This window comes from Haliotis rufescens, unplaced genomic scaffold (assembly GCF_023055435.1).
Source record: "Haliotis rufescens isolate VD_foot unplaced genomic scaffold, xgHalRufe1.0.p SCAF_4, whole genome shotgun sequence".
Classification (NCBI taxonomy): domain Eukaryota; kingdom Metazoa; phylum Mollusca; class Gastropoda; order Lepetellida; family Haliotidae; genus Haliotis; species Haliotis rufescens.
In genome coordinates, this window is record NW_025964112.1 from 40,183,406 (window position 1) to 40,308,756 (window position 125,351).

The window sequence follows — 125,351 nt, forward strand, 5'->3', positions numbered from 1 at the left end:
ATATCTTTTGAACAGTTGCTGTAATTTTTCACCAATTTTCAATCATGTAATTTATAATCTTCGCATGGCTAAGCATGACGGTACAATATAGAAACGATTTTCCCTTGGCGAGTGCAAAGTGTAAAAGTTAATTTCATAAAACCGCAACCGCCCCTACCGTTACAAAGCAAACACAATATTACGGTACTGTCAGACGCAGTAATTACATTTCTTAATAATTCCGTTATTATCCATAATGCACGTATGCGCACATGCAAAAATGTCTAATTCATATCCATGGTGCATCCGAGTGTGACCAAAAACTCAATGTTCCAGTCTGCGCAGGCATGGCTCGTGGTTTTGGCGGGTTTGACAGTCGTGCGCCGCTCGGAGGTACATGTATGCAGGCCAGTTTCACTATGTACAGTGCCGCAAACTCGCGAAGCTCCGATAACAAGTGCAGATTTCTCCGGCCATCTCATATGGACGGATATATAGACTGTAGCTGCCACAATAATCACTCAACGCATTTTGGCACAGGCGATCAAATTACACATCGCCTCGGTGTTTGCCGTGCCTAGCCTCCCTTCCCGACCTGACTCGTTGGCAAATCAGGCCACCTTATCACCAAAGGAGTCATAACGACCTCTCTATCCGCGGTTTTCGAAATAAAAATACAAAATGAAAAGCATTCTTGCTAATTTATGCAACCATGTACCATTCCCGACATAAATTTACCATCTTTGAACCAATGGTCAGAATTACACGACTCCAGGTGGAATTTCTTAGATCAAAGGTAGACCTGTCTTTTGCCATCAAAGATAGTCCCAAAGCGACCCAATGATATATGCGTCAAATTATGATGTCATTGCATTTTGATTTCAAAACGTTTGTAAAATGAATGATTTTTGGTTTGGTATGGTAAAGGTATCACAACAAGGTGTTTAACAAGGACCGAGCGATGGCGGATGCTGACACAAGCGGGAGTGAACAGCCCGGGCACCTGGCCATTCCGTGTGTGTCACTCGAGAAGCGCATCGCCACGCCAAATCGAAAACAAAACCTCTCGAGACCGACTCGGAAACCGACCATGGACTTTTTGTATGATGACACGGTCTGTTATAGTTAATCAGATTAAAGTTTCAGGAAACACGCGGTAAGAAGGAAATTTATATACGTGAAAGTGTCTACTCTGGCGACCGGAAGCTGTCGTTACGAATAACGGTACATGCGCATTTATCAAGGTCCTCCCAGCTCAGTTCGCTTTAAATGAAAACATGGCAGAGGTAGTCACCAGGTGGGGGAGAAGAAAACAGAAGAACCCAAGGCGAAAAAACGGTAGGTGAACATTTTGATAATATGATGGTGCTTGTATAAATATGTGGCAGTGTCTGCGTTAATTTATATCGCGGTTTCAGGGCGGTCTTTGGATAATTTCTTTAACGACTAACACCTTCCCGGCACCTGCGGTCCGTCATTGATCGAAGTGCCAGCCTCTCTTAGAACCAGATCTTCTTAAATTATGAAGAAAATGTAATTAAACAGAGTTTAGTGGGATATTCTTTCGAATTATGACAGATTTTAACACAAAGGACACTGATTATGAATCTAGGTAAGAAAAGGTGTGACGTTCTACATATGGCTTCGTTGGGCGTGTAGACTGTCTCTGATGGCGAATATGGGACCGACATCGGTCGTGGAAGATATGGCGGAGAAACATGGTCATGGTCATAAGACCCACTAGTTATCATTTAGTATTTATTATGTGCAGGTGTAAGGATTTCCAAACTAGCCCTCCAAGACAAATATATTTATGTCCGGGGGCGAGTGACGGATGATGTGGTGTGGCGGTCGGGCGCTGAGCCATTTTCCTGTTGGCGACCTATATCCACATACATTCCGATACCTACGGTGGAGTTTATATTCATAATGAGGACATATTGTGTGGTCTGTTTCCTGGGATGCCAGGCAAAAGAGATGCGTTTGATCTTTGTCTTGTCACTGCCTTGTATTTTTTCAATTTATCCATTCATGTCATTGGACTTGAAGAAAACCATATGCTGGCAAGTGGTTTCAAGTTACCGTCGCCCTGAATTTCTTTGTACCGGTGTAGTTGTTTGTTTACGTGCAAATATTTAAAATTATTTGACAAGTCACCTTTACTGTTTAAATGCTTGTTTATAGTTTATTGTTTACTGTTTATTATGCTACACTGTGCTATAGTATATCTTCACTGGAATGAAAACATGAGACAGTATGGAGGCAAATTGAATTTTGTCTTAGGACGTGGCAGGTGCTCACAGTTTGAACTTGGTGCAACATTGTTGCTCTATTGACATTTTATTTCCAAACATTATTTTGTTAAATGTTTTCTTCTATTTTTCTTGAAATCAAAAAATGAAGTTTGAATGAAAGCATTTTATTAGCATGTCATTTGATTTACATCTGACATTTTAACATTTTCATTCATACCCAATGTTTCCTTTGAAGTCATCTCAACTTCTCTTTTAAAGTAAACTTTGATGGATGATTTGATATCATGATAATTCATCTCAGTATCTCAATTATCACTAATTACCTACTGTAGCAAGCACAGCATATTAAGTCAATTATCTACCTCCATATATTCCACTCCCACCAACAAGGATACAGTTCCCAGTTAACCTAGGCGCGTCACTTATGTCAAGCGGGGGAACACTTCTCTCTGTTAGGTCACCTCAATCTCAGGAGTATGCAAGCGTCCTGTGCTCTCATTGGTTATATTACAAACGTCCTGATCTCTGATTGGACACTTCTTGTTCTGTGAGACAGAGGAGTCACCAAATAGCTGATTTCTGTCAATTTTGCACTGTCTTGGAACTGCACAAAGCTTCTGGACCAGTAGCAATGAAATGGGGCCTAGTGTTTTAGATAAGGGAGTAGAATTGACGGAGATACACAAAGTGGGATAATGAGACTCATTGATCATTCTGGGAGATTACTGGGTTGGAGTTGGGAATGCCTCAGTGTAACAAATATTTGTTGTTCTGTAAGGAATTAGTCATAGGCCTTCACAAAGGTAATCATGCCAAGGGCTTTTGTGTCCCACTGTCCAAAAGAAGAGACAACCCTGTACACAATATTCACATCTTAAAACGAGGACACTCTAAATAACAACATTTGCAAAGATTTTAAAATATCATATCATATTTGACAAAAAATTAAGAAATTTCTATCCATTCTTTTCATTTACAATAAAATATTCTCAACTAAAGTTAATTCTGACAATCAATTAATATGTTAACATGTAGATTTTTAAACACAATTTTAAGAGCTATTTCGTGTCACATGTACGTAAGTCAATGTGTCAAAAACATTAAATCACCGGAAACCTATTCAATGCAAGTATTCAGTTAATAAGAATTTAGATGTTACTTAAAGCTTTGTATTTTAATAACAAATACATTATAAGCCTTGTAAAATCTATTATACAATACTTGCTTCGTATGGCTAACAGATATGAGACAGGAAGTGTCACTAGAAAAAGTGTTTGTAATCTTCTTAGTGTAAACACAGTTGATCTTCTTAATTAAGACATGATTATTGTCCAAACATCCCATCACTTTGCTGGACGGGTGTATTGTCCCCTTAACCTGTCAATTTCACACCTTGTAAACACCTTAATAGGCTTACAGTCAAGCACTGCACACACCTGTATGCGTAAGCTGATTGGCTCAGCTCACCTGGATTACCTGATTTGATTGGCTGTCTGGGGATGGTACTTTCTCCTGATTGGATCTCATGCTTCAGTGGTTGTATTGTTATATATTACCTATCTGCTGTCAACATAATGAGTATTGCAGTATTTAATTGTAAAGGGTTCTGATTGCTATCTTTGTTTTATTGTCACTCATTCTCAGGCAAGGAAAGACACCATGGGCAATGAATCAGGTATGTGATTGATGATTTTAGTGGTGTTTTTTGTATTACTGTTATTAATACTAATAGATGGCATATTAAAAGGTGAGATTGATTATACAGAATGGTGTCTACATATACCTCATTTTAAGGCCATGGTCACATGAAATTAATTTCATTTCCTTGTCAGAACATTTTGGTTAGACGTATGAAACCACTAATTCATAATTCGTTCCTGGAAAAAATAATTTTCAGAGCATCTGTCTAATTTTTGATAATTCTTTCAAATGAATTTTTAACAGTAGCTAATACTCTAATATAAGATGCAATGAAATTTACAGTGTTATCCCCAAGTTATTTTGAAGAAAAAGGTTCGGCAGATATTTTTTAGGAAAATCAAAGACGAGATCTTTGTTTGGTGTTTCTTCCTGGCGAAGAAAAACCGACAATAACAATGTTGGTCCACTGAGCAATGCCATCTCAATATTCAATTACATTTAGTCAAAATATTGGTGGTTGTATCTCAGAGATGGCCTGATACCAGTCATGATGCTTGGCCTTATTGATTCCCTGGCAAAAACACTTGCCTGACATTGTGCTTTGTTGTAATTTAAAATAACATGGGAAACACTTCAGATATTTGGACACTTGCCAACATGCATATTTATTCACTCTGATAGTGCATAATAATGGCGCTGTAGGTAGGAGATGGAATGGATTATTCCAAGTTGGTATGGCTGACATTAACATGAAATAGTTGCCAGTGATCAGGCTATTCCTTGCTTGGTATTTATTGATTGAGAGTAAACATGTCACATTGGAAGTAGTTGTGTGGATGCTTGTATCTAAATACCTTCGGAATACACTCTTCATTGGGTGCATAGATGACGCCATTGACAAAGTGTTACTGGAGCATGCTTAATGAAAACAAGCTTTTTCTTTTTATTATTATTATTTATCGATACTTCCCAGGGTTTTAAATGGGTGGCCCATAGTCTGACTGATGAAAACCTGATGGACAAGTTGTTATTTCCCTAATGCTAGTTACATTGTATTAACTGGTACTGAAAACAAGATTTTTTATTTTTTATTATTTATACATATTTTACAGGGTTCTTAATGGATGGCCACTAGTCTGAGCCTTGTGAAAATGATGAAGGACTAGTCTCCAAAAAGCTAGTTATATTACATTAATGTTACAAAAGCTAGTTATATTAAATTAATGTTACAAAAGCTAGTTTTATTACATTATCTTGTCCAGCTTCGGATTGCTTGGATGTGCAACAATGGTGATGATAATTCCTGTTTTGGGTTTAGTTTTTGTGCAACTGTTTCCAACATTGTTTTATCACAAAAGTCTCTAAGGAGAGAAAGAATGTCATGTAGGAGTATGTCAACTTGAAGATTAACTAGACACTATAGACTATCAAGGAGAAATGACACAAACAAAGCTTCACTATTAAGAGCATGTGTTTCAGAACACTTAATTTCCTTGTGTTTGTTTAATCATAGATAAATGTGAAGGGACTTTTGTTAAATACTCATAAATATTAAAGCCAAAATTTAGTCACAATAATTTGCAAGGATTAGTCTTGATGCTCATTTGTGGAGTTTGATGGTGGAAATTATTAATTCATGAAGGTGGGACAGACCAGCCTGCTCCTCAATGGCGGTAATCACACCTTCGTGGTAAAACCATGGAAGCAAATATTAATTATTGAATTCAGAAAGAATTTACATCACTCCTCCCTCTTCCATCCCGAGCACACATTTGAAACAATTACCTTGGAATCAAAATAACTGGCTTTGGTATGAGGGATATGGGTGGTGAGCTGACAGTATTGCTATGATTGTTGGCGGAATTGCAGTGTTATAATTATAACTATTGAGACCCTTATCGCAGGTGGCATTAGACTCTCTACCAGACATGCCCTGAACAAAGCATGAAAAGCTTCATTGGTCGTCTTTGATCGGTCAGAATGCGAGGATTATTTCATCCTGAATGTGCTTTTCCTTCTCTGGTAATTCCAAAGTTAAATACTTTGTTCCCAGATTCAGAAGTTAAAGATTACAATACATGTATTGTTAATTCGGCTATTGTACAGAGGAAGACAGCGAGGCTCTTGTTGGAGCCGACTCGTCTTTGTTGGATCTCATCTTGGCTATGAAAAGATGAACTCCTGGTTGGAGATGAATACCCAGTTTTAATATGCTATCCCATACACTGATTTCGACTGTTGTACTGTTAGCTTGACCCTTGACCCTGCCCGTATAACCAACACTTAACAGTTAAAGCTAAAGCAGTAATCACAGGTCTGGTTGCTGCTGCTGCTGCCTTCAACAGGGATGTAGATTGTTTGTTGCTCTGTTCTTGTCAGCTCTTGTTTACGCTCAACAAGGATGTTATGTGTTGTGAGGATATTTATTTTTGTTGTGATCTGATCGTACTGAACAAAATTGTGTTATATATATTTATTTAATCATACATAATATTTTTTAACCTGTATGTCTTCATATTGTCCATTATTATTTAGTTTTTATACACTTGATCATGAAATATGATGTTGAGGTATGGTGTACATTTAGAACAGGTTTTATTAGTAAAATGTTGAAATTGTCTTGGAACACAACACTTATAAAATCTTTAAGATTATGCCTGATTATGAATGGTGAATCAAAATAAGGAATTATGCAAGACATAAATAATCTTTGGACATTTCCAGGATTTCATTTGATAGGATAATCTTTTTTACCATAACCAAATAAATAACACAATTTTTTACAATTTGGAAGACAATTTGTCAATGTCATTACTTAATGTGGACAAATTTGAAACCCTATGTTAATTTTTTTTTCTTTTTTCTACAAAGAAAAGAGAAATTAATGATATTTTCTTACATATCAAGTCAATTAAGTTATGCTCTCCAAAAAATGTGGATGACTCGTTTGATATTGCAAGCATTAACCCATCAAGGCTTGCGGTACATGATATCAATCCAGTGTCATAGAGTATCATATTTACTGTCTGGTAAAAGTCGTGATGATCAACTTGAGGCGATACCTTTCTTTCGCCATCCAATAATACTATCAATAACAAGAAATTGAAACAGCAATAATTACGTTGTCTTTCCTCGACTAGCCCGCATCTCCACATTGCCCCAGCCTTACTCAGATGATCCTGCTAGGTAATGAAAAACGAGGAATTGTCACCTTAAATGACGGACCACACGCCGGTGACAAAAGCCTCGTGGGTGAAGGAACAAAGAGGTGTTCTTTCTTGCTCAGCTCATCCTCCTGCCTCTGACAGCCCTTTGTGGAGCGATGAACACTTATGCAATAAATCTGGATGTTGATTAGCTTGGGCCTGTAGCTCTGTTACTTGAAGGGGGTGAGGGGCGGGCCCAATCAAGCGAGGTGCTCGCGACATCAATGCAATGTCCTCTTCTTTACAATAGACGGCAAACAGTATTCAGCAACTCTAACGGCAATACTAGAATGGGAAACCCAAGACACGCGCCTGGCACACGTTTGAGATGAATCTGAAGGTGCACCGACTCTAGCCTTACCTGACGGCCCACTATTACCCCAATTTTGTTGATGTCGTCCAAATTCGTGGGCCTCCATGGGGTGTCGGTAGGGGACGAGGCTATCATTTCTATTGCCGAACACGCTCGCTGGGTCCTTTCATTTTCTTCCCCTAACAGTTCAAACTGTCATTACAAAGTATTACTGTGTTAAACTGCTTTACCTGTGTCGCGAGCATGTTTGACACAGCTAACAATGACCTATGGGATCCTGTTTCACAGAGAAAACACTGGCTTCTGTTCATTCATGGTACATCTGCCAGGCCTCCTTCAATACGGTCGTTGGCCTAAACTTGGTGGAGGCTGAAGTTCAGGTGAGGAGACAACAAAAACACCTCGAGGTGTGAAATCACTGTCGCTGTTTTGCACTTTTTGAAACATAATCTGAAAGCCCCTCTAGGTTGATCGTGGCAGTAGGGGGGCAATCCATTCTTGTACAGCTGTTGAGGGGATGCTGTCAAGGCATGAAGTCTTTATTTGTTGTAAGTGCTCAGCTTTAGGCAAATACTGTTAAATATTTGTGTGCATTTAGAGGTATTGTTCCCTTATTCTGTAGGAAAGGGAAAGTTAAGTGATCAAACAGTTTGATAAAATAACTGCTCTTGGGTGCCACTTTGAAAGGAAACTGCCGTATATTATATTTAAGGTGACACAATGTGTTCTGTGTTGTAGTGCTAATGGGATGATTGTGGATTTAGTTGGTCCTTAAATTCAAATTAAATAGCCAAAAATCCCAAAGGCCCCCGACCCATTAAATTCTTACAATGTATATGCATATAGGTAATCAGTCAGGTGTATCATGAAATAAAAGGCATTTCCCAATCACGTTGAGTATCAAAGTCTAGGGCCCCGTTCCACAAAGCGATCGCAGCTCTAAGGTAACACAGACTTACGACTGTCGTAGCGTTACGATTGCTTTGTAGAAAGAGCCCAGGACACATACCATGATAAGTAGATAAAACCAGTGAAACATTTAAATGAAACTTTCTATCCAAATTTGGAAATTGAGTTTTGAGTAAATTATAATAATTATAGGAAGTGTATCATGAGGTGTGATCTCTTGTAATTTTATGATCCGATAATGACCTAGTACGTGGCTTGTTGGAGACACCTTAGAATTTAATTCCTGGTTGTCATGTGTGATGTGTACAGCCCGACTGTAAATATGAAGCACAAATGTCGAGGGGAGGATTTAGGTAGAATATTGGGAGATTTTAATAAGACCATAGCTTTAAGCATCAGGACTGGGCCAACTGATGGGCGAGATCATTAGAGAGAGAGATAGCTAGCGGCCCTTCACTGTCCCTTTGTGAGGGCGTGTGTGTTGGGAAAAGGATCACCTGAACGTACCTAAGGGCAAAAGCTGGTTTCTCCTCAGTTTGGAAGAAAAAGATTTGTCACCTACAAAACAATGGCAGAGGATCACGGCTTTGCTTGTCGTGTTGATTGAAAATTGATCTCCAGTTACTGTTGAGGTGCTTTGGTTTAGAGGCTTCTGATCATCTCTGAGAGTCGATGTGGGAGGGTGCCAACACCATGCAGATGGCGCTGATGGCCTTGGAAGGGTACCTATTATTCAGAGTCAATATCAAAATTTGCTTTCCACTTGTTATTAAGTGCCAGGATTATTGGAACCTGGTCCAGAGATGTACCCCTACTGAGGAGTGGGTGAACTCACATTTATCAATTTAATCAATGGCTGCTCTTTAGACCTTAAAGATCAATCCAGTTCACTCAAACTCCCTCCTTCCCCAGGTTAACATCAGAAAGATTTGGAACACGAACACCTCCATAAATGTTTTGGATTTATCCTAGGTGACACAACAGTTCGTCATTGGTCATTTGGCTGAAAGTGATTGATTGTGATTTTTGAAGTGATTCCCAACACTGTCATCAAAAATGGGAAAACGATAATTTTTCAGAAATGTCACCAATCCCATAGGCTGTATGTTGAACACTGACGCATGGAGTAGTTGTTTAAATCAGACACAACTTGATACATGGTGGTTGGTACTCTCTACAGAGGAAATGTTGTATGTACCTTGTGAAAATGTGACCAGCAGAGCTCCAGACATCTGGCAGCGCCCGTTTTATCACACCAGGGTCTGATTATGCTGTTTGCCCTAATGATTTGGAATTATGAGGTGCTCGTCTAAGGTGAATGTAATCTCCAAGTTTTGTCTCATGTTGACAGAAATATTGGGTAGTCTCATCTGCTGAAATACGATCTTTGTCCTTCTGTCCATATTTACTTGTTTTAATGAACATGTTTCGGATGTGCAAAGAAAGAACTGCTGTTATTGTTTTCAGACAATATTTCAATTAATCTCAGCGCTTACTGGGGGCTGGGAATCTGTATTGAGTGGTCAGTCAGTCTCACAATTAAATTGGGGATATGGTCGTCCCCATTCTGTTGATGGGACAAGTAGCGGAGGATAGAAGAAAGAAAGTTCAATTGATCAAGAAAAAATGCCTAGAACCATTAGTCAATGTATTACTATGACAGTTACGACTGTCAATGATGGCTCTATAGAGGTATTCCTGCTTTGTTCTTCCCAATCATAATATTTTACTTTTAAATGGGAATATCAATAAAAATTACTTATAAGGGTGACATTTATTTATAAAAAAGAAAATTTTTTTTTTTTCATATATTATACTTTAGTAGTATTTGTAGAGATATGGTTAAGAATTATGATAAGGCTTATGAACATACTTTGCAATATATATGTTGCAGTGATTGATATTTTTCATATATTATTTGTATTTTAAAATAATTTCTATTCTAACTTTGATTATTTTTTCAAAACATATATTTTAATCGATTTATCAATACTGAAATTTATAATTAATACCACCCGTAAAGATTCAATGAGAGTAGATTCCATGTTACTATGTTAATAATTATTTCAGGAGATCAGTTTCAGTTTATTTTAGGGGAATTTTCAGTTTGAACAAAGTAAAACCTTAAGTGAAAAAAATACTGCTTATTGACCCAAATTTATGAAACCGTAACTGCGGTATTTATTTTCGTAGTCTTGTGCTGGACGTTCAGCATTTGGATACAGATATCTTTTGGCGACGCACACATCTTTCCTTTCTATATGTTTATTTGAGAATGAGGACAGACTGGGTGGTGGCCTAAAGCCAGACCAGAAAGTGGTATCCAGAATCTTGATTCTATTTCCCTTGGCATCAAGAAATATTAATCATTCTTTGCTTACATTCATGTTTGTGAATGAAATATGATTTGGTTGGGCATTCATATCCTGGCCATTAAGCAATGTTGTATTTATGCTGGTGCAATGATGACATACAATTTCATAGGCGGGATGTTGGCTGCCTTTCACGGAGATAAATGATCATAATGATGCGAGACAAGATTTAATCTGTGGCCGACTATACGAAAATCAATATGACATCAAATTGCTTATGTGAGGTCTCCCGCGTTCCTGATTGAGTAAACATGTTTGAGGAATATTGTACTTTCCTTAAGGATGATTTTTACTTTGGAAAAAAATGTATAATTCATATAGTTGTTTACTTGACTTAAAGGGCATGCGTTAAATAGCTGTTAGTAAGCTGACTTTGTTGGGGGTCTGTATTGCACAGCTGTAGGAAATAAATATGCAAATGATGTTGAAAGTTCTCGGTCTGTTATTGTTCATTTCCTGAGTGAAGAAACCACACCTTGTGTCTAGGATAGGACTTGTAGGGATTTTTCTCACGTTATTTGTGTTTAAGTCTTATGTTTGCTTTTTTGTCTATCTTTTATAAGATTTGTCTATCTAGAATCTAGAGCTGTAGATAACATCAGTTACTGGATTGTGGAGATACTGTTGAATATACTGCAGTTCTATTCATTGAATCATTAGCATAATTTATTTGATTTTTATTTGGTTTGATTATTGATAAAAAAGATTAACTAAAAAATGTATTCACATTGAGGAAAAAACACACAGGTACATTCCACATACAAATAAATGAGGTACATTCTAACAATTTAATTTTAAAACAAATGTAATATGGAAAGAATATAAAACTTGAGCAAATGGTAGAAGACTTTGGAAGATATGTCTTGAATTGAATCATAACATTTTTGCTTACATTTGAAAAGATATTATCGGTTATTACTTTTTCTTTCTGGTGTTTTATTTTTATCTCACATTATAATATTGTTCTTACTTTCATCATTTATTTGTATTATTTATTTTGTCTTATGGTTGATGTGAAACATTAAAAACAATTTAAAAACATTTTTCATCCCTGAAAACAAATCTTTCACAGCCTTCACCACAAAGAAATGACGATGTTATTATTTTGAATATGAAATATCAGTAAAAACTAATCTTGTTTCTATTTGACTAAATCTCCACCCAGATATAGATATTGTCAGACAAGGATGTATTGTCCCAAGTTGCTTCCTCCTTGGTGTTCTACATCTTTCACATGTGTGAGTACACACATCATCTTATAACATGTCAGCCTCCAGACCATAAAAGTTATTTGTGTAGTTTAAATGGACAAGACAGCACTGACCACAGTTCATGCCAAATGTGAAGACAGAGGTCACTTCTGGACAAGGCCATTTAGAGATTGGTATCAAAGTAGGCTCAATTCTGTATCCAATTTATACATCAATATTGTGATGAGAACACACATCATAGGCAGTTGGTGTCATCTCCAGCACCACCCATCTTCCAGTGCTATCTACCCTCCTGATTCATTGGGCAGTGGCTCCCTGGCCTGTACCGACAATCTTCAACACACATCTGGAATGTCAGGGAATTCATAAATAATGACTCAAACTGAGGGTCTGGTGCTGATAGGGTTGTTCTGATGCTTTGGAGATGGTCGACCTTTGTTCAACTGAGGGTCAATTGCTCAGAGATTTGTTTTGGGAGAAACTTTTTAGACACCTGAAAATGTTCTCTCGGAGCTTGGTGGTTGTGGGGGGAGAGTCGCTTTAAAACACCTGTACTTATTCTCTGGGAGCTTGGTGTTTCTGTTGGGAGAATCTCTTTAAAACACCTGTACATATGCTCTGGGAGTCTGGTGGTTGTGGTGGGAGAATCTCTTTAAAACACCTATACTGATGCTCTGGGTGTCTGGTGGTTGTGTTGGGAGAATCTCTTTAAAACACCTGTACTTATTCTCTGGGAGCTTGGTGTTTCTGTTGGGAGAATCTCTTTAAAACACCTGTACATATGCTCTGGGAGTCTGGTGGTTGTGGTGGGAGAATCTCTTTAAAACACCTATACTGATGCTCTGGGAGCTTGGTGGTTGTGTTGGGAGAATCTCTTTAAAACACCTGTACATATGCTCTGGGAGTCTGGTAGTTGTGGTGGGAGAATCTCTTTAAAACACCTATACTGATGCTCTGGGAGCTTGGTGGTTGTGTTGGGAGAATCTCTTTAAAACACCTGTTCAGATGCTCTGGGAGCTTGGTGGTTGTGTTGGGAGAATCTCTTTAAAACACCTGTACTGATGCTCTGGGAGCTTGGTGGTTGTGTTGGGAGAATCTCTTTAAAACACCTGTTCAGATGCTCTGGGAGTCTGGTGGTTCTGTTGGGAGAATCTCTTTAAAACACCTGTACTCATGCTCTGGGAGTCTGGAGGTTGTTTTGGGAGAATCTCTTTAAAACACCTGTACTGATGCTCTGGGGGTTTGGTGGTTGTGTTGGGAGAATCTCTTTAAAACACCTGTACTTATTCTCTGGGAGTCTGGTGGTTGTGTTGGGAGAATCTCTTTAAAACACCTGTACAGATGCTCTGGGAGCTTGGTGGTTGTTTTGGGAGAATCTCTTTAAAACACCTGTACAGATGCTCTGGGAGCTTGGTGGTTGTTTTGGGAGAATCTCTTTAAAACACCTGTTCAGATGCTCTGGGGATTGTGGTGGGAGAATATGTTTACAACATATGTACTTATGTTCCTGGAGTTGAATGCTCCTTGAAAACAGTTTATCTTTTCATATAAGGCACAGTAATTTGATCACTGAGTGTGCTTCAGATTGATGGGGGTCCTAGGTGCCATTTACTGCTATAGCATATATATATGACCCTCCGTTTGGAGTGAAATCGATCCTTGACCTCTATTCCTGAAAAAGAGCCATTGATTTCACAGGGAATGGGTCACTGCCAATACATACTCAAATCAGTCTGTTCCTCTCCTTGGTTTTGAGCTTGTGCATAGGCAAACTCTTTATGAGTTACAATAATACATTCATCTAAACCCTCAAAATTATATTTTATGATGGTTTCTATGTATCATGGTCTTTCTGTATCTTCATGGGATTAACATATTCGACGTAATAAGCACCCCGCTCTAATAAGCGCCCACGGCGATATTTGCTAATATATTGGCTAGTGAACAATCCCAATTAACACCCTTCCAATTGATCAATGTACACAAGACTTATCTTTTTGTGTATAATACACAATCATGTGTTATGTGCACCCTTAATAACAGGCAAATAAATTCTGGAAAAATATATCTGTCGTGTATAATACACACAGACTTTTCTTTTCTATCATTTCAGGCTGTCAGCATTAACCACTATATTTACGATCTTTCAATTCTGTCACCAAAATTATATTGTAATAAGAGCCCCCTATTTCTAATTTTGAGAGCACCCCGGGCGCTTATTACGTCGAAAACGGTAAGGACATTTATGGAAGATGTGCACCAAATCATCTTCCAACTAGGAATATCAAAGCAAAGCAAAGTCCATGTTGAAGTATGGGATTGGCATTGCTAACAATTATTTGTTCAACTTATCTCACCATAATATTGAAATTAAAGTAAGTGAAAAGCCTGTAACAAAGACTATTTATTACAAAATATACAAAATGACATGCCCTTTCAAATTATATTTGTTGTTTTGTTTATATCTGTCATTATATTTACCAAACAGACTTTCAGGAGAGGGTGATAATTAGTCTGGTTGCAGGATGATTGGAAAAGGACACTGAACTACTCTTTGCAAGTATCCTGAACCCCTGCCCTGAAAAAGCAAAATATGTTTCGCATATTATCTCTGACATGTTTATTAAAAGAACCCCTCTTTTAGACAACATCTAGATATGACCTTAAATCTTTACTTCAGCTATTGTGTCTTATTATACAGTATCTACATCATTAAAGTACACGCTGCCAGCCACCTCATGATATATATAAATGATTATACACTATGAATGAAAATAATGTAATATCTCTATATATAATGTACATGATGTTTATCTACTTCTCATGTCTATATTAATATTTATTTCCAAATGTAGATAGTTTGTACCCTGCCCTACAAGGGTGTTCTGTACAATAAACATTCTAGATTCTTCTTGATTCTTGACTACTCCGAATACTGGCAGCAGTGCCACTAGGATAGACATGATCACAAAGAGCAAAACAACAGATTTATTTTTTGAATGTAACTGTCCTATTAATAATTCCTTGCATCTTTAATCAATAACAAGAGCAAGCCTAGCAGAAATGTATATGATTTTGTCACAGGAGATTAGTAACAAATATCTCCTTGGTATTGAGGCTTGTATCATTAAGATTTCAAGGCGTATTTATCATGTCAATTAACACTGATAAGAGCACTTTCTGGAGGTCAGCACACAGGTCATTAGACGACCTGACACCTTGTGGCAGAGAGAGGAAGTGTGAGACTACACTGGCGAGGCAAGGTTCAAGTACAGGAAGGATTGAGAACAAGGTCTTTGGTGTCACCCAGTTATATAATACATAGACAAGTACCTGATACACATTGTGTATTTGATACATGAAACCAAGATACTTTTGTCATGTACAATCGTTTTCCTGACAGAAGATTGAGACAGTTAAAATTTAACGCCATCGTGTAATGGCAATATTTCTGCCATAAGGCAATAACAGCAAATTATTCTTTCATTAAAAACTGGCAACGAGGGACAGGTATATATATCATGTTCTATATAAAACAAACCATACACATCAAAAGTAAAATATATTTCTAGAACTATGTGTACTCCCCAAAGGCATATTATTTATACACAGTATTACACACATACACGATGTACATTGTGTGTGGGAAGCCTATTCCTTTGAAATAACTTAAACTAAATGCCTATTGCAATGCTAAAACATCCATGGTTTGATAATCAGGAGTCATGATTGGGTGCAAAGTCCACAGTCAAACAAAATATTATAAGAAATACTTATAAAAAAATCTTTTTGGCTTTTGGCGTTTTGTATTGCGGAATCAATTTCATTTCAACAGGGATGTCTGTACCTTGCCGTTACAGAACTGTCATGGTGTCAGCTACTGTTTTCTTTTGTTTCGATGGCTCGAGCATCAATAGAGGACACCTCGAGAACCGTCCCTGTCCTTGTCATGTTTCACCGCGTTTGCTGCGTTTTTACTGTTTTGATTACTTCTTTGTTGGCAGTACGTGAGGAAATCTATTGATCATTGTCATACACCCGTCTGTACTGGTTGCTTCAGGCCTACTGGCAACTGTACAGATTTAAATTTGATTGTTGTTTGTTGTTTAACGCCGCACTCAGCGATATTCCAGCTATACAACGGCTGTCTGTAAATAATCAAGTTTGGACCAGACAATCCAGGGATTGACATCATGAACATCGATCCACGCAATGGGGATCGATGACATGCATAAACCAAGTCAGTGTGGGTTGCTGAGACCTATTCTACCCAATTTAAAATTTGAAGTTTATACATGTGAATATAAAGCGACAATGCAAGAGAATAACCAGTCTTGATTATCGCCCACATCAGATTCCAATTGGTGCAAAAGGCAGAATTGCAGTAAGGCGTATATGGATGGATCACTGAAAGTAATGATGCATCCGGTGTTTGCGAAAAGGGTAAGCATGTCCTGCCCATCGGTAGCACCCGCTACTCTCGCAATTTGCATAAAAAGTTAGTACTATGTGTGAACATACAACCAAAAATATTACTTCTTTAAGTGACATTGTCCAGAAAATATGAGTTTTGAATTAAAGTGTAATGGGTTTAGGGCAATGTCCTTTTTTGCTATATATATACATGTTCCCAACATATTGTGGAACAAGGTTTTTCAGAATAGTGAGGTTTCACTGTGTTTTTACCACATCAATTACTCCCACCCCTCCAGTGTGGATTCTGGGTTAGAACTGATCCCCAGCAATTCATTCTGGTCGTAAAAGGTGACCAAATGGTGGCATTACGTCTTGTGTCGATACAGAAAATAACAAATCATGTATAGTATTGTTGCATGAAAACTCACAATGCACCGGTGCACTGATGTATCGTTTCATCCCTAGTTGATAGGGTACTAGAGGTGTTACAGTGCAGTTTGTTGCAATACCGAGTATAAAAACTCAACACTTCTCATGTTCCATCATCAAAGGGACAAGGGAGAAGCAACTAAAACGTGTTTAGTACAGTTGCATTAATAAAACTAACATTTGGAAAGACACATTTTATGTCTGAGGAAGTGTCTGTAAATACAGAACAAAGTGTCCCATGTATGATGTTTCTGACGAGTTGTTGGGGTGCACTGGAGAATTGTCATAGCGCTGTTGGTGCAGAAGATGGTGGGTTTGTTACGATCAGATGTTATTGGCGTAGAAGAGGGTGATGTCAGAGTTGGTTGGGTAGTTATGGTTTGACATTGTTGGTGTGGAAGTAGAAGATGGTCTGCTTGCTTGTTTGTTTGTTTGTTTGTTTGTTTGTTTGTTGTTTAACGCTGTACTCATTAATATTCCAGCTATATGACAGCGGTCTGTAAATAATCGAGTCTGGACCAGACAATTCAGGGATTGACATCATGATCATTGATCCATGCAACATGATGACATACATTAACCAAGTCACCAGGCTTGACCTCTTGATCCTGGTAGTCGCCTCTTACGATAAGCATGGGTTGCTGGAGATCAATTCTAACATGGATCTTCTCAGGTCTTGTGATGATGTAGGTTGGGTGGGGAGTTACGGTCTGACACTGGTGTAGGAGATGGTGATGTGAGAGGGTGGGGAGTTACGGTCTGACATTGGTGTAGAAGATGGTGATGATAGAGGGTGGGGAGTTACGGTCTGACATTGGTGTAGGAGATGGTGATGATAGAGGGTGGGGAGTTACGGTCTGACATTGGTGTAGGAGATGGTGATGTTAGAGGGTGGGGAGTTACGGACTGACATTGGTGTAGAAGATGGTGATGTTAGAGGGTGGGGAGTTACGGTCTGACATTGGTGTAGAAGATGGTGATGTTAGAGGGTGGGGAGTTACGGACTGACATTGGTGTAGAAGATGGTGATGTTAGAGGGTGGGGAGTTACGGTCTGACATTGGTGTAGAAGATTGTGATGTGAGAGGGTGGGGAGTTACGGACTGACATTGGTGAAGAAGATGGTGATGTGAGAGGGTGGGGAGTTACGGTCTGACATTGGTGTAGAAGATTGTGATGTGAGAGGGTGGGGAGTTACGGACGGACATTGGTGTAGAAGATGGTGATGTGAGAGGGTGGGGAGTTACGGACTGACATTGGTGTAGAAGATGGTGATGTTAGAGGGTGGGGAGTTACGGTCTGACATTGGTGTAGAAGATGGTGATGTTAGAAGGTGGGGAGTTACGGTCTGACATTGGTGTAGGAGATGGTGATGTTAGAGGGTGGGGAGTTACGGTCTGACATTGGTGTAGAAGATGGTGATGTTAGAGGGTGTGGAGTTACGGACTGACATTGGTGTAGGAGATGGTGATGTTAGAGGGTGGGGAGTTACGGTCTGACATTGGTGTAGAAGATGGTGATGTTAGAGGGTGGGGAGTTACGGACTGACATTGGTGTAGAAGATGGTGATGTTAGAGGGTGGGGAGTTACGGTCTGACATTGGTGTAGAAGATGGTGATGTTAGAAGGTGGGGAGTTACGGTCTGACATTGGTGTAGGAGATGGTGATGATAGAGGGTGGGGAGTTACGGTCTGACATTGGTGTAGGAGATGGTGATGTTAGAGGGTGGGGAGTTACGGACTGACATTGGTGTAGAAGATGGTGATGTTAGAGGGTGGGGAGTTACGGTCTGACATTGGTGTAGGAGATGGTGATGTTAGAGGGTGGGTTTGTTATGATCAGATGTTGTTGGTGTTAAAGATGGTGATGTCAGATGTTGGCATGGAAGATGGTGGGGCCTTACAGTCAAATGTCGTCTGCGTTAGCATAGCAATAGGTGATATCAGAGGCTGGGGTTGTTGCGGTCAGACGCCAGCATTGGTGTTGAGGATGGTGATGTTATAGAGTGGGGTCGTTGCGTTCTGACGTCGGTGTTGGTGTTGAGGATGGTGATGACACAGGGTGGGGTCGTTGAGGTTCAAGGTCGGTGTTGGTGTTGGTGTGGGTGTTGAGGATGTTGGTATCACAGAGTGGGGTCGTTGCGGTCTGACGTCGGTGTGGGTGTTGAGGATGGTGATATCACAGGGTGAGATCGTTGCGGTCTTCCTCATTGGTACAGAAGATGTTAAAGTAAGAAGGTGGTATGTCAGTTACACACTGATAATAAGATTTCACAGAACTGCATTTCCTCTTGCAGTTGTTTTGAAGTGTGAAAATTGCACAACTGTTGTGTCACATAGGCGGTTATGGACACAGGTCAAGTATTATCTGGGTATTTCATCAAGATCCTGGTGTTTGTTGCATCCTATCTTTCTACAGGAAGCATGTTGATGGCAATTTATATTCCTTGCAAGCATTGTATTGTCTTAAAAGTCACATGCCAGACGCATTACTTTACATGCAGCTTGAAAATGCTGTGCAGAAGTTGCCTCTTTAAGTGATTTTATGGAGAGCATATAATTGATCTCAGCAACACAACATGACTGTGACTTCCTTGGCAAACTTGGAAATGTGGGCATGGTTTAATGATCAGTGAAATGTTGAATAAACACAGATAGCCTTGATGAATGAGATATTCTTCATGTGATTAAATAGCAAACACCATTTCAATTGATCCGAGAATCTCAATATTAGGCTTCATAGAAAATAGGTTGAAAAAACGTTGAGAAGCCTTGAGAATTCGGGATATATCAGGAAACTCCATTATGTTCTGGAACCATGGATGATGATAAACTTTTTAAAAACAGGCTTCGTTCTCACACAGCAAGTTGAGGCACTCCCTGTCGTGTGGTGTACATTGTAGTGATGAAATGACTAGAAAAATATATTATTATAACCATCCCTTTAGTGTGCTGAATATTGTAGTGATCCCCAAATCAGAATTATCGTCAATGGGAAGAAATATTAACGATTGTTAAAATGACAATAGTGTCATCGATAATATATTACATAAATTATTGTGATGAAATAAAGTTTAAATTTACCAAAACAGACTTATTATTGTCAATAATGTTAATTGCGGAAGATGGAATGTAACTGTTTTTGTTATATCTCAAATGTCAACAAAGTAATCCCTGCGTAAATGTTCCACCACTCACCAGTGGAGAGAAATATGTTGATGTCTTTTGGATTGTTTTTGCGTATTTGATCAAAGATACTTCTCCGATATTTATGAATAATTAATTGATATTTAGTTTACGATTATCAAGCTTTATGATCTGTATGAATAGGCAGCCCTTCTTTGAAGTGAATTGTCGACTAGTTGGATTTACCATTGTGTCTGCCCTAGTATGTGTGTGTGTGTGTGTGTGTGTATGTCATCCCAAACAGTCAGTAGAGTACTCTGTCAGCCCAACAGGATGCAGTGTTCATTTCTTTTTGCCAGCCAGGCAAGTCGAGCTACCCCAAGGGCTGTAATGTGTATGTAGGTGTGGACACAATCATAGTAAAACAATAGGGCCATTATGGAAGTGGTGTGATGGAGGATGGAGAAGTTGAGTATAGGAACTCTGGTGGAGGTATATGTGGTATTGATGTCCTCACGACCACACAATACCTTAAAAAATATGTTGTTTTCATCTTGGAATTAAGCCTTAAATATTCTGACTTTGTCCCTATTTGTCTGCGATTTTAGCCAATAGTCTAGTACAATTCTGTTTCATCATAAGATCTGCTATTAAAATACAATCTGATAACATTAAAATGTACTAAAAATTGATGCTTAGAGACAAGTTCTGGTTTAAGACACTTTTTATATGTTTGATGGAATATGTCCTTTATATTGTTTTTTTAAACATGTTTAATGTATTACATTTATGAAACATTTTTGCAGTCATCCTATTTTCAGGATTATTTCAAACACCCGGAATATATGATAAGTGGTTTTACGAAAACTCTTGTCAAGAGCCCCACCCTTGAAGTAGTATAACTATGGAACTGATGTGTGATGGGCTATTTGTATGTTGGAGGAAATATTTATGATTTAATTGATATGAAAGATTGTCATGTTTGTGGTTTGGTTTCAAAATAGTTAAACAGTCCGGATGGATTTATATAATTACATGAATATCCTGAAAGCTTCCACTTTCAAACAGTAACCGAAACGGTTGGGACAAAAATATGCGACTGAACAGTGAGATTATTGATAAGTGCAGGCCTGGTGTCTAGACGTGGTTCCCCTTGTACGATTGATGTGTCAGTGATCAAACACGGCTTGTCACTAAACTGATGCAAATCCAACTGGTTCAGTAGCCACTGTGCTGATGGTGAAGGTATTCAAAATGGTGTAACACACAACTGCTGTATCATGGTTGATGGTCGTGGCAGTAGCAGATACACCCATGACCTGGATGAGGAAACAGAAGTGTTTTAGCCATGCTAAAAACCAAGTTATTTATTCTCAAGAGCAAATGATGGAAGTTCTATTTGTTCAGATGAAATATGTCTCCTGACATAATTTGTCATTTCAAATTACTATTCTTCATTTTTTAAATTTTAATATTATGTTACTTTAATGATAAAGTATTCCAAAATTTTATTGTAGTTTAAAAAAGCTCGTCTGAAATATGGTATCTTTGTGATCAAAAATTATATATCATTTTCCAGTTTTTGATAAAATCCTGTCTATGGAGCACCAGTAAAAATCAACTTAAATGACAGTTTTTAGTGGTATTGTAATAAACTGGTGAAATTGATGTATTTTGTAACATGTTATGATGTAAAGTGATGGTGACAGTTTTGTCTTGTTGAAGGGGAAGGTTAAACCATCCACTTAGCCATGGTGAAGAAGGAGGGGAATTGTGGCTGGTGGTGTTGAGAGTGAATCACGCTCCGTAACACTACCCATATTATATGAACACACGATAAACACAGGGAAATTTTAACAGCCTCACAGATCACATTGCAGCAAACAAAGAAGCAGAGATGTTTCCAGTAGCTGAAAGGCCAGTGAATGTCCCTCATTATACAATCAGAGCTGGGAGTGGTATAACACTTGTAACTCCCCATGTCTATATTATACCACATGGAGGGTGGGGCTATGTCTCGTATATCACCTCGAGTGGATACAGGCCATTTGTGTTTTAAGAAATGATAAATAAATATGAAATTGTTCGAAATTAAGCAGGAGACTAAAGATATCCTTGTCATTGTCCTAATGCAAAAAGTTAAGGATGTACAAGTCCCTTATTACAACCTCAGGACTAGACTTGCACAAGTCTCTATGTACTGTCCACATATCTAGACTTGCCTATTAGGAAGATAGAATTACTACACATCCACCGACTTTTCTTTCAGTACAGACTTGGAGCAAAGCTACCTCAGGACCTCCCTTAATTTTTCAAACATTAAATATCAAGGTTATGCTATACTTTGTTTAAAATACTTGTAATTAAGGGGGAGACTGATTACTCCATTGATATCTACCTGTTTACAAGCAGCCATGAGATATGCCAGGGGCAAATAGGACTGGGATATCTCACTGTGTGTGCTATCATCTTAGTTGCAGATATTTTTAACTCTGATAATTACACACAAATATGAGGTATGATAATATCATTTTGTTGGAATTTCGTTTGAGCTGGTTTTGGGTTTTAGCCTAAATAATCAAGGATAAGGTTCAAGTTATAAGAAACATGTCTCCTTTATGTGAGTTTGATTGGGCATTCCCGATGCCGAGTTCTGATTTCCCTTGGAAGAGAACATTTGCAATCTTCATAGACACCCAATAATGAATTCCTGATGCAGAACTAGAACTGTATGAATGATGAATGTTGAATGGAACATCAACAAAAACAATTATGTAGTTACTCTCGTGTTTGACGCAGAGGTAGTGATAAATATTATTTCACAGCATTCAGGTCTGAGCGTATTGGAAAACCTTCCTAGTTGAGATGGGAATGATACATGAACAATACTAAGATGGAGAAACAAGGAATTTTGACCATGTTGAGTATAAGCATGTGCCTGCTAGTTCATGATGTAGGGTGAGTGAGTGAGTTAAAATTTAATGTCGGATCTGCATACCTTCAGCCATAAAGCGTTCTAATGCAGATGCAATGTTAATTTAACTCACTCACTGTAGGGGAAACAGGTGATCCAGTTGTCTAAAACCAGTGATGGAGTGAGTGAGTGAGTATGGTTTTACGCCGCTATTAGCAATATTCCAGCAATATCACGGTGGGGGACACCAGAAATCGCCTTCACATATTGTACCCATGTGCACTCAGCAATATTTCAGCTATATGATGGCGGTCTGTAAATAATTGAGTCCAGACCAGATAATCCAGTGATTGACGCCATGAGCATCAAACTACTCAATTGGGATACGATGAGCCTGACCACCTGATCCCGTTAGTCAATTCTCGTAACAAGCATTGTCGCCTTTTACGGCAAGCATGGGTTGCTGAAGACCTATATAACTGGTGTTATCCTGTAACCATACGATGGTTAGTCAGAAGTGTCCACATTGGTTTGCAGAGGATAATTGTGAAATGATAACAATTTGAAACAAGTCGTTATCAATAATATGGAATATTTATGTGGATTGTTCAACCATTTATGAAATCTGTAAAAGCTGAATGAAAGACCATTAACATTAATAGGCAATACATCAGCCATGTACCTTTATTGAAGATTGTGTTTTGATTAGATCAGGCACTCTGACAATGTAAATGTCTGAAGACTACACCTAGTAACTAATTGTAATAGATGATTGATCAGCTGGGACAACTCATAATAAACAATGATTGATCATGACTTAATCGGATCACCAGATACCACTTTTTAACTGGTGATGTTAATGCCTCATTGTGTATTTAGTGTTAAGGAGACTTTGTTGAGCAGAGAAGCAGTTGTGTAATGGCGGCCCCAGTTTCTCTCTATTGCTGTAGGACCCTACTTAGAAGTAGGTTCTTCTTGTACCAGGTAATCTAAAGTTATTATCGCAAATGCTCGTGAACATTTCTTGTTTGTTTGTTGTAAACGCTGCTCTCAGCAATATTCCAGCTATATGATGGCAATCTGTAAATAATCGAGTCTGCACCTTACAATCAAGTGAGTGACATCATGAGCATCGATCCACACAAATAGTATACTGTGACATGCATTAAACAAGTCAGAGAGCCTGACCATCCGATCCTCTAAATCACCCCTTGTGACAAGCAATGTCGCGTTTTATGGCAAGTATGGGTTGCTGAAGACCTACTCAAACCTGGACCTTCAGGGGTTCTCTGCTTGTTGTCTTGTCTCTGCTGCTTTTTGTAATATTCCAGCAATATCATTGTGGGGGACACCAGAAATGGGCTCCATATTTATGTCAAAAGAGAAGACGAAAATGGATCAGGTGATTACAGTGTTTTTGATCTGACTGATCGTGGTCATTGTCCCCTGACTTTTGGATGTTTGTATCAACAACTGATGCAGTATTGGTGGACTTTGCTTTCTGTCTACCGATCAAACAACCCTTGTAGGGACTTCAGGTTTAAAACATGTCCACAGCAACGTATGACAGAATCGTTGAGTTGACTCTCCCGAACTTGTATTTTGGTACTATCATCACTACAGGTGATCGTACTATTATTTTTTTTTATGTTGATTGATGTTTAACGCCACAATCAGCAATAGGCCAGCTATATGACGGCCGGTTGTAAATAATCAAGTCTGGACCAGACAATTCAGTGATTGACACCATGAGCATCAATCTACGCAATTGGGATACAATGACATGCATCAACCAAGTCAGCAAGTCTGACCACCCGATTCCGTTAGTCGCCTCTTACAACAAGAATGGACACCTGTTACGGCAAGTGTGTAAGACAATCTAACCTGGATCTTCACGGGTCTTATGCTTGCTGTCTATTCTCTGCATAATTTCAGGCTGCTCAAAAGAAGCATATATTTTAAAAAACCCTCTCTGCTTACCTATCTACCTACCTAGTACCTGTGTAACTGAATGCACAGAGATTCTGTGTGGTAGATGAGTCAGACATGAAAGGATGTGTCTGGTCCAACCGCTGCCCTAAGTATCTACCTATCTACCTACCTAGTACCCGTGTAACTGAATGTACAGAGATTCGGTGTGGTAGATGAGTCAGACAGGAAGTGGGTGACACTCACAGGAGGTGTCTGGTCCAACCTCTCCCCTAAGTATCTACCTATCTACCTACCTAGTACCCGTGTAACTGAATGTACAGAGGTTCTGTGTGGTAGATGAGTCAGACAGGAAGTGGGTGACACTCACCAGAGGCATCTGCCTCAACCTCTTCCCTATAAATCAGGCCCCTATGTATACATCTCTGATAAGACTGACGAAATTCATAATTAAATATAAGGGTTAAAGTGAGACTATGTTGATGCATGTTGAAGTTGTATTCTTCCTGTAGACATTGTGTATGTGGTGAGATAGTGCCCTTACACCTTCAGCTACTTACCATTCTAACCCAGATTTACTTTTGAATTTGTTTTTCGGGATGCAGCTTGTCCGAATAAATTCCTTTTGCGGGTGCCAAGAGAACTTGTCTATTTTTTCAACTTTCCCCGATTTTGAGTCTTAAAATATTAATACTTCAAATGTTGTTTCCAAGTTACTAAGAGATATTGGCTATTAGGTATATATATATAACACGAATGGAAAAAATCAACACGTTTGTTTTTGAACCAATGGAAATGAAGTTTTGAATATTTAATCATTACTATTGAAAAAGGTGATCCGTTATGCTATTTCATAAAATAGTAATTCATCCAAATTTTTAATGGTTCTTGAAATTGAGAAACTATATGTATGGTATCAGACAACTGCAAAAAAAGAGTTTGAATATAGATTAAAAAGAATCTAAAGCTTTGTTTTAAGTAGAATGTTGAAAATGTCAGCTAGACTTGATGTGTCCCAGCGAGGGGGAAGGCCGGTCTGTTTCACTGGGAGGCCTGAAGGTCATCTCACAGGGAATGTAAATTGCAGCAACACTACCTGCTATTAGTAATAATTGCAGAGTAATAACAGTTGCAGTGTTTATTTTGAGATAACGGCAATCATATACTGGTATTTAGTCGTTAATTCTCATTGTTCACTGACAGGTGAATTGAGCAGCAGTGTTTAAACAAGGAATTACCGTTTTGAAGCTATTTAAAGGCACTTGTGAAATTTATTATTTATGCCTGTCAAAATTTGTACATAAATACAATACTTCTAACTAATAAGAAGCCATCTTAACCGTGATGTTTTGAAATTGGAATTTTCCAAATTATTTTTGTCATTATTTGTAAGAAATTGTTATTCAATCATTTGGAAAATAAAAAATAAGGAAGGTAAATGAGGGGAAATGAATAATTTATGTCATAATTTCCTTCAGCAGATTTGAATGGTTTTTCTTATGAATGTAGTGGTTTATTTTATACCAAGAAATAACACAGTTGAGATGACACGGTCAGGGCTGCTGTTGTTACAATAAGCTCATTGCCAGCCAAACTAGTTCATTCATCACTGGTAACTACACTTTACCCAGCAATTGTTTTGGGGGTTGTGCCATTAAAATTCATTGGTTTCGGTACATGTTTTGAGTGTTTTGATGCCAAGCACGATCCCATTGGGGTACTCCGTTTGCGATATTTGTTTTTGAGACAGAGGCATCCACTTCCAAGAACGGGAATGGTAGGAGAGGCTACATAGACAACATGGCCGCCATATCATCTGCCATCAATATTGATTCTCATCACTGGATATTAATTTGATTTTAAGCATAAGCATTCACAAGGTCAGGTTTCCTGGGTTCTATAGATCTTCTGTTATTTGTCAGTGTCCGAGTAGGCAAACACAGCCCTCCCTGCCAACGGTTCCATCCATTCACATATTTGCTCTCTTGCGCCTGATGAGTCTGATCAGAGCGGACATTACCAGGTGAGCTAAAGGAATGCTCAGGAGGCATTATGGTAAAAAATTTCAGAATAATTTTAGGATTCAATCACAATACTTAAAACATTGATAACTGATTTATGACCTATTCATTGCTTGCTAATGTTGATTATTTTACGGCATAATTGTAGAAACATTGATCCGGCCTGTATCCCTGTACAAACACATTTCTTTCCTTTTGTCATTTTTGATATAATAATTCTTCGAAATAAGGGATGAATATATGGTATTATTATCAGCCCCTCTTGTTTCAAAATAATTTGAACATTTATTGAATTCATTTTGAGATATTAACAATCAGATCAACATCAAACGAAGGACATTCATATTGACAATTCCTACTTGGATTTCATGGTGAAACTTTTGATGTTTTCATACAGATAGAAATGTTTTGAATAAATCTCAAATTTTGATAGCAGCAAGCGAGACAAAAGTGATGCTTCTGCACATTTCCAGTTTGTCCAAATTAGCATTAATCAAATACAATTAATAGTGAAACCTTGCATGAGTTGGCCTGGGTGAAAGACGCATCACCAGTCTGATGGTTGGCCAAGATTGATACGTCTTTTATGTTCTTCATGTTGACAGAATCTCGTAGCTGCTGATGCGTTTCTCCGATTTGAGTTTGGACAGGGGAAAGTTGGGACAATATTGACCTGGCACTCGCTGGTCATATCTCTCTGTGAATTGATATGACCTGGAGGAAATTAGTAGCACCTTGCATTAAACACACCAAATTACAACTGGCTGATTCCATGCAATTGTTCACCGTGTGTGACTCAGCGACCATATTTTGGCTGAAATTCTATCAGAGGCCTGCCGAAAAGGGGAAACATCTTATGTTTAACACAATAGAACACAACGCGATATTCCTCCATCACAAGCACTGGTGAGGAAAGGTGTACTCTGGCCCTCGAATAAGCGAAGAATTTGTCGATATCCATCCATCGTACGTGTATTGATTGGTGGTAGCAACTCCACTGAGGCTTGGAGGGCCCTGTTTGCAGGATATAGAGCACTCCTTAATGTATTTTGGCTATGATGCCGATTGCCCAAACTGTTATTCCTAATGGAATTGAATTTATGTTGCATCGTTTAATCTTTGGTGTGTCGCTGGCGCTGTTGTCGCTCGGACAGCTACTTCTCAATAAGAAGGGACAAACAATAGATGCAAAATGAGGCATCTTTGGAAGAGCTCTTAAGGCACCTTCTGCAGCTTCTATCAATCACAGATTTCTTATGCAGGTTTTTCCACTTTATCTGGGTAGAAATTTTTACAAGCTGCCAATAGTGTTATTCGGCTGTGCTGAATAAATCTCTTGTTAACATAAGACGTAAATCAAATAAAGGATATAGAATCTAATTTAATCATTTGATATAAAGTTGATACAGGTCTGCCACTATCTGGTGGGTGTGATTTCTTGAAGTGAACTGTGGAGGTAAGGTAAATATATCTCTAGAGAATACCACTTCAAAGAATAGTGTCTTTGAAAATATATTGATAAAAAAACAAATATGAGAAAGTAGAAATCTTACGCAGAGTGCAGACATGAATTGAAAGCAGACAGCTCCAAAGATAACATTGTTCCATGATATTTGCCAGCAGTAGCAACCGAAAAAGCGTTTCAATGACTTTTTTTCTATGGTTAACATTTTCTTGAGTATCTTACGGTTTTGAGTATCTGATAAACACTTTGGCTTCAGTGCACTTACACATTCTGCAACTTAAACCACAAGCCTGAAGCCTGTGTCAAGCAAAATTTCTTCTGGTCTAGTAAGATGGGATTATGTTTGCGCATACACAAGGATAACATTTACTAAAATGCCAAATGCCTAGGATTAAAAAAAAATGTTTCAGAAAAAAATGGGGAAGCATAACTTGTCTTAAAAATGTGTTTTGGAAATTAATTATATTGTTTGGCACAGCCCTTCTTTTGAAGCTGAAAATATAAAATATAATGAATGGTGAGTTGTTTATTAATGACCACTGATCCTTAGGTGAGCTGTCTATATGACTATGATTCACAGTTTGTTGCCCATTTTCAGTTTAGGCCCTAGTCTTGTCTCACAGTCCCTGAACCATATTATTTTCAGTTCCACCCAGCCCTTTCTGTGATGCAAAAGATCAAAATGAAGCAAGTCTAGATTCCTCACTTTCAGGTTCTGAATTCCCCATCTCACTGGGGCTACTTTTTAATATAAATGGAATTGTTTGTTTCTGTCAAAATTATGTATTTTCAGAGACTAAGCATTATTTAGGCCCAGACATTTTAATCAGTGCTATGTGTCAAACTGAGACAGTTTAACTGTGTAAATAGGTAATCAGTCCCCGACAGATTAACAAAATTTGAGCAACTAAAAGCAAACTAGGTGGGGCTGCCAATTTGCCTAAGCCTATTCCGCCTTTAATTTTGGTCCATGTGTTTATGGCAAGAGATAACGTGAATGACAAGCACAGCATGCCCATGTTTCAAGAGTCACCTGCTTCGTACAGCAAGACCTTAAGTTTATCTAAATTTCACAAATCCCAAATCAGTTTTTATCTAACCCGAAACAACAGATCCTTTCATACTGTTTGATAAGGTTCTTTGCCTGCATGTGTCAGCAAGAGGAACAGGATTCACTAGCTGTACAACATTTGATCCTGTTTTTGCCAGGTCTGACATGTGATCAGAAGTGTGTGCTTGTTTGACGCATCATATGCACCGATATCTTGCAGCAGGTCTCGGGGCTTGCTGGGATGAAACATCAGATGGAAACAGTGTAAGCAAGGACTTCAGTTACAGGGACGGTGGGGCCTGGCATGGTCTTTGTGTTCAAGTCATCTGGCTCTCTCTATGACATTCCATGATATGTGAGGACACATTGCCTTTGGTGCGAGGAGTGAAATTTGAGATGCGTGTCCCAGAAAATCCAGATAATCATGGATAAGAAAATGAGTGTTTCAGCTTCCAGTGTTTGCCTTGGTTGGCCTACCTGCTGAGCAGTGGTGCTGAGGTTGGGGTGAGGCTCTTGAGGTTGGAATAGTGGTGCTGAGGTTGGTGTGAGGCTCTCAAGGTGAGGCTCTTGAAGTGGGAATAGTGGTGCTGAGGTTGGTGTGAGGCTCTCAAGGTGAGGCTCTTGAAGTGGGAATAGTGGTGCTGAGGTTGGGGTGAGGCTCTTGAGGTGGGAATAGTGGTGCTGAGGTTGGGGTGAGGCTCTTGAGGTGGGAATAGTGGTGCTGAGGTTGGTGTGAGGCTCTTGAGGTGGGAATAGTGGTGCTGAGGTTGGTGTGAGGCTCTCAAGGTGAGGCTCTTGAAGTGGGAATAGTGGTGCTGAGGTTGGTGTGAGGCTCTTGAGGTGGGAATAGTGGTGCTGAGGTTGGTGTGAGGCTCTTGAGGTGGGAATAGTGGTGCTGAGGTTGGTGCGGGGCTCTTGAGGTGGGAATAGTGGTGCTGAGGTTGATGTGAGGCTCTCAAGGTGAGGCTCTTGAAGTGGGAATAGTGGTGCTGAGGTTGGTGTGAGGCTCTCAAGGTGAGGCTCTTGAAGTGGGAATAGTGGTGCTGAGGTTGGTGTGAGGCTCTCAAGGTGAGGCTCTTGAAGTGGGAATAGTGGTGCTGAGGTTGGGGTGAGGCTCTTGAGGTGAGGCTTGAGGTGGGAATAGTGGTGCTGAGGTTGGTGTGAGGCTCTTGTTCAATGTGGGAATGGTGGTAGACAGGTTATGATGTGGGGATGGCTCTTGAGGTGGGATGTGGTATTGATGTTATTGTGAAGTTCTTGAAGTGGGATGTAGTATTTAGGTTAATACGAGGTTCTTGAGGTATGATGTGCCAGATGTAGTATTGAAGTTGACATGAGGCTCGGAAGCGAGATGGCAGTATTGACTAAATAGGTTGGTAACGGGAGGCTCTTGGTGTTGATAAGCTGTTGATGTGTGGATGTAGATAAGGGTTGGTGACAAATATTGTTGATGTTGCAGCAATGCTGCTGTCACAACTACTGAAAATACAAAGAAAAGGCGAAAAAAGTTTCTCGTTTCATGTTGTAGTCTCTCAGACTGTGCTGTAGGTGTGCCTGTCACTGTATCAATTCTCTGCAGTGTTTTTCAGAAGACTGACAACTGGAACAAACCATATAAAAGCCATTAATATTTCAGGAGGCCCTTGTGAGTGGAGACCGGGGGGGTAGCTGTCACACTAATGAATAGTGTCAATTGTTTCTACCACCAGGGGTGGGGTGAAGACATTTGTGTAGGTGGGTGGGTTATGACTGAAACAACTGAAGTTGAGAATTGATCTATAATGAGTGAGTTAGTGAGTGGTTTAACGCTGTTTGTATTCCAGTCATGTCGCAGTGTAACAGGTTTATGTTGGTCTTTCTTTGACCATTTACCCAGAGTGAAACCCATGAGCATGGGTATGGTGCTGACAAACCTAGAAACATTAACCAATGATCATAGGGTTCTGGCATGCCAAAGGGACACAACTGTGCACAGTGAATTGCAGTGCCTTAGACAATTGAGCCACCTATGCACTCTCTTATAGATGGAAAGAGAATGTAGAGCAGCAGATTCCTTATTGGTGAATAGAATATAAGTTTTGAGGGCTCAATATTAAGTCTAAAAGGATGAAGGGTGCGGTGGTGGGTTGGAGGGTGGAGCGTGGGCCTGTGTTTTGTGGGGCAGGGGGCGTTCAAGAATGTTGATGAAGTTAACGTGTAGAGGCAGAAAAGTTAAATTGTTCCAAAGCTCAGAATGTTTATTGGTAGATGGAATTATTCCTTAAACTTTCTGTTGCAACAGTTTGTCCAATATGTCTTACAAAATATAATCAACTACCTCATTTAGTTCAAATGGCAGTTTAATGTTCAGTTGTGGTGCTATTTAACCTGAATGTGTATGCATGTGTGACATAATGTGAAATAGACAATGTAATGTTCTTTGTGTGCCAGCAGACCTCTGAGAGAGTCATCCTGATTGACTGATGGACTCAGCAGCTGTACCGGCTGTCTGTCCTATAGATCCCTGAAGGGGAGGGGAGGGGAGGGGGCAGGGTGTTTTGGTTGAGGGGGTTGGGATGGGGGGTGGGTTGGCGACTGGGGAGCTGATTGCAGGATTTGAAGGATTGACAGGAGAGTTCAGGGGTGGCGTTTGTGGTGATGTGTGGATGGTGATGATGTCTGATAATCTTGGGTTATGACAGATAATATTCTGTATTGGTATTTTGTCTTGACTTGGTATGTGTATGTTTATGATGTTATTGAATATTTTCACTGTTTCTGCACGGAATGTTTGCACAATAAATATATGTCTTGTTTAGGTAATTCAGGAGAATTTGTTGCAGCGGTAGAAACTAACATTTTAGTCCCACTAGTCCTTATAATGATAACATATAGCAAAAATGGCAAATTTCTACTAGTCCTTATGATACCTTAACTATTGGACAGTTTGGCAAGGACAACGTGACAAGTGCCAATTTCAAACACTGTTAGGTCACAGCTATTACCAGAGGATCACAAGGGAAGTTGAATCAACAGTTTAATATGGTTTGAGTTACAATGAACAACTTCTTAGATTGGTTAAAATTATAAATTAAATTACAAATTGATGTTGAGACCAGAAACGTGAGATCACAGAATCATACTGTGAGATGACAGGGATGGCACTTGTGTTGTTGAATAGTTTAGTATGACGGTTGATAAACTGTCTGAACTTAATTGAAAACATAAAGTTTACATCGTGATTCCAATTGACTTGGGCTGCAAGGATACTCCCATAGCTTGTAATTCCAAACCCACATGCATCTACATTTCTAACGTTTTCGCTGAAGTGGGTTATGTTCCTGAAAAAGTGTGCAGTATGTCTTTATGCTGTGGAAGGCCCATGGGACACAAGATGGCTGACTTGATGACAGGAACAGCTGTTGGTAGACAGACACCCCCCAGGAATGTCCAGGACCCCTTGTTCCAGACTGTATCAGCACCCCGCCAGCCAGCCTCACTACACTCACAAGGAATGTGATACACCCTGATAAACACACATGTACATGCTCACAAGCACCTGTTCACAGAATTAATTTGTTCAGGCCGCTTTGTTGAAATTACTATTATTTTGACACATACAAATCTCCCAGCATTCCCTTTGGCCAATCTGATAAGATTAAGCCTGAGATGTTTGCGAGATGGGACTGTTGACATGATGACTATGGGACATGGAGTTGCATTCCTGAATTTGCTCCTCTGACATGGAACTGGACATGAAGCATTATATTTGCCTGATGACCAAGGTTACAAACACATATTGAAACATGCACAGGTGTATTGCTGCACCTTGTCTGTGACAGTACATGTTCTAGCAGTAAGCAGACAGGAGTGTGGTGCACTAGTCAGCAGTGCACCGATGTTCAGCTGACAGTTAATAAAAACAATAGGGGTGAAGTGACAAGTCAGCCTGACCGGCGGCGCTGCTGGCACGGGGAAGGAGCAGCATTCAGGTATTGCCACCTGTACTCTACAGTGCTGCTGCCGTGATGGAATGTGTTAACCACTCAAATAGTGCCTGGCACCAGTCTCCAGCGCCAACAGAGTACCTTCCCTTTCTTTGCACCACCTACCTACCTCCACCATCTTCAGACATCTCATAATTTTGTCAGAAGTTACTTTTGTGTGAGTTTATATTATATCTTCTTAGGAACATCTTCTATACACCAATTTATTCAGATTTTTTTTTTTTATATTAAACTTAACATTTATATACTGCAGGTATCCAGGTAGTTATATCTGCTCAAATGCGATTTTACAGAATTTGTGTTTATATTTTTTAACTCTTCCATTTTTCATTATAAATATTCATTAGCAATAAAAACGTGTAGAATGCAATCAAGAACCTTCCACTTGGTCCCATGAGATACTTGTGTACTGTTGAGTGTCTTGCACTGGATGTTTTGAGACATGGTTCTCTGTATGGAGCTTCCTGCTTCTACCTGGGGCTTATCTCCCGCGACTTCCTGTACACCTATCTCTCGCCCTGCCACCCTGCAGGATGTGATAACACACTGGAGCGGGAGACGAGCGGATTCCGTCTTAACCTCAGTACAACTGTCAAGTCGTGATACCAGCATCCATTTAATGATGCCCCCTGTAATTTATTGTCAATGCTGTAAGGTAAACTTTGACATCCATCAGCCAATGTCTGTTAGTGCCAGAGAAGGGAATACTGGCCAGGAATGTTCCGTCTCTCAGACTCTGTAATTTGTCATTGCACGTTGGGGAAGAATTATATATCTTTAGTTCTTCTCAAATATATATGTGTAATTCCTGCAATTTTCTTTACACATGTTGACATGAAGGTCCAAAATGGGCGGCAGTATATGAGGATACATTTGGGCAGGCTATCAAAGACAATAGTGAACTTAAAGACACCTTTGCTTTGGTAATCAACATTCATCAATATCATGCCAGCAGCTACAATTCTAGTTTGGCTCCGCGCCTGTAGTGTCTTAGCTTTCATCTCAGCGATGATGGCTTAATTTGTTCTGCGAACATGTTGGGATCCTCATCAACTTACCTACCTTCATTGCTGGGAGAAAGGTGAACGCCAGTCCCAATGGGACATGGGCACCTCAAAGCCCTACAACCCAATTTAGTAACCATTTATCGACTAAATATAGGCAGGTCTCCATTGGGACTGACCATACGAGCATAAACCTTAAACCATTGCCATGGAAACGGGAGGGGAGGGCTTATTCCCAATAAACATGATAAATGCTTCAAAGCTAACAGGTGAAACTGGGCGACCTAGAGTGTGACCCGTTGTCTTTGTGTCTATATACAAGGTTTTCTATTATGGGACTGTAGTGTTTAAAACTGGTTATTGATTGATTGGAGCCGACTGACAAATAATAAGGAATTTAACAAATACAGACAAACTGATACAGCTGTTGGTTGTTATGAGTGCAGCGAAAAAGTGAGCACAGGAAACTTATTGATTTGTGAAAACTGTTTTTATGTCACATGTAAATTTTAGACCAAGTAGATAGGAATATTCTGGAAATATCACCAGCTAAATAAGGATATTTTAAAATTATTTTATCTTTTACCATATTGATAGAAAATACATATCTAAATACATCGAATACAAATGAACTTGTGAACATGAGATGTTGTTCGGATGATAGTATCTTGTTAAATATGAGATGGTGTATGGATGATAGTATCTAGGCAGCAATTATGTTGAAAGGTGGGCCTGAAGCATGGCCGGCAGTTAAAGCACCTGACAGCAAGTAATTGTTTCTTTACAGTGAACGGCAAATTGATGTAGAGGTCCCAAGTCGAACCCTGACTAAATCGCCTGTAATAGAATCTCCCAGTGGGGAATTCAGCTTTGATGTCGGCTGAACACGACACAATTTTTATTTCTGGCAGGGCATGAATATGCATATACATGACAAATTTATTCATGAACTTCTGGCTAATTTCTAGGTTGGGGCAATTTTGCCTGACAGCATATCATCTGTCTTGTGAAGCATTATGGCATCAAGTGAAGATCATACACCACTGTCAGAACCGTTATTCCCTCACATGAAAAAAACCTGATAGCTATAGATAAGGTAATGTCGACCAGGAGTCAGGGGCTGGCTATTGTACATATTCATAGACGGATGGAGCAAGGTGGAACTGTGTCAACGTCACCAGGAGGCACCGACTCCTTGTGGCTGTTACTCTGTTTAAGGAGTATTTGGTGTCTGTATTTTGTAGAAGCATCGGTATTAAAAAAGAAACGCTTTCGACATTTTATATAAATTATTTCCCTGTTCGACTGCCTTTCCTGTGGGATGTGAATGTTTGTAATGAGAGTTTGATGAATTCGGATGAGGTCCTTCAGTTCAATTGTGTAAGGTAATGTTGATCTGGAAACAAAAAAAAACCTGTTTTGTATGTTGTACATTAAAAAATTCTAAAGCATGATGTTTGCTCACAGCTGATTGAAAGTCTTTCTGTTTTGAAAGGAAAATATTTCCGCTTTGAATAAGGTTAACGAATCAAGCTGCATCGGAATTGAATCAATATTTTGTCAAGACACGTTCTGTGATATTGTTTGGAACTTGTAATATAGAATTCATGTGTAATAATAAGGCAGTGGGTCCAAGATTGATATAGATTGAAGGAATGATATCCATACTCTGTTATCAATGAGAATCCAAGGCATTTCTGCCAATATACAGATATTTGTATCACAATGTATCTCAATTAGGTGCTATATAAAACAAAGTCATTTGGCTATGTGAATTCTACACGTAAATTCCCACAGTAAGATGAGATATCTTTATTGAGAAGTTTTTGCCATGCAGTTTTACTTCTGTTCAATAGATACTACCCAACGGACGTTACAGAACATCTGATTTTTTTCATGACTGGTAACACCTTTTTTACATATGACCATAGATAATGTGTCATGTCATGACATAATCAGGTGTTCTTTATCTTCTTTTAAGTAGTATATGAGTAAAGAGATAAGTTCATAACCAATAATGAATCACTAACAAATTTAAAGGATCAAAATTCCTCTTCAGATACATTTCCAATCTTTAGCTTTTAAGGTTGTGATTTATCCTAATGTGAATAATTATAATATAAGAGTTCTTCATTCAAATATTTAAGGCAAACCTCAAGTACCGTAGGACAACGTGAGATATAGTTTTAGAATCACTAACATCAATTCTCTGTTAGTGATTCAAAGATTTAAGGCAAACTGTCTGATGCCGTGAGATATAGTTTTAGAATTACCAACATCTATTCACTGTTTTGTGTGTAAGTATGCTTTTAGTTTTGGTAGATCTATGTAAGTCAGCTTTAAAAAGTGACCAGGCTGAGCAGGTCAGGCTGCCATGTTGGACTTTGCTTCACCTCTCCTCCAGCAGCAGGTAGAGAGTTGATGTAGGTCAACCCAGTCACCATAGCTTCCTAACATCAACCGCCCTTGCCCTCCCCCCTCGCCGCCTGCTCCCCTCTCTCGACATCAAGCAGGTAAATGTGTTTGTAGTTGTTCCCGCCCAGCCCCCCAGTGGCTGGTTGGCAGCAGGTCCCTGGCCAGGCCAGCCTGTAACCTTATCTCTGTGGCTTCCACAAGGTGTTCCCACACTGTCCTGGAACCAGCCACTTTTAATTGCCCATGTCAAATGTAGGTGGCTCCTGAAGATCTCTCACAGTAGAGGTAGGCCCAAGGTACAGAGAAGGAAGGAAGGAAGTCATGGTCATGGAAGGAGAAGGTAGGTTAGACTGACACCTGTGTGTGAAATATTCCAGGTATTCTTGGCTAATGTTTTTGTTATTCCTCCACCTTTGTTGGAGAGGAACATAGACCACTTGGTGCCAGTGGAGGGTTATTAAGTTGTGTGAGGTGGATGAATCTTTGTGAGTGCTAGGTTCATTTTCGTCAGTGCCAGGTTGACAAGCAACATCAGGTTTCACAAGTTTTGTTTTGCCATACCTTGGTTGCTCCATGTGCTCTGAGAATGTGGCTATGATGTTTATACATGTGTTCTTAATCAAGGTGTTTCTGACAATGCCTCTCTCAGCACTGTTCCAGTCAGTCAGCCATTTTGACACCTTTCTCTGTGGTACATTGTCTGCCAATGTCAGCAGCACTTGCATTGCTATTGACAGTTGTATGGAACTACAAACATAATTATGGAGCTGTATGTATTCTGATTGTCCACCATTGACTTGGAAACACTGACCTGTGGTCAGCAGACCTGGTGTTATGCAACTCAGGTAATGGTTCTTCAAGCTGGATGTTGAGATAAGATGGCCACTTGGTCAGTGAGATGCCTCAGATCTAATGTGGTACTGCTGGGGTTATGCAACTCAGGTAATCACATCTCCAGACTCCTGCAGATTAGTGAGGAAACAGGATGGAAGTAAAAGTGGAGATGTGATGCAATGACATCTTATCAGATAATGCTAGATGAGGTTGACAGTTACCGTGACAGATGCGTATGTGGATCATGCTGTGATAAGCAATTAAATCATTCATGAAAACATAATTATCAAGTGTTATATTAAATAATTCATTTTATTCAAACTTATATACTTTCCTGGATTAAAAAAAAAGAAGTGCACTGAACACAGCAGTAAATCTTGCAATATTGCTGCTTGTTCCATTTTTTCATCTTTCTGTTAAATATAAGCTTTTGTTTTGATTATTTGTTGTTTCATGCATGCTTGAAGGTAACATGTATCATAATTTGATGGCACAGGTAGGGCTGTCTGACCATGTTGGTCTGTTGAAGGTGGCACTGTTTGCCCTGGTAGAGCTGTCTGATCATGTTGGTCTGGTGAAGGTGGCACTGTTTCCCCTGGTAGAGCTGTCTGATAATGTTGGTCTGGTGAAGGTGGCACTGTTTGCTCAGGTTGAGCTGTCTGACCATGTTGGTCTGTTGAAGGTGGCACTGTTTGCCCTGGTAGAGCTGTCTGATCATGTTGGTCTGGTGAAGGTGGCACTGGTACCCAGGTAGAGCTGTCTGATCATGTTGGTCTGGTGAAGGTGGCACAGGTAGAGCTGTCTGATCATGTTGGTCTGGTGAAGGTGGCACTGTTTGCCCTGGTAGAGCTGTCTGATCATGTTGGTCTGGTGAAGGTGGCACTGGTACCCAGGTAGAGCTGTCTGATCATGTTGGTGAAGGTGGCACAGGTAGAGCTGTCTGACCATGTTGGTCTGGTGAAGGTGGCACAGGTACCCAGGTAATGCTGTCTGACCATGTTGGTCTGGTGAAGGCGGCACTTCACCCAGCCTGACAAGAGTGTTGACAAGCACCTAGGTTCCCCCTCATTACGCTGATGTATATGGCCATGCTAATGAACATTCCTGCCACCTAATGGCCTCACAGATGGCAGCCATGGGAATGGCAGTTAATTACACTTCTGGGATAAGAGATGGAATGTAAGGTTTAAAGGAATGTATTGGTACCATAATTTTATGACTTTCATTAAAGGTTCTATCATTAACTGTTTTTTTTATTGAATGGTTATATTCACAACACAAACTAGAATTTATCGTCAATTGCCCATTCCTTACAAGTTGAAGGTATCTCTGAAGGAAAAAAGGGGTTGGGTCACTTAAAGCTTCATGTATTATGCAGCATAGCTATGAGCAGGTGTGTAGACAACCTGTTATTCCTTTTAGTGCCGTTGTAAAAAGCTTTGCTTTTGCAACAGGTAGTTAACGATGGTGTTGGGAACATAAACCATCTGGATGATACACATTGACCCTGGGAATCCTTTGATGTCCAAATGGGAGTCAAGGTTGCTGCTTCCCTTTGGACAAGCGTCCTTCCACTCATGCAGCTAATCTTGGAACTAGTGGATAAACACTTTTTTCTCCCTGAACTATTGCTGTTTATTGCAGTTCCTTGAAAAGACGTTTGAAGCGTACTGTGCACAACAGATGATTAGCAGCAGATTACCAGACACTTTGACAAGTGTTGTTAGCTTGATCGTTTGGTGTTTGTTCACAATCCTGGTGATGTGGGTTTGACTCTCAAGTTTTTGTACGATTAGTCAGCTCATTCTTGGTGTCAATGCCAGGACATTGCAATATTTCTAAGAATAGATTAATTTCTTGTTCAGTCTCAATTGGAATAGTTTCTTATTCATTATTAAATGGATTGGCTATCTGTTATCACCATGATACACCACATTGTCACTGGAATGCTGTTTAAAGTTGCATTAAATCCAACTCACTCACTCACCAGGGCTCTAGTTGGCTACAAAAAGCATGCACCAGTGCACCTTGTAACGTAATATTTATGTCTATAAGCACAAGTGCATGTTAAAAAGATTTTCTGTCGGACTAAACCTTACTTTTCGACACAAGGATACATCTGAGCTTTAGGTACCATACTGTACACTAATGCCTGTGTTAGATGTATTTCATGCCACAACAATATGACACAGTCATCAGAGATCTGAGATTTTTCTTATTTGGAATAGTTAATGAATCTTTGTTTCAACTTTGATAAATTTATGGGACCTGGGTGCAACCTGGATTTGTCTGGTGCAACTGGCATTTCATGTCAACATGCACGTTTCAAGTTTAATTCTTACATCAAGTCCTGCTCACACTAACGCTAGTGGATTAGATTCTTATTCATTCTCAAATGAAGAATTATTCGAGGATCTGTTTCAGTTGTATGTTGATTGCCTGTCCCGCCAGTTGAGCCTCAGTGTTTCTTGTGCTGGTGTTGACTATAGTGAACCAGTGGCTGCTTGTCCCGTCTTTGTAAGCAGCTAGTGTTTCTGGCATGTTTGGACTGAAGTTGTTTCCCACCCCTGACTGGTTTCAAGGGGATGTTCAGATGGTCTCACAGGGATGTGGTGGAGATCTTTCACAGATAGCAGGATTTACTGTGATCCAGGGCTTTCAACGTTTCTGTATCTGTGTTGATGTTCTGTCACACTTGAGAGGCTGGAACAGAGTACATGCAGCTCATGTTCGGCCATTTCACTTCTTTTACAACTTGGGACAGGAAAGGGAGGTATTCTATCTGAACAAATTATTTTCTTTAGTCCGAGATTTTCGTCATGTTTTTCATGAAGACTAAAAAATAAATATACCTGGCACAGCCCTTGTTTGAAGTGATGACTTTTATAATTTATAATCATGATCTTAAACTTTAACAGTTTAATGTTAAAATATGTTTCTTAGGATGTGTTGCATTTATCTCCGTGCAAATTTTCGCGACCCTTTGATTCAGATTTAAATTCTTATTGGTTATATATGACCCATGACCTCATACAACAATGGTACTATGGGCTCATTTTACTTAGAAATAAAAGGGTTAAACATGTTAGTCAAGATACTGGTAAAAATCGCAAAAAATTAAAACTAATTAGATACGTAAACAATGAATTGAGCTGTGTGTGCTCATGGTGTTCAAGCCTGTGTGTTTGGTCATCATTGACCAGGGCCATCCGAAACACTACCTGTGCATTAATATACTGCTGAAAGAGTCCCAAGACCTCAGGGTTCCTGATCCAGGGATCCCGCTGGCTCTCCATCAGCCTCCCCAGGTGCCGCCAAGCGGTCATCCGACACCCATGTTGGAAGCTGGACCCACACTTACGTAACAGTCATCAACAGCATGGAACCCAAGACAGCCTTTGTGCCGGTCATTACCGAAACACTGCCTCTGTAAACACAGGAATCACCAGCAGGGCCTTCACAAGCCAGGGATACCCTGCATGGTGGTGTGATGCAAGTATATACATCTTCAAACAGCCGTCCCAGGGTGGGACTGCACTTTGTGGGGCACCTGCTGTGAGGATTGTTGTTGCTCGCATCCAGTGTACAGTTTAGTGTCCATCCAGACTGATTGTCAAAGTAGTGTTTGTTGTTTAACACATAATGAGGTCATTGTATTCATGTGTGATCTGGACAGAAAGAGGATTGAATTTCACAAACTGATTAGCATATATAAACACTATAAGCATACCCCTTGATGGTCATTACTGATGTTGAGACGATGCAGTGGTTGGTTTACTGTGGTGTTGGGTGAAATATGCCACTGTTTGTTGGTTCTTGCAGTTCATGTCTTTGACAACAGAGCAGCTGACATTTATTGTGGGATATACGCAGGGCTCGATTTAAGGAGCTTTATTTTACTAGAACCAGGTGCGTGTTGACATGAAAACCTCGTTGCATCACACAAAATAAGGTTGCACTCTTGTCCAATAAATTTATCAAAGATGAAACAGATGCATAAAGTGAATAAGTACATCTCAGATCTCTGATGATTGTCATGATTTTACAATAAATATTGCTGTAAAACATAATAGGATGTGTACCATGGTTTGATGATGTCAAGTCCTGCAAAGGATGACAAATTACACATACCCAGTGATTAATGATGCAGTATGGTCAATACAGCTTGGAGTGAGTGAGTTGGGTTTCACGCCGCTTTTAACAGTATTCAAGTTATATCGCGGCGTGTCAGCTTAATGTGGGAGGAAAGCCCGAAGTGATGCAGGTCTCAGACATTTACCACTTCGGTGAAACCCACGAGCACGGGTATGGTGCTAACAAACCTAGAAACATAATCGGGGCGAACCGGGATTCGAACCCACAATCATAGGTTTCTGGCGTGCCCAGGGGACGCAACTCTGCACAGCAAATAGCGGCACCTTAGACGACTGGGCCACCCGTGCCCCCATACAGCTTGGAGGTATACACTGGGTTCCAAGATGGTTGTTGTGTGGACAAGTAAGGGTTGGTCACACACACATTTGAGTTTCATTAACATGCACTTGGTGCATGTAGAAATGAATATTAGGTTGCACTTTTCAAAAATAGGTTGCCCTGGTGATGTATATAGTCAAGCCCTGTAAGAGTGAATTTCCTCTTCACTTTTATTAGGAAATTATTTATGTACTGAATATTTTTCACAAGGGCAGCTTGTGTGGGGAGGGATGCACGACATACAGACATCAGTCTAATGATGTGAACTCAAGTTGTTAGTGTTGTGCAGTCACCCATTGCTGTCCACTTGAGTATTACCTGTTTAAAGTATGGCCATTTGGCCTGCTCTTCAAGATCAAGGTTATTAGCATTTACATAATGGCTAATATGATTGAGTTATATGTTGGGGACTATATTTAGCTGAAGACATTGTCCAGCAAGGGCCGCCACAGATGGCCCATCATGCCCCTAATGTCATGCAATGAGGAATTGTAGTCACTGTCCGCAATAATTATTGAAGTGGTCAGACATATTAAGATGTGAAGTCGGCATAGCCATTGTAAGATGACGTTTGGATGGGATAACGCCTGAATAGATGAAACAGAGATGTCAGTCTTACCTTGAATCAGGTGCAATGCTAGTAATAAGTGAGAAGCAATACATTTTTAACACTTAATTTTGATGGTTATGTCAAATATGGCTTAACAAATTATAATAAATAAATTACTACTGATTGATATACTATCACCATGTTGCATGACCTGTCTTCATGTTAGAACAGTTTCTTTCTAAAAATATTAATTTATGACTTTTATTAAAGTAGTCAGTAGTGTGATTTTTTTGTGTGTGATTTTTTAGACGATCCCAAAAACCTTTTGGGTCTTCAAGCCTAAACTTCTAATTTGGCATTAATTCCGGTAGAATTAAGTCTTCGTATATGGACTAGTATTAGCTGAAAATTGAGAATTGTACCCTAAATGTCAAGGGTCAAGGTGATTCTTGTATCCTCAAGGTCCACCCCTTTAATTTTTTACACTGATTATCATTGTTGAAGAAAGAAAGGAAATTGCAACAATAAATTTTTCTTTTATCATAGCTTTTATTGTTAGAAATATGTCAGACAAATAAAGCTATCCATATATTTTTTTCCCATCTCTCACCCGCCCTGAATTTTCATTCCGACGGGTATAAAAATAAAAAATTCAATGCCACTGTAAAGAATTATACCCCAATGTGATAAAAAAATAATACTACAATTGCACACTCATAAAAAACCCAGGTCAGCTTGCTCTTTCTTTAGATATGTTTATTAAAAAATTGTTTCCGAAGCAGAGCGACTCCATCTACGTCAAAAGTCAGTTTTAAAGATTGGTACTTAGTGTTTACATAATTAGTGAAAAGCCTTTTATTTTATTTTTGCCCACCCGCACTCTAGCTGGTTGAGCTTTTAGATGAGAAACACATAAAAATATAACGATGGCCTAACAGAGGTTGGATATATTTATAAAAAACCAACACACTATTCATTGTGACTGGGAAGAACTTGTTTGTTAGAAATCTATCTTATTAAAAGTTATGGGTATGTGTTAATTCATGCTGGATGCTGGATGAAGAATGTTGTATGATATCAGATAAATTGCATGGGATTGGTGTGTTAAAATATTTATTAGTGCCGTGGGTGGCAAATGTCACAGGTTATTCTAGACAGAAAGTAATAATTCTATGGAGTATTGGGCCACGTGTTCAAGTATATCACTTGTATTAAGTGTAGCATTATAAACAATGCCCATTTTTTTTGTCACACTTTATACATCAAAATTGCTAATTGTGATATTTGCAAATTTGTTGCGGACAAATGGAATGAAATCAACGTGTTGTCAAATTTCAGTTGTCCTACTGTTCGCAGGTAAAAACAAAATGCCAGACCCTGGCATTTGGCTGGGTGACATTTCCAATGTATGGATTAATTTTCCACCAATTTTCCAAGCAGCGACTCTGACAATTAGTGCGGCTGTGTGCGTGACAACCACTCTCCTGCCTTAAAGTTCACTAATTATCTTCATTACGGTGTAGCCTGATGATTCATGCACAATCTGAAGCAGGCACAAAGGTAAGTTCCTAAGCAAAGCCGAGTGTCAAGGCTTCCTGCATCAGTTTGGGAGATGTTGGAAACATGGCCATGAAGTACACAAGGGTAATGCACTGAAAAAAAGTTACGTTTTTTTAGGTTCAAATTTCTGGTGACAAGGAATTTCTGTGTTGTTGAGGGACTCTGTCAGTGACAGCGTTCCAAAAGTAAAAAGACTGATTGAAGAGTTATACATTGTAAATTTGAATTTTTTAAAAATTTATGCGAGGAAATGTTATGAAGGATGGATTTTCAAAAGTTTCCCATCTTCAGAATTTGTTGTAAGTTTGCTAGGAATTATATTTTTTTGCCCTTTTCTTTCCCGTTTCACAAATTGGCATTCTAGGTAATGAAACTGAATCCATTGAATCAGAAATATATCTAAGCCTCTGAAAGGCAGTACATCAAAGGTGAAGTAGCATGAACAAATTTCTTCCGATCTGATTAAAGATCACAGGATGCTCAACTCCAAGCCATTTTTGACTACCATGGCCTCTCTGAGAAACAGCATCAAGCTGCATCATCACAGGAATGAGCTGAGTGACCTATTGTAGCTGGAAACCATAGCAAGTGAATTTTAAGATGGACCTGTCTAATCCTGACCAATTTCATTACCTGCTTCCTACAAGGCACAATGCATCATGGGCAGAAGGTGTGGAAAATTAAGCAGATCTCAGCTTAGAGGCCATACCAGTCTGAGCAGCTTGGAGATGGACATGAGTAGGGGCTATCGCCCTGCAACTGTCAGGCGGATGGATGCAAGTTGGGGCCATTTTGGTGCTGGATAGAAATGACAAATTCAGTACAGTGCTTGTCACCTCCATAAGTCCATGTCTTTAACCTCAAGTCTGATGCCAGCGTCAAGTAAAGTTCTGTTCGATCTAGTAAGCTCAGCTAATAATAAACCATGTAACTATAATCTCTACTGAAAATGATGCAAAGAGCAACTTCTGGCTAGAAGACTCAACAGTTTTTGGTACACACTGATTTGGTCTTTTGAGTATTATCTTAGGATGCGTCACCACTTTCGTCATCTGCATAGATTATTTACCTAATGAGTAGATTAGTATTATGAGCTTTGTGTTGAAATGATTGTTTGAAGCAATCAGTATCAAGGTAGGTAACGTAGGTATGAGCTCCTTTTCTGTAAACCGATCGGGTAGTGACAGCAAGATGATGCTCATTGCTGCATATGTATGTCAAATCCATGTTTCCAGGTATCAAATGTTTGAGAATGTTTCAATCTCACCGCTATAAACACTGCAATGCACATCAAACTAATGATGAGAATCCTTATCAGATGGCGGCCTTTGCCCACGGTGTTTTTCTCGACATTAAAATCTCTGTTGTGAGCTGGCATGGTCTAACACCCCTTGTTTGCTAAAGCATGGCACACTCCACCTTTGTAAAGTACTGATTTGCCACACGCCTTCTAGCTTCTTGACAAATCTTCTATTCAAGTTGCGATGGCGGTCTTTGTACTGTGGCAGCCCTGGTGGCCGTAATGACGGGGAGAGATGCAGATGTGATTGTCACTGGCTGTCCCTCGAGGACCCTGGACCCTACCTGGGGCTGAAGCTGTCAGTGTGAAACCCTACATTCAAAACTAGCCAGGTGGTAAATTAGCCCAAACTCCTCTATTTAGTCGTACAATATGCCCAAAGGTGTCTGCTGGGCACGTGGCGAAGATTACCTGTAAACGGTAGACTTGTGTTCATTACGGTCCTGGCGTGGAAGTGACGTGCTGTTGGAATTATCTGTTTTAGGCCAGGTCCTTATGGGAACTTGAAGAGTAATAGGATGATTAGCATTGTTATATCGAATGACAGTTAGAAGTGATGCCCTAATGATGGACTGCCGTTCACTTCACATGCGTATACTTCTTAATTGGACAAGCAGCAAATTGGATGATTGAAAAACCTGAGAACCATGACACACAAGGAATATTTTTTGTCCTTCTCTTTGAAGAATTAACCTTCGACATTTTGTTACAATATTTGTGTGTATGGCCCCACCTGTCACAGTTTTAGTAATTTGGTTGTACAGCGATACCGCAGTGGGAGAGATGTGTCTCCGACACTGTAATACCTGGCTCAGGTGTCGATATATATGGATCAGGTGTCGTAGTCGCTGATCCGCTTCAAGTCCGACATGTGTCTGGTTTGATCCTCGCTGGGTATTGGTTTCTCAACAAATACAGCACTTGGGAAACTCAGCAACATCACACCTGGGCAATCAAGCCATGCAGGCACCCCACGTATCCTGCGTCCTGATTTATACATGATCTGGTGTCATGTTTCATTACTCTTTAGCTCATCTCCCTCAATACAACAATTTTACACTCAGACGTAATTACAGCTTCTTGAGAAGGATTACATTTAATCTGCCTTCCCTTACTTTCGACAAGGATTTTACAAGATGCATTTTAATCTAGATTTAGGCTATCATTTTTCATGACAGGTTACTTTCAGGAATAGTTTGTACCTTTCGAGTTCAGTTTGGTGTTAGATATTGGTCATGTGAAAAATAAATTCACCTGAGTATTTTATAATAAATATATATAAATTCTTTTCATGTATTATTCTGTTGTTGAAAGTTAAATATTCTAAGATTAGTATATTCTCAATAGTGTATGTGTAGCTAGGAATTTGCGAGCGAAAATTTAGCATCATCAAAGAAAATTGTGGAAATGTTCCTACGGCCATGAAGCAAATCAGGCTAAGATTGCAACCACTTTCAGGCAGATGAGTGATGTAAATAGTATATTTACTTTGATGTGACGTTGACAGAATGTCTGTGTGTCTGTCCACCTGTCTGGAAGGCTGTACGTCTGCATAGCTTCTGAAGTGAGGCCCCCAGACATCAGACTCCTAACAGCTTCACCCCTCCAGCTTCCAATTACAATCCTCATCCGCAGCAGAATCCACAATTTGTAATCACCTGGACAACATTTTCGGCTAATGACTATGAGGAGTGACAGGATAAGTCAAATCCTTTGTTTAATGGGCTTTATTCCTCTGCGTGCACGTCTCTACGATAGATGACACTTTTCTTGCCTTTCGTGTAATTGGTAATGATTCAAGGATTTCCCCAGATCTTTTGTTTTCTCCAATTCTGCTGATACAGATTATCTGAAATGTGAGACATTAAGGGGTTAAATCCTTTCTTTTTTGCAAAAAAGTAAACTCATTTTGGATCCCAGTGTCATTAAAATCCATGACATGAGACACACCTTCATCTGTTTGTATGTCAATTATTAATTTTTTTTATTGTAATATTTTGCTTGATGAATTTTTGACTGATCACTTTCTGTGCTGATAATCAGCGAATTATTTCAAACAACTCTATGAACTTTGAATCTGAAATATGACATTTAAGGAGTCGACCTAGTGATTAGGTTGATTAATTTGAGAGAAAATATGTAAGACATTAGCTATCGCCCTGACTAATTATGAAACCAATTCAGTCAGAACAAAAAGTCTATTTTTTAGCCCTTAGTACATCAACACCCCGTGAAGAAAAAGTGCATTGCTACCAGAAATAGATTCCACTTCTTTATGAAGCAAAGCTGGAGCAACCAGATCCCGAGTCATTGATCAATTAAACAATGTCACAAATCATAGGGGAATCTTTTGTATTGAAAGAAGATTAATCGTGAAAAGGTATGATGATCGGCAGAGCTGTTGTCTGAGGTGGTGAGGGTTCCAGGGATAGCAGAGTCAGCTACAATAGACCCATTATCACCTTAATGTCTGTCATTAGAGACGGATTTAATTTAATTATATGTGAGAGCTTGTTTGTAGCAAGTGCACTTCAGTACAGCGCCAAATGGCTATCTTTTCATACAAATTTAGTACTAAATTAAATGGAAAATCAAAACTGAAATAGCTTAACCAAGTCTCAGTGTGTGGAGATGTTAGCACGTTAAGTTAACTTGTATCAATAAAGCTGGGATCTGAGATGACGGAGGGGATACGGCACAGTAAGGACTGTAGGGGCAAATGTTAATATTTGTTTCAAATATTCAACTTTTCATTAATTCTATTACATAATTACACATTAATACTTTAATCCGTTATAGGTGACCACAGCGGTAGAAATTAACATCTTTGCTCCACTAGTCCTTATAATGATAACATATAGCAAAACCCCTAAAAATGGCAAATTTCTACTTGTCCTTATGATACTTTACTATTGGACAGTTTGTCAAGGTCTATAGCACTAGTGCCAATTTCTAACTCTGTGAGCACAGATATTTGAATTTAAGGATTATTATTAAAAATATCAAATCAAAATAATGTGGATACTTTGACACGTGACATTGGGATGCACAACATCTTTGTAACAAATTATGAACGATGATTGATTGGGTGACACTGATTATTACCAATGATAAATGATAAAATCCCCATAGATTCCTGTCATTTGTGAGAACTCGCTTATTTCTAAGTGTATCACTGCACCTTTTTCAACATACACAGAAGCAGGAAGTGATATGTGTTGTTGTTTGTTGTTTAATGCCGCACTCAGCAATATTCCAGCTATATGACGGTGGTCTGCAAATAATCAAGTCTGGACCAGACGGTCCAGTGATTGACATCATGAACATCAATCCATGCAGTTGGGATCAATGACATGCATCAACCAAGTCAGCGAGCCTCACCACCCGATCCCGTTAGTCGACTCTTACGACATAGTCGCCTTTTACGGCAAGCATGGGTTGCTGAAGACCTATTCTACCCCGGATCTTCACAGGTCAGGAAATGATGAATACTCCAATATCGTGTCAAGCTGGGAGTCAAATAACTGTCGGTGCAATCATGCAGATGCATCTCAGTATTTGTGTCCTAGAAATATACAGTATAATCACATAATATAGTTTTGCCATGGGAATACTATTGATGGCTGTACAATTTGTTATCCCTAATTGATTTGTTGAGAGTGAAGAAAACAAGTGCTAGAGTGGAACAATGGAAGTGAGTATTTTTTACGCCGTATTTGGCAATATTTCAGCAATATCACAACAGGGGAGGTATGATTGGAACTATTCTTGACCGATATATGTCTTCAATAAAGTACATATCGATCACAATGGAAAACAACCCATGACATGCAAAGACATTTCCATAATTTTATGAATTGTTATATCACACTCCTCTTGTCAAGATATAGCTTTAAATCCTTTAAGACATTTTGGAAAACAATCTGTCATTGGCTTATGATATCAACCAAAGCATACACTTAGATAATGGAGTAACATTGGCAGAATCATGCAACAATATTACCTTGAGATAACTGTACTATTACTTATGTTAGATCTTGAGTACTGCAAGTACTTTAGAATTTCACATCATTGCTTTCTGGACAGAAAGATCAAAGGCGCTTGATTATAAACAATGACAGAAGTTGCTTTGTACAATTAATGCACATTATTGGCCGAGCTTAAATATAACAGTTGTTCAGGGTTGATGGTTAAATGATCAAGGTTACCGATGTGACTAAATTGGCGTAGACTGACCATGGTAATCAATCAGGAGGTGGATCGCCGTTCTGTCCAACACCTGTCCACGTTTGAGCAGCCATTTGTCCAAGGTCTCATGCATTGTCTCCACCCTCATATCATCCTGGCTCCGGTTGACCTTTCACCTCAGTCGGGACTCGTAATGTGGTCCAGGGAGGGAAAGAAGATATAGTAGGGAGTAGGCACGTCTCAAGAAAATGGTGATTAATAGCAATCTGGTCATACAGTATCCAATCAGTTTAAGAGGGAGTTGATACTATGCATTGATTTGCAATGTTGTGACTCAAGTAATGCACCTACTTTTGTAAAGAAGATGGTACATAAAGGGTTAACTGTCACTGCTGAACCTCTCCCTCTAAAGTGTCAACTGTTTGACTAATAGATCACCATTGCATTAGTTCCTTACAATATGTTCCTGCGTTTTTAAGGTGAATTATTGACTTGCCTTTGCATGTGTTTGTGACTTTTGGAGGACACTTGATATTGTCATTATTTGATGGTGATTCATAAACATGATGGTTATGATATGGTCGGAATCATACACTGGACTGCTTTCAGTAGAGATTTCTTATGATTATGGAAATGGTTTTATCACTTAAATTATTCAAAATTACTGTATTTGACGTTATAAGCGCCCGGCTCTTATAAGCGCCCACAGTGACATTTCCTAATATATTGGCTAGTGAACAATCCCACTTAGCACCCCTTCCGATTGATCAATGTACAAAAGACTTATTTTTTTGCGTAAAATATTCTAATAAGATCCCCTGTTTCTAATTTTGAGAGCGCCCGGGGCGCTTATTACGTCAAATACGGTACGAGGTTTAAGGCAGGTAGAAAAGTATTCTTGCTCAGTGATAGTTGCTGACTTATGACATTTCCTTTCAATAGTCCTATCAATCACTTGAGTCAGTGATTTGTTTTGTCAAATGCCTATTTATGACATGGGTGAAAAAGATTTGCCGTCATCATTGAACTTCAATGAATGTTCAATGGCATAGTATGAAATTTGATATATGTTTTCATAATGTCAGACAGCATGTCTTGTGTATGTACCATTATGTCTCATACTTAATTGACTTGAACAACATCGTGTCTCCTCAACATGTCAATGAAGTCAGACTTACTGAGGTTTCCATCAGTGGTGTAACGTTACAGCGTTATAAGGCCCACAATACAATACATCGATTTACAACTCCTGTTTCTCAATAAGTACAAGATGTTACATACAGATTATATTGGTGTAAAAACATGTGACTAATAACAGATTAATTATTGTCTGTTCGTTATTGAACAATAAATCAGTGATGGGCTTTGATGATGTCCTCGCCATCTTTGTAATATGATGATTCTTTTTGTTTGTCATGTCAAGTAGTCTTGATTCAGGGTTGTGATTCACCTGCTAAAAGAAAAAAACACCCAAAGTAACATTGTCCTAAAGGTAAGTTTTCAGTTTTCTAAGCCACTGTTAAATATTTTTAAACTGTCAAATAATACAACTTGAAATTGGCCCCTTGCTGTGGTAGTGGTCATAAATTAGTCATGTGTCAATCCTGCATGTTTCTCATCCTACGACTGACATTTAAAGTGGACACATGCATACGGGCAGTTCCTCAGCAGTTTAACAGCATGTCAATGACAATTTATATTCAAATGGAATTATGAGACAAGAGAAAATTATTTTCGTCCACCTTAATCACTTCCCTTAATGATAGCACCCATTACAAGGCCTTTCAGTCACGATGGTTCTTTATCAAGTAAGGACCCCTTGTGATGAAACCAGCCTTGTCTTCCACTCACACCTTGTGGCTGTACCCCTCTCGGTCTGGTTGGCATCTCAAGTGGACATTGGTGACACAACCCCTGACCACAGACCGGGCTTGTTTAAATGCACGGCACGTGTCTGATCTGTTTCATGACCACAGTTAACACCTGTATACAGGCAGATGAACTTCCTGTGTCCCACAACGGTCATGTCAACCATTTTGATGATGCTAATTTCTCATCTATGCAGGCACCTTTGCCATAGGAAGACAATTGTCCTGACCAGCTTCCCTTCCTCGGATGACCCCTGTCATCCCTTTCCCCTCCTGAAGGGGGTTCTTTCTGATCCACCATGATGTCCTAAACAAACTCCAGTCATGGCTCGTTGAACTTATCCCAAAGAAGACATCTTGACCATTGATTATGTTGGCCTTTGACTTACCTATTGTCTGCCATGTGTGCTACACATCACTGAACAATAGGAGGCCTTCTGTTGAGGTCTTCTCTCAATATGACTGATAAGATCTTCAACAAATTGTTCTATTCATGGAACACTGGGCACATTAAAGGATGACACCCTTGCTGTTGAATTGCCGCTGTTGTCTCCAAAGGAGAAAGTGATACCTTCTGTTATGGTTTAATCCTTTTTCTTATTAAACCAGAGGCTATACCTTCCTTACTTCAAAATTTCAGAGTATTTTATCCTGAAGCTGGAATGATGCCCGAAGCCACACATTTAATGATTTAGACCAATCTTTACTAATGCATTTATCAATTTGTATTAATCAAGATTGGTTGAACATTTTGATGAAGTATTTACGTTTGATTTTAGAGATATTGACACAAGTTTGGCGCTTGGTTTGGAAGTGTGTCTCTATAATAATGATGTTTTATTCCATGATGGAGTTCTTCAGAAGAGGCAGAATTTATGACAAGTCAATAAACCCCAGAGATTCATTTTTTTCACCTATGTCTTGTTGCACATCTTTGGACTACTATGTCCGTTAGGAGTGTAGTTGGAATGCATGAATGCTCAGTCTGCAGGTGTGGATATTCTTTGACTCATCCCCCCAACGTGGCTTATATACATGGACATTATGTGAGCTTGTTTTTGTCCAAGCCTCTACCCCAAACCATGAATATCGCCTCACTTGGCCTGTGCCCTCGTCAGTCTGATTGATGGTGGATGAGAATTGGCAGCAAATGTAAATACAACCCGCACCATTAATGGTATTACACCTAGAAGGCAGCCAGTGGTGCTCTCTATGTCCATGGATGTCGGTGGGAGCTTTCACCCAGTGCATTATGATATTCCCCCATGAGGAGGGGAGACTTGCTTTTTTGGGACATCTGGCACAACTGCTTTCATCAAAGCAGAAGACTCGACTCTTGGTAAATACCAAGTTAACATGCTTGTGATATATATGGAACATTACTTGTGACAAAATGATTATTCTACTTTTTTGCATTTCCTATATATATCATGAATGAGTACCCTGTATGATGGGTATGTTGATCTGGACATGAAGACTTGTATGTTATGCATTTGCTGATCTGCACTTGAAGAACGTTGCCTCCCTGATGAGTTGTTTGCCTTGTTCCCTGTCAATGGTGGACATTCAGTGACTGGTCAACAGAATGCCAGTACATTACCAAACACGACTACGTGATTGATGCAAGTTTCATATGCATCACCGCGGCATCACCATGGCGGCACACTCTGCAGTGTTTCATCCTCACTAGCCATAATGGCGATTTGCTGTTAGGGGCATTATCTTTGAGAGAGGGGGGAGGCACGTATCAATATGAATTTCTCTCTCAGGATTTTCTTCCCCATCCTGTTCTGTCTCTACCTGAGATGGCCAAAGTTTATTGAAAACCAAGTTAGTCATGTCAGGGGCTGCCATTTTGTGTTTGGGCCCCAGGTGCAGTGGTGGAGATTAAGTGCAATGGCACATAGCGGTACACGTAAATTCAATATCATCCCAGCGATTATTGATGGACACCCAATTCGGCCAGTTGTATCCCCATGACAAATAATGGCTGCCCAATTTTCAATTACATGCATTAAAAGATATTACTGCAACTTCGTTGTAACCGTGTGTTGTTTTAGGGGATTGTCAATTTGTTTTTCAATAGCCAATCACATATTTGGAGGCAGAATTTGTTTTAGTCAGTGCTTCTGCTGGCCTGTTCTCCATATTTTATGTTGAAATGTGTTTCTTGACTTGGTGGCGCACTTTTATTGCCTTAGAATTATTTTTGTGATGGGACAGATATCTCAGGCTTTTGCTTTGAACTGATTGTTATTATAACTAAATGCTCACGTTAAAGTATTGGGGTGTTCTCTCTGGACCAGAGTTAAATAGCTGTAGGAATCTTGTCAGTTTAACAGTCACATTATGATGTAACCAGTCGAACGTAACTAAGATGAAATATCATATTCTTCTTTAAAAGGCACCATTGCACCTTTGTATAGTTCTATTCACTTAAAATAAAAAAAATCAATATTGTGATTCATCCCAATTTTAGAGTCCCAGAAAGAGCATGGAATAGTAATGATTTAGAACCTTGCATCTAAAGATGGACAGATGCAGCATCACATAGCAGCGTACAGTGGACGACACAATCCACGGCCACGCGGGTAATTTAATTACATGTTCATCTGAATATTGAGCTTTATGTTCCCATAACAATGTGAGGTAGCCGTTTAGGTCTCTCCCTACACCTAGGGCCAGGTGTCCACAAATTTAATTTTGTGTTCTGGGTTTTGTCAATTAAACAAATGACTGATGATGAAGTCAGACCAGTTTCAATGTCCCATCCTGGGAATCGGCCCCAACTAGCGGATGACAAGGCCCATAGATTGGATAACAGAATGTGTACAAGTGTGTTGGAAGTTAGTGATGCAGTACAATATGGCTTGTTAGAATATGAATCACAGTCAACTTCATACATAACGGCTCCCATGGAGTTTAAAGAACAGTACTCTATGTCCCAAATTCCACATTAAAAATGATAAAAATAGTTATGTTTGGTGAGGCGTCGAACTCTTCTTGGTTGTTAATGCCTTTATCTTTTTAATCTGAATCAGTAATATCTGAGGTGATTATTGTCATTACTGAAAATGTTCATGATAGTTTTGTTAAAATTGGTAAAATCTATGTATTACACATTTTACCATTCAAGTAATAGGAAATATTGATTTTATGAACATGAGGTTAATACCTTAATGTTTCAGCATCTGTCTTAGTTGTGTGTGAGGTGACAAATGTCATTGCTGAAAGTTGTGTTTGTTAAAATTGGTATCCTCTTTAAGTCTTAGGCAATTTACTATTTAACTCAAAAGCAGTTGGAATTGACATATTGATTAAAAAAATATGAGGTGAAGAACTTAAAAAGGAAAGCGATCAGTTTAAGAAATAAAGAGTTTACAATCTGCAAGCATGAAGCTTGTCTATGCTAACTGATATAAATATTAATTATGTCCCATTTTCGATGTAGGATGTTACCCAATAAATATCCATTGTCGTCTAATTACACAGAGAGAGTGTGGGTTGCTATTGAAGCCCTTCAATAATTACCCTGATGAATTACCAACAGAAACTTCTGCAGTGACCAATGGACATTCTAAATCTTCATTAAGTGTCTTTGTTGCTTCCATCACCTAGGGAAAGAAATATTATGTTCAGGTGAAGAGTGGCAAAGACATCCACGCTCCATCAATCTTACCACTTCAGCCACATGTGACACTAGCTTATTTGGTAATGGTTGAACCTATAATAAACAGTGTTGAACATTGTGTAACATGGCCCTGGCCAGGAGACTGATTGGTCACACAAAGCATGTTCTGCCCATGTGTCCCTCTGTCTGACATGGACTGTAATTGTGGTTGTTACATTGACAAATTGCTTACCTGCAATTGAGGGCATGCGCCAGCACCAATTCCTTAAACACTAATCATATTCACATCTGCCTGCCCCTCGTTACAGAAACCTGCCATGCAGATTCAGATTAATGGCGTTCACTGATGTACATTAACTTAAGCATGTAAGGTTAAGAAAATGAGGTTGATTTTATTTTGATATCTTTAACACATGTATCAATACTGTTGATACTTTGCTTAATGAGAAAAGAAAAAATATCAGAAAATTATAAGGTAATGGTTGTAAGCTTTTTATTCAAGCTTCTTGAAATATATTGAAAGGAGATTAAAAGTGATTAGGAATATAACACCATCATTTAAAGACCTATATAAAAAGAAAAGTAAATTTTGAAATATTAAAAAAAGTTGGAAAGGACATAAAAAATATTAGTACATTATGTCAGTGAAAAAGGAAGTTTGTGAAATAGCTGTTGTTCACTGCCCTTAACTATGTATCAGAGATGCATTTATAATTTTTTTTTTTTTTTAACCACAATGATACTGTAATTGTTTGGACAGAAAACAATGGGGCAAGATTTGTAATACAGACTTGAGCACAAATTCAGTCCCTTCACACAGGCTATTATCAAATGAAGAAATGATTTAACGCAACAGATTATGGGTCAAGAACTGAAGCCTAATATTAAAATAAACTCAAATACTATATCTAATAAAGATGTTCGGGATGAAAATGGGTTGTCTGGCAACAGCATCATTATGATAGGCAGTGTTACGAAACATGAAAGCCAAACTTTTCATCCATAATACCGTATTCGACGTAATAGGCACCTCACTCTTATAAGCACCCAGGGCGATATTTGCTAATATATTGGCTGGTGAACAATCCCAATTAGCCGATTGATCAATGTACACAAGACTTATTTCCTCGCGTATAATATGCACTTGTGTGTTATATGCACCCTTAATTATGGGCAATTAAATTCTGGAAAAATATATCTCACATATATAATCATTTCAGGCTGTCAGCATAAACCACGAAATTTATCTTAAACTCTGTTTTTTTTTCACCAAAATAATAATCTAATAAGATCCCACTATTTCTACTTTTGAGAGCGCTGGGCGCTTATTACATCGAATACGGTAGTCTGGTTTGTTCGGACGCTACACCAGCATAGGAGATATTGTTTTGACATTTTCTCTAATATTTGGTTGAAGATGCTGCTGCTGAGTTCAGCTTCAGTACTGGGGCTTGGTCTGCACCCTTCTTGATTCATTGATTATCTATTAGCAAACATTTTATCCTGTGTTGATCAACAGCATTGTAATATGCCATAATTTGGTTTTATTAACTTGAACACGGAGCACCATTTATGTAATAATATTTGACATTTGGAATGTTTCAAGGAGATGTCCTCAATCAATACTAGGATGAACAAGAACACACAAATATAGAGAATATCAAATTATTTGCTAAATATCAGATTATTTCCGCATGAGGGATTCAGGATGTTCATGGGTACAGGAGCTACACACAAAGCGCCTTTGAGTACGCACAACCAATTTTTGTTTCCGGTCTTGCTTTTTCGAATCCTCATTCTACGAGCGAGTCTGTTTGATTCTGAGTCGGACCTGGCAATTTAGTAAGAACACGGAGAATTCGGTTCTGATTGGTTGGTCAAGCGTAGCAGACGGGTCTGAATCATGGCAAGCTTATTGTGCTAATCGGAGATGGCCGTACGCGATGGTCGCAATAGAAATTGCATATTAAAAAATGTTGAGTGATATGTTTGTCAAGGAAAGTGATTGTCAATGCGTAATCCGTATTAGAGCTACAGTCAGTCGCAACTTGGAAAGCATTTTTCCTCTCAATAGATGAAATCGCCAATTCTTAGCAGGATGAAATATGCCATTGTGAGTGAAGAGTGGTCGACTCAATGGTTCATTATAACGGATTCATACGGACCAATTCACGGTGATCAAAATTATGTGAAATTGTGTTACAGTCGCAAATTTGATACCTTTAATATTTTCCATTTTCTACATGACTGCTTTCATCTTTCTTGAGAAAAACATCAAATGGTCGGGCGTGAATGTTTCTTTTGTTATTGCTGGCGGGATTTTATTGCGGGGATGTAAATGTTTTGGGACTTTGCGTAGGGGAATAAAAGGATGACCGTAGGAGCATCTTGTCAGGACTAACTGGGTACAAACTCCCCTGAATGGCCCGATCTTAATCACGCTCGCTATGAAGAATCAATTCTTCCACTTGTTACAACCTTTTCTTGTTGCTAGCCAGTAAAGAGAGCAGCCTACTCCCTGCAATTGAAATGCCATTTAAGGAACGACATTGACGAAAGATCTTATCCGATTAATGAGTTTGATTCATTATATTTTTCGTCTTTTTGAGACTTCAGGGCATAGTATTCTTTTACACACATTTGAGGACATTAGATTTGCAAATACGTTTCCCGTGTACTGCAAAGTGGGGATTGTATAGGGTTTTATGTGATTCATCAACGAGCTTGATGCTTAGTACCTTTATGGTAATGGATGTACGATTCTTTTGATTTTTTGCACAAATTATTTTTACTTTTATGAAATCTTCATTGCGGTATGCGATTCATTAATCAAAATATTATGACTGATTGTGTCACTAGCTCTTCATTCCTATGCCTTGACAAAAGGGGAGAAATTAGTATTGAGTGGGGTCATTTATGTTAGCACTTTTTGTTTACTCTGAAGTAAAGGATTGCTCCAACTGAATCATTGCTTAATATACAGGTCAAAATAGAATGTTTATGTAATTGAATTTTATCATTTGCTCAAGAATTATACTTGAATTTATGATTTTATCATTTGTAGACATTTTCACGAAAAAAAAAGTGATTTGTTTATATATTTATTTTATTATGATTTATTTTAATTTGTCTTACAGACCAAGATACAAATATATATCAAATACAGCCCATGCAAGTCTATAATGTTCGCAAGTCTAGATTACTGCAGTATCATCTGAAAATGAAGAGAGTCACTGGGTTCCCTTTTATTATATTTTTATCAAGATAACTGAACAACTGTTTTTTCTGTACAATATGTACATTTCAGAGACTAGATGTTAGTCTAGATTTATTTCTGTATTAAGTGTTAATAGGCATTACTGTTTCTTTGGAAAATGACATGTGCCACGCCCTTATTTCCCGGTGTCTATTTGACATTGTTATGGCAGGTACCTATTTTCCTGATGTCAGGAGTACTTGTGCTTTGTTCTCATGTAAAATTGATCACACCTTAATTGCTATGTTAAATACCATTGATCAAGTTGAGATACGAGTTTATGTTAGGACATTGTTTTCCGAGCGTATCAGTCTTTACTGCCATTTGAAAGTGCATTGATTGAGAGGGCAAGATTTTCACTGGGGCAAGTGGCGTTTACACCTTAATCATTGTTTTAAGTCTCATTGATCCCTCGTGCCGAGAGTTTGATGTTTTTGTGTTGAGGCTGTCACAAGATTATAGGTGCTGTCATGTGTTTCTTTTTCCACACATGATTTCGCGATCAATTGCTTCAGCTTCGAGGCCTTTCTCGGACGCAAAAGATTGACTACAATGAAGAGGCAAGAACAAAGAGAAGGACACTTAAACATGTAGATTTACCATCCGTCTGTCTAATTAGTGCAGCCTGCACTACGTCCTGTTATGGGGCATTGTTAGGCTTTGTGGCTGGCTTGTGTTCATGTTAGTGTTGTATGTTGAGCCTTTTGTCAATGGAGGAGACTATGTTTAAGATTTATAATGCTATGCTAATAGATGTCAAGCGGAGATTGGAAGAAATATCTTGATAAAGGGGAAAGTGATTTCAATACACCATTTAATGATTATCCAAAGTCCTTCATCAGAGCTAGGTGAACCTGTCTTGTTGCTAAGCATTCTCCGCCCTTCAACTGTCATATATGTCTATGTTTGAATTGAGTTATAATTAACATCAGGAAAAGACACCGTTGGTCATATCCAACATTGTTACAGTGAACCAAGGAATGGACACCATTAGTCATATCCAACTAGTCCACAGCTAATTTTGACTATTTTTTTTTATGAAAAACAACTAGATTTGGAGAAAAAACAAGTCCCTCCAGATTTCAACAATTCATGGACTAACAGATTTGGGACTGTGCCTTCTCTTTCTATCCAGAGATAGAAATTAGCACTAGCCCGTAACCCTGGACTAGTTTTGCTGATGCTAAAGGTACCCTAAGAGCTAGTATATTTTCATTAGCACTAGCCCGTAACCCTGGACTAGTTTTGCTGATGCTAAAGGTACCCTAAGAGCTAGTATATTTTCAAAGGTTTTTTGGGTATTGCAATTTGTTATCAGTGTTCAGACCTTCTTAGTTAATTTCTGCCCTAAATGTAATGTAATATTGTACAGATCAGAAACAGTGACCGGATATGAAATGAGGATACACACTTCTTGTGACTAATGACTTTGATGATTAATATACACACTTATGACAGTTTGCAGTGATCATGATTCCGTTCTATGCTTCCTGATCTTGGACACGACTGAAAGCAACATATACGAATATTGACGTGTCATGAACAATTGTCTGCCGACTTATTTGACAACAGGTCAAGTAGTGGGCTGTATGATGATGCTTCAAACAATAGGTGAACTGCACAAAGTATTGACAAGTACACCGGAACTACACGCTTGAGACTTTCTCTTGTTGTACAGGGTACAGATAGACAGGCAGTTACTGTGGGTGTTGGTTGAACATGGGGTTGTGCAATGTCTTTATTATGAAGCAGTTAGGAAGGAAGGACTATTGAGCTAATGGTAGTCATTATAAATGTGTGTTATGACAATATGATAGGCTTTTTGTATCTGATAACATTATGTCATTATCACCATGATTATTTTGTTAATACGCATCTTTGCTCAGACTTATGTTCTTTTAAAAGAAAATATTTTTCATAATGTTTTGGTAATAGTGATAGTTGACCTACATTTGGGTGTCTTGGGGCTAGGGGGTAGTCTGTCTCCCACACCCAAAATTTAATTAGGAATCCAACTCAAGTCTAGAATGATTTGGCAAGTCTAGAAATAAAGGATTCTTCTGGGCTCCATTTGGATTTTGTTATTTGGATTTTTAGATATATATTTTGAAATAAGATTGTTTTATTTCTGGGACTAATGTCAGTCTACTTAGGGACTTCACATCCTACTTATCTGGCTGAATGGGCGTTTGGGTAGGCTAGCGGTTAAAGCTTGTCACGCGAAAGACCCGGGTTCGATTCCCGACATGGGTACAATGTGTGAAGCCCATTTCTGGTGTCCCCCGCCGTGATATTGCTGGAATATTGTTATAAGTGGCGTTAAACCATACTCGTTCACTCACCAGCACTGCATATGAAACCTATGGAAGATCCACCATACAGTGTGCTGTGTTATTATTATAACCTAATAGAAGCATAGAGGTTGGGATCAAACCTATACAGTATGTTTAAGACAGCAAAAATGATGTTTCTTTAAAATTATTCCACCAAAAACTCTCATTTTCATAGAAATATAGATGCTATTTCGCCGATGCCAGGCAGCAAGCACAGGGGGGAAACACCTGGCCTATAATATAACCAGTGCTCACACAAGCAGTGGGAGTCAGCCATTACTGACACTACCTTATCTCTCGTCTCAAAACCGCCATATTACCCATTTCCTGTCAGACTTGTAACTTGTACCGCCATGAGCTGATTTGAACAACTGTAAACATGGCGTGGTGGGGCACCTGTATGAATCAGCACTGTTAGATACTCAGCTGTTTTGGGCGCTGGGAACAGCCCAGGGCTTATACATGGGTTCCCTTTTGCCACCTGTGTAAACTGGAGCAGGTACACCAATTAACCATTGCTCTGCTTGCCAGAGTGATAGGCTAGGACTTGTGTTTAGTCACTTTGTAATATGTTGTTTTTTTTTTAAATTTTGAAGTGGAAAATTACATATATTTTTTGTGTGGAATGTATTCAGGAATGTCTCAATTACAAGTTACAATTTACAAGGCGACTAACAGAATTGGGTGGTCAGGTTTGCTGACTTGGTTGATGCATGTCATCGTATCCAAGTTGCGTAGAGGGATATTCATGATGTCAATCACTGGACGGTCTGGCCCAGACTCCATTGTTTACAGACTACTTCATATAGCTGGAATATTGCTGAGTGCGGCGTTAAACAACAAACAAAATTCTCAATAGGAGTGAACCATTCACGCCATGACATGGAGTACTTCACAGGTAGCGTACACTGCGTGTAGTATGCGCCAGACTCAGACCTTTAGGGTGAAAAATCATATTTTGACTTACTCCAGTATCTTAAGAACACACACGAAGGTACAATTCACAATCATCAATTCATGTGTTGTACAGATATACGTGCATCAAACATGTAGACTCATTTTCTGCAAAGTCCTGTTTTTAGACTTGAAATAATAACTGTTACAATAATTTAAATAATGACTGACTAATCGAAAGTTGCTGAAATGTTTTCAAATAACATTTTTATTACATTGCGAACTAATAAGAGAAAAGTAAAATATGTTTGTACAATCTGCATACATGGCGATTTTTATGGAGGTAAGCTGACGTCAAATGTCTTTTGTTATGATGTCACAGCACTGTTGTAGTCTGCCACTGATAAGGTCCATTAAAATATGCATAGTTGTAGAGATAGGAACAGCATTAAAATGTTACGAAGGATGCTAGCTATTCTGGTAAATTGGGAAATAATATGAAGACTAAACGACTGATGCTTGATTAAAACAAGTTGTCACCAAAACAAGGTTTCAATTAAAACAGGGTTTCTAGAAATATTCAAATTTCTTTACTTTTGTTTAAGTATTTCAAAGGATAGGAAAGACTTTCTTGTAAAACACTGCTTAAGTCATAAACGTGTGAGATACAAGCAGAGCTGATTCTTCACTCTGATCACGGCAACTATTGGGCTGAATTATTAATGCCAACACAAATATCACTGATCAATACAGATGATATGAACCAATCACAGGTGCCTAAGTAGAGGTGAGCGATACCTGTGTGTGAAGCGATTGTGCTCGTGTCGCGAGTCAATGCATACCTCAGGTAACACAGCTCGTGGCAAACATACAAATGGGAAATAGATTACTTCAAGCAAGCGAAAAATTGTTATAGTCTCAACTGGGAGTTATATTTCTAATTGTATCTGTGTAATGAGCTTCCTCCCGTGGAAATTTATTGTCTTGTCAAAGTGAGTAAAAGTAATCCGATTATTGAGTTTGCCTTGGCCACTTTGTGTATTTACAAATTGTCAATACTACTGCCGCAGTCCTAAAAAGGCAAAATATGGATTTTTAGCTGTTTTTATTGGTCGGTTGAGAGCACATTTTGAGATGTAAGAGAGATAATATTGGGGCTCTGGGATTGAGGGGGATCCTTATCTTAATAGCAGGCCAATAGCCAGGACTTGTCATTTATGATACAGAATATATCACAAGACAAAATGGTATTATTTGATAATATGAATAAATTTGAATAGAAATGATGATAATAAACCCCATGAGGAATAATGTGTGTTTCAACTAATGTAAGAAAAATGTGATGGTAGGGAAATGATTTAAAATGAAATATATGTTTATACATTTATAAAAAAAATGTCAGTATGATTATCGGGTGATGGATAAATTGTATTTTTTTAATTTATATTTTATGTGTACATTTTGTATCATATTTTACAAAAATCAGTGTGTGATTGATAAGAAGTTATAGGTTAGTCATTATAGATAGATAGACTTACTAATACAAATGGTTTCTGAAAGTGGATTATTACTTAGGATGAAGATGCTGATTTGACAGGACATTTAACAATGATTAACAAGTATTGAACATGCGTCTTGACAAACATTGTAATGATAGTCAGTGGGATGGAATACAGCATGGATACTAGTGACATTGTCCTGATGACTAGCCAGAGATGCAATCGTTAATTCTGGATTGGGTATTGCAAGTGTCTGCACCCAGTGGAGGCGAGGGATCAATGTATCAGCTAGTGCCTATCTTCCTAACATCGCGGTTTGGATTGGCTAGTCGCATCTCGAATCAACAATCCTTTGTTCCTTGTCGGAGAGGCCAGGGAGTACGCAAGCAGTTACCAACTGATTTCATTTCATATACATCACTGGGTTTAAGTGTGCCTGTAGTTTTGGAATATACTGCCAAGTAATATCTAAATCAAATTATCCTGCGGCTGACAGTTATTAGATGATTAGCATGTCATGGTTGACAAATGTGTGGATATAGCTGTGTAATACTCAGCTCGGTGGTGAATCCATTATATACAATGCCATGGTGAAGACAAAACGTAATGTTTTTCAATTGTTTGTCTTAGATGTGTTTTGGAGGAGGGTTTTTAAAAATATTAAGGAATATTATTGATGTATATGATTTAAATTCAATAACGCATTTTAAAAAATCTTATCTTTGATGTTTTTGAAAATAAATTATGCATTTTATTAAAGAATCAAAATTCATGTTTTACTTGATTTACTTTTTTTAATAACTGTTTGCTTTGCTTTTGGATGAATGATGAGATATCTTGTTATCTATGGCACAAATATGTATATTATGGGATTTCTAGTGCTTGATAAAAGTTAAGAAAATAGTGCAGTGATTATGCTCAATTTCCATTCAGCATGCTCCAAAAATTAAAGAATGGAGCAACTTCTTGGTATCCATGGTAACTTGTATGACTGATGAATCAGAGCGAAGTTAGGTCGTCCAGTGTAAACCTGGGGAGTTATGTTGTCACAGGTTTTGGTGCCAATAGCATCAGTGCAGGCAGGCAGGCAACACGGACGGGCGGGCAGGCACGAGGGGGCGGGGCGGGATACTGAGACGGATACCAAGACCATCGGCCTAGGCTGGTGCATCATGGGACATGCACCTGCGTGGCGCCGCTTCTGTCATTGCACACAGGCACAGTCGGACCACTTTGAAAGTTTAATAGGGACGTGCACTCCACTCGAACTTCTTCTCCTTGAGTATTGTTCCTGAGAATACTTGGCTTTTGATGCTGGGTTGTTATGAAACTGTATATGGTTTAATGAATATATTGTATGGCGATGGCAACTCCGTGTTGCCGATGCCAGGTATTGATCCTGGGCTGTCAGATCATCTCCCCGAAGTAATAGATTGTCTTTGTATTGCTGCTCCTTGAGGAAGCATACAGCAGTAACTGCCGCACATCTCTGACGCTAGCCGTGTCTCTATGTTCCGAGCTCATTGTATCATCAAAAACAGTATGCAGTCCTGTTTTGTGAAGAAGTGTTCCAATCCAAATAATTCTACAATTACTTTTGCTTGATTTTCTATCTGGAGATTCCAGTTTATGAATTTCCAAGATTTTATCAGAACAGAATCTTGCAGTCGAATGAGTCATTACAAAAAGCGCAACCCTAAGTTGCAGGATGGGGGAAAAAGTATAGTGTTTGTTTGTTTGGTAAGATTAATGTTTGGGAAATTCAATATTCAACGTTAGTGTAAAATCATCCCTAACTCAGTTGACACGAACAACCTGGACGAAGAGACCTGGTGGGAAATGTGTTCACCGTGTACAGATGCAGTAGAGATTCTTTGATGAAACACTTAGATTTAATTAAGTTTTTATCAGAGCCCAGTTGTTGTTGCTGTCTACTTTAACATACTTAGAGCAGCTCTTTACTTCTAATTTACACTTGCCTGATGCCTTACGATAAGGAGGCTCACTTGTTTCAGCTCAGGTTTAATGATAGTGTATGATATCACTCTCATTAACTCTCTCTGAGACTCTTTGAGGGGCATGTTGTGGCACAGTGGAGTCGCATGGCCAGTTGGAGTGAGTGTAAGTTCAGATGACTGTTTCACTGTTGATAATCTTAGTCTTGGTTTTCTTGGAGATCCTGTCTGATGGAGAACCCGGGGCAGAATAGCTTGGTCCTTTTACCCCTTGCTTGTAAGGTATACAGTATGAACTAATATTTGTCTGTCCAGCTGGTTGTGTACCAGCCATGTAATGGGATGTAGTAGTAGTAGTAGTAGTAGTAGTAGTAGTAACAGTTTTCAGGGTCTTGATGTAGTTATTTACCTGTGTAGTCACTAGGATCTACCGGTTTAGTCATTGTTTTTAACAGTTATTTACCAGTCTCATCACTGTTATTCACCAGTCTTGTGACAGTATTTACCAGTCATGTCACTGTTATTTACCAGTCTATTCACAGTTATTTACCAGTCTTATCACTGTTATTTACCAGTCTTGTCACTGTTATTTACCAGCCTTGTTACAGTTATGTACCAGTCTATTCACAGTTATTTATCAGTCTTATCACTGTTATTTACCAGTCTATTCACTGTTATTTACCAGTCTTGTCACAGTTATTCAGCAGTCTAGTCACGGTTATTCACCAGTCACTCAGTCACATCTCAACATATCAGGATGTCTGGTGTATGTGTTTATCATGATGAAGTTATTAAACACAATTAACTTAATGGCATATTTTGTTCCCAAGTTACGCGAAGAAAAACGAACATGCAGTTTGAAATGAAGCCTAAAGCACCTGTCTTCTGTTAATTAGTTTGACCTGATGAAAGTGGTTTACTCAGTAATATTGGATTTGTAAAGGATATATTTTGCTATGGGTGTGAACATTTTCCCAAGTAGTGCACGCATGTGACACCATGAATGCCTGTACTCTGCACTTTTTGAAATATTTCTCAATAAAAATTGAAAATGACATGAATGGTTACTAAATCCACAAACATGTGTGCACTTGGTGAGAAAGAGGTGCTGAAAGTCTGCTGCTCTTGAATACACTTAATCCCTGTGAGGGAGAGGCGATATTGTCCCAGGCAGCCTGTACAGCTATGGTGTTCAGGGAAATATCTGAAGAAAGTAGTAATAAACTGTGAGGCTGATTGTTGAAAAGCTGTCACTAGGTGAAATATTGGTGCTTTGTTTTGATAGAATGGACAAGGATGGAGATCATCCACTTGTTCATAACCCAAACCACCTTCAAACAAATCACTTTTTTCCTAATGTGAGGACAGGCCCCTACCCCACCTACCCCACCTACCCCACTCCAACTTGCCCCACCCGACTGTACACCCCATTGTGAGGACACTCATCTTCCACTCCAACTCACCCACTCACCCACACTCCCTGCTATAGAGGCATGCCCAGGACACACATCACCCACACCCAACTTGCTCACCTACATTTCACTGTGTCGACACAGCCATGCCCCACTCCAACTTTCACCACCTACTCACCTCCCCACTGTGTCGACACAGCCATGCCCCACTCCAACTTACCCCACCTACTCACCTCCCCACTTTGTGGACACAGCCATGCCCCACTCCAACTTACACCACCTACTCACCTCCCCACTGTGTGGACACACCCTGCCCCACTCCAACTTACCCCACCTACACACGTCCCAGCTGTGTGGACACAGCCATGCCCCACTCCAACTTACCCCACCTACACACATCCCAGCTGTGTGGACACAGCCATGTCCCACTCCAACTTGCCCCACAGCCCACTGTGAGAAGAACAACTCACCCAACTTTGTGTGGACATTCTTACTCCACTCTAACTTGGCACCTATTCACCATCCCCCACTTTGTGGACACACCCATATCCCACTCCAACTTGCCCCTCAGCCCACTCTGAGAACAACTCACCCCACGCTGTGTGGACATTCTTTACCCATTCCATATTCCCCCACCTCACATCCCACTGTGAGAAGGACACACCCACCCCACCCGCCCCACTGTGAGAAGAACATTCCCATCAATCCTCTGTGAGTTCAGTCCATATATTACTATCAGGCAGGAGACAGAGATATTTATGTGTTAGTGTGACTGTCAAAGTTATCTGAGGTGGAGGACATTCCGAGGTGTGCAGTACCGAGACAAGGTGAGGGATGGCGCCTGGGAGTCTGTGATAACAGGCCACAGAAACATGATCCTTCCAGGAAGCAGGGACCGTGAAGCGGAGAGGAGGCACTGTGTCCCCACCTTGACTGCAATAACAGACGGGCTTGAGAAGTTGTCCTTAGCTGAGATATCACCACCAAATGTCCTCATAGCTCTGCATGTCTTGCACTCGCTGTGGTAAGGAAAGAGTCCAGCTGGACATCTGTGGTGCAGGTTGCTGTCTTACTGCTGCGACATCATATCAACCTGTTGGTTGCACTTATTTCAATACCTCATAGTCTCTTTACCACACTGAAATGGCTGGTTCCTTGTCAGTTCTCCTACTCCATGGTAAATGAATCATGCTCATGTTGTTTGTGAAATGGAATCACCAGTTGAGACCTGGGTATCGCAAGATGGACTGAGGGAGAGAACACGATGACTATTGACGTTCCCAAGGAGCATACTCTTGCGAAGAAACAATATTTTCCCACCAATCTTTTTCAGATGGTGTTTTAAAAAATCTTTGAACTTAAAACAAGTTTTGAAAGATAAAACTGTGACAGAATCACAAAACATGTTTGCAGAGCTCACAATACTCATTTTGCATAGGTCTGAGATGTGATGCAGGTCATTTTGTACAAAACATGCATCATATCCACATGGATCATATGAAACATCAAATTTGGTAGTTTTCCAACACTGATGTCTTCAATTCTCCAATCATGATAATTCCTGAAAGCAAAATTGTGTTCCTGAAATTTTAGTTCGAAATATTTCTCATTGAAATCACAAATCAATGAAGAACCTTCCAAGTCATTGATAAAGTGTCAGCTTTATTGTGATGTAGTCGTGTGAGATCTCTGGCATGAAAGTGCAAACTACAATATACACTGTTTGCTGGGACAACGTTTTTCTTCTTCTGTTTCTGAGACTGATCTCAAGTGAGCCCGATAGAGTCTGAAGTATACTAAAACAAGTGTTACAGTACCGTATTCAAAGTATTCAACCCTTACATATTTTATTTTTTTGGTTTACAGATCCGCTGACCTTAAAAATAGAAAATTGAGAAAAAAGAATCAGAATGACATGGCTATTTTTATATCGCCGACAGTAAAGATTGATTTAGGCAAAACAAAAAAGACAATGAGATGCTGGTGTCAGATTTTAGATTTATAATATTTATAATGACTGAAACCAGATCAAGATTTCTTCTCTTCTTTTATCACCAACTGATCATAATCAAACTTGAAGATGATTCAAGAAATGTTTTTCAAATTACCTATCAAATTTTTCACAATTGTAATCTGTAAACCAAAAACCGAAAAAAAATGTCTGGCCCTAACGCCTAATGTTTCTTTCCACAGAGCAATCTTACGACTGTCGTAAGTCCATGTTAGAGCATGGGAGTTACGACAGGTGTAGCATTAAGAATCATTGGCGAGAAAAGGCCCAGAGTGTTTACATGCATAAAGGAATATTGAGATTTAGATTATTAAATCCAAACTTTGCTATTCATATGACCAATAATGTTAATTGCTGCTGCATGGGATTATGACATGGTAACGTCAGTGATTGACATCATTAGCACTCCAGGCGTTTCACCACGTCAAAGAGGCCAAATAGGGTGCTTATTGCGGTACCATCAAGGAATGGCGCCATTAATAGGACATAATAATAATAATACACTATACGCAGCAATTATTCTGGTCTGGTAAACAAATGTTACCACCCTTTTAAACTTAAGTACCTGTATGTCATTTTTCCTTATGTAGGCACTGATGTCGTTAGCTTTCTATTGTTCGGTATTCGGACAAGGTTAAAATAGAATGCTTATATTATAGTATTCTGGCAAAGGAGATGATTATTAGTGGAGAACTGCTTATTATTTTGATTACAGTGGTCAGTATTATTTTCTACCTTTTCACATCCAGATCCTACCCTCATTTTCTCATTTGAATACATAAACAATGTCATAATGATCGGATGCTGTGTTCAGAGTTTTGACAAGAATAGGTGATTCTCGTTATGTTTTACACTGTCCATATGTACCACTCAACTTTTGATAAAGATAATCACTTATGGCAGATTATTTAAATATACATTTGACATGATAATCAGTTTTGTGTATCATGGAAAGATGGTGATGTGAGGTGAAATGGGGTTTAACGTCGCGTCCAAGATTATTGCTCTTATATAGCGATGTGCATGCACGTGTATGTGTGTGTGTGGCTGCTTGTACTAGTCCGGACTGATGCCGATTTATAGTGCTAGCACACTGAGATACCATGCCGCAGTTTAACATGAATACCCCACTCAGACACAGTATACTGACTCCGAGCCAACCAGTCCTTGTTTTAGCCCTTTAATGCCGAGCGCCAGACAGGGTAACAACAAGTACCATCTTTTAACGTCTTTTGGTATGACGCGGGCGGGGATCGAGCCCCAGACCTTCCGCTCTCCAGGCGGACGCTCTACCACTAGACCACGGAGGCGGTCTCATGGAAAGATGGAAAATATCTGTATAAGATGTGGAGTAGTATATGTAATCCCCGTGTAGTAGGAGGTCTTCAGCAACCCATGCTTGCCGTGAGAGGCGATTATGCTTGTTTTAATCGGTGACTTACGTGATCGGGTGGTCAGGCTTGCTGACTTGATTGATGCATGTTATCGTGTCCCACTTGTGTGGATCGATGCTCATGATGTTAATCACTGGATTGTCGGTCTCTCCCTATTTAATACTGTAAATATTTAATCCCTGCTGCTAGAGATTTGTTCAGGTTTTTTTCTCTATATGTAACAATTACTGCTGTAGGAAGAGAATTTTGTTACGTACTGTATATATGTCACAAGTCTAAAACAGTACGACACAGGAGAGTTAGAGGTGAAGACCACAGCACCTTGCATCTTATTATCAAATACTCTATATTTTGTTATCAATAATATTATCAATAATATTTTTATTGTGGGATATTATTTCAAAATGCAGTGAAAATCATAGCCAAAAATCAGTATTGGTTTACAATAAATATTTACTGACAGTCTGACAGCAATAATGTTACTTGGCTTTGAGTTTGTGACTAGTTATAAAAGATACACCATAATATTTTAAGTGCAGCAACAACAAAAATCAAGTTTTAACAATGGGTTGTGACATTTTGTGATCTTCTCAATTTAATTGGTTGCTTTGACAAATTGTTAATATTCAGCCAGCCTTGTTGTTACTCATAATTTTTCAATCTATTTAATGGCAAATGATCATTACTAAAAAATTGCAATTTCTTAATTTATGAATATAGATTAATTGCCACCTCAATCAAATGCGTTTGTTACATAATGCTGAACGTGTGAAAGCGCACTGTTATATCTTTGACAAGAAATCTTCACGTCAAACAATATAAGAGATGGTTTAAGAAGAGTCAAATGTCTGCTAAGACCTAATTTATGATGGACGATAAGAGAGCGAGGAGAAAGCTTTAATCAAGAAAGGTGGGAGGGATAAAAGTGATACTCCGCGACAGAATGGGCCGTGCATTACGCTGGTGAATCATCCCTCAAAGGACGATGTTAAGGGACTACTTCCCTATGACGGGAGGGGGATGTATTAAGGGCTACATTCATATCGCGAAAGGGGTCCATATTAAGGAGCTACATTCATATCGCAAAAGGGTAGCGCATTAAAGGTTCCCATTCAGCTGACTGAGTCAGACTCGGGGATTGAATAAAGGGCTGGTATCCCTAGAATAAAGGACTGTTGGGCCCTGTGTGGAGTCTTGGTTCCTCTGCCATTGATAGGATCACATGCCCAGCCCTTCGAGCTCCTCACACAATGCTATATTGTCTCAAATGTTTGCCTTTCATCACAGGCGAGAGACACACTGAATAACATAGTTATTCCTGATTCTCTATCTTTCTCATTTCTCTCTTCTCACAAGTTTTAAGCAATTTTGGAAATTTTTCGGTTAATTGTTCATATTTCATCAGGGAGCAATCAGTTTTAGTTGATTGTTGGGCAGGTTAATTTGAAGGTAATTCAAAACTTGTTACTTTTGACAGTTCAATATCAGAAATCCAAACAGATGTGAAAATGAGCTGAAAAATGGTTAGTTTTCCAGTTGTTGAGGCATTAGAGACAAATTGTTTAGATGTTTGATATTGCTAATTAAGATTTAATGTATATTACATCGTAAAATCAAAATGAAAAAAATTAACCTTTTTTTAAATAAAGTAAGTGGGCATTCATGATGAAAGTATAGACAACCTATCAGTGATTTAAGGGTAGAGTTGACAATTCAATTATCGGAGAATTTGATAAGGGTTTCAGTTTGTTTAATCTGATACTCCATCTTAAAGAAATGTTTTGTTTTAGGAGTGTAGATAATGGTGATATGTCACAGTTTTTTTTCACTGTGAAATAATAATAATTCCAGACATGTGATAAGGGATGTCAGGGGCGTCAAAGGACATCCACCTCACCCCAAATACAAGTGTGGCATACAGTCAGTTGACCTTGTTGAAAGTTGCTATTTATCACTCAATGACCATGGCCTGATAGCTAGGTGTTCAGTTTCACCCGGTGTTGTAAAACACTATCCCAGATGGGCAACATTTGTGACTAATTAAGACTATCAGTTGATAAGAGGTAAAGCATTTACACAGACAAGAACAATGGTTTCTCTGTGGGTTTACAAGTGGAGATTTGTGTCCATATGTTTTCTCATTTCAGTGGATGTTGTAATTAATTCCTGTTGTGTTGTCTTGGGAGTGACAGTTGTTTTCAGATCCTTGTGAGATGCACTGTATCTGACCTCTAGATCTGCCTGATTCGTTCTCCGATTCTAATTTATAAGGCTCACCAATAAAATGGTGTAGATGAATATGGTCTCAGCTGATAAGTGTTTTTTTAGAAGTATGGTTTAACATCACTCAGTTCAACTCTTTTTACAATTTTTCCATCTTTAGTATTGACACTTTTGAAATGCAATAATTCTCCGATACTGTCGCACTGATCCCTTCATAATCATAACGAGGAGCATCACCCAAAACTGCTGTAAATTTTTATGGGTTTTCTTTAATTAATTACAAGGCCCGTGTTTGTTTTCTTGATGAAATATGTGGCCAAGAACACGTCTTGGTAACCTCACTTTAAGCTTTAATTCAGGCACGAGATTTTGAGGATATAAAACGGCATTCCCTCTGACAAGCAGGAGAGCGTTGCGTGTTAAGTCAAACAACGATGTAGCCAATATGGCTTATTATGCAGTCTGTAGCGAACCCACATAGCCACTGCAGCAAATCCACTGCTGCGTTATTTTCAATATTGCCTAGTCTCAAGAATACAAATTGTACATTAGTGCCCCAACATAGGCCCCAGATTCGTATTGTTTACAGTGTTTATGACTTTATAACCAGGGCCAATGGTGTTGCTGAATCACACGACTTTATCAAACTGGGATTGTACGTTCTGCTTGATCCAAGTTTACATTCATTTGCTTGTTCCTTACATGAAAAATTTCATTAATATCGTCCATCTTAACTTCCGCAAGATAACTCATTCCTCATAGTCCTGTTTCGTTCATAAATCTAAGTTGAGCGTCAGCCCTTTAATTTCATTACCCGCGTTTATTTTGTGTGCAGTCATAACGGTAGAGATCTCGGGTCACATCAGAGATCCCTTGTTGATTGATCGGGAAGGAGACGAATGTCGATTGGGAACATTTCCCCTCGCGTGATTGGGGGAAGACGTAGGGCTAGCAATCTTCAATTGTCAGTCGTAATATTTGCAATCATGCTACGATTGTCTTTCTATAACTTCATTACATCGCTTTCAATCCCGCACTCAAGGACACGGCTAACATCACGCTAGAAGAGTAGTCAAGAAGTTTTTTGGGTTTAATCAAACCCCCCAAAATTTATTTTTAGAAGCAACTTGTTCAGTGTCATATTTGCAAAAATTACTGCGATAACGTTACATGAATAAATTCGTGCGATATCAGTATTGTTGAAAACCATTCAGCCATGACTACTTCAACATCACACTGCCTTTAAACATGCACATTTTTCTGCCTGATTTGAACCCCAAATTTTGTTTAAGGTAATTGTGTTTAATACATAGGTTTATTTTGTCTAATTTAATATTACCTGATACGAAATACTGCCTACTGTTAGAGATAATTGAAAATAAGAATCGGCAGTGAACATTAATTGTATCATTAGATTATCCCAGTAGTTATGTCCCTTGTCATCATATAATTAACTTATATTTACTGCATAATGGCTCGCAATCGGCCGATCTATGTTGTATGGAGATTGCTACTTTGTTTAGGTTGGTTCCGGACTCTATTGTGTGTGATGGCTGTAATTGTTTTTGCGAGGTTAAATTGGTTTGTGGAGCGGAAAGATGGCGCGTGTCTGAGTGAGGGGGGGACAGGTAGCATAGAGGTACACAAGACTACAACCAGAAATATGAAAATAATAATACATGTGACAAGTGATGACTTTAAAGGCAATCAAGCCCACCTGCCTGCCTGCGTGTGATGTTCACTTGGGTCTGGATCTCACACAACATGTAATTAAGGCACTTTAGTTCCTGTCTCCGCCACACTGAGGTCTGTTATGATTCATATTGACCTCTCTCTTATACTCCCTGATGTCCCGGTAAAAATCAATACCCATCTATTGGTGTACACAGCATAAACGGTCAAGCTCCCAGCTCACGGCATAATTTCATGCAAATGGGATTTCCATAATTACTGGATCAGCCTGTTATCTGATTCCCGTGAGCTGGAGCGGTGTAGCGTAGCCAGTGCCAGCCCAGCCTTAGAGGGCTGTGACAGGCTCAGCAGGGTGTGATACGCTCCTATAACTCCCGTCTCTGACTGGCTCGCTCCTCAGGGCCAGCTGGCAAATCACAAACCTGGGCTTGATGAGGCTGCCGGTGTACACACAGGAGTTGTCTACCTTGAGGCTGGCAAGGTGCTCGGTACTAGGAGTATTTGTATGAAGGTAAAGGTGTATGCATGCAACTTGAGCCGTGTGACTCGTTCGGAGTAGGAGCTGACTCCTCATGTGCTGTGGCTATAGGACTGCCTGAAGACATGTTTGAGGAACTTAAACTTTTTCCCTTTGGTGAGTTTTTCATTCATCTTTGTTAACCTTCATGTATTATTAAATGAATATTACTTAGGGCCTTTAAGTGATGACTGACATTGCCTCTAACTGTCAGTGTTGATGTGTCACACTGGTTTGTTTATGTTTTTGAATGGTAGTTCCGAGTTTATTTTGTTTGTGTAACAAATGGTTTAGACAAAGTTGTCATTACACACATGTTGAGATAATCAGCAATCAACAGTTGATGACTAAACAGTTGTTATTTTTCAAAATATTTTATTTTGTTGATGCTATTTTGGCACAATCATATCTGTCAGTGGTTACAATTTTAAGATATTTTCACCTTGTCGCTGATCCCAAGTTGAGCAACATCTACTAGCGTCCTTCTTGTCAGATTATGATGTTTCTGTTACCTGATTAGTACAAAACGACAGGAAATACAAAGTTGATATTATTATTCAGTTTTTTGTTTCCTTGTTTTGTAAAACGAAACACCTAAAAATAGTCGACCGTGTCACCTGTCAGGTATTATGGGTAACAGCTACCTTCTTCCAGTGTTTCATTTCGTCTGCCATGGAAGCGGGTAAGTCATGTTTCCTTGCATTTACTGGAACACCACCTCATATAGTAACATTTCTGATCTCACATGGTCTTCATAACCAGCTCAATAGATCACTTAGTCCTTTTAAAATAGAAATTTTGAAAATTGACAAAAAATCTTCCTGGAAATAACAAGTTTGATTGAAAGTGTTGTGGATGGTTTACACAGAGGTGTGAATCTATCTGATCACCTGTGTTCCCGGCTGGGCGTCACCTGGTACCATGCAGACAGTTGTTTGTCTGTGACCTCCCCCCAGATGGTCTCCATCACGCCCCACTGCACACATGGAAGCCTGGGATAGACCTCCTCCCTGGCCCGCCCAGTCTAAGGGAGGTAATTCCTCCAGCTTCATCCCTGTCTTTCATGATGAACACTGATAAGATCGATTTTATTTTATTACTTTTTTTATTTCTATTATATAGTTACGTTTGTTATTTTGTTGAAAATATTTTTGGTAGAAGTGAATGTGTTTCAAGTATTGATGTTGTTGCCATTTTGTATGGTGATGAAGCCATTTACCATGTGTCTATGACTAATACCTGATAATTAGCCATGTTTAGCTTCCATCATATTTAGTGAATTTGGAATGACACTTCTCTTCTATCATTACTGAAAATGTTTGGCGATGATTGCCATTATATTAGGAGTTGTTGATGAGGAGGGAGCCCCGCTTGTTGCCTAATGCGTACATAAAACAGTGGTGAATCATGGGAGGCACAGCATCTATGTAGTATATGACTGTATTGCCCGACTTGTGAATCACATGCGGCTCGTTGCTTAGTGGCATGGCTTACAGGAGGGACAGGAAGTGCAAGGTGTGTTCTCATTGGCTGACATGACCTAGGAAATCGCCACTTGGATCACACACTACAAAACTAATTGTTTTCATCTCAGACAATAGATATATGGAGATTTCTTGTTCCCCTATTTTGGCTGCCTATATTTGGCAGGTGACCGATACAAGGCATTTTTCAATCTGTCTTTATCACACAGGTTCAATTTCCTGTTTTCTCATTCCTTTGGTTTTTTTGTATGAAGTCATAGTTTTAATTTAAAGAATATCTTCAAATATCATCTTAGTGAATAGTTGTAAGATTGCTGACACACTATTAAGCAATAAATACTCATCATTTCACATTAGTAAGTAAAAGGATATGTACAATTTTACAGGTAAAATTAACATAAACCTTTCAACAATCTAAGTAAAAATTAAGCATTTAAGTTTTACAGGTAAAATTTACATCCTTACACTTTTAACTGAAAAACTAATTGGGATTGTAGTATTTAGCCGGAGCTGATTTATGTTTTCAAGGTGAAACTGTACAGGTGAAAGTAATTATCAGGAGGTGGCTACAGGTGTTTTATCACAGGTGTGTTATTTTACAGGTGTGTTATATCATAGGCTGGTGACATGCCAAGCAAACCATAGCCCTTGATAAGTAGTTAGTGCCAACATCCATATTTCCTAATTAGAGCCATCTTCCCAACCCTTTGTCTCATAATGAAGGAAACATTTCCTTGAAACACAATCTGGTTTCAATGCATGAAATTCTGTGTATAATTATTGTAGCTGAGATGAGATAACAACTGGAGATGGCTGGATCGTGAGGCCTCCCCTACTTCGCCCCATCTGGGAGGTTTACAAGGACAAGAAACTATAATTGCCTACACTATATCGCCTTTTATCCTCTTCACTTGGGAGAATCATAAAAATTGATTACTTTATAAAACTGACTGAAAAGGCTATAGAGTGCCAACAGTCGCTGACTAGAGTATTGTTTTTTGCTTAAGAATATGAAAACTTATTGATTGAAATACCACTTGAAATTTTAACAATTAGCGTTGATTGCACAATTAAGATGTCATTGAGATGACCCCCCATAGCTTTACTATGTAATGATTGGTAGTTGTTGTCTCAACGGAAGGCGAGTTGTCGTAGTTCTCTGGTACACTGTATGCAAATTAATGCATGAGTGACGCTGAATGACGTCCCAAGGTTTTCTTCCCGATGGCTTGTTAAGATCGGACAGGTGAAAAGAGCTGTATTGTCAGCAGGAAATGGGCCTTTGCTGAGACTCATTCATCAACCTTTCTGTCTCCTTGATACAAGATCTTTACCGTTTTAATTAAGCATTGAATTCTAGCATATCGACAAGAACATTTTGCCGCTATTTGGCCCTGAAGTAGGAGTATACGACACCGTAACGGCAGTGTAAAAGCAAATAATGTGAGTCTTTTACCAGAGACAGTGAACAACGCAGGTATTGACGCATGAAAGAACGATAATGATTGGCCCTTACAAATTTGACAGGCGTCTGTCATTGTGTGATAGAAAACTACAGATTATAGTGTTTTGTGTCAATCACTTGAATTGTTCCTGATTACTTTGTGCAAGCGCCTTATCTACAGAGTCAGAAGGCTGAGATTTTCGGATGTGAGTGTTTATGCACACTGTTAGCACAGTTTCCAATTTGTCACATCATTGAATAGTCTACGTTTGTGGAGGGTGCTTCTCTTCACTAGTTTGTGCTCATTAGAAATTGTCAACAGAAAGGCTACAATTACAAGCCTGTTAATTATTCCTCATACAAAAGAGTCACTTCCTACAGTGGAGCGACGTTCCTACAACAAGGAGGCGTAATTAATATTTTAATCGAACATTTTTCAAAACATTTGAGTGCACCTACTCCATGTCAAGAGGTTATGTAGTATTTTTCCAGGTGTTCTATGACAGATAAATCATAGCAGCTCCAATTATTATTTATCCTGAAATTCGAATGAGCTTCTGAGAGGTAGCCTCCAAATATATGAGATGGCAGTTTGCACTTCAAATTTGATCCTTTTGTGCCCTGCTGAGATTTGTTCAAACATCACTTCTAGCTTAGGTCCTTCTACTTTTGTCCTGTGTGTGCTCATGACTTTGCTTAACTCTGTTACTTTATTCTGCCTCAGGCTTGTAACTCTCATCAAGTGTTGTCAGTAGTTGTTGGGAAATAGTTTTGTTCATTTCTTTGCCCTGGCTGTGAATCATTTCATCCTGTATTTATGAACAGATTATTCAAGGACCTGACAGCCAATGAATACGAGACCTATTCAGATGGTGGTAGAATGTGGATAATATTCCCCTTCCACTGTTTAAATATTTCCTGGTGAAAAATACATTCGTATTAATAGATATTATTTAAGGTGTTATGATGATGTTTTCGGGGATTATGATGTCCCTGTTTAGGTGATAGAATTTCGTCATCAAGTTATGCGGAGGTCGAAATGATCTCCTTGCAGCTGTAAGGGTGACATGTTCTGAGAAGTCCAATAGACATTTCTGATGCAAGTCTAACATTCCATCCTCTGATTTTGCCCATTTGAAGGAGAAAACTGACAACACATGTTTGTTCAGTGTGGAGTTTAATTGGAATGCACTCTGTTATCAGAAGATAACATTTTATGAGCTGGGGGGACAGTGCAGCTGCAAGCAATTGGCAGTTTACAGTTTACCCCACGTTCAATAATGTTTTGGTGCTCACACAATTTTTTTAATTTGAATTTTAAGAGAATGTTAAAATTAACTGTAGATAAAATGTAGTATACCGTTTTTTATGATTTATCATCCATAACTTTAAGTTCACATGGTTGTCAGTTAGTGTATGGTTGATGAAGTGGCCGCTGAGTTATGAAATTCTGACTTTTGATCAATGTATTAGTTATTGATTCGCAAGAGCTAATTTCCCGTGCCGAATATCACCAACTAGCCTGCTATTCTGGTAATCAATACTGCTGATTTATCCAAGGAAAGGCAGAGTTTTTTCTCCAGTCATGCAAGTCTGATGATCTGGTGGAGCATGTAATCTAGGATTTGTTTACATCAGTTGCTCATCCGTTATCTCAGTATTAATCACAGAGGCAAATCACGAGACTGTTCTTCTAAGCTTGGCCATAGAATATTGGATTTCTTCAGATGGGTAAATTAAGCATCGCTTACTTACTGACAAATTTTGCGGGATTCGGGATATGCTTTTACCAGCGATTGATCAGAGCACATATATAATCAGCCAAGTAGAAAACGCTTGACTGTTTGATGGATGTCAAGAAATCAGTGAGTGGCCATCACCTAATTTCCTCTCTTATTTGCAGTGGAAAATGAAGATCATATCGATGACTCTCTCGCTACGGCAGTGGAGGAAAAGATGGACACCCCCTCCACGGGAGTAGCAAATGGTAACCATGACAACGCAGTCAAGGAGAGCCAGTGCGAGGTGACAGGTGTGGAGAATGAGACATCGCCAGAACCAGAGACTCGGAAGGAGGAGGCAGCAGACACTCACCCCACACAGAATGGTAGGCCCAGCCACACTGTTCACAACAATAACGCAGCCACAGTAATCATTTCATGCAATATCATCAGTTCTGGTCCGACATTTTGTGAACTTTTGTAATGATGACACATGGTAATTGGTATTACAGTTTTGTTTGGGAATTTAAGAATGGGTTTGGGTCATTGTGTAACTTGTTGAATCTATAAGTGAAAACAATTAAATTGTGTGAATTCTCTGTGAATGGATGTTTATTTTTGAAATTATTTGAAGGTACAACTGAAGAAGCTGAAGAAAAACTTGATATCAGCGACAAAAAGCCAGTGGCCCCTCAAACCAATAATTCAACATCAAACGAGGCAGACACAATCAAGGAGTTCCTGGGTCGCAGTGACACAGTTGTCATATTCCCCGAGCCAGTGAGCGATCTGGAAGAGGAACACGCAACAAGCATTGGTAGGATTTCCTTTTGGATATTGTTGAAATTTATCGCAATCTCTTAATGTAAGCATTGGTAGGATTTCCTTATGTACATTGTTGAAATTTATCCCAGTTTCTGTGAGAACATTTATTCGTTAATTAACAAAATCTTTATTGTTGGTTTGTGTTTTAGATGCTGTGAATGCAGTGGAGGAAGAGTACACCCTCAAGTGTGTCCACTGCAGTGAGAGCTACCAGCGTGTCACCCTGCTTCGTGATCACATGAAGACACAGCACCCTGACAAGGAGATCAAGTATCAGTGTCCCAAGTGTGATGAGGTCTTCCTGCTCAAGACACAGCTCGACAAACATATCGCACTCCACTCACCAACATCCCAGAACTGCAAGGTCTGCAACAAGACATTCGCCAATGTTTACCGGCTCCAGCGTCACATGATCAGCCATGACGAGAGCACTGACCTCCGCAAGTTCAAATGTCCAGAATGTGGCAAGGCCTTCAAATTCAAGCACCATCTCAAGGAACACATTCGCATCCACAGTGGAGAGAAACCCTTTGAATGCCCGAACTGTGGCAAACGCTTCAGTCATTCCGGATCCTACAGCAGTCACATGACATCTAAGAAATGCTGGGTGATGAATATGAAGGGGAGACGCGTAGATCGTAACGGCAACAATGAGGGTGTCATGTACTACCGCAGCCCGGGACAGACGTTCAACGACTCCCTCCAGTCCCCTCCCCCCGGGAGCTACCCACAGCAGTTCCTCAAGTATGATCCACGTAATGCAGGACTCCCCAGCTACTTTTCCCCAAACCTAACCAGCTCTCCTGTGCGTCCTCTGGGTATGGTTGCCTACAGTCTCTACCCTGACGGCAAGCCTTCAGGCCATGTTTTACCTCCTCCCAAGCTCAGCCCTCCGACCATTGAGTGCCCAAAGCCCCCACCATGCAGCACTTCTCCTGTGTCCCGGGCTCCTCAGATCTCACCGGATGTCAACTCCAATACCCAGCTGCTCAATCTGGCTGCTTCCGAGAAGAAGGTTGAGGGACCAGAGACAGTTAAAGTGAAACAAGAACCGGATGAAGCCAATAAAGGATCTCGAGCAAACTCACCTCATGAGTCAGCCAAGTGTGAGACTACTGGAGAGTTCGAACACAAGACTAACAGCATTGGGGAGATGATGTGTCGGTTCTGCAGCACTGGTTTCAAGAGTCCCGTTGAGCTGCACCAACATGAGAGGTACCTATGCAAGCTGAACAAAGATATTGTCCTACGGATGGCCCACCTAGAAACCTCTCGCAGCTCTCCCAACAGTACTGTGTCCGATGCAAGCCGCCATCCCACTCCGAACGGGAGTGTTGGGGATGAAGGGACGGACGAGGAGGAGGCTGAGGATGGGAAGGAGGAGACTAACCAGGGAGACAAGAAGTACAGAATGAGGTCACTCATCAGCGATCAGCAGCTTCAGTTTCTTCGCGCACATTACCAAATAAATCCTAGACCAGGCAAACAAGAACTCATCAAGATTGCCAATGAAATTGGTTTCTCCAAGCGAGTTGTTCAAGTCTGGTTCCAGAACATGCGAGCTCGTGACAGAAGAAAGGGTAAAGATGTTCCCTACTTCCCCAACATGGCTCGCTTCAAGGCTGCTGATGAACTCCCTGTAACCACAACAGCCTCTGCCTACATACCAGTTGTTCCACAGCCGTTTGCAAGTGCCCTTTCAGCCAGTCAGTCCTCAACACCCTCCCCGAAACTCAATGGGCAGCTGACTTCGCATTCCCTCCCACCGACTATCAACAAACCTCAGACATCTCTATCCAACCAGGACCAGCCTCTTGACCTCACTGTCAAGCGTCAGCCTCCCAAAGCTCACTGCAACTCTACTCCTTCCCCAACACCTTCATACAGTGAGGACCAAGCTCTCAACCTCAGTTGCAAGTCTACCATTAAAGAAGAACCTTCCAAAGACTGTAAACCACCCACATCGTCACCCCCATCATCAACCCGGCTGGAAGGAAGTTTCCACCAGTCTGCTATCTTCAAATACATGCAACAAGAAGGTCTCTTCCGGAACAGTCTGTTACCCGAGATTCCTAAAACAACCAGCTCAGTAATAACAACCCTGTCTGGCTGGTCTGTACCAACCATTCCGTCGAAGTCCTCTTCCCCGACCGCATCTCGTCCCTCCCCAGCATTGAGGGAATTCAGCGAGGGAGAACAAAGGAAGAGCCCATTGCATGAGGACCAGGATTGCTGTAGTTCAGATTCCTCTTCAGACAGTTCTGACAGTCAGGAAGAATCAGACGTAGCTGACAATGGCCGACTTGTGATAGACGAAGCAGACGAGAGGGGACTTGACAGGAGTTGTCTCCCTTCTAAGAATGATGCACTTTTCCACCACAACTTGAGAACCCTGGCAGATGTGTCTTTGGCTCGAATGGAAGGAGAACTGACTGTTGCGGATCACCTTGGAAAATCCAAAAGACTAAGGAAAAAATCCTGGAGACAGGTGAGCCTTTTCAAGGTATATGCTGCTATTAACTTATTTTGAGGAGGTTGATTTTTAGTAAATTATCCAATTATCCGTCGAAACCATGATAATAGGTCCTCAAAATCTCTTCTAAGAATTAGCATTATGATGTAGCAGCTTTGCAAATTTACAAATTTGCATGATATTACGAAAATATTAAATACATTCAACATGAATCTGTTATGAATAGTTTTATAGAATGAAATCATCAATATTTTCCTAAATGGTCCTTGCAACTGTGAGTACAGGCATGCTTGATGGGTGTCGTGTACAACACTTACTTCTGATTGGTCATGTCATTCACGCTAACATCAGTGCTAGTTTTTCAAGTGATTGTTGAAGTTTTGTGCATTCAGTGACCAAATGTTCATCATAACTCATCACTTAATACAGCATAATTTGTGTCATATCGTTTCACGGCAGTTTTAGCTCAGCAGTTTGAGTGCAGTGTCTATTGTGCTGTGTTTGCCGTGTTTATGTGCTACATCGAACATCTAATAGCTTCACTGTTCAGCCACATTGTGCATTGCTAGTTGTTTGTTTTGTTGATGAAGTTTGTTATTGAAACTGTCCTTAATAAAAAACAGGGTGACAAGCAAATGTAACTGGAACTTAAATTTTACATGTTAAAAAAAAAAATGAGAACGCATTATATTTAAAGATATATGTGAAAATACAATTTTGATTTCAAAAACTGTCGCCCTGTTAAGCTGGCACAAATGTTGATTTAAATATATACTCAAATGCTCAATGACCATCATTCCCCAGGTTTTTGGTGCCCATCCCTACAATTTTATTGTTGCCAAAAAATTGAATATAATATATTACTGTGTTGTTTATATAAAAGCTGGAGGTATCCAGTATTTCAAACTAAATGTCTTGCCCACTACCAAATTAATGAGAATCACTGCATGTTTTTTTAACAAAAATGACATTGAAAATAGTCAGACATTGTTGAGTGTAATTTGTGCCAGTTTCTCGTCTTGTTTGTTTGACTGTGTTTGACTTCCCATGTTGTGTTGATTGCTGTGTGTCGCTCCCTTAACACTCTGTTTCTGTTTTCCAACATGTGCAAGCAGCCATGTTTCTTATGGCAGGTGGAAGCAGAGGAAGCTAACCTTGACCTTGACGATTCTCTCAATGGCGATGACGAACCGCTGCGCAAGAAACGCAAGTCGTGGAAGAACCACAAGATGGATGTTGACATCGGGATGTATGCCTGTGACCAGTGCGACAAGATGTTCAGCAAGCAGAGCTCTCTCGCCAGACACAAGTACGAACACTCAGGTAAGCACTCTTCTAATATAGGTACGGAGTGTTATGACACAAATACAAACACTCAGGTAAGCACTCTCGTAATATAGGTATGGAGTGTTGTGACACAAATACAAACACTCAGGTAGGCACTCTCGTAATATAGGTACTGAGTGTTATGACACGAATACAAACACTCAGGTAAGCACTCTCGTAATATAGGTACTGAGTGTTATGACACGAATACAAACACTCAGGTAAGCACTCTCGTAATATAGGTATGGAGTGTTATGACACGAATACAAACACTCAGATACCCACTCTCGAAATATAACAGACTGTGAACAGGTAACGAGAGTTATGGCACAAATTCGAACACTCAGATACCCACTCCGATGATGTGACAGGCTGTGAACAGGTAACGAGAGTTATGGCACAAACATGAACACTCGGGGTAACCATTCTGGTATCAATAACAGACTGAAGAGGTAAAAAATGTTATGACGTAAATACAAACACTTGGGTAATCACTCCGGTAATATATCCCACTGAAGTGGTACAGAGTGTTTAGATCTTGTACAAATCCTAACACCTTCAGGACCCGTGAAGATTTGGGGTAGAAGAGGTCTTCAGCAACCCATACTTGCCGTAAAAGCCTCCTATGCTTGTCGTAGGAGGCGACTAACGAGATCGGGTGGTCAGGCTCGCTGACTTGGTTGATGCATTTCATGGAATAATGCTGAGTGCAGCGTTAAACAACAAACAAACAAACAAACAAACAAACTTCAAACTGGCCTTGATAAAAGGATGTACTGCTCATTTCTGAGTAGTATCGGTCCCTTAGGAAAAACAAGGGGCATGCATAAAACATCCATTTCTGATCAAAATAGATTCCTAAGTCTTATATTTTTCATACTTGATCCAAGAGTTCACTTCACCCATAGGTATTCACATCAATTGTTCCGAAGATATTCTTTGACAGCAGTAAATGATCCGAAGATATTCTTTGACAGCAGTAAATGATAAACTTCAGACTTTAGCTGATGCACTCTGAAGGACGAATGCTGTTCGAGATCTCATTCTAAACATGTTTCTCCCACTACCAACAGGTGCCCGCCCCTTTTGCTGCGAGGTTTGTGGCAAGGCGTTCAAGCACAAGCATCACCTGACTGAGCACAAGCGTCTCCACAGTGGTGAGAAGCCGTTCCAGTGCAAGAAATGTGGCAAGCGTTTCAGTCATTCGGGCTCATTCAGTCAACATATGAATCACCGATACAAGTACTGCAAGCCCAACGATGGGGAGGAGGACTAAGGGAGACAACTCAGTAGAGACAGTCTTCATGCAACTGTCTGCTGAAGCTAGCTTTCAAGTGTTCTTGCTGCCACACATGCGATATGGCAACTATTAGGCAATATGAGCAGAATCTGAAAGGGAGGTAACTCCAGACGAGGACACGCATTTGGAAACTGTCCATTCCATGGTCATTGAGCCATAGATGATAGTTGCTAGTTTTCATCTATTTTGTCAAAAGAATATTGGCAGAGAATATTTGCAATTATTTTTTACAAGGGGAGGTAACTGCGTAATGGCATAATCAGGGGAGGCAACTATGAAACTGCTGCAGTGGATTGAGAGCATTATAGCAATGTCAGTGATATGCAATCGGACATTTCCTTTGTTGTTACAGTATTACAGTTTCATGTATTGTTTGGTATTTAACCAAACGTCTATGAAGTGCTCATTGATGTTACAGTAAGTAATGATGATGTACCTGTTATTCTACAAGCCACGATCAAGTGCTTTACATGCAACCTATACTTAATTCCATATGGGACCAGATTTCTTACACGTTTTTTTTTTTTCATCCAATGTGGTTTTGATATTGTGGTGTGTTTATGTGTTAGTCGTATGTGTGTTGAAGTCTCATGTGTAATAGTCCGTGGTCTCTCCAGGACATTAGGACCAAACATAACCAGGGATATCATTTGTTGGTGCCTAGTTTTGTAAGACATCTTGCTGTTGAAGCTGAATCGCTGTGTTGTTAATGTTGTATGTGACACTTATTACTTGATGGACATACACCAGTTGAACGTTTATTTCCTAATGTCCTAGAGAAAAGCGCCACATCTGCGCGACTACTTAACAATGTATTCAGTATTCTAAAGGCTGCGTTGACATCAGTTATGTCATCAACTCTTGTCAACAGCCTTGTCTAAGCTTCCCATTTCTCACAAAGCCAATTTGCCATATTTTAAAGCCAGCTATTGCTGACATAGATTTATTTCTATTTAAGAGATTAGAAAAGATGTTATTTATGGGTTAGAGGTGTATCTTAAAGAGCTTCCATGACTTACTAGTTAGGATGACCGATCAGAAATGCTTGTGCCAATTCTTTATTGTCTTGCCAGTGCCAACTGTTTTTACCCTTTGTATGCGTCACAAGATGTTTTGTGCCAAATTGTCCTAGTCTTAAAGTTATTTACAGTATGCGCTGTGGTCAAGGGGAGATAACTCATGAAAATATTTATTTACATATAAGCTTTTGTTATTTATTAGATAGTTGTTGGTAATTTAGGGATCTAATATCCTTTGTTTTATGAGTTATGTAGTTTTATTGCCAAGATATTCACCTTATTTGCATAATACTATGAAGTTGTCTCAGTAGCATAATATTTGAAGTGCTGGTTAGTTGTCAGTCATCAGTGTGATCTGCTTGACCATGGTGCATGTAGGTGATGTTATAACGTGTACAGGGTAAAGCCTGAAACGATGTCTTTACCGGACAGTATTATTCCGAAGCTTGGCCAACAAAAGATGTCTATTCGACATCATGTGCCAACCTTCTATTGTCTTCCAAATGAACGTGTGACTGCCTGTTCACTTTTCATGTGAGGCTGTGTGTGTGTGTGTGTGTGTGTGTGTGTGTGTGTGTGTGTGTGTGTGTGTGTGTGTGTGTGTGTGTGCGTGCGTGCGTGCGTGCGTGCGTGCGTGCGTGTGTGCTCGTGCGTGTTTGAGTGGGTTGCTTATGTGTGTCTGCTTAAGTGTGTGTGCTTAAGTGTGTGTGTATGAGTGTTTGAGTGTATATGATTGGTGTGTGTGTCTGTCACTGTATGTTGCACGAGTGCCAGAATGAGAACTATGTTGATTGCTACACAGTTTTGCATACCTATTTTACAAGATTTTGTTTCAATAACAAATCCCCATTTACTCTTAAACAACAATTTTCTTTGTTAATTTTAAAAAAAATAATTTTGATATACTGACATTCTGAGTGGTAAATAAAAATTACCTCACGTTTGTTTTAATCAAACTGCTTATGAATGATGTTCTCAATGCCTGAATGACTGCAAGTCGAATGCCTGTGTCTATGTATTTGTTGTATATATAAACATGTACCTATTGCCAATAGTTACATGAAGAACATGTACAAAAATCAAAAAGATGTCAGTTCTATCATAGAATAATAACATGATTACTGCAATAGAGTATTTATAGCAATTTAGTTTAGTGAGCGCCACCTTGTACTTAAATCCTGTGGAGAAATACTTAATATCCAAGCGTGCAATAGGTCAGAAGTAAGTTTTGACTGCTGTAGAGAAGTATTATTTCTTTTAAACACTCATGTTTTTTAAGTAGTCTCATTTGTCTTGTGTATTATCCATGTGCCAAAATAAGCAATACTCTACTGTGCGATCAGTATGCTACAAATGTTTTGTTTCTGTAGTGCAATATTGGAGGTGATGTCTCAATCACATGACAAAAAGTATATATATAATATACAGCTATATATGATGCATAATAATGAAAATAATTTTTTTCTATATGTCTACACATCCATTATCAGTATTAATGATGTCTTCCCTGTATTTATGAAAAGATTACACCATCATATTGGCTAATATCAGTGCTAACAAGTGCCAACAGTATTAATCTTCCTTAATCTTCCACATAACAATTAAATCCACTGTCAGTTTTCGGTCTTCCATTTTGCCAGCATCTGCCAAACTCATCCTGAATCACAAGATTCTTCAAAGTATTGTAAGTGTTGTGTTATGTATTGTATCAATGTGACTGTTTCTTTAAATATTTTAGGCTACAAAAGCTGTTTGGTTAGGAATCAACAAATTGACAAGATTTCAAAATATCAAACTTCAAAGTAGATGTGTAATCAAATTTAACATTTGTTTGACTAACATTAAAAAAACAAATGTATAAGGCTAAAAAATTCATAGTTTTTGGTTCTCAGGTACCACCCACATCATCATGAAGTCTGCCGCACGTTCCGTTTTTGTTTCCATTTTCAAATATAAATTTAAAAAATCTTTAAATATTCCGCATCTTGAGCACATGACCCCGAAAGTTAAATGCTACAATACTTAAGAGCAACATGATTTCCCTGAAATTTTTGTAAACAAAATTTGGTTACATACTTCTTGAAAAAAAACAAAAAAACACCGCCCGCCCACACAATAATTTCAAAAGCCATTGCCTGAGAACCACATTCTATATATTTTTTTTAAGCCTAAACATTAAATCTAACAATAACAAGAAAATTGAATTATTTTGTTCATAGCCAAGAAAGTTCAAATAACCCAATACTTCAAAGGCAGATAACAGTCATTGTGTATTTTGTAACTGCTTATGATAAGAAGCAAATGAACAACAGAAGATTGTAGTTAGTAAATGTATATTTATTAAACAAACAAACAATATATCCAATAATAACAATTTCACAAAGTCGTTATGATAATGTGCCGTTATTGGTAATAAAGTTTGAGAATTGATGTTTTGTTGAGATGAGGATCTAGTCAGCAGCTAAATGAGCCAGATTGTATCACAGGATGCCAAATTTTTGTACAAAGAGAGTAGAACTAGTCTGTGTGATGTGTGTGTGTGTGTAGCTGGCCCCCATGCACTTGGTGCTGTAGCTGGGGACTGGATGCTGTATAATACTCATCCCCTTAGTGTTCTTCCACGTTTTCTGATCGGTCATCCACTATAGAGATTAACTACTTGTATGTGCAATCCTCTATGGAAAGCCAAGAGGGACTGAACGATTTACTTTCCAACATTTGGTAATAAATTCCCTGTGAGAATTTCATTCAAAGAATGAAAACTCAGGAAATGGAATTTTCGTTCATTCTATTTGCAGCCATAGGATTGTTACATTCTCATTGCAGTATATATACTAGATGCTAGATATCCTTGAGATATTCATGAGAAATCCATGAGATATAAGAGATATTCAACTCGTCTACAGTATTGAATCCTATATCTTCCAGATTTCAGCCGGAGGTTGAAACTATGTACCAAAAATACTCATGTTGTTGTTCTGTTGATACTTGTGTTTAAGTTGTGTTATTGTGTTGTTTATAGTTTAGGCCACTGCCTAATATTATTTGTGTTAGTGTTTCTGTAAATATATCAGTGTGTGTATTGTCCTGGTAGTGCCTGTTGCTATGGGTCTACTGTCAAGTTACATGATGTGCCTAGCTTCTCTAGTCAATTGTCAGAAAGCAAATGGCAACGTCAAATTAAAAACCTTCATGTAGCATTCTAACGAAGGAAGAGTGTAGTCTTTATATTCATGACCTTTCATTATGTTCAGTATTATAAAATCATGAACAAGGGAAATTACAAAACGAGATTTTGGGCAGACTATGAAAATGTTATTCCCCCATACCAAGCCATCATATCTCAGCTTTGACGTGATGTGTCGTTCCGTGTTATACTATAGCAAACATTTTGAACCTTTTTGGTTCCCGTCTTGTGTCAGTCAGTGAAGTATAAAGTCACTCGTTACAAATAACACCATTTTGATGTTTGCTACTCTTTGTTGAAGAGTTAAATCTTCATGTGATAAACTTTTTCTTGTCACGTGTGGAGTGTTGGGATGTGTGTGCATTCCGACCAGCGTTGTCAGGTTTTCATCTGACAGGGAGTCCGTAGAACCTTGTCCAGTTCTCGTGCTGGGGTTGCTCATAACACGCTGGACAGAGCGCAACTAATCTGGGTGTAACGATACGACAACACTGTCACTGGCCATTCTGGTAACTGGAAGGTGTAGAGCGATGTATGGAGCAATACTGAAGACAGGAGTTATATTATTTTGTTTCAAATTTGTTGATACAAGACAAGAACATTAAACCAAAATTTTGAGACAAGAATTAACCAAAATTTTAAGACAAGAATTAACCAAAATTTAAAAAATATTTTTTTCTAAAAACTAAGTGCATTTTGCCTTGTAGAAAAAATTAAGATCATGACATCAAAAGTTAATTTTTGAAGAATTTGATTCGCATCGTATCACACCTTTTGTATTGCAATATGTATCGTATCACACCTCAGTTTGTCGTTCATCACACTCTTCATCAGTAACTTGCTCCACAGATGTAATCTTCCTCAACACCCTCAACCATTAAACCATAGAAAAAACAAAATGGGAGTCTTTCTATTTGATAATCGTAGCTAGGTAATTCAAATTACCCCCTTTCCTTCAGTTTCCTTGCTTTGTTTATTCACTATTGATGCAATGAACAAACGTTTAGAGAAACCGGTTTATTTTTCAGTTGACCCTTCCAATTTGTTCAGACCAATTTGTTATGAGCTGTTTCTACCCCTGTAGAAAGTGAGGAGTCCTGTGTTCAGTGTCTTGTACAGTTGCGTGTATAGATCTACATGTTCTTATGTGTAAATTGTGCATTATTTTACACTAGGTATTCAAATCCAATTTCTTCATATCTTTTTATGTAAATTATATATCATTTAATGCTAGGTCATGAAACCAGGCAGCCAAGAGTTGTACATTTTTGTCTTCAATCAAACTATTGTTTCATGCTGTTATTTTAGCATGCTTGCTATTCCATTTTAAACATTTTTAACTGTGACGTTTTATGTTGATATGCAGAACAAGATGCTTCGTTATTATGCAAACTGAAACTTTGACTTGAAGAAATCATCCTATTGTAGATGTGTCTGGGTACAGTGCACATTATATTCTTTAAAGATCACAAATATCACTATTCTGAGGAAACAAGTGAAATGATGAATTTGATACCATGAAGCATCTTGTTCTGTGCATGCTCCAGCCAGTAACTTTGGTTCCCTTGGAGACGTTACTTGGACAGCTCGAGGAGGCTGGAGCACTGTAATGCTCACATATTGTATATTTTAGTTGCTGATGAACTAGACTTGAACTGTACATAAATGCCAGGTGTTACTGTCCTAGTCTGTCTCTATCCTGTCTCGACATCCTAGACGTCTACCTGTGCAATAACCATTTGTGAACGAAACACATGAACTACATCTGACGAAATAAAATTTCATTCCAATTTATAAAAAATAATGTTGTTTGTTTGAAACTTTTTGATTGTTTTCACAGATTGTCATGTTTTTATGATTTTAGCAAATGAATTTGTTACTTATAAAAGTATTAATATTTTAGTTTTAATGTTTAGGATAAAAAATGAGATTTGACAACAAAAAGCAGTCCAGACAATTATCAGTGTTTTAAGGAAATGTTTTTTTATATCTTTAATTGTCAAGCAGGATAGTCGTATTTATTTGTGACAATATTAGTCCATGATAAACACTATTCTCAGTATATATACATGGTTGATGAGCCTATCTAGTCATTGAGTCTCATTTATAATGTTATGTCATGCTGTACATAGGATTCCATTTTTCATTGCATTTTCAACTCCATGATCAGTCTCATCATAGTTGACGTAAACATCGCTGTTATTCATCTCATTTATCTCCGCTCATTTCTCATGTTACCTGTTATAAAACGTTTCCAAAATCTTGAGTGGATAGGTTGTCTCCCCTTAATTGGTAAGCTCCTGAAAGACTGTGCACCATAAGAAACGAGTAAATATTCATTAATTTAACAGATTTTAACTGATTACTTAAAATAAAAAGATTTAGTTCTATTTTTGAAGACAAGTAAAGAATTATTTGGCAAAAATTTATTTTATAGTTAGATTTGATCAGAAGGAACAAACACATGATTTGTTCATGGAAGCCATTAAGGGGAGACTACCCATCTAATGTCTTGAGGGACATTCCATGTTTTATCTTGAAAATTATGATTTGAAATAGAAAAAGTCCCTATTTTTGAAGGAAATTGTTAAGTTGATGTAAAGTCAGTAAATACATATTGATGTGTGTAGAATTGTATTGTTCCCAGTATTTAGCCTGAAACTTCTAATTGTTAGTCCAGTCTTGATAGACACACCTTACAGTTTAAGTTGTTGAATCCTATCCTAGTCCTCAGTGGCACAATGAACAATCCCATATTGTCATAATTATGTGACTTTTGAAGAAAGATAAAGTTCTCTGACAATCCTAGTCATCAAGATACAGACCTTAGCATGCCATGTCACCATGAGATATGTGTATTGTCACGGATATATATGGTATGTATATATGGGAGCCATGTTATATATGGTATATACCATACACATATATGCGACATATATATATATATATACTATTATGATGGTGTATGTATACTAATCAAAAGAAGTAAAGAACATGATTCTTTCATGTTTTGTAGTTACTGTCATGACATGACAGATAAACTATAGTATTTTGAAAGAATTGTGTGTCCTTTAACTTCTTTTGAGTAGTATATATATCTGGCATACATATATTGTTGCCATTGTGGTATACATATGTGTAATGCCACTATCGTGTAGATGGTATACATATATGTATATATACAGTGTGTCATTGCCTAGGGTCTGTATGTTAGTGACAGTATGCTTATGTCTGTGTTTAGGCTTGTATTAGTAGTTAGAATGTATTGTTGATAGTTTAAGTTAAATCAATGTGGTGTTTCTGTAGGTAGATGGAATACTTAAGGCAGTGCCTTAGCTTGCCAGAGGAAGCGTAATTGTAGAACATGTATCTTAGATCATATGGGTAACATTTCAAGTTTATCCGCAAAGGAAACCTCTTTTGGCCATTGTTTAATGCTAACATTGAAATCAGAATGGAAAATTTAAGAAATGTTACTGCTTACAAATCAGTATCAGGAAATGAAAGAGTTGCCACTTGTATATGCATGCTTGTATATATTGATCTCAATAGCAATATGATTTAGCAACATTCATAATGTTGTATGAATGATTCTGGCCTAAAACCAGAGTCTGGCTTCTGATTTTAATTTGTGTATATCGATGAAGCGGAGGATTATGTCTGATGATGTATAGTCACATAATTATGACAGGTGTTAGGTGTAGCCCTCTCCTCTGTGCCCTCTAGGCCCAGCTTCCTTCTGTCTCCTGTGCAATAACTGCCCATAGCCACATCATGTGTTTTCTTGATCAAAATAAACATTTTTAAGGAAACAGCTGTTGTGTATGTATTGTTTTTGAAAGCTGGTGCAAGAAGAACACAAAAGGTTACCATTTTGCTGAGGATTTCGTCTGAGATACAAATATGTTCATGATATATATGATACAACCAGTCTCATTAAAATCAGACCGCCTCTGTAGTCTAGTGGCAGAGCGGAAGGTCTGGGGTTCAACCAAAAGAAGTTCTAAGATGGTACTTGTTGCTACCCTGCCTGGTGCTCGGCATTAAGGGGCTAAAACAAGGACTGGTTGGCTTGGCGTCCGTATACTGTGTCGGAGTGGGGTATTCATGTTACACTGTGGCATGATATCTCAGTGGGCTAGCACTATAAATCGGACTATCGGACTCTTGTACACGATGTTAAACCCATTTCACGTTACCTCACCTCATTAAAATCGGATCTTGTACTGTAAAATGACATTTCTGTGTGAAGATCGTAGGACATCTCCATAGAATGTCATGTCAGGTGACCCCGGTCTACTTTGACCATCCAATCAAAATGAAGGATGCATGGTTTCTTGAGCCAATGTCAGCTGTTGAGATGATTGGCTTCATTTCTTCATCAGCTCGATAGGGTGTAGATGCCATGATGCTCAGAAATGACAGAATTTATTAAATATCCACAATAAAATAGCATGGCTTTACTTTTTTCTTTCAACTCCCTGATTAGATAGGTTTTGAGATGCAGATATCAGAAGTGTCTTCATGAATGCTAAGCTTGCTTGTACTGAGAATTTAGAAGCCTTGACGCTGATTGGCTGTTCACATGAAGTGACCTATGGAGGTCTGTTCAGATCTTCACATACAGAGATATACAGAGTTAAAGATCTGGGCCACGTTCCTCAAAGCGATCTTAGTGCTACAATGATCGTAAGTCTATGTTAAAGTATGGGACCTATGATCACCTTAGAGCTATGATTGCTTTGACGAACGGGGCCCTGATTTTAATAAGACAGCTTTAAGCTGTTTTTCAGTAGGGGCAAAGGGCCTGTGAAACGGAAGATAAAAAATGTGAGGCCTAAAAATAACATGAAATTTCTCAGTATTCCAAACCACACTGATGCAGGTGACCATATACGGCTAAATGACCTCTGTGCAGGTACAGGTTGTGTCGTCACACCAGGAAAGGGAAGTAACTTCTGGGAAGCAGGAAATTGGAAGCTAGGTATTTAACTGAGGTGATTAGGGAGTTTTATAATAGGACTTTAGTTTCGTTAACTTAAGAAATTCATATTTGTTTTGACCTAGACTTTGAGGTGTACACATTCCAGATTATTATGTAATGTTTGAGCAGTTTAGTTCAATCACACTACTGTCAGGGACTATATGGTCTCTGATTTATGATAGGCTTGGGTGGGTCTCAGGGAATCAGGGGTTGGTTACTAAAACATATGATAGTCTCTAAAATGATACACATAATCGGGGAGGGTTATGAAAAAGTGGACAGTGTATAATAAAATACAAAATTCTTTTGCGTTTGGAAGTTTCAGGGAGGGTCATGAAAACGATGTACATTGTCAGGGTCATCCAAAATATGGCAGGGAGGAGGGGAGGGTAATTAATTTTTGTACATTACTGTAAGTGCATTAAAAACATCTGACCCACTGGCTGTACTAAATGACTGGTCCCTAGGCTTTGTTAGGTTTGGTTATTGTATTTTGATGGAACTGTGTTCGATTTGAAAACCCTGGACGACCAGGTGAAGTCGTGTTGACCTAAGTTTAACCCAAGTTAACCTTAAATGACCAATCTAAGCCCATGTCAGCTCACTGACATCATATTTTGGTTGCCCAAGGTTGCCCATACCTTCTGCACCCTGCAGTGCAGTTCTCTGGTTAGCAGCCCCTACATCGATGAAGAAAATTTAGTTTAATTTATCGTTTCAATCATGAATAAAAGGATTTTAATTAATATAATTAATTAGGTATTAATTTGATTGTATGTGTGTATTCTGAAATGTGTCAAGGAAGTTTAATTTGCGATTGTTGACATAAATAGTTTTGAATTAATAATGCAACTTTGATGATGACTTTGCATGTCGTTTGATGTTCTATGTGCTATTGTGAACTTACCTGTAGTTTTGCATGTATTTATTTGAACAGATACAATGACAGCTTTGTCAAGAAATGAAACACTTGTCAAATTCTCATAGTTGTGTGTTGAAGCACATGGTTGTTGTGTTTCTCCGCCTCCTAGCAGCCATTATAAAATCTAAGGTTGCATTTTATGCGTTCTATTTTGGATACTGCCCTCAGTTATCCTTGATTAACACTGGTTAACTCAGGTTGGTTCTCGTCAACCCTGGCTGCCAAAAATATGGTAACCTCGGTTGACTCTGGCCGCTCAAATATTCATTATCGAACGCACTTTGTGTTATTTTAAAAGTTATAACACAGACGCACGTACGCGCGCGCACACACACACACACACACACACACACACACACACACCAGGGAACGCGTTTTAACTTGTTCAATCAAATTCATGTTGCAAAGCAATCCTTAAAGCTAACAACATAATACATTGACGTTCGTGAGTTTCTCTTTCCTTCGCACCTTACATGAATGGGAGTCGCGAGGTTTGTGATCAAAGGGACACAACCCATGTCTGACGCTGATGGATCGATACCAACTGACGGTCTTCGTTAGTAAATTTGTCAAGCCGAAGACCAGTGTTCGATTCCCAACATTGATACAATATGTTAAACAACTTTGTGTTTTCTCTATGGAGATAATGCTGCTATCTGCCAATATTCCCCGTAAACACTCACCAAGCTATTTGCTAATTCTATTTATTACCCAGAGGGTTAGAAATAACATAAATCGTATGTGCATAGTGCAAGTATCACTTCATGGGCACCGCTGTATTGTTTCCGTCATCCCGGTGGCATTGTTGACGTCATTCGAATTTTATTGTGACGTAAGTTCGAAATGACGTCACACTAGAAGCTGAAAATTATTGATGCCATTCGACAATTGTAGTTTTCTAAGACGGTGGTCGTGATCTGTGCATTTCTTCTGAAGGGGAGCTCAAAAGGATTACGAAATAATGGGTAATAAAGGAATTATTACACTCACATATGTGTCAAAATGACTGTACGAAACTCGTGTTAAAATTCATGTATTACCTTCACTTTCGCTCTTAAAATATTATAACATAGCTGGAAATACAAGAATTCTGACACTAAATTCGTAAAATCAATATGTCATACATGCTCGTATAATAAACTCTCTACACTTTACTAAAGCAGGGTGTGCATTTTACCCACTCACTAATGCGCGGGAGGTTCAGCAATTGTGACCACAATATATATTCCTGGCCAACATACTCCTCTATTAGATCAGGTCACTGCTAGGTAAATGAATTAAAAGAAACCATTAGCATGTCTGACAGTGTAGGATCTCTTCGTGCTTATGTAAATGCATTCATATTAATACAGGCATGAAAAGGTCTTGTTACTTGTTAAAGCAATGACCTTTTCATATTTTGTATTCTCATAAGCATGCTAAAAAAACCAACCGTTTCTGAATTCAGTGGCACTAAGCACTGCAATGTACTTGTATACTTGAAGCGCACGTAAAATAACCACATTGAGTCTTGATATTGACTTGAGCGTCTATCTGATGCTTCCCAATATTTTCTGACGGTCAACTAACGACCTTGTGGCATGCCAACAGATGCAGATGTTTAATTGTTACGAAACGAAAATATGTCTCGAAGTAGGCACGCACACGTTCTTACTGAAAATGTTAGAACAGTTAACTACGATAAATCATTTTATCCGATACAGTTTTAATGTGGAATGATTTACCAGATTCTACACAATAAAAGTGTCACCACAACTGAAGATCCTAAACTACTGTATTTGGCTTTAAATTAGACCAAGGTACCGGTTTCTGTCAAATTATTCACTCCCGCCTGAGGTGTGTTTGTGGTGATTTAAATGCACACACACATTACAGACATATTAGAGAATAGGTCTTTAGCAACCCATGCCTGACGTAAGAGGCGACTATATGCTTATCGTAAGAGGTGACTATATATGCTTATCGTAAGAGGCGACTATATGCTTATCGTAAGAGGCGACTATATGCTTATCGTAAGAGGCGACTATATGCTTATCGTAAGAGGCGACTATATGCTTGTCGTAAGAGGTGACTATATGCTTGTCGTAAGAGGCGACTATATGCTTGTCGTAAGAGGCGACTATATGCTTGTCGTAAGAGGTGACTATATGCTTGTCGTAAGAGGCGACTATATGCTTGTCGTAAGAGGCGACTATATGCTTGTCGTAAGAGGTGACTATATGCTTGTCGTAAGAGGTGACTATATGCTTGTCGTAAGAGGCGACTATATGCTTGTCGTAAGAGGCGACTATATGCTTGTCGTAAGAGGCGACTATATGCTTGTCGTAAGAGGCGACTATATGCTTATCGTAAGAGGTGACTATATGCTTGTCGTAAGAGGTGACTATATGCTTGTCGTAAGAGGTGACTATATGCTTGTCGTAAGAGGTGACTATATGCTTGTCGTAAGAGGCGACTATATGCTTATCGTAAGAGGCGACTATATGCTTGTCGTAAGAGGTGACTAACGTAATAGAGTGGTCAGGCTCGCTGACATCATTGATGCATGTCATCGTATCACAATTGCGTAGATCGATGTTCATGATATCAATCACTGGATTGTTTGGTATAGACTCGATTATTTACAGACCACATGTTTGTTTGCTGAGTTCTGCGTTAAACAGCAAACAAACAAGCCATCAAACATATTCATGATTCGACGACCTGCGTTTGTGGATACGATTACGAGAGTTGTACACATTACTTCTTTTCACGTCCTAACAATTGCAGACTTTGTACTACTGCATTAAAGGACAATACTTGGATTCAGTATTATATGGAAATGCTAGAACGTCTATTGATATTTCACCTTGCTATTATTCAACCTATTCACGTATTTATTGTAAAATCTAAAAGATTGAAAATTTGAATATGCGTTTAAAAAAAACCCCAAAACATCAATTTAATGGTTGGCTGTATGTGTGATATGCTGGCATGTAGCGGTATATGTGTACAAGCGTATATTTGTACATGTACATGTGCATGGATGCTATGCACCGGTATAGGTAAGTGTGTATTTATGTGTGACTTCAATATCTGCATCATGATTTTATCAATAGTAGGTACAGTTAATCTAAACCTACTATTATTTTAGGTACAGTTTAATTATTAATTGTTAAATACCATTGTAGGGAGAATTGTTCAAATAGGCATTGCCTGTTCACCAATCCCATTCTTCTTTGGAAAGAATAGTGTTTAAATCTCACGTTCCTAAACCTGTAAGCCACTGTGAGTTTATTTTAAACCAGCTTGACAGGAGTCGTTCAATATGCTGTACGTGCAGCAAGAATTTACACACGTTTGGCAGATAGCATGTGGGAAATGTGGCCACATAGTCCAATGTGGATTAATTCAACCGGCATTTTTGTGGATTGTTTAAGGCCTGCGTCAAACATATAGACTAGTCATGTTTTCTACTCTTCGGGCACCACTTAGGCCGGTTTTGATGTTTTCTGTTGTACACACAAGCTCCCCACAGCGATATCCCGTTCGCGGAGCTCAGCTCTCTATACCGAGAGGGTAACGAAGGTGTCGCGCGCTGGAGCTTGGTGCATACTTACGCAGGGGTGACAACTCGGGTAGTCAAACGTGGTTGTTCGTTTTTAATTTCAATTTCAGGAAATGAAAATTAAACCGAGTCCTTTTTATTGAAGCATATATGTTACATTAAGAAACAGGGCGATGAGACAACGAGTTAATTACTGTAAATGCGAATCAAGTACAGTGTCTGTAGGTATTATTACAATTTAGGGAAGGGTGTTCTATAGAGTATAAGAAACTGTACTTAACATGATATGATTAATGTTAGAAAGTTGCAAAATATTGAATCCTGACAACATTGACAACATGTCATACACTTGGTGCCTAACACCATACATGCCCGACCTCACTGACGTTACTGTGCTTAATGGTATACGAACTGTGTATTCCTGGGGATTGATAATTTATTAGGAAGGGATGGGGTGCGGGTGAGAGGGCTGTGTCTAGGGGGTCATAAGATCGAATAGATACATGCGGAGCCAAACTTAATCACAATGGTGCATGAAAAAATGACAGTTATAATTTCTATTTTTCAATTAAAAACATATAATTCGGGAACTGGTAGTTTATTATAGGGAGGTGTGGGTGGGTGTTAGTGGGTGGGTAGGTGGGGGTGGTGGTCATGAAAAGTGTTACATAGCCCTCAAGGTCGTGATGCCAGGGCTACATTAATTGGCCGGAGGTAGATCATCAGTCTCCAGTGAGTTGTTGTCTAAGGCTTTATTAATTAAATAACAAAATAGAAAACCATATTCTTCACATAAAATTGTAATTTCCATGATAAATTAAATACTGCTCAACATATATATGGATTGAGAGAAAGTTAATACTCTGCGAAACTCATGGAAAGTCATGGAAATATTATAATTTTAACTTCAAATGATCCACCATAACAATATCGGTAACTATTTGTTTGTCAACAGTGCCAATCATCGCAACACCCACAGTCGTAAACCTCACATCCAGGTATGCCGATGAAAGAAGATTGTGAGGTGAAATGGGGTTTAACGTCGCAACCAAGATTATTGCACTTATATAGCGACGTGCATGCATGTGTGCATGTGGTTGCGGCTGTTTGTACTAGTCCGGGCTAATGCCGATTTTATAGTGCTAGCCCACTGAGATACCATGCCAGAGTTTAACATGACTACCCCACTTAGGCACAGCATACTGACTCCGAGCCGACCAGTCCTTGTTTATCCCTTAATGCCGAGCGTCAGGCTGGGTAACAACGAGAACCATCCTTTAACGTCTTTTGGTATGATGCGGCCCGGGATCGAACCCCGGACCTTTCGCTCTACCACTGGAACACATAGGCGGTCGATGAAAGCAGAGACAAGTATTTTGGGATGTTCGCAGACTATAATGAAACATTTGGGGGAAAGCCGTGGTACAAAATCTCCAATAAGTTAGAGAAGGTTATACAAAGTTAAAGAACGACATCGTCAGTATACGTGAGTGGGTTTATTGTAAGAAAATGAAGGTCAAAGACAGAACAGGTTTGACAAACAAGAATACTTTATAAATCTTTCTGACGAAGGTCTGATCTGCACACATTGGTGCCTTCTGGGAAGGGATGTGTTTTTCAGGACCTGGACCAACGTCGACTGGTGTCATGAAAAAAAGTCTCAATTCATGCCTCAGTCGCATTATTTCATGAATACAAAGTTTATGCATTTTATGCAAATGTAATTTTCGTGTCTTTAAATCGTATTTGCTTTTAAACCACTGGCGATATTTTCCCTGGTTTAGTTCACGGTTTTGTTTTTGTTCCTGGCCATGAGCATGCGCAGTCCAAATATGAAGCAGACGACAAGGAGCACGCAGATAATGGCGGCCAGGGCGATGAGTCCGATCATCACGCTGCTGGACATGGTACATTCCTTGTCTTCTCGATCTGCAACAACGGGTAAAGAGGTGTGAGATGACAATGTTGTTGGTGATGATGCGAGTGATGTATGCGATGGTATTTTAATCCAATACACCAGGGTATTATTATAATTTACAGATTAAAATAAAAAATGCAACAAAGAGGGTTTGGGTGATCAGGCTGGTTAGGCTCATCATCAGCTCAGGGCCCTTGCCCCCTTTACACGCAGCCCAGACAGCGAATGGGGCTTCTCCCAGGAAGCGCTTCCTAGTCAAATCCACGCTTAACGTTTCGGAGAATATGAAGACTCCCCAATATTGCAACCTTCTGCATTACCCAGATTGTCAGAAGGACTGTTTCACGTAGGTAAACTGGAGATTTCATATAGGTCACCTAGTTCGTCTCGAGTAGGCCAACTAGTGGTCTGACGGAGGTCAAATAGGTTGAGCTACATCAGACCATCTATGAAACCATGTACAGTAAACTACGGTTAAAACGAACTCAAAGGGACCACTTATTTTAGTTCCTTCTTACAGTAGTTCGTTATAAGCTTATATACAGCATATACACAGCAAATGGACGGGACAAAAAACAGTTCGGAAAAGCCGTCAGTTCGTTATAAGCGTGTTCGTTATAAATGTAGTATGGGGTATTGACGACTCGTATGAGGCACGTCAGACACTGTTGTCTTGTGTCTTTGATCAGGGCAACATGACTCTAATAGCAGTCCGCGAACACTGCTCTTACCTGTGAATCCGCTTTGTTCGTATGGCGTGTTGATGTAGATAGTCTGGTTGATAACGCCGTCATTCTCTTTTGCCGCTTCAGCAGTATCTCTCCTCTTTCTTCCACTAGCGGGGCAAGTCTAGGGGCGCAGAAAATACAACCTTAAATCTCTTTGTGACATCAGCATTATTTCACTTCCATTTACAAACATATGTTTGTGCTTACCCCTGAAACATCCAGCTCCACCTTCTTTGTACACGCCTTGCATAAAGATATTAAACGTTCATGTATATCGGAACATCTGGTAACACTTTACTACAAGAAAAGAACTAATATTGAAAGATGACGAGTCACCAAGGGTATTATGGTTCTAGACGCTTGGGTCAGTAGTTGGAATGCTTGGGATCTTATTGCAATGTACCCCCATGAAAACATGATGGGTTATTTTCACTGATTTTAGCACTACTCCAGTATCGTTGATTCACCAAAGTGGGAACGTCTAAGATCGGAATCAATTCGGGCTTCCCTCTCAAATTAATATATCTCTGATGATACATCAATGTCAAATGTTCCCTATATAATATGTACATATATGTCTGTATACGTTCGTCCTCTATATCTCCAGGGCTAGCGTTTCGGTAAACCTACACTAACCCCTGGATTCGTTAACATTTTACCGACCAATCAAAGGTCGACATAAGAGATCTCAAGGAAAAGGGTAAGGGAGGTAACTCGTATTACCTATAAACGACATCCACCGCCATTTTAATGGCCATGAAGACATCCTTTCAATCAAAAGGATATTTGAGGGCTTTCTTTAGCCTGACAAAACTCGATTATAATCAATGGGACTGGTCAATCCAACATTGAGGCAGCTTTGTAACTCGCACTGTCATTGGTCCGTTAGACTTAGTAGCATAGCCAATCAAACTGGCAAATGTAAATCAAGGGCGGGTAATTTGAGATTGCAAGAACCACGGGAATGGATCCAGGGGTTAGAGCAGGTTAACCGTAATGCTAGCCCTGGAGATATAAAGGATGTTATACATTCTTTGTAGGCGTATCCGCGAAGGCTAGATTTCAAAACATACTGGAAGTGAGCACTGGGTACGGTCGGTACTGCTGCGGTAGTAGATGTCGAGGCGGAGAGCATTGCTGTTGTCGAAGAGGAAGGCATACAGGCTGATTGTCCACCGAGACAGGTCAGAGTTGTAGATCGGGTCAGGCTTGACCACCGACTTGCCGAGAGCTGTCACGCATCTGCCGATGAGACACATTCAGTCAGAGAAAGTAGCGTCCACCCTGACATATTGTATGTTCTGTGTACTGGTGTGTTTGAATACCAGAGTGAATAGAAATGACTCTTGGTCTTTGGGCTTTAGTGATATTCGCAAATCGAAAACGCGTGTATGCATTTTGGAAAAGCCAAATCGTGTCAGACCAATAGTGTATGAGCTTTGTTGCCAGGTGTACGATCCGTGTTGCTAGGTGTACGACCCATGTTGTTAGATGTATTACTCGTGTTGCTAGGTATCATCGGATCATAGGTTTTCGGACATCACAGGTTTTCGGACATCATAGATTTTCGGACAGCCATGTTTATCGCAATTACTCGCGCTATTACATGGGGTGTAGCATTACACAGATATTTTAAATACTCAGATGGTGGCTTGGTTTAAAGAGAAATTAGCGAATGTTTCTTAAGTGTCCGAAAACCCATAACACGAGAATATATGATTTGTATTACTTGGTGTATGGCCCGTATTGCTAGGTATATGATTTGTGTTGCTAGGTGAATGACCTGTGTTGTTAGGTATAAGACCTGTGTTGCTAAGTGAATGACCTGTGTTGTTAGGTATATGACCTGTGTTGCTAGGTGAATGACCTGTGTTGCCAGGCGAATGACCTGTATTGGTAGGTGTGTGATCGGTGTTGCCAGGTGAATGACCTGTGTTGCTAGGTGAATGACCAGTGTTGCTAGGTGTATGACCTGTGTTGCCAGGTGAGTGACCTGTGTTGCTAGGTGAATGACCTGTGATACTAGGGACACCAACTGACCCACTATCTATGAGCACAGCCTCTTCAGGGGTGGAGGGGTTGGTGGCCACCAGTCTGTCGAACACAGCGCAGTAACCTGGACACAGGAAACAAAACGGTTAAAGAAACTAAAGGGGCGGATTCTCATGGAAACTGGACATCTATATCTCACGAAACAAGGCAACTGTCCAAAGAGTGAGTGAGTGAGTGAGTGAGTGAGTTGGGTTTAACGCCGCTTTTAACATTATTCCAGTTATATCACGGCGTGTCAGCTTAATGTGGGAGGAAAGCCCAAGTGATGCAGGTCTAAGACGTTTACCACATCGGTGAAACCCACGAGCACGGGTATGGTGCTGACAAACCTAGAAACATAATTGGGGCGAACCGGGATTCGAACCCGCAATCATAGGTTTCTGGCGTGCCCAAGGGACGCAACTCTGCACATCGAATTGCGGCGCCTTAGACGACTGGGCCACCCGTGCCCCCAACTGTCCAAAGAAAGGAACTATAAAATACAAATGATCTTGAAAGTTATCTCCAGAAGTGACCAAACATAGCCACACATGTACACGCACGCCCACCCCCCAACAGTCAGCTTAGTCGCACATTGTGACCATCCAATACACATAAGTCAACTCTTACAACAAATGGGATGCCATGGACCTATTTACCCCGAGTTCTCAATACACGGATACGTAAAGCAGAACAAGACGAATCACTTGTGATATCTTAATGAATAGGGCATATATTAAAGGCCGTGACCTGGACCGGAAACATCTGCATATTGTTATTTGGATAGGACCTTGACATCTGCTATTGACCCGAAACATCTGCATATTGTTATTGGACAGGACCTCTGCTATTGTGATAGGTTACATCGTTACATCACTGACCTCCATCTGCGATGAAGGTGAGTACGACCTCATCTCCGATCTTGAGCGCTGAGGCTGAGGTGATGGCTTGACCCACGGTGTTGGTCATGGTGTAGGTGATGGGTGAGATGTAGTTGGTGGTGTTTTGGAAGATCAAGTTTCCCCTGGGAATGTAACGGTGTCATCAGGTTAACACGACACGTCATGGAAAACTGGACACACTGGCATTGTATTTCTATTACGTGAATAATTCAATGCTGATAAGTCTTTCGAAGAGGCTAAATCGATTATAAGTTTCCTGTTTGGATGAGCGAGTTGGGTTTAACGTCGCTTATAGTATTCCAGTTCTATCACGGTGTGTCAGCTCAATGTGAGAGGAAATCCCGAAGTGATGCAGGTCTCAGACGTTTACCACTCTGGTGAAACCAACGAGCACGGGTATGGTGCTGACAAAACTAGAAACATAATCGGGGCGAACCGGGATTCGAACTTGTTTGGAAGAACATGGCAATCACTGTGTAAAGAACATGGGATCTGAATGGAGGTTAACACTTTAACTTATCAACCTCTGCTGACGTCACACTACAGTAACAGAAGGTTCTTCTAAATGTTTGTAAACCTCCAAGGCAGGCAATATCATCAATCCCGGGGCGTTTAGGTGGACTGCCTGGGACTTGATGAATACTTTTCAATTGTAATACCGATGTTTTACAATTTATGATTTATGAACTTGCCTCTTGATGAGAACGCACTTTTGTTTGATGATTGGATAAAAATCACAATTCTTTTAACATAAAAAATCCGTGACGTGAAGCGAACATGCAACTTCACATATCGTGTTAAGTTTTGTTACCCACCGTTTTCCCACTGAGCTGACGGGGCAGGTGATGAGAAGTTGTTAAATTTATCATGTCATGACTCCAGCTAGTCCATGCTGCACGTGTTTTTCTCTCGCACGCTTTGAGCGAATTCCTTTTATACCGCAATACACTGTAATGTTTCACTATAAGATATGTCGATTTTTTTCTGGGTTTTTTTGGCATTTAGACAGTTCATAATTTGGATAGAACACGCCTCCTCGGTTTTTATTAAAAAATGTAAAACCTTGACGTCGGCTTTTCCCTCGCTCGCGGTATAACATTTTCATCCCAAACCTCGGAGGCGTGTTTTATCCTAAACATCTTGCATGAACTGAGTGAGTGAGCTTTCAGGGCCATTACCGCAATATCACCACGGGGGACACCAGATATGGACTTCCCTGATGTGTTCCAATGGTGGAATGAAACCCTGGCTTTCGGCGTGATGTGCGAATGCATTAACCACTAGGCTACCCAATCCTCCGTTATCTGTGCGGATCGGATTCAAGGATGTTCTGTGTGGGATTATTATCAAGGCAGTAAACGGGTACATCTGGATATTATGTGACATAACTGTATAGTTAAATGATATTTCATAAACGAGACACTCATCAAACCATCAACGTACAAGTCATTTGGGTTGATGTTTCCAAAGCTGGCGTAGAGGACGTTGTTACTGGGGTCGAAGATGCAGTTGCACTGGAAGCGGATGTCGGTGCCGGTACGGATGATTCTGCTGTAGCGGTAGATGAAGTAGCGGGTATACGCATAGCCCGACTGCAACAGGGAACGTGAATTTAACGCACTCGTCGCCTTTCACCACAGTACGTGTTATAACACAGGTGCATACACATTCACTGACCTTTCACGGTGAGTTGCCTTATGCATTACCTTGATTTTCCGATGTTCGGATTCACCCCAAAACATCCTATTGCAGTCCGACAGAATCCGTGTCTATGCTGCGTAGAATGTGTTCCGTTCCGTGTGTGTTTCTGTCACTCTGTGTTTGTGTATGTGTGTGTGTGTGTGTGTGTCACTGTCTGTGTGTCACTGTCTGTGTGTGTGTGTCACTGTCTCTCTGTGTGTGTGAGTGTGTGTGTGATTGTGAGATTGTCTGTGAGTGTGTGTTTGTCTGTGTATTTGTTTGTGTCTGTGTGTGTAACTGTGTATGTGTTTGCGTGTCAGCAGGACTGTGTGTGTGAGAGAGATTGTGTGTTTGCTTGTGGGTTTGCGTGTGTGTGTGTGAGACTGTGTGCAAGACTCTGTGTGTGTTTGTGTGTTTGTGTGTTCCTTGCATTTATAATTCTTTTAGGCGCGTTATGGCCACGGTGCCTTTATACTCCATTTTCTGCACAACAACAAAGATATGCCAGACATTGACCACGCAAAACGTGCGAAGAAACAAGAAATGTCGCTTAAAAATATAGTCCTAAAATATAGTTATAAATGCATGACAGAACATAAACACTGTACAAAATTAATCAGCGAAGAAAAACATTTTTTGTTCACGCAAATAATAGATCTAATAACTTTAAACTGCTTCAGTATATGCCGATGAGGTTTGTTTACCGTTAGATCTCTCCTGGTGACTGAGCCGCACCTGCTGGTGAAGTAGTTGACGGTGATGTCGTGGGTGTTGCCTCTGCCGATGGGCGCCGTGTTACATTCGGATTGTGCACTGTGTAGAGATGACAAAATGTGGGAATGTTAAATCAAGGTGAAATATATTTGTTCAAGGCAGTTTATTACAAGACACAGTAACATGAAACATCGTTCCGCCATAGGGTTAACCTCATTGGTCAGCACACACCTCGATTATCCAGAGTAGTATATCTTCATGTTGGTGAGGATTATGCTTGACCTACATGTATTTGCTGCAGTAGCTGCCTGTGGGATGAGATCACCATCACCTACCAGTAACCACCCACCGACTTTCTCTCACACATACCTATATTTTAACCACATGAGAATCGAATCGGAGTCTAAACGAATATCCGTTAACGATAGCTCCATCGTAAATTCAAACGCGGATACAACTTATTGGAAGGGGTTGTGCGCAGGTTTTTTAAAGAAAGGTGTACTTAAAACCTTAAAATAATAAAATACTATCACAACATTCGGGAAAAATATATTATTTGCGCTAGCCAAAATTAGTCAAGTAATTGTTATTTTTGTTGAGCAAGTCACCAAGTGAATTACTTTTATGGTTTTTCCCACGCCAACTTATTAGTATGCTTCTTGTGTAAATATTGTTTTTAGCTGAATCAGCAATATTGCGGCTGGTTATGCTTCAAGATGGGTCGGGATGGTGCGCACCCTGCAACGCTCTTCTGGATCCGTGTATGAAATTTATAATGGAGCTGATTCATAAGACAATGGGATGCCGAAAATGACACACGGCATTAGAAACAAACAGCATAATTCTTCAGGCGTTGTTTCTTCTAGTTTACCACGAGTTACTATTTAATCAACCCAACTTGGACATATGTTCTTTTGATTGTGTGGATTAAAACGATAGATATCAGAGCTAAATGATAAAATAAAAGTTTTTATCTGTGAAGGTGGACACTCTTTTTCGGTAACCTGGAATCTAAGGTTGCAGTGTGACTCTTTGTGTAAGATGACTTAGGTTTAACTCAAGGTGAAGTGTCTTGTCTGCTTCCCTGACTCACCCGAAGTTCTCAACGTAACCCTCGCCGTTAGAAAAGTCCCCAGGGGGCGTCATGGAAACGATCATTCTATCTGAGAGACACTGGCAATTCACTGGAATAACATCATAATTGTCAATGTATCATCATCATCATCATCATCATCATCATCATCATCATCATCATCACATTAGGGGCGGTCGGGTAGCCTAGTGGTTAAAGCGTTCGCTCGTCACGCCGAAGACCCGGGTTCGATTCCCGACATGGGTACAATGTGTGAAGCCCATTTCTGGTGTCCCCCGCCGTGATATTGCTGGAATATTGCTAAAAGCGACGTAAAACCATACTCACTCACTCACTCACTCATCACATTGTGATGTGTTATTACAATTATCATTTTGTTTGAACTTTTTTCCCTGTACCTGCATGACGTAATTATCTAAAAACAGTTATGGCAGCCGAAACACAATAACAAAATGAATTTAGGATAAAAAAAACATATTACATAGGTTTTTGTTTGATTTTGTTGTTTAAAGCCGCACTTAGCAAAATTCCACCTATATGACGGCGGTCTATAAATAGTCGAGTCTTGGCCAGACAATCTAGTGATTGACATCACGAGCATCGTTCTATCGTTCTATCCCGCAAATTTGATACGATGACATGCATCAATCAAGTCAGCGACCCTGACCACCCGATCCCGTTAGTCGCCGCAAGTATAGGTTGCTGAAGATTCACGGGTATCATACGGTAGTAACCAAGCTTTACAATTTGAAATTGAAATTGAAGTACGGACGCATATGTTTGACTAAGCTTTTGTTTTCGGCACGTGTCTGATGCCTATCTACTTACTGGGTGCGTTCTCACAGGCACCCCCCGAGTAGCCAGCGTTACACACACACTGGTCCACCCCAAACCGTCTCTCGCACACGCCATTGACTCCACAGTTGAGGCTTGTGCACTTGTTGACTACAAAACAGAGAAATACACACAGATGAATGTTATCAAGAGCTTACATACATTTTTTCAGTTGTTGAAAAGGTAGGTGTAAACTTATATAAATCCCCCAATAGGATGTGAAGTTTAAGCTGTATTGCATCTGGCAGTGTAGGACAGAGAGCTAATAGTAAAGATGGGTTACAGTTTGTGACGATGTAGGCCACTCCCCTATTATATACCTCTAAAGACATCTCTCAATATTGTATACATCTTTAGAAGCCGTGCCCTCTCAGCTGCCTATATAAACACTTATACATTTCTCAACGGTAGATGTTCTATGACACACCCTGAGTAAACCGTTCTCAATTGTTAATTATTATCACCTTGAATATTTTTTAACTGTTGGAAGAGAAAGAAATCTAATAAGCTATTTTAGGAAACGGTTTATTTAGTCAATATGGTTTTCTATGCCTGTTCTGCGTGACGAACGTTATATGAGTGAATGGAACAGCTGCTTCGCCTTTGACGACGTGTATGGGGGATGCATCGAAAACGGCAATAGTCAAAACGGCAACAACGTTTACCATAGATTACAAACAGTCATACCAAAGAAGGTTTTACATTTTTATAAACCCTTCTTGTTGTTAATAAATTATATCTTCTGCATGCCTGTACTGCCACCTGTGGCACAGTAACGACTGCTACCGCGAAATACATATGGTGCTGCAGCATACACAACGGTCCGAAAGGTTTTCATGTTTAACAGTAATAATAATTTATCTAATGTGCTAACGACCACGCAACAAAGCATGCGTAAAGCGCAGACAAAACATACATAATTATGTAAACAAAAGTAAAATATAGTTATCAAACAAAAATGTTTTAAGCCCTGACTTGAAAATATAAAGTGATGGGTTTGTTTTGAGGGCAATTGGAAGAGCATTCCATTTTTTGGCAGCAGTTACTTAAAAAGTTCTGGCACCAAAGGATTTCAGTTTCCAGTTTCAGTTCCCAGATGGCTGGTACACATGGACAAGGTCTGTGTGAGTGTCCGGCTGAAGTTTGTCACCAGACCGCAATTTCCTAGATGGCTGGTACACATGGACAAGGTCTGTGTGAGTGTCCGGCTGAAGTTTGTCACCAGGCCGCAATTTCCTAGATGGCTGGTACACATGGACAAGGTCTGTGTGAGTGTCCGGCTGAAGTTTGTCACCAGACCGCAATTTCCTAGATGGCTGGTACACATGGACAAGGTCTGTGTGAGTGTCCGGCTGAAGTTTGTCACAAGACCGCAAGTTCCTAGATGGCTGGTACACATGGACAAGGTCTGTGTGAGTAGAAGACTGAAGTTTGTCACAAGACCGCAATTTCCTAGATGGCTGGTACACATGGACAAGGTCTGTGTGAGTGTCCGGTTGAAGTTTGTCACCAGACCGCAAGTTGCCAGATGGCTGGTACACATGGACAAGGTCGTTGAGATAAGATGGTGCTGTTCCATTTATATAGGTACGTAAGAATTAGCAATTCTCTTTGCAACAGACAATGAAGGCATCGTGACACTGGGGATATGTGTGATCTCACACGTGACTTTTCACTTGTAGTCGGAAACGTGTGAGTTAACAGTAAATGGCTATCGTTTCTTTCCTTTCCGTGGCACATGCGAGTTCCAACCTAAACATTGTATAATCAACAATATTCTTTTGTTTGGATTGAGATGTTTGCTAACATGTTTTACTCATAAACGATAAACACATAATTAGCAAAATACCATCCACTATGCATTTATTAATAAATAGTGGACGCTTGTGTTAAAAATTTGTCGTTTTCATGAAAGCGGGATTCCGTTATTAATGAAGAAGTAGGAAAATATTGCCGTTTTTGACTGTTGCTGTAACTGTGCATAAACGTTCAGTAATTGGCATTAGAACTGTAACATATCTAAGCCCAATTTTACGTAACATTTTTTGGAATAAATGACTAAATGTCCCCCATCCCCGTCCCCCACCCCCCAGCCCCTCACCCTCTCTATGTTCCCGTCTCTCGGATAATAAAACTGAAGATTATGTCAGTCATAAAACCAAATTGAATATTTCTTACCAAAACACGACATAACGTTAAGTCACGTTAACCCAGGAACATCCAACGACCAATTCATCATCAGTTACGTATAGAAATGCAGCAGTTATCGTGATTATATAATTCTAAATTAATTATAAAAATGAAACTTGTGAAAACATGAAATGTTGTAGAAAGGATGTTGTTGAAGAGCGTTACCTGAAGTTATGTGGCAGCTCTCTCCCTCGAAGCCAGTAATACACTGGCAAATACCGTTGGTGTAGTCGCACACTCCTCCGTTGATACAGTCGTTACCGGGGTTCTTGCAGTTGAAGACGCTGCCTGTGCAAAAACATGAAATCATGATGTATAGTGGTATGGACCATAGTATCTGTACCATACAGGTAAAGCTGACAGCGTTATATCTCGAGGTAGGGGTCACGGGAGGCCCTGTCGACTCCGGCTCCTCAATTCGCTGTGCCGAGTTGCGTCCCTTAGACACACCAGAAACATGTGACTGTGTGTTCGAATCCCAGTTAACCTCGGTTAACCTCTGAACTGTTATTTGCCTTTACTCATATCGCATGTTTGTAAGTGTGTAAAATCAGTCCATATCTAAAATGAATGATCTTTTTCGGTTTGGCAATTTACAAAACGCCTAATATATCAGTCATTATACAAATTGATTGTAGAGTTGGTACACTTATTTTATTTTGATAACGAATTCCGAATATTGTTATGTTGCACTTCATCACCCAGTGACTGAAAATGATAGGATTAAAAGAAAACGGAAGTCAAAGTATATATTTTACGTTCATTTTGGCTTCTAATCCTAGCATAATAGTTTATTGTTATGCTTTAAGCCCGTTAATAATCTTAATAATTTTTAGTTTAGTCAATCTGTCAAATAATTGGACAGAGGTTTCAATCAATTTGTAAACTGACTGAAGTATTTAGGCATTGTGTAAATTGTGCAGGTGAATTGACTGTAACATATACGTACATATACACGTATATTATTTACTTTATAAGTCTCTCATAACTCCAAATTGTGTAGCCATGTTTTTATATTTGTATGTTTTTAGGAACCTGTTCTATAATGTATTGTATATCGATTTTGCCGAGACTACAATCTGTCTGTGATGAGGCATGGAAATGAACCGCCGTCCGCTATGCGACACGAGCACTCACTATCACCTTCACACACTTCTTCAATTATACGCGTGTATTAATTTGTGCTCATTGATCTATAACAGCCGTTGCTGTTGGCGACAGCTACCTTCAGTGTTTGGTAACACACAACAGATACGTTTTCTATACATTGTATCAACATTTGACTTTCGGGTAGATAGAACTTACATGATGATGCTTGTTGCTATGACGAATTGATTTATTGTTTAGAACTATTGTTCTGTGAATGGCACGTCGAAGATGACACACTAAAACATATTTATTCTGCATGTAAAATGTACATACGTTGCATGCTTCAACTGAAACAAGTCTTTTTATTGTACTGTTTGCCAACTGGGTGTGACCGCCAACACAGGAAGGCGTATGTTTCAGTCACAGAACTGCGCACATTCTGTACACTGTAGTTCATCACATAAATGTCATATGTTTCACTGGGCTACTTAAGACAAAGTGTCTATATGATATTTTGGGCCGACCATTAATAATGTTGGGGTTTTGTGGCAGACAATTTCTGGGTTTTTTTAACACTCTGAAGCTCAATCACATATTTACATATTTTTTTTCTGGGACAGGTGATTTTTTGTCGATATCCCCCCCCCCCCCCGTTGACGTTCAAGAATAGTCTCAAAATAAAATGACGATGTGTTTCATAAGGACCATTTGTAGCAAACTGTATGTACACAATTCTAGATTTAGAATCAACGTTCTTGAATTTTTTATAAAAATGCTAACAGTTTTATTCATATGAATAAGAATAAGACCGTTCTGTTCCAGGTAAGGCTGGACTGTGTCTACTGTAGGCTTCTATTGTAAGTGGTTTTCAAATATTTGAACATAGGCAAACCTTTGAGTTGATGTTCTGAGGAGATTTCGTCCCAGGCTTGCTTATAGTTAAATGTTCTTTTGAAGTTGGCACAATTGGCATTTGTATTTAATTTTAGCTTGATTTTGTACTCTAGTATGTTAGAAACTTAATTGGTAAAACGAACAAATGCTTGTTGTAAGCCAGATGGACATGTGTGTTAATTGTCACCGAATAATATATTTGAAAGCCATTTTTAGGTGACCAAATATGGCCTTTGTCATCACACATTCTCTGTCGGTGCCGAATGGACGAGACATGATGGCTTAGCATTCAACAGAAGGTTTACCGCCATTGCAATGCAAGACGGCAATGGTTTAGTAACCATGAGTTGTCGCCGTTGTAATTTTGTTCAGCAGGGTCAGATATATATATATATATTCTAGAATTAATGCTTATATATCATATATATAATATATATATATATTAATATATATATATTACATAAGCATTAATTCTAGATAAAATTTTACAATTGTATTTTAAGAATGGTATTACCATGAGCGAGAAGTACCTTACCTGTCTGTGCTCTGCAGACTTCCAGACATGTTGCCACTAGCAGTGCTATAAAGAGGGTCAACTTCATATTTAAGACTCCGAAATCTGAAACAAATATTCTCTGAGTTAAACATGATAAACAGAAGCAATGAATTATTGTAGTCCTATGCACAATATGTCCGGACACAATTCAAATACATGTACTCAGATGTGTGTTTGCAAGTTCGTTTGTTTGTTATTAACGTCTCACAATTAATATTCAAGCCATTAGGCGGCGGCCTGTAAATAATCGAGACAATCCAGTGATTGAGCAACGATCCACGTCATCGGGGTGCGATGCAACTCGCCGATTCGGACCACTCGATCCCATGAGTCGCCACTAAGACATGCATAGGCTGCTGGGGGCCCATTCTAACCCGGAATCCGCACACGGATAGATCTGTCATTTTCTACGCCCACGGTCGATCTGTAGTGTTAGTGAGTTGGATTTAACGCCGCTTTTAACAGTATTCCAGTTATATCACGGCTTAATGTGGGAGGAATGCCCGAAGTGATGCAGGCATCGGACGTTTACTACTTCGGTGAAACCCACGAGCACGGGTCGATCTGTACCTGGACAATGGGATTTGTATGTCAGAGAACGTGTTATTGCAAGTATACAGAATATTACTGTTTTAAATATTATTGTTTGAAGAAAGAAAATGCAGGAAATAAGGTGAGAGACATGTGCGATATGGTGTAGTCAGTTCAAGAAATAAGTCATCATGAATAATTTCTAATACAGTAAAATACGTTTATAACGAACACGCTTATAACGAACTGACGGATATTACGAACTTAATTTTGGTCCCGATCATTTGCTGTATAGATGTTGTATATATGCTTATAACGAATTGCGGTTATAACGAACTAAAACTAGTTGTCAATTTGAGTTCGTTATAACCGTAGTTTACTGTACTCTTGATATTCTTGCCCACTGGTAATTGATGTCGTAACATACGATCAATGAAGCTACAGTACATTTTCCTTATGCAAAACGGCGTTGTTCTACTTTGTGTAGGGCGGTAGAGTACCCTTGTGGTTCAAGCGTTCTCTCGTCACGCCGAAGGCCCGGGTTCGATTCCCAAATGGGTTCAATGTGTGAAGCCCATTTCTGACGTCCCCCGGCGTAATATTGCTGAAATATTGCCAAAGAGTAAAACCACACTCATTCATCCCTGTCTGTTTATAATTAAAATGCATTATGACACAAAGGGTTTATATCTGACATCGGTCCCCACCCTTTACAATGTAACAAACTGCATGCACACATTCCTTTATGACATTTTGTGACCTTTTTAATTATTCACGAAGTGAAATATCTTAAGCCATCTCCTCGAAATTTCACTTTACATTTGACCATTGCCTGTGATCGAAACTGTTATAAAAATCAGTTCGAAATACGAATGCTTGATTTTAAAGATGTATTTCATAACAGAGACCGAAATTGACATTGCTTGATTTTAAAGATGTATTTCATAACAGGAGACCGAAATTGACATTGCTTGATTTTAAAGACTGATGTATTTGATCACAGGAGACCGAAATTGACATTGCTTGATTTTAAAGATGTTTTTCATAACAGGAGACGGAAATTGACATTTCTTGATTTTAAAGATGTATTTCATAACAGGAGACCGAAATTGACATGCTAAATAATAAATCACCTTTTTAATTGAAGATTCAGGTTTAGGGCCCTGGAAGTCGCCCCAATCGATGACAATCAATTTTTTTATTATTATACATGCATTAACCGTTGTCAGGGTTACTGGCATTCACGTATATTTTAAGAATAAAATACAGAGAGAGTTACTAACATGAGATGTGATAAATAATTTGACACAAACAAGAACATATGCTCTACTGATCTTGCTCTAAACACCATGGAGTCAAACTCAAAGTTGTTCTGACATAAAGAGGTATTACACTAGAGTGAAATTACACCATATTTTCCTCAACTGAAATAATATTCGTCGTTTGTTTCGATTAATATATTATTTCGTTAATACATGCATGATAAGAACTACACCGTGACAAATGTGTTTAGAGTGTAAACACATAAAATACATGTTTAGGAATGTGTTTAAAACCTAAACGGCATACACACTTGGTCTAAACACCACGTTTAGTGTCGAAACATATGATTTGAGCCACCGTCCCACAGCCTAAACACCACCTCAACACAACATCCCCATAATCTATACATGTTTAGAATTTGAACATGTTGACGACAAAATGCATATCATTGTGGATTGTCCTAATAGTCTATGTATGTTTAGAATTTAAATATGTTTAATTCAAGTGCACATCATTGGGCATTAAATCAAATATTGATAAGATGTACGAGTACTGTATACGCTAAAACAACCATAGAAAACGCCCTTCTTATATTACCTACAAATAATTTCAAACGGGCAATTGGTGAGGGTGTTGGTTCGGGTGGGACGGTTTGATGTGTGACCCAAAACACAACCCTGAATCATGAGTCAAACCGCGTGTTCATTTTAAGGGTCTAAACACATATTTTACAGACAGCGTATATTAGTCTTGGAAGAGAATGTTTGCTATGGCGAAATATTTCGATCGTACTTTCGAAACAGGCATTTAATTGTGGTTCTCACCTATAGGACAAAAGTATGTTTTTTCCCTGTCGAATGCCTTAACTCACAATGACTTGACCCTGAACACAAGACAACACTTAATACAGGAGATACGAACCAATCCATACACGAAACTATATCTCTTTGTCCCAACGAGAAAGCAGAACCCTAATAATTAAAAAGACAAAATGTATCAATTGCGGAAAACGGAACAAATTGATGAAATAATCAATAAAATTTAAAATATCAAATTCCAAGCCATTATATCAATGTTAAGACAGATGTGTAGTCTTACCTCTCTCTCAACCTCGGTCTTCGCACACACTGTTCCAGGGCTGCCAGCAGCCGCTCAGTACTGTCAATATGACGCGTTTGTTCAGGGTGTATTATTTATATTTCATAGACTTGTGTTCCCATGCGTTATCGCGCTATATTCCACAGCATCCGTGAGACCCCGTCACAGCCAGGTCTCTGCACCGCACCCCGTATTCAGCTCGTCTTTGCGGCTGCCTTCACTTACTCAAGCGTGTTTGGACAACCTGAATTTATCAATTGCTATCCATTTGGATTATTGTATTAGGCAAATATTGATACTGTGACGATTAATCACGTGGCACGATCTTTACTTTGAAATGACGTGGACTGTAGACGATTATGTGATGCACTTTGTGTGGCTGCTGTAATTTGGGATGTGATAGGGGTAGGGGCGGGGAGATCAGAGACAATTCGGTGGGCTATGAATCATTGGGTTGCAACTGGGATGTTGGGCATCCATCGGCTCGTCGTTTCGCGCCTCGTGTTAGAGTTATTGGTTTTCGTACAATGGTTGGTAAATATAGGTGTGAGGTCTTTGGCCTTTGTTCGTGAAAGAAGTACATAGACATCACGATAATCCTTGAATAACGTTGACCTGGTAAGTGATGGGTCAAGGAGTTGATGAGGAAGGTGGATGAAGAGGGGAGGTTGCACAAAGGGGTAAGGATGGCCGGGTATGCATGGGCGGTGGGTGGAGATTGGTCAGGGGGGTGGTAATAGACAGATGAGGATGGACTGGTGGGGACGGACGGGTGGGAATGGACGGAGGTTGGAGAATGGACAAAGGGGTATGGACGGAGGGATATGGAAGGAGGGTGAGGATGGACGGAAAGTGAAGTGTGGATATATGGTATGGAAGGAGAGTGAGGATGGACGGAGGGTGGAGTGTGGACAGATGGTATGGAAGGAGAGTGAGGATGGACGGGGGTGGAGGGTGGACAGATGGTATGGAAGGAGAGTGAGGATGGACGGGGGTTGAGAGTGGACAGAGGGTATGAAAGGAGAGTGAGGATAGGCGGAGGATGGAGAGTGGACAGATGGTATGGAAGGAGGGTGAGGATGGGCGGTGGGTGGAGAGTGGACAGATGGTATGGAAGGAGGTTGAGGATGGGCGGTGGATGGAGAGTGGACATGGTATGGAAGGAAGGTGAGGATGGGCGGTGGATGGAGAGTGGACAGATGGTATGGAAGGAGGATGAGGATGGGCGGTGGGTGGAGAGTGGACAGATGGTATGGAAGGAGGATGAGGATGGACGGAGGGTGGAGTGTCGACAGAGGAATTGGAAGGAGAGTGAGGATGGGCTGTGGGTGGAGAGTGGACAGATGGTATGGAAGGAGGGTGAGGATGGGCGGTGGGTGGAGAGTGGACAGATGGTATAGAAGGAGGGTGAGGATGGACGGAGGGTGGAGAGTCGACAGCGGAATTGGAAGGAGAGTGAGGATGGGCTGTGGGTGGAGAGTGGACAGATGGTATGGAAGGAGGGTGAGGATGGGCGGTGGGTGGAGAGTGGACAGATGGTATAGAAGGAGGGTGAGGATGGACGGAGGGTGGAGTGTCGACAGAGGAATTGGAAGGAGAGTGAGGATGGGCGGTGGGTGGAGAGTGGACAGATGGTATGGAAAGAGGTTGAGGATGGGCGGTGGGTGGAGAGTGGACATAGTGGAAGGAGGGTGTGGGTGGACGGAGGGTGGAGAGCGGACAGAGGGGTATAGAAAAAGGTGCGGAATGAGCGGATCAGTGGGGATAGACGGAGGGTAGGCATTGGCAGATGGTCCGATGGGGGATGGGGGTGGGTGGTGGGTGGGTGGGGTGGGTATGAATAGGTGCTAATTGACAGACGGGTGGGATGGACAGGTGGAGCTAGACGAGTGTGGAGATTGACGGAAGGGTAGGATAGGCGGTGTGGATGAACGGAGGCTGGTGATGGATGGAAGGAAGGTGGGATGGAGGGAGGGTGGGATAGGCAGAGGCTGGTGATTGACGGAGGGATCGAAGTAGATTGGGGTGGACGGGTGTGTTGGACGAGCGGATGGGTCGTAATAATGGATGAAGGGTTGGGGATGGTCAGTATGGACAGAGGGGTTGGACATGGTCAGTATGGACAGAGAGGTTGGAGATGGTCAGTATGGACAAAGGGGTTGGAGATGGTCAGTATGGACAGAGGGGTTGGAGATGGTCAGTATGGACAGAGGGGATGGAGATGGTCATTTTGGACAGAGGGGTTGGAGATGGAAGGAGGGTTGGAATGGACGGAGGGTGGAGTGTGGACAGAGGGGTATGAAAGGAGGGTGAGGATTGACGGAAGGTGGAGGGTGGACAGAGGGGTATAGAAAGAGGATTGGAATGAACATATCAGTGGGGATTGGACGGAGGGGGGATGGACGGAAGATTGGAAGGATGGACGGATGAGTGGATATGGACTTGGGGTTGGGATGAAGGGTTGGGGATGGTCAGTATGGACAGAGGGGTTGGGGACGATAGAGCCAGTAGGGGCGGAGGCCAGAGATGGACGCAGGGTTGTGATAGGCGGAGGCATGTGAATTGGTAGGCCTCTTCGAAGGAATGAGGATTGAAGGATGAGCGGTTGCGGGAGATTCGGGAGACCATTGTGGCTGACAGAGAATAAGTTGATCGTGGGAAACCCAATAACACCATGTACCCACTCGAGCTTGATCTGCCATTGAAGAGTCATGTTCTGTCGGCACCTCATCAATAGAAGCGATGCTTCTTTGAGCGATGTGCAAACATATTTGCAATACTATTTTCGACCCGAGTAAATGACTTTGAGAAATACCAACAAACATAGGTTTCCCTTTTGAATTGCAATACACAGTTTTGATACATAGTTTTTAACTATTTAAGTTTCAGGCCCTGCTAAAAAGATAAGCGAAACATTACATGGGAATGCCCTAGGGCTTTATTGCTTGAACAGGATCACATGTGTTGCGGTGACCGAACGTTCTTATTATATACTTCAGTGTGAAAGACTGAGTTTTCTGAAGTTGTGAAAAGTGACATTTTCATTGCAGTGAACATTACACTTGATATTCCATTGCAGTGAACATAACACTTTGACGGAACTTGTGTCATACAAGAGTTACTGCCCCTTTAATTATCCCCCTTCCTCTCTCTTTTTAGTCTCAAGCCCGTACAAAAATTGTTGACGTCCTATTTACGTTAGTTCCACATTGACAAGGCAAAATAATGACAGATGGTCAGTTATGGAGTTAATATCACTTTTAGCCGTTTGTTATTCTCTCAAAAATGTTTCGTTATAAACAGTCAATTTCTTATTTATCTCGTCAATCGAGACTGTTCGTTTCGCAAAGCGCCATTTTTGTTACTTGACCAGTGTGTAGTCTTACGCTTCAATCCGCTGTCTCCTAGTTTTCAAGAATATATTTTTGTTAAAGTTGATGTATGTAATGATATCGAAATGTTTGAAAAAGAAATTTAGTGACCCTAAATATTTTTGATACTTTGTTTGTTAAGATTTTGCAAACACGAAACTGTTTTTTAGTCGCAAATACAAGGGGTGGTGAACCGTCCTTGTGTGGTAGGGAGAGTGAGTGAGTGAGCGGGGTTTAACGCGGCTTTTATGGCAATACATTAAGTACATATAGATTGTTAAAGACACACTTACTGTTGAATAATGTTTCTCGGTAGATCTCAGCGTAGTATTGTGAGTACGTTTCGTTGTTGCACTCTGCCATCAGAAATTGAATTATTAGAGTAAGATCTGCTCGCCAAAAGACTCCACCTTAAGACAGAATATGTAGATTCTGTAAGAGTAAGTCCATTTTCTATCTGATTGTAGTTTTTACTCAGACCTGAGGTACAAGCTATGGGAATGAACATCCCATTATAGCCTACAGTTTTGCAGATGTCCCCTTTCGACTAGATCATACTTTTAATGTTAAATTATATTTATATTCGCATAATTATCCCAATATTCCCACCTTATCGTGTAACCACAATTGTTAACTGTAGGAATCTATAATTTTATCTGTATACATATAACTTGTTTGTTAAATGTATGTTTGTATATATGCTGTGTTGTATGTCTGATAGGCCATATGTCCGGACATTGTATATTTTGTATGAATATTTTACAATGAATGACATTTTAATAAAATCTTCTTCTTCTTCCTCTTCTCTTTCTTCTTCTTCTCCCTTCATCTTCCGGGGCGTTCGCTCGTCACGCCGAAGACCTGGGTTCAATTCCCGACATGGGTACAATGTGTGAAGCCCATTTCTGGTGTCCCCCGTCGTGATATGCGGGAATATTGCTAAAAACGGCGTAAAACCATACTCACTCACTCACTCACTCTTTATTTTCTTCATGCCTTTATCTTCTTCTACCTTCATCTTCTTCTACCTTCATCTTCTTCTTCATCTTCTGCCATCATCTCCTTCATCTTCTTTTGCCTTCATCTTCATTTGCTGCCTTCATCTTCCTCTTCATCTCCCTCTTCTTCTGCCATCATCTCATTCATCTTCTGCCTTCATCTTCTTCTGCCTTCATCTTCTTCTTCATCTCCCTCTGGACGCGACGTTAAACCCAATTCCACCTCACATCATTTCCCTCTTCATGTTCTGCCATCATCTCCTCCATCTTCATCTTCTTCTGCTTTCATCTTTTCTTTATCTTCTCCTCCTTCATCTTCTGCCATCATCTTCTTCTGCCGTCATCTTCTGTCTTCATCTACTTCTGCCTTCATCTCCCTCTGCCTTCATCTTCTTCTGCCATCATCTTCTGCTTCATCTTCTTCTGCCTTCATCTCCCTCTGTCTTCATCTCCTTCTGCCATCATCTTCTTCTTCATCTTCTTCTGCCTTCATCTCCCTCTGCTTTCATCTCCTTCTGCCATCATCTTCTTCTTCATCTTCTTCTGCCTTCATCTCCCTCTGCCTTCATCTCCTTCTGCCTTCATCTCCTTCTGCCTTAATCTCCTTCTTTTATTTTTCTTCTGCTTTCATCTTCTTCTTTCTTCATCGTGTTCTTCTGTCCTCATCTTCTTCTGCCTTCATCTTCTTCTGCCTTCGGGTTCTTCTTTCTTCATCTTATTCTGCCTTCAGGTTCTTCTTTCTTCATCTTCTTCATTCTTCATCTTCTTCCTCATCTTCTTCTGCCTTCCTCTTCTTCTTCATCTTCTTCTGCCTTCTTCTTCTTCATTTTCTTCTGCCTTCATCTTCTTCTTCTTCTGTCTTCATTTTCTTCATCTTCTGCTTTGCTTTAAAAATACGATTTCAGGATGGAAATAAACATTATTCTTCGTTCTGTTGAAAAAATGATTTATAATAATGAAATAACGAAGTTTTTTGAATATGATAAAGTAGAATGTTGTTGAATACTATCCTTCGGGTAAAAATGTGGACATTCTGTTGTTTCTGAGGAATAAACGTAAATGGTACTCGGACATGAACAGATTATGTTTAATGTTGTAATCGTGGTTAACTTTCGGACATGACAAAGAATTTTACGTGTGGTTTATCAGATATGACAGTGGTGTTGTTGGTGTTAGCTCCCTTGGGTTGTGTCTCCGACGACAACACAGGCTGGGCTGAAGATTGAGAAAAAAATATATGACAGAACATATAGTTTTTTTCACTTTCTCGTTATATAACTCGTCGTAGAGAAATAATGTACGCACTTGTATTAGATAAATTTCAGTTCCTGAGACTTTTTCATCGATTAGCTAATCTCGGGAGTATATACCTCGTCTTCGTATGTTGACACGGAGGAGTGCACTATATCAACAAGCAAACACAGAGCATTGCTGATATTTTCCCATGTCGCAGCTGAAACGGATTTACCCAGAAATCAGGCGTTTATCTTATAAGTAATAAGGGAACTATAATGCATTACAGTGGAAGAATAAGTGTATGTTGTAAGCGATATTCATCTTCCCGAGGCAAGGCAGTCAACTACTGAGTGTAACAGTCCAGTTTCCACCCTGGCCGAACTGGGCTTGAATGTCTGGGCTCGATCGTAGCGCCACCAGTGGATATTACGAGTTACCTCCCTTCTATGTCCCTCTTATTGACTGATCAGATTCCGCCTCTAATATCACTTGTATTTGCTTCAAACAAAATGGCGACTTCCAGTTAAGAAGATCTGATCGTTACTTTGATTCGGAACAAATCTGTTGACTCCGAGTTGGCGGAACACCTGCTTTGCAAATCTTGCAATCGACGGAAATCTGCACGGCAGTTTACGAATCTGATGTTCATTTCGTTAGGGGATTTTGATTGGACTATGTATTGCCTCGATAGTCCAGCCAAAATATAACTGCATGATTCCAGGATAGTTCGGCAAGAGTGGAAACTGGTCTTTTATAGTCAGTTAACTCCCTTGTCTTGGGAAGATGATCAATATTCTCATTCAATTTCTGTTATTAAAGGGCACTTTGTTGCCAATAATCAGTTAAACGTCACAGTGAACAAAATGTAAGTAATCTTATGACGGTCTGTAAATAAATAAATTGCAAGTGATTCTATAGTATTTGGCTAACCTTTCAATGTTTTATGTTTGTTTCCATAAACCTAAAAAAATCAGGTCAAGCCCACTGCCGGACTTCTGTTTCCTGATTGGCTGATGATAGAATGGGCGGGGCATGTGTTGCATTATATATCGCTGTATGATGTCAGTGATTTCGTTTCGTTTTCTGCAATTTTTGTGTTAATGATTAAATGAACAGTTTTTGATGTTATTATTGTTAACTTATTCTTTCATAATTGGTCTCAATATATTTTGCGTTTATGGTGTTTAAACGGGAAAAACTATGTGCACACTTCGTGTAAATCCGCTACATTGTCAATAATCGTGTTGTTGATAGCATGAGCAATATTGTGCGTCCTTGAAGCATGATGATACACAATAAGCAGGTCACATATTATCATGACCTCATCATTATTCTACAAACATTGGGTAGATGTGATGCGGCTTTTTGGCGTGTTTTTTTAACGCCGCACGCAGCAATATTCTAGCTACATGTCGGCGGTCTGTAAATAATCGAGTATGAACCAGACAATCCAGTGATTGACATCATGATCTTCGATTCACTCAATTGAGATACGATGATATCATCAACCAAGTCAGTGAGTCTGACCATCCGATCCCGCTTTTCGCCTCTTACGACAAGCAAGGGTTGCTGAAGACCCGGATCTCCACGTGAAGTGATGCGGTGATGATGTGTTGAAGTAAACATGACGTGGCAGATTAACATCATTAGCAGTTTGGGAGATGGTCAGTTCAACCGTTTAACTATTAACGTAATCAAACAAAACTAATCGTTGTACATGTGTCCATCTCTTTCTGAACGCATCACTGAGACTTTGACCCAAACAGATGGCGTACTCTTTAGATGGAAACATTGTTTGGTTCTGTTGGCAATTTAACGAACGCTTCCAGTGATTTCATAAGAATATTTCTCACTAAAGACCATTTCCACCTTTTGACGAATAAATTAAAATTATCACGTATATCAGAACACACACATGGGTTAAACTGGATTGCCAGTTGCGCCGCCTAGTCAGGATCCGCTAGTCATAGGTTCGAATCCACATTTCGTCCGGATTATAGGCCTGTCTGTCAACATCAACCTGTGCTCATGGATTTCACCAAGGCGGTACACGTCTCATTGCTTCGTCACTATGGACATTCTTCTAACATGAAGCTGAAAATACAGACCTACGGCTTTACCACAGCTGAACAACTCACCACGCCGGCTTATCTCAACTTACAAGCCAATATTATCACGTTTACATTTAGTTTGTTTTTTCTCATCAGCCGCCGATCTTAAACTAACATTCTGCTTAAAAAGAAATTATATCCATCCATTCGGCCCAAAGAATATTTTTTGTCCCGCTCTGCAAAAATGTGACGAATATCCGATTTCAAAGATATCAAAGGAAGAGAAGATACGTTGTCCTTTAGCTTTGTCTCCATTGCTCAGTACCGACCTTCTAGTGCCTCACGTGCAGCTTGGGTTGTATACTCCCCAGGGAGCTGAGAATGAAAATCGAGTGCTCACTGATCCATTGACCGGGGTAATAATAGTGTAGCGCTATGAGCATCCACTTGGTGAATGGAATCTGGCGCATTATACGTGCATGATGATGATGATGATGATTATTATTATAATTTTTACATGATGGTGAAACAGATGGTGACATGCACTAAACTCTTGAGGCCATGTCTACAACCAGTTGTATTCTCAACAAAGGCAGGTTTCTATTATTTTTCATTTTTTAAAGTTTCTTCCGCCTGTCCATCCCTTTTCATTAAGATGAGAAAAACACAACATGTGGTCTTACAGTCTTTATATGGTTACTCATTAAAAATTGATGGTGATAGTCACACGACTGCTTCCTCCATCTGAAGCGATGCTATCTTGTGCCTCTACTACTTTTACCAGAAGACGCAGGCGTGGAGATATGTTCAAGATTACTGCACTTATATAGCGATGTGCATGCGCGCGAGTGTGTGCGTGTGCGTGTGTGTGTGTGTGTGTGTGTGTGTGTGTGTGTGTGTGTGTGTGTGTGCTAGTCCGGTGTATTGCCGATTTTATAGTGCTAGCCCACTGGGATACCATGCCGCAGATAGCATGAAAACTCCACACAGACACAGTATTCTCAACCGACCAGTCCTTGTTTTATACCCTTAATGCCGAGCGCCAGGCAGTTAACTTTATATTTTAGTATGACGAGGCCTTGGATTACAACACCAACCGGACAGACGCTCCAGTCGCTGGTCTACGGAAGCAGATAGTATACAGCTACCGACAAGCAGGACCAGTATGCCCGAGCTGTACAAACAATGCTATATTAATTCTAAAACGTCTTCATTGTTGCTGTGTAGGGCCTTGTGACCACATGACAATTAAAATGCAGGTAGTTATAGCAGCTTCAGCCCAGCGCCACACTACTCTGATAAACTAATGGGGAATTCAACGTTGACACCACACGCTGTATGAAAGTAACTACTTTTCCATAGAAAAAACCCGTGCTATAAAACAGCTTACTACACCACAGAGCAGTCTGTGTGATGCTGTGGTACTTGTATCGCGTGTCGTTGTAGCCGGGCAGGATGCTGGTCGACAAGGAAGCAGGTGAAGCGTTGTTTCGTCATGGCGTGCGTTCCGAAGCACTTGTATGGGGGCGGATTAGTATCTAGGGATGGGGATTGGGCATGCCTCTAACTCTTATTTATTAATAATATTACTCATTTCAAATCTTACATTTCAAGAGGCCGTAACAGTTGTTGACTGTAATGGTAAATGACCATTAAGTATCATATACTCTTACTTGGAAAACAAATACAATACAAACATATATATAAATAAA

At 39.6% G+C, this 125,351-nt stretch overlaps 2 protein-coding genes across 6 annotated transcripts; one reads left to right on the forward strand and one right to left on the reverse strand.

The window, feature by feature from the left end:
- The first annotated feature begins 883 nt into the window (after positions 1-883).
- Positions 884-89,706, forward strand: LOC124118400 (zinc finger protein 1-like). 5 transcript variants are annotated; one of them, XM_048381655.1, is made up of 6 exons: positions 884-1,317; positions 79,062-79,265; positions 79,514-79,696; positions 79,854-82,207; positions 83,293-83,500; positions 84,577-89,706. In XM_048381655.1, exons 1-6 carry the CDS (start codon positions 1,257-1,259, stop codon positions 84,777-84,779), a joined length of 3,213 nt encoding a protein of 1,070 aa, XP_048237612.1. In that variant the 5' UTR covers positions 884-1,256; the 3' UTR covers positions 84,780-89,706. The 5 variants fall into 5 exon arrangements, with proteins under 5 accessions (XP_048237612.1, XP_046336460.1, XP_046336461.1 ...); XM_046480504.2 differs by lacking the exon at positions 884-1,317 and adding an exon at positions 74,038-74,347; XM_046480505.2 differs by lacking the exon at positions 884-1,317 and adding an exon at positions 74,038-74,347 and having other exon boundaries at positions 79,854-82,192.
- Positions 89,707-99,939: 10,233 nt separating this feature from the next.
- LOC124118413 (EGF-like domain-containing protein 2) lies at positions 99,940-116,172 on the reverse strand. Its single transcript, XM_046480519.2, has 12 exons — positions 115,984-116,172; positions 113,071-113,154; positions 110,718-110,840; positions 108,357-108,473; positions 107,529-107,619; positions 106,426-106,534; positions 105,485-105,633; positions 104,021-104,163; positions 103,149-103,224; positions 102,182-102,350; positions 101,112-101,229; positions 99,940-100,391 (listed from the first exon to the last, which is right to left on the reverse strand). The coding sequence occupies exons 2-12, from the start codon at positions 113,135-113,137 to the stop codon at positions 100,243-100,245; spliced, it is 1,311 nt and encodes a 436-aa protein (XP_046336475.2). The 5' UTR covers positions 113,138-113,154; positions 115,984-116,172; the 3' UTR covers positions 99,940-100,242.
- Positions 116,173-125,351: the final 9,179 nt, after the last annotated feature.

Bases quoted from the DNA above. Each gene is read 5' to 3' on its own strand.
- LOC124118400 (XM_046480504.2), top strand. From the start codon at position 74,239: ATGCAACTTGAGCCGTGTGACTCGTTCGGAGTAGGAGCTGACTCCTCA. The intron at 74,348-79,061 runs GTGAGTTTTTCA...TCTTATTTGCAG, and splicing joins ACTTAAACTTTTTCCCTTTG to TGGAAAATGAAGATCATATC. The intron at 82,208-83,292 runs GTATATGCTGCT...ATGTGCAAGCAG, and splicing joins GACAGGTGAGCCTTTTCAAG to CCATGTTTCTTATGGCAGGT.
- LOC124118413 (XM_046480519.2), bottom strand. From the start codon at position 113,137: ATGAAGTTGACCCTCTTTATAGCACTGCTAGTGGCAACATGTCTGGAA. The intron at 110,841-113,070 runs GTAAGGTACTTC...GTTTTTGCACAG, and splicing joins AGTCTGCAGAGCACAGACAG to GCAGCGTCTTCAACTGCAAG. The intron at 104,164-105,484 runs GTACGTTGATGG...TTACATTCCCAG, and splicing joins AACATCAACCCAAATGACTT to GGGAAACTTGATCTTCCAAA.